The 101,050-nt window shown below is 44.3% G+C and overlaps 1 long non-coding RNA gene across 1 annotated transcript; it reads right to left on the minus strand.

The window, feature by feature from the left end:
- Window positions 1-586: 586 nt before the first annotated feature.
- Window positions 587-96,626, minus strand: LOC147823577 (uncharacterized). The gene is made up of 3 exons (XR_015443538.1): window positions 96,245-96,626; window positions 94,227-94,398; window positions 587-2,370 (listed from the first exon to the last, which is right to left on the minus strand). It is a non-coding gene; the product is annotated as an uncharacterized LOC147823577 (long non-coding RNA).
- Window positions 96,627-101,050: the final 4,424 nt, after the last annotated feature.

Here is a 101,050-nt window from a genome sequence, read left to right on the forward strand (position 1 = left end):
TGCCCACAGCAGAGCTCACGCCACTGTCAAGACCTTGAAGCTCAAGAACTATGGGCTGAATAAATTTATTTTCTTAATAAAGTCCTCAGCCTCAGGGTAACCCACGACAGTGATGGAAACTGACAAATACACCAAGATTCCCAAGCTGCAGTGCTCAGCCTCCAGGGGTCTGTGGAGTTCTTGCTGGGCTTCTCCACATCCTCTCTGACATTCTCTGGGACCCAGTGAGAGTCTGCCCAGTGAGGACTCTGTTCCCACCATGTGTATATGCAATTATCTTTAAAATATAGGTAGATTGGCTGTGGTTAATAAAATAAAATTCATGAATTGCAGGCTATTTGTATCTGTATTAATAACATGCAAACTTGTTTAAAAATATTACCAAAATTAAGTCAATTGTTAACATGTAATTCTTAATCAACCAATTCTAAACTTACTATTTTTTTTAGCTAGGATCTCTGGCTTTTAATATACAACTATTTGCCATCAACTGATCTCTGCTCCATTAGTTCATTCTACAAAGTGATGATAAAAACATTGAAACATGTCAGCAATTCGAAGTGTTCCACTAAAACAAAGCCAGGACTCAACTCTTAGATCAAAACTTTTGAGTTTATTGGTTTCATCTTGGGAAAGACCAAGGATGGCTGGCATAGATGCATACAGTTCAACAAGGGGCAGTCAGTTAAACATAAGCCAGGGGAGAAAAAGACAAAGAAAATAAGATAGACTAGAATAGCACCGTGGGTAAGCTAGAACATAAAAGGCATTCCTGTGAAATCCCTCGTGCTTCCAGAGCTGGGCAGACAGAGAGGTTCTGCCTTCTGTAAACAGCCAGAGGGAAGAGGGCACCATTACCAGGTACATAATTCATACTATCTGTGAGGTAAGGACGCATCAGCCTCCTACAAGATGCCCAACTTTTTCTGCTGGCAAGATGAGAAAAATCTCAAGAAAGAACAATACCCCTAGCCTCACACTTGTTGCAACAGATCAAAAAATTAATCTTATCCAATGTCTTCATGTCAAAAGGCCATTCTGCAAATAATTGACTACACCCCTTCCCTAGTGACTGTACCCTCCCCACAGTTGGTGAAAATGGTCTCTGCCCTCTTCTTTATGAAACAGAGGCAAAGAAGGCGACTGACTTGCACTGCACAAAGTCAAGTACTCAGATACCGAAGAACCAATTTGCTCAAACAAGATGTACAGCAATGCTCCGTCTCAGCTCAGCTCCATTGGTGCTTTTTTTGAATTATGTTCATAATTCTTTTGAATAACGAAATCCCCCAAGACCTCTTCATGGCGATCTTTCATCTCATTTCATTTTTGTCAGGAGCAATGCTACATAATTTTAGGGAAAAATTCTACTTCTCCTGCCTACAGGCCAGCTATGGCATTTTGAGACATAATTCTATTTTGGCCCGCAGGTCACAACTGAGACCTCAACGATCCGGTGATACTGTGATTCTCCAGGACAAGATTACACGAGCTGAAGACATCCTGGGAGGAACCAAATCTTCATCTTCTCAGTTCCTCATTGTTCTTGGATTGTTACACCTTGTTTATCCCCATGCACTGAACTCTCTGTCCTGAGTCATTTGTTACATCTATTTCTCCTGACCTACTGAATAAAAGGTGCAGGAAGCTGGGGGCTTTCCTCTTTGCCGCCCAGAGCAGCACTGATCAGGCCCAAAGCTCAGCTTCTTCTCAAAGTCTCATTTTTCTACCTTTCCTGTATAATAAGTTAATTCGTCTTGTGCTGCCATGGCTCGCAGGACACTAGGACCCACTGCAGAGGTTCTAGTAATGTCCCCTTTCCTTATTCCCTACACATTTTCTCTTGCACATTTCTGCTGCAGTGTGCCCCTCTAACTCTTAGCCTTGCCTTGGAGCTCTCAGGGGAGTAGAAAATAGATGACCTCTGGGAGGAGGAGAACAAGAGGAAGACACTGCAGAGGTGAATGAAATGACAAAGCCTGGCACTGCCCTGTGGAGAAGAGCTGTAACCCATTCCTGGAGATAGGTAGGCTTCGGGCTCGCAGCTCAGCACCTTGCTGCTAATTGGAAAACTAGAATTACCCTGTGCACCATGCATTCTCCAGGGCCATCTGCATATGGCCTGCAATGGCCACCAGGCCATTGAATAATTCATGGAGCAAATAGTGCCAGAGAGCTGAAGGCAAGAATGTGCAAAGCATGTCCCCACTGATACTGCAGTGTAGCTGGGAGGAGTCCTGCAATGCAGACCCCATAGGAATTTCAATATGGCCGTGAACATGAGAACTCTGAAGTCCAATTCTTGAGTCCTCCTCTCATTTCTGCTGTCACCATGAGCAAGTCAGGCTCTTGAGGCTTCAGTTTTGTCATCTGTAAAACAGACAGCAATGACTCGTAGAGAAAGAGCTTTGAACAATGCTGGGGCTGACTCTAGTAAGACTGTTATCTCTTTAATAGTGACCCTGATTTACCGAGCTTATGACATTCCAGATACTATTTGGGATAGTTGATGTATTCAATGCGTTTTAACTCATTTAACTGTTTAATGTTCCTGTTCAGAAGGTACAACTGTTTTTTAATTAGTACATGTTTGTGGTACATAATGTTTACATCCCGTGTGTGGAGTTGGTACATGTGCACAGCACATCTTAATTCATTTTTTCATCTCTTTTCCCTTCCTTCCCATCCCTTTCCTTGCATCTCTCGATCCCTTTCCCATTTGAGAAAGATCTATCTCCCTACTTCCTATTATCTAGCTTTTATTTTGCTCTTTATTTATAGTCTGTTTGTCGTATAAAAGAAACCATGCAATATTTGAGATTGTGAGTCTGATGTATCTCACTTAACTTTGCAGTCTCAAGGTGCATCCATTCCCTACAAATGCCTCAAGTTTATCCTCTTTATGGCAGAGCAGTACTCCATCATGTATAAATACCATATTATCTTAGTATACATTTTATACTTTCTTCTTCTGGTACCAGGAATTGAACTCAGGCCCTTTCACTTGCCAGGCAGGTGCAACGCCACTGCTGAGCTACATTCCCGGCCCACACCACATTTTCTTTATCTGTTCTTCTGTTGATGGACATATAAGCTGCTTCCAAGACTTAGCTATTATGAATTATGCTACTATAAACATAAGTATGCATGTATCCATAATATGATGGCTTTAATTCTTTGGGGATGATACCTCGAAGGGGAATAGCTGGACCAAATGGAATGTCTAGTTTTAGTTTGGAAGACTCTCCATACTGATCTCCACAGTAGTTGCACGAGTTGACATTCTGACCAGCCATGTAGGAGGGTTCCTCCCCCGACCCAAAGCCTCACCAGCTTTTGGTATTTGATTTCCTGATGATGGCCATCCTTTCCAGGGGTACAATAGAATCACACATCACGGGTACGGCGATTTGGTGCCCTCTCCGAGATTCCCAGGGTACACACTCTGGGCCCAAATGACCTGGGCCCAGCCGTTCAGAAGTTGTGCAACTTGTGCAAATCAGTTACCATCTCTCCGGGTCTGCCTTCAGCCTGCCTGTTCCCAGTCTGCTCCCCTCTTTCCCATGACCCCAGCGTACCACGTTCCCAGGCCCCCTGCCAACTCAAGAATTGGCTCCTTGCCCCAAGTGTCTGGTGAGCTGGGCCATCAGGAAGCAGTGGTGATCTTGATGGGTAGGAGCAGGGAATGTCCGGGTGCTCACCCACTGGCTGTTTAGATGACTTCAGTGGTGGTGGCCTCATTTCCTCTTGGGTTCCAGTTCTGTGGGGCCACCCACAAGACATCACCTCTTCTGTCTCTCCCACCTGCAGAAGCAGCTTCGGGCTGTTGCTGATCTCCAGATCACTCCCATCCACAATTTGCCTTTTCTGCTCTAGGCAATACCAGGGTAGCCAGAGCCCTGAATCAGATTTCCTCTGGTGACAGACAACTAGGGCGGCAACTGTGACATATGCAGTGCTGCATCTGCTAAATGGAATACTAATTGTGCTTTAAATGACTGTTGCAAAATGAAGTGAGTTAATATATTTAAAGAGCTTGGAGCAGAGCCCAGTGCAGAGGAAACGCAGCTATGCTAGAACACACAACCAAACACCATAGTCTGTTGTGGAATCACAAATGGAGATGGCTGGAGCTAAAGGAAGGCTGGGAGGAAACCAGACAATAAGAAGGGGAAGGGTGTTCCAGGCACAGGGAGCAGACTGCTCAGGGCCTGAGGTGAGGGGGAGCAGGGGCCATGCCAGGAGCCAGGGGAGGGAAGAGTTCAGAAAGAGTGGGCATTGGAACCATGCAAGGGGAGGGGTGGCATTGGGGACCAGCATGGGCTGGAAGGGAAAGGCCCAAGGCATGGTTTTTAAAGTGCATTAAAGAGCTCAGAGTGCCCTGAGGACAGTGGAAACCGTTGCAGTGTTTTAGTTAGTGGCGTGACAATCAGATTTCTGTCTTAGAGAAGGAGGTTTTCTTTTGGCTGTAATATGGGAAATATATGGAGTGGAAAGGAGAAAAGAAAGACAATGGAGGAGCCGTTGGGAAGCCATCGTGCATGTCCGGGCAAAAGGGAATGGCTTGGATCAGCACAGTGAGTATGAAGGCAGAGAAAAATAGAAAGGCTCAAGTTATCCTGGAGGTGAAAGTGACCGAGTTGACATTGGATTGGACATGGGAGGCAGAGGAGAAGGAGCATCTGCTCAACAGCAAACACACAGCAGGGTGGTTACAAGTGGGAGCTGCAGCATAGACAGCCAGCCTCCAAACCCCAGCTCTATGCAGGACTAGTTGCCAAGCCTGGAGCAAGGCACCGACTCACTTGGGGCCTCAGATGTATGAAATGAGGATACTAATTGTAACTTCCTTGTTGGGCTCTGGAAAAGGTTAGATGAGGTAAGCATGGCAAATGCTTGGAACAGAGCCTGGAATATCAGAAGCACAACAATCTTGGCCACTGTTAGGAGATGAAGACGATGGGAGGAGGCACAGCCTCAAGGGTGGGAGCACCATGGTTGGGTCTGAGCTGTCCGTGGACCCAAAGACCAAGTTCTGGAATAGAGATGTCAACTTTGTCTTAGAATCATCTCTGAATCCCTGGAACAGATGCAGCTGTCCAGGTAAAGTGCAAATACTTTAGTACCACAGGTCACAACCTAGGGGAATGTCAACAGTTAAGTGACAAGTTTAAGAGGGCAGGGAGGTAACCAGAGAGAAACAGTGAGAAAAGTAGGAAGGGGGCCAGCAGTAGCCACAGACCAGCTGGGAGTAGAAAGACAAGAGGCAGAACAACACCAGGATGGGGACTGAGAGTTACCGGTATCACCTGGTCCTCCTTCCTGTGCTCTCCAGCCAAGGATCATGTGACACAGGAGCAAAAAGCCTGACCCGGTCAATGTATAAAAGAGCAAACATGAGGCACCCATGTCTGACCTTTTGTGCTGATCCAAAAACACATGACAACCCACCTCAGTGACTGGAAACAAGACAATGCAGTGTTTCCAGCCACTGTATGGAAGCCTTGATCATGTCCTGCTTATGACAGACTACTCAGCAAGGATTCCTACTGGGTCCAAATACCTGCTCTGCGGGGGGAACAAGCATGAATGTAGTATGCTTTGTTTATTAGAACTGCAAGATCCAGCCCAAGATTCACCCCTGGATTCTGACAGCAGTTGCAGCACACTGCAGGCTGGAGAGGTCCCTTCGCCTGGTGCCAGGATGATCAGAAATGGGAAGCTGCTTTATCCTCTGTGCTCAAGCAAATGGGAGTTGTAATTTTTATAATCATCCTAAAAGCTTTCTATGATGTAGTTTTGAGAAGTGTTGACAACAAAACCGAGTACTTTCTCTTGAACCTACTACCCCAAACATTAACACTTAATTTTCTTAGAAAAGCTCAGCAACAGACTCTGCAACCCTTTGGCACAGGAGAAGCTGCGCCTTGGAATGAGAGTAATTTTCTACTCTAAGGGAAAAATTTACCCTAGTAAAATTAACCTTTTAGCATAAGATGAACCTGCTCCATTTCTCACTCCCCCATTCGAAAGGTTAGCTGGGTTGCTGAACTTCCACGAACTCAAAAGAAAGTACTGTAGGGTGTGGTAGTGGACAATGTAATCCCAGAACACTGAAGGCTGGGGCAGGAGGATCACAATTTGGAGCCAAGCAACGTGTCAACTTAGCAAAATAAAAATAAAAACGGTTGGGCTGTACCTCAGTGCAGAGGCCCTGGGATCTATCCTCTGTATTGAACAAGGAAGGAAGGAAAGAAGGCAGGCAGGCAAGGAGGGAGGGGGGGAAGATAGGGGAGGGGAGAAAGGGAAGGGGAAGGGAAAGAGAAAGGGAAGAGGAAAGGGAAGGGAAAAGGAGAGAGGAAGAAAGGAAAGGAAGGAGGTATTAAATGGAGCCCAAACCAGCCTGGAAGGGGCACCAAGAAAAGCCAGAACCAAGACTAGCCAGTCTGAAAGCTGGTAACTGTTATCAAGTTAACAGCCCTCATTGATCAATATGTGACCAATAGAAAGGAAGTATGAAGGATGTTTTTTAATCTCCATGAAAAATAAGATATCCAGAAACTATATGAATGGCAATTTACTCTTGTAGCATATCGGTCTTGAAGTTAGGAGCTGGTAGCACATTCAAGCACAAATGCTAATGGACACCCTAAATATAGATTATATTCCATCTGGGTGCCAAGGGCCTGTCTCAGCACCTTAACCAGAGAACCAAACCAGAGGAGGAAAGCAGCTTTTAAAAAAGCAAAAAAGGAAAGAGATTCACTTATAATTTTATCTGCTATAACAACATCTAGTCATAGGACTAGGAGTCATCTGTTTCGTGGGTTATTTGTGACTCAGATGTTAATCCTGCTGCTGTCCTTAAATACATGGAGAGAAAAGAGATTTTTCTCTCTTTAAACTCCAAAGAGTTTTGCTGAAGCAGGTAGCTCATAGTAGGTGGCAGTGAGTTGTTTAAAATAATTTTTACGATTTGTCTTTGACATTCACTGCATTTGCACAATGAGCAGAGCTGCTGTTTCTCTTCTTCCAAGACCATTTAAACTCTAGCACCACTGGGACCTAGTCCCTTCAGCATTTTGCAAGAGTAGTGCTTTGCACTAACTCAGCAGCTCACCTGTGTTTACAAAACAAAATTCATTTTTTCCAGGTTTGGCTTTGCTTGTTAACAAAGTGAGTAGATACTTCTCAAGCCAAAATCTCTCCTCTGTTTATGGTTGGAGATTTTGACCCAGATGAAAAAACAAAATCCCCTGATGAGCACAGAAAATCACTAACAGGCCAGGGATTTAGCTCAGTGGTGCCAGCACCTGCCTCGAAAGGGCAAGGTCCTGAGTTCAATCCACGATACTGACGGAAAAAAAAAAAAAAAAAGAAGTAAAAAAATCACTAGCATCCAGAAGACTCTCTGTACAATAATCCCGTAATACACGGATCCATTGTGAGAACCAGTGGGCTGCTCAAAAGTCAACAGTGGCTATTTGTGCTTGGCCCATTCCCCCCACTTAGAAGATTTTTGTGGGATAAATAGCCAGAGGTTGACAAGACGTGTGTTTAGGGTTGAACTTTACATTTTTCAGAATTTGTTTGGAGCAGTAAGGTGTACTATTCTGGATGTGTTGGTTTCTTTTTGTGCAAATTCTGCTAAAAGCCAAGTACAATCAGCAGGATGAAAAAAGTTAAATCCAGACCCTGCAATGAGAGAGAAAGCTACTTCTGGGCTCAGGGTCATGGCTGTCCCAGCCCTCTTCACTGGAATCTGCAGGGAAACGCTGGCTCTCACCTACTAATCAGATCTGTAGACTCCCACTTAAAACCTTCTGGTGGCTCTTAATTACTCTTAAATTAAATTCCCTACTCTAACCAGCAACATCCTACACAATCACACCCAGCTGTATTATAGGCTGCATTGTGTGCCCTAAAATTCACATGTTGAAGTCCTAACCCCTAGTGCCTCAGCATGTGATGATATTTGGAGACGGAGTCTTTTAAGAGGTACTTAGGGTACACTGAGGTCATGGGAGCAGGTCCAAATCCAGTAAGATTGTTGTCCATAGGAAAAGAGATTCGGGCACCATCCCCACTGGAGGAAAGACAGCCTCTTTTAAAAATGGTGTTGGAAAAAGTGGACTTCAACCTGCCAAAGATTAAAACTAGACCCATACCTATCACCGTGCACTAAACTAAGATCGAAGTGGATTAAAGATCTAAATATTAAAACAGAAACACTAAACTTGCTGGAAGACAAGTCAGGTAGAACTCTTGAAGACATTGGCATAGGAAAAGACTTTATGAACAAATCCTCAGTAGCACGGGAACTAGCAGAAAGAATCAACATCTGGGATCTCATCTTATTAAAAAGCTTCTGCACTGCAAGAGAAACCACCAACAGAGCTAAGAGATAACTTACAAGGTGGGAAAAAAATTTTACCACCTATGCCTCAGACAAAAGTCTACTATCTAGAATATATAAAGTGGGCCAGGGATTTAGCTCAGTGGTTTCGCCACCTACTGCGCAAGCGCAAGGACCCGAGTTCGATCCCCGGTGCCAAAAAAAGAAAAGACTATATAAAGAACTTTAAAAAATCAGACCCAATTCAAAAATGGGCATCTGAAATGAGCAGACATTTCTCAGACAAAGAAGTAAAAGCAGCAAATAAATATGAAAAAATGTCCAACACCGCTGGTCACTCGAGAGATGCAGATGAAAACAATGCTGAGATTCCACCTCACCCCAGAGAGAATGGCTGCTATCAAGAAATCAACCAACAACAAATGCTGGTGGGGCTGTGGGGAGAAAGGAACCTTTCTCCATTGTTGGTGGGAGTGCAGACTGGTGCAACCACTGTCGAAGTCAGTATGGAGATTCCTCAAATAACTAGGATTAGAGGTCCCATTTGACCCAGCTATTCCCCTGCTGGGTATCTTCCCAAAAGAATTAAAAGAATCATACCACAGCGATATATGCACACCCATGTTTATAGCAGCACAGTTTGTAATAGCTAAAGCTTGGAAACAGCCCAAGTGCCCATCACTGGAAACTGGATAAAGAAGATGCGTTTGGTTTTTTTATAAAATGGAGTACTACTCAGCCATAAAGAACGAGAAACTAGAGACATTTATAGCTAAGTGGATGCACATTGAGGCCATACTCTTAAGTGAAATAAATAGGACACACATGTGTAAATACCGAATAGTTTCTCTGGTATGAAAAACTAAAAATGTAAATAAGGATCAAAATGTATAATTACATTGTGTAATAGGAAGAAAAGGTCTAAAAGAGTAGGGGAAGTGGGAGGGGTAGGGGAAAGGAAAGAAGGGAATAGAAAAAATATGAGAAAAGGAAAAACATGGAAACAAAGTCTTTGTAGATAGGGAAGGGGGAGTGAAGGGAGGGCAGGGGAATGGGGAAAAAATAAGAACCAAAATACATCATGTAAAAGTACAAGATCCCAATGATGAATGTAACTGTATCGTACACCCAATATGTACCCATAAACTCAATGGAAACAAACAGGAGAGATTGGGGTATGGTCATGCATAGAAGAAAGACCACGGGAAGACAGAGGAAGAAGAAAGCCTCTGCTCATCAAGGGGACAGGCTTCAGAAGAAATGATCTCCCCTCCACCTTCATCTCAGACTTCTGATCTCAAGATCTGTGATAAAATATATTTCTGCTGTTTAAGCCACTCGGCCTGTGGAGCTTTGTTATGGCAGTGCGAGCTAATGAGTATAAGCCTGCTCACTCTGAGCTCCACCTGTCCTTGCCTTCTTGCAGTATGTCTGAACATGCCTAAGTGGTTTCCCCTGTAGGTCACTACCTGCTTCTCTTGGTACTTTATGTCCTTTCTTATCCTCTGTATCCTTTTTGGATTCTTCCACCCCTGATTCTACAGGCAGCCATTGTAAGTCTACCTGTAAATCCTTTGTATAGCATATGTATATATATTATATCTCAGCTGTTTCTCTAGTGAACCCTAACTGATACAAAAACCGGAGACATAATTTTTAAATTATGAGATGTAATTCACATACCACAAAACTCACCATTTTAAAGTGTACACATCCAACAGCCAAGGTTGTAAAATACTCCACTATTCTGTAATTCCAGAACAGTTTAATCACCCCCAAAAGAAACTCCATACTAAGTAGCAGTCATTCACCATTTTCCCTAACCCTTAAGTCCCCAGCAACCACTAATCTACTTTCTGTATCCATGATTTACTTGTTCTACACATTTCACAAAAATGCAACTGTGAAAAATGCAGCCTTTGGCTTCTTTCACTTATCACGATGTTTTCAAGCTTCATTTATCAAGCATTTATTAACACCACATTCTGTTTACCCCTTCCTCGGCGGATGGGCATTTGAGTCATTTGTACTTTCTGTCTCTTGTGAATAATGTTGCTATAAACACACATGTGCAAGTTTCTGTATGAACATGTTTTCTATTTTCTTTAATACATACTTACATGTGGAACATTCTGGGTCATAAACACACATAACTTTGTGCTTACTTTTTGAGGATCTGCCAAACTGATCTCAATACCAGGTGCCCCATTGTATACTCTCATCAGCAATATATGAGGGCAAGGCATGTTTTTAGAGACTAGATAATTATGAATGAAGAACACTGACCTTTATAGACTGCCCAAGGTTAAAAGAGAGAGGGAAAAAATATTTTATTAGAGAGGAGATGTTTTATTATGGGACTAAATGGCTCACAAAGTCATGCTGCCTCATTTTTAGCCAACTTTATCGGAGCTAAATTCACATTTTAGCCACATATTTGGTCTTAACGTGAGCAGCCTGGGTCTCTATGGCATCTTTTTCTCAAACAGTATAAGTAGCTTCAAGATATCATTTAATGCATGTAATGTGATTTCCTATTCAGTAGGGAGGGATAAGCTTGACATTGCCCACTTAGCTTTATTTCTGAAAATTAACTTTTGCAAAGATAGAAAGACCAGTCTTGTTTTAAATCACTAAACTGCAGAATGGATTTCATCCATTATATCAGTCTTTATTCTAATATTTTAAATAAGGTAAATTCTACATGTCCAGAAGATTCTTGGAGGTTAAGAAGGCATAAGAGGAACACTGTGTGTGTGTGCACATATGTGTGTGTGTGTGTGTGTTCCACAGAATGAGAGAAACACACTCACAATCAGTAACTACCAACTGCTACCTTGTTTATGTAGCTGGAACCTACCACCACACCGGCTGCTACCAAACTGTATACAGTACCTCCTTGAGAGAGAGCAACCTAAAAGGTAAAGAACTCTGATTCTGAATTTATATGCATTATTCTGCACGGAGCAACAAATATAGAAGAAATGTATTTACAAAAATAGTGAACCTACTCTACTGTGGATCAGGTAAGTGTCCATGTATTAAAGACTGGTTCCCAGGGGGACACTACTGGGAGCTTGGTGGACTCATAGGAGATGGGGCTTAGTAAGAGGTCCTCAGTGATTAGGAGCTTCCCATGAGGGGAAATGTCAGGCCTCAGCTCCTTCCTCTTCCTCTTTAGCTTCCTGGCCTTGAGAGGAGCAGTTTGCTCAACTGCACACTCCCAGACATCACCATCCAGCACACTTACCAGAGCCCCCAAAACAATGCAGATATGTGATCTTGGACTAGACCCTCCACAACTGTGAGCTAAAATAAACCTTTCTTCTCTATAAGTTATCTCAGGAATTTTGTTACAGTTGTACTGCTAATATATACATTTATGTCACTAACACTGATTTTTTTTTTCCTCCCATCAAAGATTTATCTCAACCCCCTCCCAAAAAAGATTACTAAAGGCTACAAACTCAACACAATTTCCTCTCCTGTTCATGAAATTCTTGTCCATCCTCTAATTACACACGCAAGACTGTACCTTACCCTACAGGGCAATCTATTGAGTTTGTTCCCCACAAGACCCCATTTCCGAGGAAAAGCCCTTTCATACGCAATTTTCTCAAACTGTAAAATTCCTCTCCAGAGACAGCCATACCCAGTGGCTCAGCTGATCTCGATACCCGGCATTGTGCAGAAGGTGGGGGTGGGGTAGAAAGCTCCCAGCAGCCAGGAGCCCGGGAGCAGGGGAGGCAGCTGTTTCGCAGCCCTCACTGCGCAGCAGAACCAGGGATGGTGCCTTTCCCGAGGTCACGGGGTGTACTCGGGGTGAGCCAGCAGACCGCCAAGATGGGGCGGGGAGCATCCTATGGCCAGCTCCGAAACACAGAAGGAAACGAATGACCACAAGGGCCCTGAGAGGACCCCGGCTCCCAACACTTCCCAGTGCATCTCAAAGCCTCTGTTTCTCCAGCTCTAAAGTAGAGGCGGGCTATTGTGCCATCTCTTTGGGAGAATGCATGGGAGAATGATGCTATCAAATTAATGAGAAACTATAAATTCAAAGGTACTGGTTCTTCAAGCTGAGTGTGTATCTTTTTACTGGGGGAGGCAGTTAAAACAAATTAGTTGTTCTCATTTCAGAGGTTCAGCGTATTAGGTCTGGAGTGGGGCCCCCAGAAGTGCAGTTCTACTAACTTCTTAGGGGGCCACTAGTAGTGTCAATCTGGACCCACACTCAGAACCACTTGCTGAAGCACAGAATAAATGTCCGCTGTACTATAATGGCAATCATGAGGCATGTCCAGACTGAACAGTAAGAAACAATTTTACTTCCAGAATAAGCAAGAAGATGTATATATATACAGCTAAGTGTTATATGGCTACATGTTGTGATTAGGTTCTTAAAGTCAGAATGAGCTGGCATTTTCAACCGAGCCTTGTGTTCTAACTCAACACAAAGGAAGAGACCAAGTCTACCACTCCCTGGTGGGCTCTGAGCCTGTAGCTTTGGCTTCCTCTGCACAGGTGAAGAATCTCAGCCCCTGATTCCCACCGCAGGGAGAGGATCAGAGCTAAGGAAGATGCTTGTCATACCTGTGAATTCTGTGCAGAGTTAAGAATTAATGAGCTACTAATAGTGTTTCCTGTGGGAATATAGCTTTACAGCTTTCAAACGCTTCCCAGTGATCAAGACAGTCAAGTTTTGGGAAGGAATAGACAAATTGATAAGTGGAACAGAATAGAGAGCCCAGAAATTGACCCACACAAACATTAATATCCAACCGATTTTTCTTTGACAAAGGAGGAAAGGCTATTCAGTGGAGAAAAGCTGGTCTTTTTAATGGTGTTGGAGCAACTGGGTATTCATATACAAAAGAAAAAAAGGAAGAAAGGAAGGAGGGAAAGAAGGAAGGCAGGCAGGAAGGAAGGAAAATAAAGACCCTACGCCTTTTAGAAAATTCACTCAAAATGGACAAGAGACCTAAGTATAAACTGCAAAACCATGGTGAGAGCCAGAAAAAAATGAACAATAACTGGAAGACTCCTAGGCACCAGTTTACTTCTAGGTACTTTTCATAGCTTTTTGTACTAATTTTGCACTTCATCCAAAAGGTTTTACCCCTCCCGATTTACAGAATTTTTTTTCCAGTGAAGAATAATTTTTTTGTGCTGCCCCTGTATACATCTGGGGCTGGAACATCACTCGCCTATCAAAAGGGGAGGACCGTGTGGAAAAGCTCTTCTCCCCCTACTCTCTAGCTGGGGACAATGACCTTCAACTCCCCATCCTCACCCCGTGGAGGCACCAGGGACAAAGCCTCCCAGGGCAGAGGGTGACTGCGTGGCCCATTCTCTTCTCTGCTCTTCACCTCCTCAGTGGGCTTCAAGGAAGGTGAAACTCACTCTGAAGTTTACACCGATTCTGCTGACCAGGCACAGAAACATGCTCGGACGGGGTAACGACTGCAGCAAGTATTGCTCAGTGTGCGACACACTCTGAATCAGGAGCGACGATTTTCCTTTAGTGTCAGCCCCTCTTTTGACCTAGGCGTTCACAACTCAAATCAGGTGATATTTTTATGTGAAATGTGTCACATAGTATGCATGCCCTTTTGCTCAGTGACATGCATAAGAACCATGGTACCCAGATGTGTTTCTAGCTTCCTGTTCTTTTGTCCCCCAATTCCCTCTCAAACCTCTCTCTCTCTTTCTCTATCTTCCCCCTTTCCTCTCTCTCTCCCTCTCTCTCTCCCTCTCCCCCCCCCTTTCTTGTCTTTGTTTAGGCTGGCTTTGAACTCACTATGTCCTCCAGGCTAGCCTCAGATTCCTGGGGATTCTCCTGCCTCGGCCTCCTGAGTGCTGGGATTACAGGCATGTACCACCATGCCCAGCTTCTTGTTCTTATTTAATAAAACTGTTTGCAAGGAAGGAAAGAATGTTAGGCTAGTCATTGGCACTTTCATGTGAATTAAAGCCAATATGTCAGCTCTCACAGGAATGAGCATTGCAAGCCATGCCTCTAATTGTGGAATGACTGTCTTTGAGCCTTTTAAGGATATTTCATGGCACAGCTAAATACAAGGGAGAGACGCTGGCCGGGTCCATCTAAGTCCAAGTCTTGACATATGAGAGCCTTCTGTAGCTGCTCCTAATTGAAAGGAACTCAGATTAATTCTCGAACATTCAATGAGAGCTGTAATTTATCCTTTCAAAGACTCGCTGGTTTTAAGAGTTCCCCTTCTCCTCCAGGCTCAGGAAACAGACTGTGAGCCTGGGAGGATCCACTCCCCCTGGACACTTGCCCTCCCCGCTCCATGCCTTTGCTGGCTTCAGCCAGCTCTTACTTGAAAAGGCATGGCATAAGCTTTGAGGGCCAAATGTGCTGTGAGTCCTTCAACAAATGTTCAGCGAGCTCGACCCTCGGAGCAGAAAGCTGATAGCGCCTGACACATGGCTGGTGCCTCCTAGCCTGTCACTCTCGGCCGGAAGAACATCAACACCCTGAGCCAGTGGAAAATTCGGTGCGTTCCAAACAAGAGACACAAGTGTGCTCCCAAAATGAAATGCTGGCATTTGGCAATGCGCCAGGGCATCAGAAATATAATCTTTCTGAGGCGAGAGTGTGTGTCAGGGAGAGAGACGGAGAGAGCGTGTGTGCATTTGTGTGGTGACAGATCAGGGAGCCAGGCTGGGCCCAGAGCCAGCCAGTGTCAGTGTCCAGAACAGGAGGCCAGGCCTAGGGAACGACGTTGACAAGGAGCCCAAGGGCTGAACTCAGAATTGTCTGCTGCTTTTTCCCAGGAGAAATGGGGGAAAGGGGAAATGAGAGCAATGAATGGGAAGAGGACAGGAAGTAGGGAGACCTACTGGATATAAAGGACCCTACAAAGGGGTCTTCAACCAATATGGCCCCAGGGCAATGACTCTTAACATTTTATGTGCCAAGACCTCTCAGTTGGCTGTAAATCCTAGAGAGTCCTTCCCAGAATGATGCTTTTAAAGCATAAAATAAAATATATAAAACTTCCAAGAAAATCAATATATTGTTGTAGCACCAAATAGTTTAATAACGTGATATTTGTGTTCCTTTATCAGTGTTTTCAATACGACCTTGTGAAGGGGCAAACAGAGACCATCATTTCAGAGATCAATGGGAGAAAAATTGTTTCCAAGTGGATGCAGCAATTATCAGGTGTTATGAAAAGATCTCTGGTTTCCACGGTGACAAAGTCACAGGTGCTCCAAATAAAACTGAGGCGTGTTGCCTACATTCTTAATAGAAGCAAATGCTTATTTCAGAAAGGATAGATTGAATAAAGTCGCACTTTCTTTTCCTCATTCAAATTCATGAACCAGAGCAATGATTTATTAAGGGAAGGGGGCCATTGGCAATTATAACAACAGTAATAAAAGGAGTAACAATAGCACAGCCATATCTGCTCCAGGAATGACAGCAACAATGGGGGCCGCCTCCTTTCTGGACTCTGCCCTGGGCCAAGGGCTTCATGCATCACTCTGAGGAAGGTGTCATTTTGTCCACTTCACAGATGAGGAAACTGAGGCTCGGGGATGTCACGGACCTGTCTGGGAGCACAGTGGATAACCAAGTGTCCACTGCTAAGAATGGACATCCACGCCGTGCAGCAGCAGAGCCACATTCACTGTGTCTCGCTGAGAGCGGTGTGTGTGTGGCTGTGTGTGGCGGGGAGAGAGGGAGAGAAGAGAGGAATGCTCAAAATACTCTTTCCCTTTTTCTCATCTTGCCCTGGATTTGTTTAAACAGCCTTCACTCATCTTGAATATCCAGTTGCCTGTTACCAGAGTTTGCTCGGTCCTTTTCAGTTCAAGGCTCAGTCTGCTTCATTTATTCAGCCTATGTTGGGCACTCTGTGTTCTGACACTGAAAATCATTCTAAGGTAAATATGTAACCTGATATCTCAGAAGCATATTGTTTATCAGAGAAAACAGATATATGAACAAGTAAATTATAGCCTGCTGCAATTGGAAGCCAAAATATTTCGTGCAAGAAGGAGAACCCACTGATATATGTAACTGGAAAGTGCAGTGGTGGGACAGGCTCCAGGAACGGTCTGATTAGGCTTCCCAGAGTGGTAGGCCAGGAAGTGTGAGACAACTGACTCTCGAGAAAGAAAGCCTTGATTTGTAATGTTTGCCAATTTCCCCGGTATAAATTTTCCCATTGTGATGTTTCAAGCTACCAACAAAGAGTCATCAAAGACTCTAAATGGTGCAATTATCAGTAAGACAAGAAAGTAGCTCGTTCAATTTGCCTATTCTTGTACCTGTGTCAACCAGATCTTCCCTTCAGACCCGATGCCACGGGCTGAGACTGAAGATGCTCCTTCGCCTCCTCCCTCCTCCCTTTCTCCTCCATAGATTAGAGATTGACTGATACTGTAGACCCTGGATAGCACAGCCCCAGGAGACAGCCACCTTGTGTAGCCTTCCCTGTTCCCTTCCTGCGCATGCCCGGATCACGAAACAGTCACGCTACATTCGGCCTAGGCCACTTAGGCCACGTAGCACTATTCGCCCCGCCTTCTCTTCCTGTTTGCCATCTACTATAAATAAAGAGCGCATGGTGTTCCAAGCGGCCCTTAGCTCCCAACAAGCTATGGTTCCACCTCGTCCCAAATTTCAAGAATAGTCGTGGTTTCTTCGTTTCTTCTTCATCTCCCACCACTTTCCCCGGCTTTGGACCCTACACTGTGTGGGTCACAGCAACCTGAGATCCTTTCCCAAGCTCTGGGAGTGGTAGTTGCTGATAGCTCACAGCTAACATCTCCCCAGGCATTGACTTGGCTGAAGGAGCAGCCAGACCCATAGATGTGGCCCCCGTTGAGAGGAAACTGCCTCTCATGGCTGGGCAGTGGGTGAGTATAAGAGCCTAGCCCTACTTGGAGGGATCAGGTGAGGGCTTTTTTCCAAGCATAATGTAGGTCAATTTTGCCCTCCCACCAGGCTTCTTTCTCCCTTCCAGTCAATGAGCCCTCATTATAAGGGCACTGCAGATGAATCTCAGTGTCTGTTTGCATATAATCAAATCTGCAGCACCCATCCCTGACCAAGTCACTGGTTGCTGTACACAAACTGGGGTCCACCGCAGAGATGGAATGAGTCAGTCCCACCACATCCTGTGGCTGCTCTGCAGTGAGAGAAGCTTTCACTTGGAATGGATCTTGAGACAGAACTGCACTATCTTTTAAATAATGCAATGTGCTGAGTGATGTAAAAGACATATGAGCCTATGTCCCATTGTTCATATGAACAATATTGAAGTCCAACGACTGCTGCACTATAGGTGCAGAGAAAGAATAAAGCAACCCTTGACATCTGGAAAGAATCACAGCTAGACCTTCATGTTATTCCAAGCTGAATTGACACTCACAGCCAGGCCACTTTGCTCCTCTGTTGGACATGAACAGTCTCACAGAATCCAACCTCAGGCGTGCTTACTCTCAGCCACAATGAAACGGAACATAACAAGGATACTGCATAATTTATAACTATGTCTATGTACAGAAAAAAAATTAGGTGCTATGCCACTCAAAATCCTCAAACAGAAACCTGGCTTTCAGATGGTGTCCATGCTACAACAAATCTTAGATCCTCCCCAAATCACCCCACCAAAATCCATTCTTATATCAGCTTCTTCTGAACACTGTTTCTGAGACAGGCGCCCATTGTGTATGTTCTTCCTTGATCGACAAGGAATCACCCCAAATTGATTATTGGTGTGTCCCCAGTGGCCTTTGGCTGAAAAGCACTGAATACTCAGAGAGTAATTGTGAGGAAAGTAATGGTGTATAAACGCCTCTGCTGCTGCTCTTCCAGGGGACTCTGCTGAAGGGCGACCAGGCTTTTCCAGGAAAAAGCAGAGTCAGAGAGAAGTCATTCTAGGCACAGGAAGCAGCCTGTGCACCACAAACAGGAAAGATGAGGAGTCAGGGGGAGTGCAGGTGGGGACCCGAGAACAAACACGGAGATTCCTATAGTTCTCAATCCTATAGGCACAGAGCAGCCAAGTAAGAGCTCTAAATTTGAGAACTGCAAGGAGAATTCCTGGAGTAGCCATAAATATTTTTATTCCCAATCGCATTCTTTTGTTGGAAGGAGAGGAAACAGGAGAGAAAGCAGGCCGAAGAGTTAAGTGAGGAGAGTTAAATGAAAATGCATTATTTGAGTTTTCTATTTAAGGTGCCTGCTGGACAACACTGAATCCTTTCTCCCCGGATGCCATGAATTCTGAGATGACATCATGGTCTTCTCCCCCAAATTTAATAACTAGCACTTAGCTTCAGAACTCTTCTTTGCTTGTCAGAATTAAGAGCAGCTGAGTTAGTCACTTCCTCTGTAATTTACAACTAAAGAGCTTGGCATATTTTTCTCTAACCAAATGAGACTTCCAGATATCCTGCTGCTAGGGAAGGCCAGAGTTTTCTTAGTTGCTCTTCAGAAGGATTTGCTGAAATCTTGCAGTCACGGGAGGTTTGCCACAGTCTCTCTTCGGGACCGTGGCCTGTACCTGTGTGTGTGCAAGACATCTTGACTCTCCATGTGGCCCCCAAGCAAGCATTCTTCCTCGGAGAGTCTCATCTCTAGGAGCTCTCAGGCAGGAGGGCTCTGAGACCCCTCTGTGGGTCTCTGTCCTGCTTGAACCATACAGATTTTTCCCCTTGAGGGAAAAGTCTTCTGTCTGTTCGCCTCCCCATCATGGGCACTCTCCCCTTGCCAATTGGTCTGGGGAGCATTCTGTAAGCATTTGTTAATTATGGGTCTTTTACAAATAGCATATATCTGATAAAGCCGAGGTAGACTAGATGTTCCCACACTTACAAATCCTTCCTTAATGCCACCCTAGAGAATTTTGTGAATACTCGTGAAATCTATGTTTTGGATTTTACCACATATAAGTATCAATGAATCATATAAGTATTATCTTGTGATTTAAACATATGCAGTATCATACTGAATCATTTTTATGAGCTTTTTTCACTCCATATCATCTTCTGAAATCCAGCTTTATTGTTTTTGGGGGTTTTTTTGGTACCAGGGATCAAACTCGGGACCTTGCACTTGCGAGGCAGGTGCCAGAACCACTGAGCTAAATCCCCGGCCCACTTTATTCTTAATATATGCAAAGACAGGGAGATAAATCTTTTGTAAACGAGAAGAGGACCAAGAGATGGGGGGGGTGGGGAGAAGAAGGGAAGAAATAAAAAGAATGAAGATGTGCTATGTCCATGTACCAACTCCCCATGATGAATGTAATCATTGTGCACTAATAAAATATTTAAAAGAAAACCTATAGCTGCACTCTGCTTACATTTGTCTCCCCCAAAAGAAAACAGCCCTTAAAATAGTGCCAACTAAATACTGTCTAAGCGCAAGCAATTATTATTTGGATAATCATTAATATATGGACGTAAATCATTTCTTGTAATTTATTCTATAGCATTCTATCATTGATGCCACTGCATTTTGTTTAACCTCCTATTGGTAGCTATTTAGATCGTTTCCAATTTTTTTCCAACTGTAAATATTACCCCCAAAATATCCTTAAACATGTCACGTTTATATGTTTAAGAGCTGGTCTTTACTTAAAAGTGGATTTCCCAGGTTGTAAAGAAAATGTATTCCAAGTTTTGCTAGGTGCTGTCAGTGTCTGTGCAAACAGCAGTGTATAAGAATTTCTATTTTTCTGTATCTTTGCCAACCACCGTTGATCTTTCAAAAACGTATAAATGCAAAGTGATAATCTTGGTCTAACTTGCGTTTTTCTTTTTTCTTTTCTTTTTTTTGGTTTTGTTTTTCAGGTATTAGAAATCGAACTCGGGACCTTGCGCTTGAGAGCCAGGCACAGCACCACTGTGCTAAATCCCCAGCCCCAACTTGTGCATTTCTAATTACTTGTAAGACTGGACTTTTATTCTACATTGATTTGCCATTGTTTGGGTCTTTATCTTTCCTGGACTCACAGATCCTTCGAGGATCTCCCCTACAAAAGCACATGTGTGCAACCTCACACTTTATGTACACATGAGGGGGACTCAAAGAGCCCTGGGGATCTCCCAAGGATGCCTCAGACCATAGCCCTCCTGCTTTAGCAGCTGAAACAACCTCCTGGGCAGTTGTTAAAATGCAGATTCTCAAGATCCATCTCCAGGGACCCTGACTCAGGAAGTCATGGGTAGGAACTGGGGGTGGTCCAGGTGATAATCCTAAAACAGCCCCAGGGACTACTGATTCCCAGTAATAACGCCTATTTCTGGTTTCCAAAACTGCCTCTTCTTCTATAGCTTTGAAACAAAGAATAAAATCACCAGGTTTGATGTCCAAAAGCTATACCTTGCCTTCCTATTGAGGCTGCAGCTACTTTTAAAACCAAGGTCCCTACTGCAGGTACACCGTGTGGCTCTCACCCCCTTAGCTGCTTAGCTGGGAGACAGATGAAGAGAGCAGCATGTGATGCAAAGAAAAACACAAGGAAAAAAATGAGGAAATTCTAAGTTATGCAGAAAATGCTACATAAAAAGCACCATCTTACTAGATGTGAACAGCTTGTGTTTGGAATGGCTTGTGTTTCTAATTTTATTACGTGACAGAGCTCTTTTTTTTCCCCCTCAGCTAGACACTTTGAAGATTCTTTTGTGAAGAGAAGGAAATAAACTTAATTTCCTTTCAGATACAAATTCACAAGAAATGACTCTTTTATTAGATGAAGAAAGTTGATTGGCTCACTTGCAAATAAGATATTTTGCTTTATTTCAAAGCCTAGTACTGGGGAAGGCATGAACCCGAGAATTTACAGGATATTTTGAGAGAAGTTAGGAATCCTGGCATGATGGTGACAGTGATGTTACACATAAATGTTTTCTCCCATCTTTTTCAGGCCTGCAGGTGTCCAGAGAGTTAAGCCTTGTTTTTGATTCAGTCACGTGCAAATGTGCCCTGCTCCTAGCCCTTTGGAGCCAGCTTCCTCTGTGAGCCTTTGAAGGAATTCAGCTCCGTGAATGTCTCTAGCAACAAGAACTAGGATCCGATTCTAGGACTTCAAAATGACTCACTGGGTGACTTTAGTCCAGTAACAATAGGAAAATGACTCAGTTGCTCTGTTTGTAAAACTAGGGCAGTGATGCTGGCTGCCAGCCTCACCCAAGGGAGGAGGGAGGGTGAGATTTGGGAACTGACAGAAGCCTCCTCTGAGCATGGTGGCTCCTTGGGGAGCGGAGTTGGCAGGGAGGTGGCAACACAGCTGAAGGCAGTGGAGGGCAACCTGATACTGAACTGAGGGAGGGCCCTGAGCCCCGACCTCCCACCCCAGACAGCCTGGGTGTAGCTGCTCTGTCGACAGCACAGAAACCCTAAGGAAGTCAGTTCCCATCCCTTGTCTCTCTGGAGACCCTACACTCATGGGTTATTCCTGGATCCAGACTACAAATAGAGGCCAGTAGGCTTTGGAAAACTTTCTCTTGCTTATGTCATGTTCATTTGGCCATAGAGGGCTCTAGAGTTTCAGATTTTAGACTCTACAAGGGGTGATCAAAAAGGAAAGAATGATTAAATTTTTTAAATTAACTAAAGTAAGGCACATTGTCATGAATCCTCAAAATACTTCATCTTGCTTCAAACACACTTCATTCACTTTCTGAAGCAATTCTGGAAGTCCTCTTTTGTGAGTGTCTTTACAAAGTGTATTTTTTAAAATACAGTAAATCCTGCTCTCAAGTGCTATCCAATGGAAAGGCAGGCTCATATAAACATTACAGTGTGTCCTTATCTACATTATTTACCAGGAATAGCACCAAACTTCTGGATCCTCTTCAAAGTCAAAATGACCATGAAAGGTCAACATTTTGAATTGATTTGGGACATCAAGGCAGCCACCATAGCATAACTGAAGACATTTATAAATGTGTTCATTAAAGGCAAGAATTATGACTGATATATACAAATATTGTATGTATTGAATGAATGAATACTTACATAGGGAGAAAAACCACACACACACACACACACACACACACACACACACATCAGCATTTTTCTAGGATGGAAGACTAAAGATGTAGGTGGAGGAGCTACTTCTTTTGACACCATCATCCTTGCCTGTGTCTATTTAGGTTATGGATACAATTGCAATGACGGAAAGCAAATAAAATAGAAGTTTATTTCTCACTCATATAATTGGATTGTTTCATAATGTCACAAACCCATATTCCTTCTACCTTTCTTAGAGTGTCACCCGTATCTACATGATCCTTGTGGCTCACCATAACATCCACATCCAGCTGATGAAATGAGGAACAGAAGAAAAACACATCTTGCTTTCAAGCCCATAGCTCTGGCCAGAACTTAGTCACATGACTATTTCTAGCTGCAAAGGAGCCTGGGATATTGTAGTTTTTACTCTGAGCAGCACGAGTCCAAATGAAAATCAGGATTCTCTAACAAAAAAAGAAGGGAGAGATAAATATTGTGACAACTACCTATATCTGCCACACTGCCCACCATAAATAAATAAAAAAATTAAAGCACAGAGGTGTAAATTTTCCAGAATCACTAAGAAAAATCTCAGTGGACTTGAAGTTAACACTCAATTGGCCTCAAAAGCATAGCAATCTACTATGTAGGTGTTAATTCAGGAAAATGACAGTTCTTAAATTCATGTTTGCCTTTTAAATAACTCATACTTCCATATATTAATCTCTAAACATCTTTTTTTTTTTTTGGTACCAGGGATCGAACTTGGAACCTTGCACTTGTGAGGCAGGCAGTAGAACCACTGAGCTAAATCCCCAGGCCTTAAGCATCTTTTCTGATACCAAATTTGAGTTTTCATACTGCAGGTAGAGTTTCATATTTTTTACTTTCATGATATTGTCACTTTAATTACCATATATCTCCGGCTAAAAGATGAATGCCTTAGGTTCTAATTCAAATATATGTCTGCATTCCACTTAGGAAATACTAAAAAGCCAATAAGCCTGTGCAGAATAGGACAGGTTATGAATGATCAGATAGTACAATGGTAATCATTACGGTTAAAATCTAGGGAGAACTTATTGTGCACTGAGTGCTTTCACCTGAATCATTTTATTTAGTACATCAGAAAAATGGAGAAAGGGTATGGGCTTAGGCAGAAGTTAAGCAGCTTCCCTTATTTAACCACCCAGCTACCGAGTGGCGGAGCATGGACTCTAAGTCCAGAATCTGACACTCGTGTTGGGACCTGAAACCACTGACCTATACAGCCATACTGTTGGGGTTGTGCACATTGTTGGTTCATCCTTCCCAACCACCACACGCATGCACACATACTCACACACACACACACATGCACACACACACATGCACATATCTCAATCCTGCTGTTCACCCTGTCTGGAATGGAGGTGGAGGCCCTAAGCCAGAGTATAAAAATACCAATTATCAAAAAAACAAAAAAACCCTCGACACCCTACTGTCACAAATAGATAGATCAACTAGACAAAAAATAAGTAATGAAATACTAGAACTCAATCGAACTCTTGAACAAATGAACTTAACAGATGTTTACAGAGTCTTCCAACCCACAAAATCAGAATACACATTCTTCTCAGCTGCACATGGGTCATTCTCCAAAATAGACCATATACTCACACATAGAACATGTTTAAGTAAGTGCAAAGGAATTGAAGCTATCGCCTGTATATTATCAGACCATAATGCGATGAAATTGGAGATCCATAGCAAAAGAAACTCAAAAAATTTCATAAACACATGGAAATTGAACAACACACTTCTGAATAACCAATGGGTCACAGAGGAAATTAAAGAAGAAATCAGACAGTTCCTTCAATTAAATGACAATGACAATACAACATATTGGAATCTATGGGACACAATGAAAGCAGTCTTATGAGGGAAATTCATAGCAGTGAATACCCATATTGGGAAAACAGAACGAGCCCGATTAAACAACCTGATGCTGAACCTCAAGCTTCTAGAAAAAGAAGAGCAGGACAACCCCAAAGCTCATACAAGGGAAGAAATTATAAAGATCAGAGGAGAAATCAATGCAATGGAGACTAAGAGAATGATACAAAAAATCAATGAAGCCAAGAGTTGGTTCTTTGAAAGAATCAACAAAATTGATAAACCTTTAGTCAACCTTGTCAGAAAAAGGAAAGAAAAGGCTCAAATCCATGCAATTAGGAATGAAAAGGGTGAAACTACAACAGACCCAGCAGAAATCCAGATGATCATCAATACCTACTTCCAGAACCTATATGCCAATAAGATGGACAACACAAAAGAAATGGACAGATTCCTAGATACATAGGAATTACCAAAGTTGAATGAAGAAGACCTAAAATTTCTGAACAACTCAATATCAACCAATGAAATTGAAAATGTAATTAAAAACTTATCACCTAAGAAAAGCCCGGGCCCTGATGGCTTCACTGCTGAATTCTACAAGACATTTAGAGAGGAACTGCTGCCACTACTGTTTAAACTCTTCAGTGAAATTGAAAGGGAAGCAATACTCCCAAATTCATTCCTGGAAGCAACCATCACCTTGATCCCCAAAGCAGAGAAAGACCCAACCGAAAAGGAGAACTATAGGCCAATCTCACTAATGAACATAGATGCAAAAATCCTTAATAAGATAATGGCAAACAGAATGCAGAAGATCATCAAGAAGATCATACACCCTGATCAAGTGGGATCCATCCCAGGGATGCAGGGATGGTTCAATATACACAAATCAATCAATGTAATACACTATATCAATAGAGCCAAGGACAAAAACCATATGATTATCTCCATAGATGCAGAAAAAGCATTTGACAAAATCCAACATGCATTTATGATAAAAACCCTACAAAAAATTGGAATAGATGGTCTCTACCTCAAACTGATAGAAGCCATCTATGAAAAACCAACAGCCAATAGCATACTAAATGGTCAAAAACTGAAATCCTTCACACTAAAATCAGGAACAAGACAAGGATGTCCACTAGCACCACTCTTGTTCAATATAGTTCTGGAAACATTAGCCACGGCAATTAGACAAGAGAAAGAAATAAAAGGAATAAAGACAGGTAAGGAAGAAGTCAAATTGTCATTATTTGCAGATGACATGATACTCTATATAGAAGACCCCAAGAACTCCACCAAAAGTCTTCTAGACTTAATAACCAAATTCAGTCAAGTAGCTGGTTACAAGGTCAACACACAAAAATCAATAGCTTTCCTCTACACGAATGACAGACTCACTGAGAGAGAAATAGGGCAAATAATTCCTTTCACAATAGCATCCAAAAAACTGAAATACCTAGGAATCATCCTAAGGAAAGAAATCAAAGATCTCTTCTCTGAAAACTATGGCACTCTGAAAAGAGAGATTGAAGATGATAGCAGAAAATGGACAGACATCCCCTGCTCCTGGGTAGGAAGGATTAATATAGTGAAAATGGCCATACTTCCAAAACTGCTATATAGATTTAATGCAATTCCAATTGAGATCCCAGCAGCATACTTCATAGACTTCGAGAAAAAAAATCCAAAAATTCATTTGGAGCAAGAAGAGACCCAGAATAGCAAAAGCAATTCTAGGTAACAGAGACATGGCAGGGGGTATCACAATCCCCAACCTGCAACTCTACTACAAAGCTACTGTGATAAAAACAGCACGGTACTGACAAAGAAACAGGCTTGAGGACCAGTGGAACAGATTAGAAGATGCAGAAACAATGCCAGACACACTCAGCCATCTCATCTTCGACAAAGGAGCCAAACACCCTCACTGGAGGAAAGATAGCCTCTTTAATAAATGGTGCTGGAAAAACTGGGCTTCAACTTGCCAAAGATTAAAACTAGACCTGTATCTCTCACCATGCACTAAACTAAAATCCAAATGGATTAAAGATCTAAATATTAAAATAGAAACTCTGAACCAGTTGGAACAGAGGTTAGGTAGAGCCCTTGAAGACATCGGTATAGGAAAACATTTTATGAACAAAACCTCAGTTGCCCGTGAACTAGCACAAACAATCAACAAATGGGATCTCTTCTTATTAAAAAGCTTCTGCACAGCAAGAGAAACCACCAGCAGTGTGAAGAGGCAATCTATAATGTGGGAAAAAATCTTCACCTGCTCTTCCTCAGACAAAGATCTACTATCTTGAATCTATAAAGAATTTAAAAAGATCAGACCTCCCAAATTGAAAGACCCAATCCAAAAATGGGCATCTGAAATGAACAGACATTTCTCACACAAAGAAGTAGAAATAGCAAATAAATACATGAAAAAATGTTCAACGTCACTGGTCATTCGAGAGATGCAAATGAAAACAATGCTGAGATTCCACTTCACTCCAGAAAGAATGACTGCTATCATGAAATCAACCAATAACAAATGCTGGCGAGGCTGTGGGGAAAGAGGAACCCTGCTCCACTGCTGGTGGGAATGTAGACTGGTGCAACCACTGTGGAAATCAGTATGGAGATACCTCAAAGAACTAGGACTGGAAATCCCATTTGACCCCACTATTCCACTGCTGGGGATCTTCCCCAAAGAATTAAAAGAATCATACCACAGTGATATATGTGCACCCATGTTCATAGCAGCGCAGTTTGTAATAGCTAAAACTTGGAAACAGCTCAAATGCCCATCAACTGGAGACTGGATAAAGAAAATGTGGGTTTTTTATAAAATGGAGTACTACTCAGCCATAAAAAATGAGAAATGAGAGACATTTATAGCTAAGTGGATGCACATAGAGGCAATACTCTTAAGTGAAATAAATAGGACACAGATGTGTAAATACCGAATAGTTTCTCTGGTGTGAGAAACTGAAAGTGTAAATAAGGACTAAATGTATAATAGGTCATGTGAAATAGGAAGAAAAGGGGCAAAGGGGAAGGAAGTGGGAGGGCTAAGGGAAAGGATAGAAGGGAATGGGATTAATATGAGAAAATGGAAAAATAGGAACAAAATTTTTGTAAATAGGGAAGGCTGGAGGGGTTGAAGGGAGGGCTGGGCAAGGGTGAAAAACAAGAACCAAGGGAGACTATGTAAAGGTGCAAATTTCCAATGATGAATGTCATTATATTGTATACCTAAAATGTACCAATTATTAGAATGAATAATCGATAATGTAAAATAGGAATAAAAGGTCCAAAGGGGTAGGGGTAGTGGGAGGCACAGGGGAAAGGAAAGAAGGGAAAGGAAAAAATGATGAGAAATGGAAAAAATGGAAATAAAGTCTTTGTAAATAGGGAAGGGTGGAGGGCGTGAAGGGAGGACTAGGAATAGGGAAAAAATAAGAACCAAGATGCATTATATAAAGGTACAATTCCCAATGAGAAATGTAATTGTGTTGTATACCTACAATGTACCAATAAAAGAATTTAATACAAAAAAAAACCAAATAAACAAACAAAAAATACCAATCATCAGTATGTTAAGAAGTGATCTAAAAAGTTTTATTTAAAGCTTCCACATAGCCTTTGTACAATGAAGAAATGTAGAAAAGCTATAAATTTATTTGAAACTAGTTTTAAATCTGGTAATTTTCTGTGATTACTGATAGTCACAAAATCTAAGCAACTCCAGATGACAGACCTATCGGCTGTTCTCAGGTAGCAATAACTGCTCTTGTGATTCATCACAACATGATTCAAGTCTACCTCGACAGGAGCGAGGACACCAGACCCGCACGTGTGGCTTTATCCCCAAATTAGGAACAGAAGAGGCATCCAACAATTATACATGGAGTGAATTGAGAATCGATGTTTCCCTTTAACATACTCCATTAGAAATATTTGCAACCTATTGAAAATGGTTAATATAAATAATTATAGTATTAGATGTTGCTGCACTTCAAAATTTGATACTAAGAACTTAGACTATAAAAAGTTTTGCTTAATCCATGTTAACTTCTCACAGGAATTTAATGTCCCCTCTGACTTGTACATGTGTCTGTGTTCCCTGTGAGATTTCATTTCTATTAATAAGTTTGTTTACTGGACTACTTTTTGCCCCCAACACTTTGTGTGGTCGGTTTTAAATTTGACACCGTTGAATATGAAGAAATCAAGTCATTAAGATCTCAAAGTGCTCCAGAATGTGATAAAGAAGCTCCAAATAGAATGACCCCAGGCCCCATCTGTCCTCAACAAAACCATTCTTAAAAAGAAATAAATACCTTCCTCCTGAGACACATAATTAATATAACATAGAATACAAAAATAAGTGGCATGTTCTCCCCAGAAACTCCGAATGAAAATTTCAGAAGCCTTTTACCCTAGACTTCTGATCTTCATTACATAGGCAGGTGAGATTCCTACTAAGTTTGCACCGAAGTCGTTTTTGAGCAGGGCTCTCTCTCTCCTCCCCCCCCCCCCCCCCGCCTCCTTTCAGCCACAGGACTGTAAAGAAGGGAGCATTTCCCAAAGTGAGAACTGGCCAAGAGCTCACATTCCCCAGTACCTCCTCTGCCTGGGGGAGCCAGGATGGCAGCACCACTGTCTTCGCAAGGTTGCTTCAAGGGCTTTGCACCAAGCAGAATGTTTGCGAGAGGAGGACCTGCAGGTCAGCTACCTGTTTTCCTCCCTTGATATTTTCTCCCGGGCTTTTTATTTTGAAATGTTTCAGACCCACAGAAAAGTTGAAAAAACAGTTTGATGAACACACATAAACTTTTCATATGGATTAACCAATAGTTAACACTGTCATTTTTCATATTCCAAAGAAGATTTGCTGTTTCCTTCCATATTTATATCTGTATACTTGTCAATATAGATATGCACATTTATATTTTTATCAATCTTTATGGAAGTTACAGAAATCATGATATTGCAATCTGAAAAATTTACACTTGTATCTCCTAAAAAAAAAATAAAGAATATTTTCCTATATAGCCACAATAGCATTGCCATACCCAAGGAATTTACTGCTGGTTCAATAATATTATCTAATATACAGTTCATAATCAAATTTCCCCAGTTGTCTAGTCATGTACTAAATAGATGGATTTTTCCCTTGGGAGCAGCTATCCATATTCATTCACAGTTAATGCATTGAATTTAGCTATCATGTACATTTATTCTCTTTTACCTGGGCCTACCTACCTCCAACCTTGTCGTTTTTGTTTTATTTTGTTTTTCAAGTTTTTGAAGAATCTGGGGCAACTGTCTTATAGAACGCACCATAGTCTTGATGTATCTGATTATTTCCTTGTGACTCAATTCCACTTAAGCAATTTTAAGCAATTTTCGCAAAAATGATACATTGCAGTGCTGTTCCCATGAACTTGGAACAAACTCGAGAATGAGCATTTTACCAAGCCTGAGTGATCAGACTCAAAAGAGAAAAAAAGAAAGAAAAAGAAAAAAGTCTTTTTGTTTGGGGAATTTAGTATATATTACTTTTAACAAAAGGGTGGGATGTCCAAGGCAAAATGAAAAAAAAAGGACACTAATCTACTGTCCAAGATTATTAATAATTTGTGCATATCTGAAAGGGGGCCTTGTTAGGTCAGCTCTAATTTCCTTTGTTGAATCATCAGAACTCAGATTCGGGCAGGGCTGGCCTCTGCCCTTGCAAAGTGGGTAATTACTAAGCTGGTGCGATGTCAGGAATGCAGGAAATCACCCTTTCCAGATCAGTTTCTGAGCCTCTATTCTGTGAGCAATGAATTTCCACTACTGAGCTCCATCGTCAGAGCCATCGGCTCATGAAGATCTGCTACATGTCGGGCCAGCTGCTTAGCGTTTTAGAGATCTGTTTCTTACAACAACGTCATGAAGCAATCATCATTATGCCCCCTTTTAAAGGCAGGAAACTGAGGTTTAGCAATGTACCTTCCCCCAAGGACCCAAGAAGTTAATTCAGGACTTGAACCAAACTCGGCCTGGGTAACTAAAGATCCCAAATTCCATGCTCCCTTCCCTAATGTCCCTCACACCCTGGATGGCTTTCTTTTCCCTTGCGCTGCAGATGGAGAGCTGCACTCTACGCCAATAGGTCCTTCCAAACATTGTAACCATTATTACTCCTGCCAGGTCCGCTCGGTGCCAGGCTCCTTGTTGAAGGCTCTGCACCTTGGCTTGCAAAGTCTCGCTGACTCTTCACAACACCCACGTAAGCAGGATGAGCACTAAAAACGTCCTGTGGTCACTCGGTTAGGAGGTGGCAGGTGGAGATCTGACTTCAACCCTACGCTCCTAACAAAATATTTTTCAGCCTGGCTGTGGCCCGGATTCTTGTTCGCAGTCATAAAGGCCAAGACTGACTCATGAAGCTCTGTGCTCCTTTGCCCTCACACTGCCAGGAGCACAAGCCCAAGGGAGATGCCCAAAACAGCCCCCGGTGGACTGCTGTGAGTACAACCTGAGAAAGTCCTCCTTCACACATGGCTGTCACTTTCTGTTTGAAGATTCCTGATTGACGAGAGAGATCTGTTCAGTGCCATGTAAAACACACTGGGGTATGAGGAGAAATTAGCAAGCCACGGCGTGAACCTCTGACCAATCCGATGGGGGCCAGCGGACTCATTGTCCCCTCTTCTCCTGAGATGCAGTCATCCGTGTGACTCTCGAGGAAGGTCCTGGGAGGTGGAGCAGCCTGTCATGCCTGCGCCCAAGAGGAAGCCACTCTGGTAACCCAGCACTGCATGTGCTGTCCCTCCTTTCCTGTCTCACTCTCTGCAGTAGTCCATTCTGTGGTGCTGTAACAAATCACCTCAAGCTGGGTAGTTTATAAAGATAAGTTGCTAACTCAGCTCACAGTTCTGGAGGTTCAAGAGCACAGCATCAGTGCCATGGTGGGGGCCCTGGCTACATCACAAAATGGTGGTGAAATGGAAAAGGAGCCGGCAGTATGCAGGAAGGACCACAGTGGGGTGACCTGTTCTCTTGGGAGCTAATAGACTTTGCAAGACTGGCACCAGTCCCTCTGAAGGGTGGTGACCCTAGAACCGGACAATCTTGCCCTAAGCCCCACCTCTTCAAATACCTCTCACCAAGCTTCCAACACATGAACCTTTGAGGGAGAAACCACTGTCCACCTATAGCAGTCTCCTTTCCCTCGTCTTTGGAGAACAAGATACGACAAAAGTACATTAAAGGAGATGGAAAAGGAGGCTGAAGAACAGAAGGAAGTCCAGGGGACAGAACTGTCATGGAAAGCCTGGGAAGGAGGTACTGGATATCTCTGAGGAGTGCTGCGAGGGAGCACATAGAAATGGGAGGATTTTTATTTTCTAAAGATGGGAATATTACTGCATCTTCGTGGGAATGATCCAAGAGTAAAGTCAATGAGAAGCTCATTGCGAACAGAACTCAAGACTCAAATGAAAGATGGAGCGGGCATGGGGAGCCGGGCTTCGAAGAGAGAATGTACAACTCCGCAACAGGGAGGCTAAAATGCCAGGAAAGTGCCAGGGGTGTCTCGCAGGAATGTGGCAGTGTTGAGATGCGTGGTGCCCCGAGTCTCCCTCCTCCTCTCACTGAGACGGCTTTGTTCTGCTCCCCACTTCGCCTCCCCAAGACTGACTTTCTGTAGGATTTTCCTTTCTTAGGCATTCAAGAACCTTAAGACAAGGAGCAGGACTTTCCTAATGCCAACCTTTGGGAGAGAGGCGAGGACAGGCTGGAGAACAAGCATGTACTCCTGGTCCCATGAGCTTCGGCAGGGAGGCGAGGGCATGGGTGAGCCCAGGCTGAAAGAGCACAGGACGTGGGGGAGGCAGTTACCGCCCGGGTGTTTACTGCCGCTTCCCCGACCTTCCTCAGCTTCTGGACTCTGCTCTTCAGATGAGCCAGGAGGATGGCTGAACGCACCTGGGTATTTGGTTTCTTGAGGACTGTAGGCATAGGGATCATAGTCTATGCTCTGATTTGTAGTTGGGAACATTTCCCCCCGGCTGCAGGGAAGAAATATCTTCTCTTATTGAACTCAGCCACTCTGAGGACTGTGTGTAGGAGGAAGAGCCAATGGGGACGGTGTCCTTCCTCCTCTGGATGGTATCGTGGCTCGTGGAGGACCAGCACTTAGCTGTGCAGGAGGAGTTTTGTGCAGTGACTTGCTCCCAGGAGTCAATGAGGCCGAGAGAGGGTATTTCTTCCCAAATGCCTCCCTCCCCATTCCTGTCTTCTCTGTCGTGGTCAGTAGCATTTTAACCCAAGCAGTTGCTAGGCTAAAAGTTGAAGTCACCACTGGTTCCCCTTATTTCCGCACACACCACGCCCCTCCAATCTATCAGTGTGCCCTGCTGTCTCCAGCTACAAAATGTGTACCAAATCCATCCTCTTCTCTCCGTCTACACCACACAACCTAACACCTCCATAGCACAAGGCAGGTGGACACAGCCTGCTCGGGCCCCTGCTCTTTACCCTCCACATGGTAATCTCCACATAGCTGCAGCCAGAGTGAGCCTTTTTAATTTATCTTGTTTGGGGGTTTTTTTACATTTTTATTACTTAAAAATTTCAAACATACACAAAAGTAGAAAGAATAGTAAATCAAACCCTCTTTCAGCCACCATTCATAAACATCCAGTTATGGTCAATCCTGTTTCATCTCTAGCTCTAACTTTGAGGTACATCTCAGACATGCCCTTTGGTCTATAAATGACTTGATGTTTGCATAAGTTTTCATCTCTTAAAGATAGGAACTTTAAAAAATATTTACAGCAAAAGAAAGATCAATAAAAATCTCCCAACTTTTTTTTAACCCTAAGCACATCACATTGCAGTCCGGTCTTTTTCTTTAAAAAAAGTAAGCAAGAGGAGGGTGAGAGAGAAGGCCACATTCCAGGCTGAGACTCTGAAAATAACCCATTCCTGCCTCTGTTGCTAGCCTTGCACTGTGCAGTGGAGAATTTTCAGTCGTGATTTTTCAAAATCTGGGTCTGGATTCTTGGAGCAGCTGAATTGCTATGGCTCAGCACTCTATTTTCCAGCACTGGAGATTGGAAGGCTTCTGATCCTCAACAAGTTCTTGCTGTCCTCATGGCTTCCAGTCAAAGGAGTCAATCCTGTGAAGGTTCAAGCTCCTCACAGGACGCACGCTTCTCTCACATCCTGCAAAATGGCTCCTAAATGCCAAGTTATGTAAGCTGGTGCCTCTTCTGCCCAACAAGTATCAAAAGAAGGAGCAGGTCACCATGAACGAAATGCTGCATGTTCTGCCCCATGATTACCTTAACAACTTCCCTCTGAACTTTTGGGAACTCTGTGAGTCCATGTATCTGGGCTTTGGCATTAAAGTCAGGAAAGTGAATCACTCTGGAAATACATATGAGCTAGTCCTCATTTTGGGTCTTACGTACAGTGGGATACTAGATGGCGATGATGAAAGAATCATTCTCAAAATCGACATCATTATATTCGTCCTGTCTCTAATCTTCATAGAGGGCAACCATATCAGTGAGGAGGACCTAACCCAAAAAGTGAAAAGATGGGACGTGTTAGTTCAGTCTGAGCGTATTCATTTTGAGGAAGCCTGGAAATTCGTCACTGAGGATTTAGTACAGGAAGAGTACCTGCTGTACCAGCAGATTCCTAACAGTGATCCTGCTCGCTGTGAGTTCCTGTGGGGTCCAAGGGCCTGCGCTGAAACCAGCAAGATGAAACTCCTAGTTCCTATGGCCCATCTTAATGGGACAGAACCCAAGTCTTACCCAGAACTATATGAAGAGGCTGTGGAAGCAGAACTAGGTACACAGCCAGGCTTCCTGAGAAACAGGAGATGTTGCCCAAAGGTGTCAGTGAATTTGTTCTCCTCCGAGAAGAAATGAGGCCCATTTTCAGTCTCTGTGGAGAGCAGGCAGTTTTCTAAGTAGTGAGGGCCAGGGGAGGGGTAAAGTAGCACGCATAGTATCTTGCTGTCTCCTCTACTTGGGTCACTTGGAAATGGACAGGGGTTTTCTTTATGGTTTTTTGAAGTATTGGTCCTTTTGGGGGGAGACTGAAGTAGCTTGTATATTTATTAAATGGTACTGATCTCCTGTCTATTTTTAGTTTTGTGATGTTGATGTTTGTGTTTTCTGATGGGAATGTGATTTTGTGTGACATTGATCCAAATGGAGTCCCTTTCCCATTGAAATGTAACAGTCTTTCCTGTTTTATCATACAAACAGAAAAACTATTCAATGTATTTATGATAAAATTGGAGTGGAATAGGAATTTCCTTGAAAATGGTAAGTTTACATCAAGTTAGAGGGACCCTAGAAAAAGTGATAAGGATGCAAATCAAATATTGGCTGCTGCTCAGTTCTTTTGCCTGTTGATCTACACTGCTAAACTTATATTTATTGCGTACCTGAAAAAAAAAAAAGTAAGCAAGAGGGGCCAGGGTTTTAGCTCAGTGGTTCCGCCAGCTCCCTTGCAAGTGCAAGGTCCTGAGTTCGATCCCTGGTACCAAAAAAAAAAAGTAAGCGAGAGTTGAGGGTTGTGGCACACACCTGTAATCCCAGCTATTCAGGAGGCAAGAGGGCCACAAGTTCAAGACCAGCATGAGCAATTTAGCAAGACCACGCTTCAAGAAAGACGAAAAGGAGCAGGTGGGAGGTGTCCCTGGCGGTGCAGTGTCTGGTAGAGCATCCCTGGGTGGAATCTCTCTATCTTTCCCCAAAGCCTCAAGCCACTTCTTTGCCGAACACCTTCGGAGAGCTTCCAGTGGTGCTCTGCATAAAGCCACCCTCACTCAGACCCGCTCTCACAAGGCCCCTGCCTGGTCTTCAGTCTGCTTCTCAGGCGGGTCTCACTGTCCCCTGCCATTGGCTCTCATTCTGTCCCTCATTCTCCCACTCCTTTGTCCCAGAAGCCCTCTCTCCAGTCACTGGCACTGTCATCTTCCTGTGCTTGGCTCCTTCTTGTCATTCAGGTCTCGGCTTACATGAAGACACCTCTCCCACCAGCATCAAACAGCCACCAGGTCCTTGCTGCTGTAGTCTAATTCTCAATCCTGTGCCTGAACAGTTCTACATCTCCTGTCAAGCATGACTATTAACAGCATCTCATTCATTCTCAGGGGCTTAGTGGTAGAACCTTTGCCTCAAACGCACAAGCTCTGGGGTTGAATGGTACAAAAGAAAGAAAAGAACAAAGAAAAAAGGGGAAGAGCAACAAATTTTATGATCACTCTACTAACAAGAACGCAACTTTTGTTTGTTTGACTTGGACTTGCTTACTGTTTGTCTCCTTATATAAGAATGCAAGCTGTTTGACAAGAGGGCTCTTACCTGCTAGTTCTCCACTGTCTCCACGGGGCCCTATCTTAGGAGGAGCTTAAATCATATCGCTGGGAGGGAGGAAGAGAGGAAAGGAAGGACCGGAAGGAGGAAAGGAGGGAGGGAGGGTGGCTCAGGTCCTGATTTTCCAGTTCCTAGTTTCAGTCATCTTTCATCCTCTCTGCACTTGGCTTCCATATCTTCCGTGAAACTTCCTGTTTTGCTTAACATAAATGGAATGGTTTTATATAACTTAGAACCAAGCAATTCTTGACAGCTGCTGCTTTCTTTTAAGAATTTGTTCAACTTACCCATTACATTATGTTTTACTTACAATGAATTGCTTTCTTTAATAATATTAAAAACTACTGTCAAAGACACTCAGATAGATTGTCAAAATGGCAATAAAGTCCTGAAATAGGACTCAGATTTTTTTCCACTCAAACATGTACAACAGCCAGGTGTGGTGGTGCATGCCTGTAGTCCTAGAACTCAGGAGGCTGAGGCAGGAGGATCACCATGAGTTTGAGGCCAGCCTGGGCTATACAGTGAGTTCAAGGCCAGCCTGAAGTACACAGTGAGACCCTGTCCCAAAACAAAACAAACAACAAAAAAGTACACTTGTGTGTTGCCAAGTTCTCTGGTCGTTTCATTTCAGGGAATACTCTAGAGGCTGAGGCAGGAGGGTCACAAGTTTAAGTCTAGGCTCAGAAACTTAGTGAGATCCTGTCTCAGAATAAAATAAGAATAGTAATAGTATAATATTGGAAGGGCTGGGAGTATAGCTCAGTGCTACAGCACCCCTGAGTTTGATCCTGAGTACTGAAACAGTAAAAAGTCAGTGAAATTTATGTCAGTTGGACTAATCAAAACAGACTTGAGTCTTTCAGTTATTCAGCAATTATTTCTGCTATTTCTCAGCACCACTCACATTGGAGCCATCTTGGAGGTTTTAAAAACACCAGAAGCTGAACCCCAGTCCAAGTCTGAGAAGCAAGCATTCATATGTCTTAAAATCTAGGCAATTCAACAGTGCCCAAGTTGAGAATCACCACCGTACCCCTTTCTGAGCTGACTCCTGTCCTATTCCGTAGCTACTGTTCAAACTTCTTCCAAGCTTCCTGAGCCCCACAGACTTAGCAGGTACCCATTCTCCATCTTCTCTCACCTTTCTTCCCCCTGGTCCTGGGGATTGAACCAGAGCCTTCTCTTTGAGCTACATCCCCAGCCATTTTTATGTTTTATTTCAAAACAATGTTTCACTACATTGCTAAATTGCCCAGCTGGGCTCAAACTTCCCATCCTCCTGCCTCAGACTCCCAGCGTGCTGAGATTGCAGTCCGGCTCCTCCACACCCAGCATTCTCTCACCTTCAGCTCTTCTCTTTCTTGCTCTTTCTATTTCAAGAGTACACAGCACCTTCAGACTCACTCCTAGTCCATCCGAACGGCAACGCCTCATTTCCATCCAACTACACTTTGCTGTCAAGTCAATGGAGATAAGGTGGGCGCTGCTTGAAGGTCATCAAAAGGAGAGGCAGGACCTTCACTGGACCTTCAAGGGCCAGTCAGAATCAAGACAGCAAAGAGGGTGTTGTATAACATGCATAGAAACTGAGCAGTATGCCATGGACCTCGCCTCAGCAGTGTTTGCCTGCCCCTGGACTTGCTAGAGATGGATGCTCACAACTTCACTGACCTATCGGCGTTGCTACTACTTCACACTCAAGTTCTCGGGGTTGCACACCCAGTATGGCTTTCCAAAGTGTTCTGTCAATTACCAAACTTAACCTAAATGAAAGAATGCTGCTGAAAGGAAAAGGGTACCCAAAAGGGGGACGGACCCACAGAAACATCATTATATTTTCAACAAGGAGATAGAAGTGCAACTTCCTTGGTAATTCATTGTCTCTCTTGTTCCTCAGTGTCTCTGTGAATAAAATGGGGACAATGGCCATATGTGGGTACACCCCTATGATTCCAGCACTTGGGAGGCTGAGGCAAGAGGATTGCTGAAAGTTCGAGGCCAACCTGGGCTACATAGTGAGTTCAAGATCAGCCTGAGCTACATATGGAGATCTTGCTAAAAAAAAAAAAAAAAGAAAAAGAAAAAAAAAACAGAGATAATAATAATGCCTCCCTCATAGGATTTTTGTAATGATTTTTTTTTTTCAGTTCTGGGGATTGAATATAGGGTCTTTCCACTAAGCTACCTCCCTAGCCCTTTTGTATTTTTTATTTTAAGACATGGTCTCACTAAGTCACTAAAACTTGCAATCCTCCTGCCTCGCCTCCTACAGCACTGGGGTTACACGCATGCACCACCACCTCCAGGCAAGACTTTTGTAATGATGAAAAGGGTTAATAAATATGAAGGAGTTCAAGCAGTGTCTGGCATATAGTAGCACTAAGCATAGTTTTAAATACAATTATCTTCAAATTGTTAATGCTTTCAGCCCTCAATCGGGAAAAACTAAAAAGGACAATGAGTTGGGAAGAGAAGCAGATGGAAGCATACTAGATGGCGGGCATTTTTCCTCAGCTGTCTGACTTGAACCTTCCTACAAAACTAAGCAGGTAACACTGTGCCCATTTCAGAGAGGAGTACATAGACTTCAAACCACATGGCTGTGAAGTACACTGCACATGCTTTTCCTTCTGAAGAGACCTCTTGGTTTCCCCAAACTATCAGTTCCATGGACCCCATCCCATTAGAATGTGCTCAAGGTCATTAAGGTATCCACTCGTGCAAAATGACACCAAAACTTGGGAGATTTAACTCAGTGGTTCCACTGCCTGCCTCGCAAGTGGAAAGTCCCGAGTTCAATCCCCAGTACCTCCCCCCAAAAAATGACACCAAAATCAAACTGTCAAGGCCGCTTGCCACATTGCCCCTCTGTCTCCTTGTTGCCAGGAAACCAATGGCAAGTCTCAACCCCTCCCCCATGAAATCCGCCCCTCTCCCAGGGGCCCAGGCAAGGCTGCCGGGCCAGCATCCCACGTGCTCCACCTGCTCTCCCTGGTCAGTTTGGCAACCCTGGTGAGCATCTCCCTGGAGTTGTCTCATTTTGTTAGTTTTCTCAAAGAAGCAAATGGCCACTATTGATAACTTTTCTGTTTACTATTTTATTGATGCTCATTTCTTTTTTAAAAAACATTGAGATGATTTACATGCTGTTTAGTGTACAGTTCTAGGATTTTTGACCAGTGCGCACAGTTATGCAGCCAGCACCATGGAGACACAGAGCCTGTCCGGTACCCCTCAGTTTCCTGTGGCCTCCATCATCAGCTCCTTGCCTGTCTCCAGTCCTTGGGAGCCACCACATGTTCCTCGTCTCCCCGGTTTCGCCTTTCCCAGAGTGTCATATAAATGGGTTCAGGCACTGTGTAGCTTCTTGAGCATGGGTCTGGGTCCTTTGCGTAGCATAATGCATGCCTTCGTCACCCACAGCCCAACATGCACAACTTAAAGGAGGAGAGGGGTATTGGGCTCATGTTTTTAGTCCATAGTTGGCTGGCTCCAAGGTAGGAAGGCCTGATGGAAGGGGCTGGGCTGAGGAGCTGCTCTCCTCACGACAACCAGGAAGCGGACGGCCAAGGCGGGCGCCTAGAGGGACACACACCTGCTAGGCCACGCCCCACGCTGGCCACGCCCCCAGGGCCACTTCTTCAACTAGGCCCCTGGGAACCTCACATCGACCTACGGAGCCGCCAGGATGTAATCACCTTTCAAAATAGCTGCCTGTGAGTACATGAGGCTTTGGGAGGACATCTAGATATAAATCGTAACAATGCGTTTGTGATTCATCCACATTGTTAACATGTGTTAGACGTTAGTTCCTTTTTATTACTCAGTAGCATTTCATTGCCTGGATGGACTACAGTTTCTTTAGTCATTCACCACTGTAGGACATTTGGATCGCTTCCAATTTTTAGTGTTTATGAGCAAAACTGCTTTAAACATTTGCATATAGGTTTTTGTGTGAACGTAAGTTTTCAGTCCACTCGGGTAAACACCGAAAAGTTCTACTGCTGGGTCTTATGCTGAGGACATGTCACCTTCAGAAGAAGCGGGCGAGCTAGTGTCTAAAATGGCTCTACCGTTCCGTGTTCCCACCGAAATGATGAGTTGCAGTCACCCCGCATCTTTACCAGCACCTGCTACTGGCAGTTTGGGCTTATTTTTTAATTTTGAGCCACTTAATTATGTGTGGAGGAGCAACTCATTGTGGCTTTGATTTTCATTTCCGTAATGATGTTAAACATCTTTTCATGAGTTTACTGAGCGTTTCTATGTTTTAAGTGTCTTTTCTTTTAGTTATGAGTATAGGTCTGCAATACATGATGATTACACTCATCTTAGTAGTTTCAAGTTGCCTGCCTATTTTTAATTGGGTTGCGGTTTTACTTTTGTTTTTACTTTTGAGCTTTGAGAGTTCTTTATATATTCTGAATACAAGTACTAAGTCACATATTAATTTCCTGTTTCTTTTTGTCCTCCCAGGGGCTACCTCTGACACTTCTGAGGTGGGACTAGAGATGGTCGGCAGGAGTACCAGTCACAAAGAGCCTGGGGCCAGACACCTACAGGAGAGGACAGGACAGCCTCGACCACATAGGAACTCAAGATTTTCAGCAGCGTGGGGGGGTTCATGTCCTATGGTGAGAGAAGAAACAAAATAACACAAATCTTGGGCCGGGGATTTAGCTCAGTGGTTTCACCACCTGCTGTGCAAGCACAAGGACCCGAGTTCGATCCCTGATACCAAAAAAAAAAAAGTTTAAATGCAAAATAACACAAATCTTCTAGGAGTGGGTCAAACTAGGAAGGTGAGAGTCTGGCTGTGGCTTCCCTCTGAGGCAGGACCAGGAGGTGTCACTTCCTCCCTACCCCCCTCTGCCATCCTATCCTAAGAGTAAGGGCTCCAGGACTTCCCTGCCTCCAGCTACCCGAGGACAGATCTGACTGTCTGGCCACTGGAGCTAAAGAAGAGGGGAAGGAGAAAGAGGTGGGGTCCTGAGAAGAGGGCATCTGGGGGAAGGAGAGGGTAACACTCAGGGGCCCTTCTGAGGGACTAAGCAATGTACTAAGTACTAATGTACTAAGCAGTGTACTAAGTAAGTACAAAGCAGTGGCCTCTTGTGTTGCAGGGACATCTGGACTTCTTGCGTACATCTGATGGATGAAGATTTTTAATGGTGGAAAAGATAGAGGTAGTGATCCATTGAGGAGGCCAAAGAGCATTGGGAGGGGCAGGGAGAGAGTTCACAAATCTCTTGGCAAATATCCATCCTCCTTATCAAAGAGGGGGCATGAGTGAAGCTTTACACTAATGAGCTGTACCATCTGCCTTCCAACCATGAAGAGCAAAACTGGAAAGATGATTGGCCTGGCTTGGTGGTGCATGCCTATAATCCCAGCACTCGGGAGGTTAAGGCAGGAGGGTCACCATGAGTTTAAGACCAGCCTGAGCTAGATAGCAAGACCCTGTCTCAAAAAACAAACAAACAAAAAAACCAAGAATCTCAAAAATGAAAAAAGATAACTGTAATTTGCCCAGGCCATCTATGAAGATCACATTAGTCAGTTTTCATTTTCTTTCTCTCACGTTAAAATAGACAGTGGAAACTGCAATACAGAAGTACAAATTGCAGTTGGCTCAGTGATGCCCAGTGACTTGTGCCCTGTACGCCCCTGAAGGACTTGGCCTCTATAGTTTGCTTGCTGACCCCCATACTTCCGGTTATTTCCCTAGTGACCAGTGTTTCACCCGGCAGCTCCACATCGCTGGTCTCCATCGGAGACCAGTGTTTCAGGAAGCACTCAGCCTGGGTCTCTGGTTATGGCAGGGAGAGGACTGACCCGGGGCCTGCCTTCCAGCCACCTGCCAGAGGTACAGTGACAGTCTTCACCCGTCAGTTCCGATATAAATACTGTCCTCCTCAGAGTCATCTGCAATGCCTCTCTCAGAGCTAAATCAGGACCCGAATTGCAACATCAGTTATGGGCCCTGCTCAGTGATGAGAGGAGCGAAGATATGAGGATGTTCTCAGGCGAGGCTATTTATACCGGCCACGTAGTCCCTGATCAGCTGTAGGGAAAGCATGCGAAGAGGTAAAAAGTTGATGTGACTGAAAATTGAGTCCATGCACTGTCTTCTGTACCATTAGGGCAAGAGAGGTTCTAGATGCTTCCTTTCTTTCTAAGAGAGAAAGGTAAAACCCTCCCATCCTGTGAGAATACCCAGGCGCCAATTTATATTTTACTGTTAATGCTCCTTTTTATTGTGTGGTTCTTATAACCATTCAGACTGTAGGAGACAAAGGAAAAGAAAATTCAGTTTATAAGCTGGAAATTATGCTTAAAGGTAGGAGAAAGTCATAGATTAAAAAATTGATTCAGTTACTTCAGAAATTTGGTCAATAAAAAATCCAAACCCACGAAAGCCTTCCAAAATACAACATACATGTTCATAAATTGATAAACTATATGCCAGGAGATTCAAAATATAATACAGCATAAGGTATGTTGGAGGAAAACAGCAATAATAAAAACCACATTTATTTAGTGCTTCTAAATGCCAAGGTCTATTCTAAGAACTTTGTGTTATCTCAATACATTTTTCCAACAACTCAATAACAGATGTGTTATTATTCATATGTTGTTGAGAAAGAAATTAAGGCTCTGATTAATCAATCCAAGTCATATAATGTTTAAGTAACAATTTTCAAATGCTCATCTAACTTCAAAGCCTTTACCTGAAAACACTATTCTACATATTTGCATCAACCACACAGCTTATCTTACTCATGCTTCCAGCCACCCCACATCAATGGATCCATTTATGACCTTTCAAAGTACCTACCCTTTTAGCTTTTCTCTACCTCTCTTCAGCTGTGACCCACAGTGAACTCTGACTTCCTGCTCATGCTGTGCTCAGAAATGACCATTAGGTCATTGTTGGTCCAGCGCTGTCCATCTGAGCAGAGACTTTTTTGGTCCTCGGCCCCTGCAGCCCTATCAGTGCCCATGTGACAGATGCCTCCTCTTGCTCCAATCAGCAAGGAGAGCAGGAGAGGACATAGCCCACCTTTAGCAGGGACAGTAGGTGGATCAATTTCCTTGGCAGGGGCTCAGAAACTGGGATTAATTTGGGTCATATGAATTTGAAACAGAAACCATCAAAATTTTGACTTTTTTTGGTACTGGGGATCAAACTTGGAACCTTGCACTTTTGAGGCAGGCGCCAGAACCATTGAGCTAAATCCCCGGCCCAGAAACCATCAAAATTGATACTCTAAAAGGATATTTAATGACATGAAAAAGTTGACTGCATCTTAAGTTAAAAATATTGTTGCAGGGCCGGAGATGTAGATCAGTGGTGCCGTGCCTGCCTGCAAGCACAAGGCCCTGGGTTCGATTCCCAATACCAAAAAAAAAAATACTGTTTGAAAACTCCAGTGTAGTCAAGTGTGGTGTCACACATCTGTGATCCCAGCACTCAGGAGGCTGAGGCAGGGGGATTGCTTTGAGTTCAAGACCAGCATGAGCTACATAATAAGGTCAAGGCCAGGCTGAGATACGTAATGAGACCTTGTCTCAAAAACAACAATAAAAATTGGTGGAAAAGTTACAAAACAATAAATAATAGTATGGTTCTATTTTATGGTGAAAATGGCATTAACTACATTTATCTTTAGAAGATAATCTGGATGGATTTAACAAAAAGTGGGTAGTATTACATGGCTTTACAAAGGCTTTTAATTTTCTTATTTGTATGCATCTATAATTTTCACTATCCTATAGTGAACCTTAATTACATGTAACTTTTAGAAATGCAAGTCTGGGTTTTCGTTTTAGGGAGGACTCTATTTTATTTAGAGTACGTATTGATGGCTATGGTTGGGATTTAGGCCTCTGTTCTTTGCTGTCCGGCTTCACACTGCTAGTGTACGTGGAGAAGAGCTCAGCCTCACAGTTTGCAGAGCTGTAAGACAAGTAGGCTGCTAAGCAGGCACTAACATGGGAGGAAGAGGCTGTTTCTCAATCGTCCAATCAGGGTTTCCTAACATGTGTTGGTTCTGGAGGGCAAGTCGTCCCCAGAGGCTGGTTGTGCTCTAACAATGTCTCTGAAGAGCCAGTGCTCTCATATCCATGGTAACAAAATTTCTGGGAAGATTCTTATTTCCAAACTCGGCAGGGTGCTCAAGAGTCCCAGGGAGGGACTCAGGTGACATTCTAATGCAGCACATTATTTTTGTTTGTTTGTTTGTTGCTTTGGGGTTTTGAGGGGGGTTGTTTTATTTTTTGGTATTGGGGATCGAACTCAGGACCTTGTGCTTGTGAAGCAGGCAGAGGAACCACTGAGCTAAATCCCCAGCCTAATACAGCACATTATTCCACCAGAATCGGATCTTCACAAAAATCATTGTTTTCCTTAAAAAATTACAACATGGGACTACCACAAAATCTAGCAAATCCACTCCTGGGTAGAGATCCAAAATGATTGCAAGCAGAGCCAGGCACATATATGTAATGTATGTATGTAGCACACTTATGTACTTCCAGCACTTGGGAGGCTCAGGCAGGAGGACTGCCACAAGTTCAAGGCCAGCCCGAACTATATAGACTGTGACTTAAAAAATAAAAAAGAGGGCTGGGGATTTAGCTCAGTGGTTTCGCTGCCTGCTGTGCAAGTGCAAGGACCCAAGTTCGATCCCCTGTACCAAAAATAAAAAACAAAAACAAAAAATAAAAAAGAACTGCAAGAGGGTCTTACACACATGTTTATCACATTTATAGCAGCATTATTCACAATAGCCAAAAAATGAAAGCAGCCCAAGTGTCCATCAGTGAATGGTGAATAAACAAAATATCCATTCTTACAATAGCCAGTCTTAAAAGAGAAGGAAAGTCTAACACATGCCCCAACATGACTGAATCTTGAGGACATTATCCTAAGTGAACTAAGTCAGCCACAGAAGAACAATACTTTGATTCCACTCAGACAAGGTACCTGAGACAGACAAATTCATAGAGACAGAAAGTACAGCAGCGGTTGCCAGAGGCTAGGGGGAGGAGGAATGGAGGTTTAGGGTTCATTGAGTACAAGTTCTTAGTTTTGCAAGATGAGAGAGTTCTGAAGATAGATAGTTCAAAAGTATTTAAAATAAAGCTGGGAGTGGTGGCACAGGCCTCTAATCCCAGCACTGTCAGGCTGCAGGAGGATCTCCGTGAGCTGGAGGCCAACCTGGGCTACCTAGTGAGTTCAAGGCCAGCCTGAACTGCATAGTGAAACTCTGTCTCAAAACAAACAACCAAAAAAGTAGTGAATGAAGAATTTTTTAAAATTTAAATCATTTAAAAATATGTCCTGTATCTTTTCTAATTTTTTAAAACCTGCATAAATTAAAAATCATGATCACATATGCAAATTCTTATGTCACTTGCGTATCTCTAAAATATGTCAGAATGATCTGCTTTCCATGTCTGTGGTCCCTGGCCTAATTCAGGCCTTCCTTGTTGATGAACTGAATTATTATAAATAAAAGTATGATTTGAATTTTAAAATTTTTTAGTTACATGTATGCACATGTGTGTGTGTGTGATGAAAAATTTTATACTGCAGGTCAGGGTCAAAATTGTTGGAAAGCCTCTGCATTAGATCACAGGTCAGGTTATGGGAATTAGAAAGTGAAATACATGACAAGTTAATTAATTTTGTCAGTGTACATCTACCAGTAATCAGCAAAACAGGAAAATACAAGTCCTTAGAGTTCCCACTTGGTTACTCTGTTTTCAGAAAAGTAGTTCTTTCTGAATTCACGCCAACGCTATACATGAAATCTAAGTAGTAAAGGACAGAAACAAATAGCATTTTCTTTCATTTTTAACTTACTTTTCTACACCCCTTTACCTCTTTAAATGTATTTGCTGACACACTGCTATGCCTATGGAAATTCTGTCTTCTGAACTCCTTGGGTCCACAACAGACCCAGCATGGACAGTGTTGGAGGTCAGCCAGCCCAGGCTGCAGGGGCAGCTGATTGACACCATAGGAAACCATGAATCCCATGTTAACAGATCTTCTGATGTTCAAAGAGAAATCAAAACTTTTGATGCTTATGTGAAATTTGTTTCTCCCCCCCCCCCCCCCCGAGACAGGGTCTCACTGTGTACTTCAGGCTGGCCTTGAACTCACTATGTAGCCCAGGCTGGCTTCAAATTCATGGCGATCTTCCTACTTCAGTCTCCCAAGTGCTGGAATTACAGGCAGCCATTACCATACCCGACTATGTGAGATCTATTATTCTTAAATGTTGGAACTTACATGTTTGGATCTAAAATGTTCCCCTAAAAAATGGAAACAAAGTCTCTGTAAATAGGGAAGGGTCAGGGGGGTAAAGGGAAGGCAGAGGAATGGGGAAAAAATAACCAAGATACATCATGTACAGGTACATGATGATGAATGTAACTGTATTATATACCTAAAATGTACCCATAAACTTAATGGGGAAAAAAATGTCCCCCAAAAGTCTCATGTGCACTGAAGTAAAATTTGGTAAGAAAAGGTAAGTCACTGCATGTATGACCTGGAAAAGTATAATCTTTTTTTTTTTCTTGCTAAGACAGAGTCTTGTTAGGCCACTAAGTTACCCAGGCTGGGTTAGAACTTGCAGTCTTCCTGCGTCAGCCTGCCAGTGTGCTAGGATTACAGGAATACACCACCAGGCCTGGCTTGGAAGGCTGTATTCTTATAGCCAACTCTTCCCCTCTCTCTGTGCACTCCCTGGTCTCCTCGTCAGGAGCACCTTTCCTCCACCATGTCTATCTGCTATACCACTTCTGCCTTGGAGTCAATCAACCGTGAACTGAATCCCCTGGAAACCGTAAGCCAAAGTAAACTTCTCCTTCATATTGCCAATGTCAGGTATTTTGTGCCAGCACCAGGAAAGCAAATACAGCAGCTAATTCAAAGTAATTTTAAACACCATGAAGGACAGATTCAAGGTGTCTTCAGGCAGCCCAGTTTGTGGCCTTTTCTTTCAGTGCACTTAAATAAGATTAGCAATAATCACCCTTCCGACCTCTCTCCATCCCATTCTTACCTCTAGACCTCATTCAGCATCCTGTCAACCCCGAGTTACTCACACTATTTATGGGCATCTCTGTCGTAGTGCTCATTACACCCATGGTATGTTTTGTTGTTTATTGTCTTGTTTGTTTGCTTATATACCCGTCTTCTGTGCTAAAAATAAATAACAATTTAACATTGAAGTCTGAGCTTAGAGCTCAGCTGGAGTTGGAGGAAGTCAGATTGAGTCCCAGTTTTGACACAAGACAATTTGGGGTAAGTGTTCACAACTAAAATGTAAGTGAACAGGTAGGGATGATAATGGATACAACACTGGCTACACTGTCAGCCCTGTAGGACAATCTGTCACTTAATATTAACACATCCAGAGCCACCACACAGAATTTTCTGTACCTTGATGTAACTGAGATGCATTGCATTTCACTGGCATGTCTTGGATATTGTCTATTCTCTCTCTCTTTCTCTCTCTCTCTCTCTCTCTCTCTCTCTCTCTCTCTCGATTAAACCCAGGGCCTTTCATACTAAGTGACATCACCAGTCTCTTTAATTTTTATTTAGAGACAGGGTCTTACTAAGTTGCCCAGGTGGGATTCGAACTTTCAAACCTCCTGCCTCAACCTCCCTGTGCCACTGCACCCAACTAAGCAGCAGCCTCTCAATAACCCTCACAAAGTGCTCTCACTGGGCATGATCCGGAAGCTGCAGGAAGGTTATGTCCTAACAGTCACCTTCTGGGGCCTCTGATAGCACAGCTTGGTGATCACCATGGAGACGTGACGTTGGGCGATGAGCCACCCCACTCCCGCGTGCACATGGCAGCCAGGTCACTGCCTTTCTGGTGCCATCTTCAAATCAACTTTTGCTCGTCATTCCCCAAAGAGGAAAATATAAAAATGTTTTCCTTCTTACAAGTTTATGTTCCCTCAGTTTTACTTCTTCAACTTTATTAATTTATTTCGGGGTTTTTCAGACAGAGTCTCACTGTGAGACAGGAGAGGAGGGGCGGTTCTCCCCAGGACTTCTGGGTGTCCTGCAGCCTCTCTGGGTGACTCTGCCCCCTGAAAGTGCTTCAGACATCCAGGCTGCCGCCGCACCCATGGCTGCCAGGGAAGGCAGGCCCTGTACACCTGTGCGGGCTGGGATGATAGCACAATATCTGCAGGTGACCGGCAGGCACCTGGCATGTGAGTCCGCCCTTTTTGCACTCTTAAGACCAGGTTGTGTACTGCTTGACCTTACACTGCAGCATAAGTCCTCATAAAGCCTTTTCCAGGAGGTTTATTTTGCCTGTCCATGATTTCTATCTTGAGCATAGCAGGCTGAGCACCCAGCAGCTGAAGCTGTTAGCACCGAGGGCAGCTAGAAGCCCGAGAGCAAGAACAGCTGTGATGCTGCCGCTCGGGCTGGCAGGACTGCAGTGAGGAGAGCTGCTAACTCTGGGAACTAAGGGCCACTGCCATTCCAGGCTCAGGGAGGCTGATGTTCAGAGCGGAAAGCTGCAGGAATTCAAAGCTCAGATTTGCTAATGCTGAGGGAGCTGCAATTTACCTATTCATGATTTCTATCTGAACCGAGCAAAAGAACCTCAGCAGATTGGTAACACTGTCTGCACATTAGGCAAAAAGAGGATGCTGACTTCCAAGATTTCTGACCATCAGATACTGTATAATTCCTGTCTGCAGAATGCTTGAGAAGCCATGCTTTCTTTACCAAAAATTAAAATCTGACTGGTGTTTACATTCTTCTCAGATGCCACCTAAAAAGAGTCAGAAGGGAAAGAGCTGAGGATGTAGCTCAGTGGTAAAGCACTTGCCTCATGTGCACAAGTACCTGGGTTCAATGCCCAGCACCTCTGCAAATAAATAAATAATAAGCAAATAGTCAAATCCAAGTGGCACACCAAACAAGTACTTCTCAGCCTCGGCCTTTGAAATTATTCTGACCATTGTTTAGTGGTGTTCTTTCAATGGCAAATTTAATAAATGTAATTTTCCTTAGACAGAGGGAAGGTGGATGTGCCGTTCCTGGTTTTAAGCAGGTTTCTCTAAGGAGACGAGGTCTGCAGCGAAGTGTCCGTGAAGGAAGCGGGGACTGGAAGATGTGAAGCAGGGCTCCTCTTCCCCACCCCGGCCCCAGCCCCATGGCTGGCATGGACAACAGGAGCCTACGCAAACTTTGAGAATGTTCTTTATCTTGGTGATGGAAAGGCTCGCAATCTCTTGGAAAGGTAAACACAGGCAATTAATTGTGCAACAACCAAGAAGCCCTCCACGATTGTTGTTTTGGAGGTGTACGGTATCACTACAAAGGGCTGGTGAAATCACTGGTGACTGGTGATCAGTTCAACCTTCCACCCCATCCCTTCCTAGGGGTCAGAAGTGGGGTGGAACTAGCCCCGTCCCAGGGGTATCCATGCCATTGGTCATCTATCTCATCAGTCTCCAAAAACACTCATCCCTTCCATGCTTCTCAGAGTCTCAGGGAGCACATGCCAGAAGGGGGACCAAACAGAAAAGCACGCATTCCTACTATGTCAAGCCTGCTTTTATTTACAAGGCCCGAACAGTGCCATTTCCAAAGGGGAAGAGAGGGCAGGAGGGGAAGCACCAATATAAACACACATCTTTTCCTGGTATCCCAAGTCCTTACTATTTATTTGCCAAAACTTTGTGCAAGAAAAGGAGATACACTATCTCACTTCACAAATTCGGCTAAACCACTCTAAAGCTTTCGTTGTTTAGTCGTGAAGAATCTATTCTCACAATGCAAATCAGCCATTCATGAGCACTGTGGCACAGGCCCACGGTAACCCGGGAAGGCCTGGGCAGATGACCTGGATGAGAATCTTCCAGCACTGGCATCCAAGACCTCCCTTCTCTAAAGATAGAGAGAGCTGGGGGCAGGGTTGTGAGGACATTTTGACCAATGCTAAAGAAGTCAAGAGGACGGGAGCTCCCGCCACAAGCTCAGCCAGATTAAACCAAATAGAAGAACAGGTGGGACTCAGGGAGTGCCGGGGCCACAAGGGAATGTCCTCAGAGGTTATGGCATGGGGTCAGAGGGATACCCAGGGGTGGCCTGCCAGTCGGCCTTCGTGTCCCTCGGACAAAGTGTGCACTGCTCCAAGCCACTCAGCACATGCAGCCCAGCCAGGGAGCAACCACATGCATTGACCCCCACTCCCACCCACAGTTTTACTCTCTGTAGTTTCAGTTACTCACAGCCAACCAAAAATATTGTACAGAAAATTCCTGAAATAAATAGTGCATAAGTTTTAAATAATTTTTATTGTGATATATATACATATATGTTGTTGTTGTTGTTGTTGTTGTTGGGAGATGTACCAGGGATCGAACTCAGGACCTTGTGCTTGCAAGGCAGGCAGTGGAACCACTGAGCTAAATCCCCAGCTATTGTGATATATTGATATCATTGTTCTATTTTATTATTTGTTAGCACTGCTAATCTCTTACTATGCCTAATTAATAAATTGAACTCTATTATAGGTGTGCCTTTTTAGGGGAAAAAACTAAAGGATATGTAGTGTTCAGAACCATATTTGGTTGGGGGGAGGTCCCCTGGGGGTCTTAAAATGTATCCTCTGTGGTAAGGGGGGATCACTGTATTTGTCTAATAGTCCACAAGTCCAAAAAATACAAACTACAACTCACTTCTTTTTTTTTCCCCAGTGCAGGGGACTGAACACAAGTCCTTGTGCATGCTAGGCAAGCACACTACCTATAAGCCACACTCCCCAGCCCCAAATGAGTTTTATTTTCCCAGAAGAAATGACCATAGCAGTGTCCTGACGACTTGACACTCATCCTATCCTAGCTGACTGGTGGCTTGGGAGTGCACCCACTTGTTTCTGTTTGGGTTTTCCGTGGGACTCAGGATCCATCCCACCACCAGCCCGAGGACCCACTCGGAGGGAGGACGTTCAATTTATCCGCTCTTAATCCCCAAGGTGGACCATCACACCATGAATCAATCCCAGCATCACATCCTTAATCCCAGCATCACACACTCTAGATACACAACCTCCAAAATGCTCTACCCGTGATCACATGAGGCTTTGGGGGGACATCTAGATACAAGCCATAACACTCTCAGAGCAATGAACTGAGGTCTCCTGCCAACAGCCACACAAAAGGGCTACCTTGAAGATGGATCCTTCACTAGTCAAAGCTTCAGTGATGGCGGCCAAGACCAACATCATGACAGCATCCTCAGGAGAGTCCCTGAACCAGAGATACCCAGCTAAGCCACACCAGGCTTCCTGGTCCTTAAAAACTATGGTAGATGTTGAATGTTTATGTTTAGGGTCGCTGTCGAGAAGCAATACATAACAAATGCATCTTCTCTTCTACAGTCCTTCTACTAACAGTGGCATTTGCACCCCCTGGATCATAGCACCCACTACCTTCGGACTCATGTGCTCTCGTCTTGATCTCCCCTTCTGGGTGGTGACCTCAAGGACAAGGACCAGTTCATACTGATTTTTAGATTCCCAATCTGTTAACAGACACAATGACAAAAGCTAAATTTAAAGATCTTAATTGGCTTTATTTATTATGCTAAAGCTGAGTGACTCTTCATCCCACAAAGCGGTGTTAGAATGAGCTAATAGAGGAGGTTGGCTGCAAGACAAAGCAGAAGCAAGAAACACACAGTAGACTGGTCATCCTAAAGTGACTTTGCCTACAGCCAGGCAAGACGGCATGTGCCTGTCACCCCAGAACTCAGGAGGCAGAAATGGGGGAATTATGAGTTCAAGGCCACCCTGGGCAACATAGCAAGACCCCCATCCCAAAGTCAAAAAACAAACTCCACAATTACTTTCCCTGTATGGGGAGAAGAGAAAAAACAATAGGAAAAAATAAGTGATTAGGCTGGGGATTTAGCTCAGTGGTTCCGCCACCTGCCTCACAAGCGGAAGGTCCCAAGTTCGATCCCTAGTACCAACAACAACAAAAAAACTGATTCATTAACATCATGTTGCTTTAGACTACCTTTTTTTGTGAGAAGACTGAGCCAGGTCAATGGATGAGCCGGGGATTTAGCTCAGTGATTCTGCCACCTGCCTCGCAAGTGGAAGGTCCAGAGTTTGATCCTCGGTACCAAAAAAAAAAAAAAAGAATGAAGGCAATGGAAACTGACCACTCTGGAAAATCTGGCTCTATCACTCTACTCCTGGTTTCTGAGGAGGTCAGATAAACAATTAAATTGAACTCTGGTGAACTCCAAAGCATGAGTCCACTTTAGTTCTTAGCCTGTTCTGGTGGGCCTAAGAGTTCAATCCAAAACAATGGACTTTTATTTAACACCAGGATCTAGTATCACACTGCAACTGATAGTTTTTGTTTTTATTTGTTTTGAAACAGGGTCTCCCTCTGTAGCCTAAGCTGGCCTTGAACTCGCTGCAATCCTCGTGTCTCAGCCTCCTAAGGTCTGTGGTTAGAGGAGTACGCCACCACGCCTGGCTTATAGTGCAGTTGGTATAGACTTCAGCAACTGTATGTTATTGAACTATTTTCATTTGCAATATGTCGGTTTTTTCCTTAAAATACAGTCTATATTTCAGTTTTTATGAATGCAGGTATTTCTTGCCATCTAAACAGTTAAGCCAGGCTGGGCACGGTGGCACATACCTGTAGTACCGGCACTAGGGAAGCTGAGGCAGGAGAATCGCTGGGCATTCACTACTTCTAGGAAACACTTCTAACCTCAGGAAACAAAACACCCTACGTCACTAAGACAGGGAAGCAGGAGTGACCTGTTAATTACAGGATTCCAGAAGGCATGCTCAGAACAGTCTCCAAAGCCCTGCAGGTGGACTTCTCGCGAGAACTCAAGCAGCTTTTCATTAGGATGCCTAGACCTGACATCAGCCTGAGGATAGGATCCCAGCACCGCCTCACAGGAGTTCTGGCGGGTTTGCTCTAGATTTGGATGGCATTAAAGACGCAGATGCGAAGAACTTGCAATCGTGTCTTTCTTCATGGTAGCCTGCCCTGCTTTCTCCAGGGAGGCCTCCTCTTGCTTTTACTCCTTTTGCTAGGCCCTAGATCGCTCTGCTGAGCCACTTTCTCCCTCACTCTTCATTTACCAACCTTGCTTTGTCCGGGTGTGTAGATGGAGACTTCCCTTCCCACAATAAACCACAGGCACAGCTTGCACTGGTGATACCCAGAGAGCCAGCATATGACAAATGCTTAGAGTGGGCTTGGCAGTAAACCAAAATACTTGGAGACTAATACATGGCCTTTAACCTATTTCTCCCTTCGTGATCAGAGGCCACTGATGTCTAAATAATTCTATATCAGGATATTTAATATTTTAATATCTACCAGGCCTATGACTTTCCACCATGTTTTTTCAGATGTGAAGAGGTGATACTTGTGCTAGAGCTCAGAAGAGGATACACCAAGCTATGGCTTTTGCATGCTGAAAAAGTGAAAAGACATTGAAGAAGCTCAGAACCAAGTTCTCTCTGATCTTTGCCTTCCTGACTCTTGCCTCCCATTTTCCAAAGACAGACTCACAGAAACCACAATTCCTCTACCCCAAGGTGGATTACGAAAACCAGAGCCCCCTTCCTCCAAATCAAGCTGTGAAAGCTACAAATATTACTCCACCATTCCCTGCCCTTTTGGTCTTGGAGCAGATGGTAAAGGAATTCTCAAGGTAGCTTGTTTGATAACAAGCTCCTCATTCCAGAGGAGCCCTGCCCCATACCCAAGAGAAAAGAGTGCCACACAAGGGGGTACAGAAGAATCAGAGGAGATGGGCCCTGATGGAATTCCACCTTGGTCTGTTCCCTTTACCTCGTACCCTTTCATCCAATCGCAGCTCTACTGAACCTAAGCATAAAGTCGAGTTTTCTACGATTCTTTGGGTCTTCATTCTGAAGTCTCCCATGTCGTTCAAACCATGGTTAAACAAACTTGTGATGCTTTTCTCTTATTAGCCTGTCTTCTGTTATAGAGGTGTCAGACATGACCTTCATGGTGAGGAACGAAGGATAACCCCATTTCTGCCCCTATACTTGGTTGAAAGAAAATGTTTCCCAGGTCAAACAGTTTGTGAACTGCTGAGTTAAAGATAAGATCCAGGATTTCTTCACTGCAGGCCTTCTTGGGGCCTTTATCGTATACTACAGGGTATCAAAGTGCTCCCCAGAAGAAGTTACTAATTACAGCCTTTGCAAAATGCATATGAATGCCTTGTCCTAAAGCAGCTCACTAGATTGTCACTGTTTACAGCAAGTGTTATGGACAGTTTAATTTAACCTTGTACCCTGCCCTTTATTCACAGGCTGCAATGGGAGAACATGGCTAGAAAGGAAGATGAACAGCTCCAGCTGTCCTAGCCTTTAGGTGATGAGCTCTGTGTGCCCTGAGCTATGGTTAGGGAGTTTCAGCCCTTCTCCCAAAACGTCATGCTAGCCTGTCAACATCCTGAAGTCTTTCCTACACCTACGAGCTCTAGGCATAAATTGGCTAAATATCCCAACTTGCTGATCTTTGCTCTGTGGACACAGAAAAGATATGATGCCTTTCCTTGCCCACCGTAATGGTCACAGCCAACATCGTAGAGCAGAAGATAGGTTAGTAAGAGAAAAGCATGACTTTAGGGAAGATCCAGATGTCACCTGGTGCCAGATCTGGTGAAAAGGTGAATGAGGACTCACTGCAATGTTTTCAGAAGCCTGCTTTTCCGTTGGATGGCACTCAGCAGCAGCAGTCACTGTGCTTTTGATCACATGCCTCATAAAGACACTCATGAAAGAGCACTTCCTGAACTGCTTCAGAAAGTGGCAAGAAAAATGGGATAAGTGTGTTTGAAGTGAGGGGGAGTGTTTTGAAAGGAATTAATGGCAATGTGACTTTTACTGTAATAAAGTTTTAAATTTAAATATATTTCTGTCACCCTCCGTATAGTACCACAAACCATCCTTACAACTCTACAAAGCAAACTTACCCTTCCCATTTGCATATAGGCTCAGACAGACAATTTTTTAAAGTCATAGCTCATCACATGCAGCTTTGGACCAGGAGCTGAGCCCACATATTTAATCTCTGTTGTTATCACTCTCTTTTGTTCTGTGTCCCCCTCTGAAGAGAAATGGGGTCTATTTGGGTTGATGATTCTGAATCCTGGCCATTAAACCTTCCTATTAAGCCTCATGGAAAATGTCCAGCAGGCTATTTAAATTAAGATGTTTTCCTACCCTCACTCCTCCAAAATAGTTGTGGTTATAAAACACTTGATGTTAATTTAATCTCTCTTCTTCAACCTTAAGTTATAAAAAGTCTCAATTACAAATGACATGCCTTTTCTAGAATGAAATCTATCTTGGTTGGCTCTTAGAGTTTAAAGGTTTGATATAAAATATGTCCCATATACACACAGTCTTTAAACTATGCCCCTCCACACTACCCCAAAAAAAGCAGCAGAGAAAAATTTTCCCAGGATGTGAGCTCAAGACGTTCCTGATGCCAGACATCTCCAAAGCAGGGCCGCTGTCAGAGGAACTGAGCAGTTGCCAAGAAGCCAGGCCATTTCCACCCACATCTGGTCTGAGGCCAAGTACTATCTGTCGGCTTTTAGAAAAGAATGTGCGGGGGGAGGTAGACCCTCCAGGGCCACAACGTGGCCATCATGCCTGCCGGGAAGAGCAGAAAGGTAAAGAAAGGGCTTTGTGCATGGCCAAGATCTTAGTCGCGAAAGGTGGACAACTCTTTTCCCAATACAGAAGCTGAAACAATCTAGAGGAAACTTTGCTCGGAGAGGTAGGGAGTCCTAGTTCAGTGGTCCAAAGCATGCTCATCAAATCTGAGTACAACACCGTCCTGCAGCTGTGGCTCTTGGCCACCAAGCTCAGTGCCACAGGTCTGACCACAATGTAATTATGTTTACCTTATCCAAGGTGAGTCCCAGGAATTTTTATGACAAGCTTGGGAGGGCTTCTTGCCAGGGAGGCACACAGTGTGACAGAACACTGAAAGGGGAATTGATGGAAGGAATAGGAGAAGCAAGACTTTGGAACATCGTTTGCATTGCTCGGCTGGATTTCACACTTACAGGCTTCCATAGAAGGCTGAGCATGCATGTCCTGGGCCCCCAGAAGCAGTGGGGTGGAGGAAGCAGAAAGGAAGAGACTGAAAGTCACTGAAGGCTCTGTGCTGTTTGGTCAGGAACTGTTTCCTGGGAGCCAACCTGACCCAAGTAAGGTGTCACGTGCTGACCAAGCATTGGCAGCACCGCTACACTCTTAGGTCTTAATCTCTACACTGGGGTCAGTCCATAATCAAATAACTATACGGATGTATAAAAATGAAGGCTATGGCAACTATTCAGGAGCAGTCACGGGGCCTTGGGAGCCTATGTCAGGGGAGTCTGACCGAGCCAGAGGGCTCAGCAGGGCTTCCCTGAGAAACGATGCTTCCACTGAGAACTCAAGGGTGAGTAGCCAGCAGCTAAGCCATGGAAAGTCCTGGCCAAGGGAACATCAGCTGCAAACTCCCTGTGTTTGGAGAAAGCCAGATGGGTAGAAAACTAGATCTGACCTGAGTCACCAGGAAGGCGCACCAACCCCTAAACACTCTGGCCCCCGATGCCTAAAATCCCACCTCTATAGTGAATGCTTTGGGGTTAATAGTGTTTTTCCCTCTGAAATAGTCTTTTGTGCTCTGAAGAGTAACCTGTTAAAGTCACTGAATGATTTTATTAGACTGATTTTTGCCCTAATAGCAGAGATCACAGTCACACAACCTTGAGATTAGTGCAGGGATTTGGGTAAGTATATAGGTTGGTTTTATTTCATTTCATTTTTGTTTATTTTCACTTATTTATTTTTTTTGCTGGAGATTAAACCCAGGCCCTTGCATATGCTAGACAGATGCTCTCCCCCTGAACTTTAATTTAAAAAGCAACTTTAATTTAAAAAGAGTAACCAAAATGGCAGACAGGGGACCTCAAAGATCAAATGTCATCTTTTTCTATATTGAACCCAAGACTAGCCTGATAGAGTTTTGGTTTCTTATTTTTTTCTTTTTTTGTACCTGAGATCAAACTCAGGACCTTGCACTTGCCAGGCAGGTGGGGTGCCACTGAGCTACATCCCCGGCCCTTGACACAGTTCTTTGAAAGGATGATTCCCAAAAGAGCATGCAACTTCTTGCTTTTAGAGAGACCAGTAGGCCCTGGGACAGCCTCTGCCTTGGGAGAAGTTATTGAAATTTAAAAAAAAGCAATCAAATAAAAAAGAGAAATAGTAAATTATGGGAATGTCCCTAACTCACCATGGTTAGACTCATCTGAGTCCCCAGCCATTAATCATGCCCGCCAGTTCAGGTGTCCTTAAGAGTTTCACACCTGGGCCGGGGATTTAGCTCAGTGGCACCATGCCTGCCTTGCAAGAATACGGTCCTGAGTCTGATCCCCAGTACCACAAAAGAGTTTCACACCTGACAAAATATGTTCATTTCACTATTTTTCTCCTAGAAACTCACAGCAGATCTTTCTCCTTTGTGCCACAGAAGCAAATAGTAAACTAGGTGAGCTTTGCAGCCAGTTAGGCCTGGGTCCAAATCTTGACACTTGGGCTTAGCTGTGTGACCATGGGCAGATCTCAGAACCATCCTAGACCTTGCTTTCTCAACTCTAAACTGGGAACCATTGTTGTTCCTATCCCAGAGTTGCTCTGGAGATAAGACAATGCACATTAGCAAAGGCAGGTCATACCATCTGCATTTTACAATGGTAGAAATGTATGAAGAAGGAATAGATGAAATTGGCGGACTTAGAAATGGTGCATAGTTCCTCAGAAATAGAAGTGTCATGGACTCCCAAGTGATGATACTTGGATGAAACTGCATACACCCAATGTCTCAAAAGAAATTAAAATCATGGGAGAAAGAAACCTGGGATTTATAGACTCCTAGAGTTTGGATAGCAAATGTCCCCCTAGAGGTCTATATATTAAAAGCCTGGTCCTCAGCCCATGGCACTATTAGGAAGTGGCAGAACTTTTTTTTTAATGGCGCCAAAAGTTTCTTTGAAAAGTAAGGGGTGAATGGGAGAAACTACCTCTCCAGAGCAAACTTGGGCGGAAAAAAAGGTGAAAGCAGAAGTAAGAAACACAGTGTGGGCCACGTGGGAAGTCACTAGAGCGAGCTTCCCACGGTGTCCAGTCTTTTATGCTATCCACATCTAGTGGGATCTCGAGAGACGTTCTATGTAGGGCTCCTACATTGCCCTGGAATCTTGTAATTGACAGGTCCTGCTCATTTTCCCAGCCAGCTTTGCCACACCCTGTCTCTTACATCACTTCCCCCTGAGAGACATAAGTCCCATAAATCTTTATGGGGTGTTGAAGGAGTGGAGATCTCTGTCTTCTACAGCTCCTACAAGCTGGAAGGGGCTGTAGACCCTATTAGGGATTCTGCACTCTCCAACTACCTTGAGGTGTGGTGGCTTGTGGCTGGGTTGAGGGAAGAAAATAATGTCAGATCTGTCAGAAAATAGTAAGAAAAGAGTTAGTGGCCCTTGAGCTGCCTGCTTTACAAGATAAAGAAACTTTATTATTAGCCCAGATGTGAGGAGCAGGTCAGGCTTCCATGCTTCTTGTAGAGAAGAATGTATGTTAGAGAAGTATGTTAGATAAATTATTGAGAATCTGAGTGCCACGACCTAAGCAAGATCTTGTTTACTCATCTGTAGCAGCACTGGAGCCTTGTTTTTGGAGGAGAAATCTAAAGTCTTCCAGAGGTGCACAGGAGCAGCTTTTTTTTTGGTGGGGGCGAGTCTTGTTCTTTAGACAGTTCAGGTGGGACTAGCTTTAGTCTAGAAAGATGAATCTAATTATCTATCTCAGATGCTGGCAGAATTTGTAAGAGGCAAAACCTGGTGGGAAGTTTTGGGTCACTGGATGTGTCCCTGTGAAGGGGATTATGGGACATTGTTCTATTCCTCTTCCTGCTTCCTGGCCGCCATGAGGTAAGCAGTTTGCCCTACTACAGGCACCCATGATGATGTGCTCCCTCACCACAGGCCCAAAGCAACAGGGCCAATTTGTTGAGAGCCATTCTATATAATTTTGGGGGAAAAATCATTTCATAGCTGGCCCTGGGCCAGCTATGGTATGCAGAAACATAACTGTGTGCCTTGGGTCACAATTGAGACCTCAATGGTGCTGTGATGCTGTGACCACTCCAAGGCAAGATTACATCAGCTTAGGGCTGGGGATTTAGCTCAGTGGTTTTGCCACCTGCTGCACAAGCACAAGGAGCCAAGTTCGATCCCCAGTACCAAAAAATAAAAAAAGAGAGAGAGAGCTTTAGAATGTTAAGATTACATCAGCTGAAGACATCCTAGTTCCTTGAGAACTGAGTAGTAATAAAAAAGAGTTTTCCCCTGGGGGAAAGGACAAATTTCTTATTGCCCTCCTGTTTCATCCCACCTACTATTGTAAGAATGGTTTGCCCATCTCACCATCCCCATCAACAGAAGCCCCTCATCAGCATAAGATCACCGTTGCCCTCTAGGTCACCTGATACTCCCTCCAATTACTGTGTGCACCCAATAAATAGTGGCTAGCTCAGAGTGTCTTTGTCTTTGCCCACTCTGAGCCACTGACCTCCGCCCCCCACCCCATGTACTTTGAAAGTGAGTCTCTTTGTCTTTCTTTCTTTACCGCTTGGAGCACTCCTCTCTAGGCAGATGGGAGGGCTGATCAGCCCCCAATACCAACTGATCATGAACTAATATTTTGTGAGCCAAAATAAACTATTTCTCTTTAGACGTTATCTCAGGTATCTCAGGTATTTGTCATAGTAATGGGAAGCTCACTAACACCGGGGTAAAAATGGAAAGAGCCCCATGCTCTATTTCTCTTACGTATTTCAGACATGTGAGAAGAGCCCACCCACAGATGGAGACGAAAAATGGCAAGAATCACCCAGGTGGTACAGTATGGGCTGTACCTAAAGAGGCCTATGATGTTGAAATAGAATTTAAGATTGAGGAGAACTTTCGGGCAGATGCGTGGGAAACTGGAAGCAGCTTAAATAATTGGGAGTAAATTAAAGAGCTAGACAAGAGACCTAAAAAGGACTCTTGCTGCCTCTTTGTAAGATTGAGCTACAGCCCATGGCACTGGCCTCTCTCCTTACAGGAGGAGTCATTTCCTGCTGGAAAGCTCTTTGGCTTTGTTGAGACAGGCCTGCAAGTCAGCATGTATTTCTCTAGGAATATTTTCTCTTTTTGGAAAAAATTAAAAAGTGGTACAGTAAAAAAGAGGGTAACTATACAGTAAAAATGCCAAAGAATGTCAGCAATATGAATTATAGGAAAGAAAATTCCCAAATTTACTTCCCGATGTGTTTTTTTTTCAAGGAGTAGAGTTTCTGATTGAGCACCTGTGTCCGCAATTTCTTACAGCATTTTCTTTTGAAGTTGGCAGTGTGTGTTTCACTCTTTAACATGGAGACACTTAGAATGCTTGATGCTGTCTCTGTCAGCACTTTTCTCTCAGGCCCATAGAGCTGTGAGAATTTCAACAGGCCCAGAACACAAAGCTGATAGCACCAGCCAAGCATGCTGGTGCATGCCTGTAATCCGAGCTCATGGGAGGCTGAGGCAGGAGGATTGCCATGAGTTCCAAGCCACCATGAACTACACAGTGAGTTCATGGCCAGCCTGAACTACATAGTGAGTCCCTGTCTTTCTGTCTTTAAAAAAAGAAAGCTGAGAGCACCAGCAAGTGAATATTGGAGGCTGAAGCATGAAGACTGGAGATTGTGACCAGAGGACAGCTGATCCCTTTTTTTTTTTTTTTTGGTACTGGGGATCGAACTCGGGTCCTTGCGCTTGCGCAGCAGGCGGTGAAACCACTGAGCTAAATCCCTGGCCCTGAGGACAGCTGATCTCCGTGCAAGAGGCTCACTTAGTATGCACAGGGCCCTGTGTTCCATCCCCAGCTCTGCAAATTATCAAAATAAACATAAAAAAATAGAGGGTGGGGCCGGAGATTTAGCTCAGTGGTTTCACCGCCTGCTGCGCCAAGCGCAGGGACCCGAGTTCGATCCCCGGTACCAAAAAATAGAGGGTGGAAAATGGCTCATGTTAATCTGGATGTCACAGCCCCTGTGGTTGTAGTAGTGCATCGCAAGGCGCTGAGTGACTCCTGTATTTCTCTGAGTCTGTTTTCCACCCTCCTGAGGAGACCAAGCAGGGAATCAAAAGAGGGCATTAGCTCCAGTCTCCACTGAGGGTGCTGCTGCCCTCAAGCATCCGATAAACCCATGAGGAAAACCTGGCTATATTTCCTACCCAAGACTGTAGGAAGCAGCCCTGGAAAAAAGAGGTGGATCTGTTTGCCAAGAAAATGAACCATGGATTCCACACTCCTAGGATGGAGAAGGTGAGCCAGTCCTAGCACCCAGAAGGAGGCTCCCCTGCCACCATTCCACACTCCTAGGTCAGAGAAGGTGAGCTGCGTGGGCACCAGAAGCACCCCCCCCCCGCCCCTGTGGAAATGAGAAGACATGTAAACAAGCCTCAAAAACAGACTTCCAGATCACCTACAGCAACCCCAAAGGGAAACAAGATGGAACAATCTGATACTCAACCACCTGGACTCTCTGAACTGGCAACAAAAGAGGATCTGGGAAAAAGGAAATCAGAAATAATTACTCAGATAACTGCAAAGATTGTGCTCATAATGCAAGACATGATTAACAAATCTAGAGAGGACACAGATAAAAAAAAATAGAGGACCTGAGGAACATGATGGAATCTCAACATAGGAAACAAATGGAATCCATAAAACAGATGCAAACAGATTTCAAGGAGATTAAAAACTCCATTGAAAGTCTGCGCAGCAGAATGAACCAATGTGAGGATAGAATTTCAGATATAGAAGATAAGATTGCAATTAGTGACCAGGAAAAGAAAAATTGCTTTAAAATTGTAAGGGAACATGAGAAATCAATCCAGCAGCTGCTAGACAATGCAAAGAAGAGTAACATAAGACTGATTGGAGTCAATGAAGAAAGAGGAGAGAGTGCAGATGACATAAAAAAACTGTTCACAGAAGTGACGGTAGAAAACTTCCCAAGCAGGGGAAAAGAACTTGACATACAGATAAGTGAGGCATATAGGACTCCAGCTAGCCTTGATCAAAAAAATCTACACATAGTCATATAATAGTTAGGATTCCAGAAACCCAACAGAAGAACAAATTTCTACAAGCAGTGAGAGAAAAGAAACAAATCACATACAAAGGAAAGCCCATCAGAATCACAGCAGACTTCTCAGTGCAAACTCTCAAAGCAAGAAGATCTTGGAGTGATGTATTTCAAGCCCTAAAGGAAAATAGCCTCCAACCCAGATTGATGTACCCTGCAAAACTATCTTTCAAAATTCATGGAGAAAGAAGATATTTTCATGATAAAGAACACCTCAGGAACTTCATGAATACCAAACCAGCACTCCAAAGCATTTTAGACAATACCCTAGGAATAGACAATGAGGATCACAACCCCAGGAAGCCCAGCAGAATGAATCCACTGGATGTGACAAATTAAACGCAAAGGGGCAGAATCCAACAAAAAGAAAAAGTCATGACAAGGCTTTTAAAACTTTTAACTTCATCTCCCTAATGAGTGTAGAATTCAATCTTGTTATTGTACTGATTTGTATTTGTCTGATTCTAGGGCTGCACACCTTTCCTTGTGCTGTACTGGCTATTTATTATCTTCTTATGTCTACTTTTTAATTGGGTTGTCTATTAATGAGCTGTAAGAGTTCTTTATATATTCTGGTCATAGGTTATATGCATTGTAAATATGGTCTGTTCAAGGACTATTTTTCATTTTAATGATGTCATTTAAAGTTCTAAATTTTGATGGAATCTCATTTATCAATTTTTTTCTTTTATACATCATGTTTTTTGTATCGTAGGTAGTTCTTGCCTACCCTAAATTCATAAACATTTTCCCTTATAATTTCTTCTTAAAGTTTTATACTTTTAGTCTTTCATATTTAGGTTCATAGATCCCTTCAAGTTATTTTTACGTATGGAAATAAAGGGTTAAGGTTAATTTTTCATATACGGATACCAGGTATTCTAGTGCCATTTGCCGAAAACACTATCTCTTCCTCGGCTCTTGAGTTTATGTTCTATAAAATGTTAATGTCAAATAATCTTTCAAAACTCAGTGGACCATATATGTGTGGTTCTATTTCTAGATTCTCTGTTTTATTCCAATGATCTATATGTCTTTCCTTACACCAACACTGCCTTGATTACTTTAGCTTTAGAAGAAGTCTTAAAATTAGGTACTAAACATCCTCCAATCCTTTTTTTTTAACTTTTGTAGGTCCTTTGTACTCCTACATAACTTTTAAATTTCAATATCCAATTCTTCATTTATAGCAAGTATACACAGTCCTGAATTTTTATATATACCTTATGTTTTCTAATCCTGCTAAATTCAAATACAACTTCTAGGGGCTCCTAGAGATTTCTTAGTATTTTCTCTGTAGATGATCATTTCATCTACATATAAAGATTTTGCTTCTACCTTGCCAATCCTATCCTAATTGTGTCATTTTATTGCCAGACTATTTTGGTTTGGGCCTAGGTTTCAAAGTTTAATGGACAGATGAAGAGTAAGCATATCTGCCCTTGTTCCCCACCCTACGGAGAAAGCATTGTATCTTCTCCATTCATATAAGGCGTTCTCGCTGGAAGTATGGAGTACATGTCTTTAATCTGTTGAGAAGGTTCTGTTCTACTTCTAGTCTCCTGATAGCTTTTACCATGAACAGCTGTGGAATTTAGTCCAATACTTTTTCTCCAACTAGTGACAGGATCATATGGCTTTGTCCTTTCCTCTGTTAAAATGACGACTTTTGGGGGTGGATCTTCCAATGCTGAACCAACACTGCCATCCCTATAACAAAACCACTTTCTACATCCTGCCAGATCTGACTTCCAATAGTTTTGTTAAACAAATTTCTATCTATTTCATACTTTTTTCTTCTATTATCTTTATCCAGTTTTAGGATTAGCACAATGTTGATTTCCTAAAATGAGGGAAGAAGTGTTCCTTTTTTTTTTCTGCTTTAAATGGTTGATATAATTCATCAGTTAAAATGTATATGAGCCTGTTGTTGTCACATAGGGAGGTTTTCAAGCTAGGAATATACTTTCTTTAATAGGTGCTATTCAAATTTTATATTTCCTCCAGAGTTAGTTTCATTAATTTGTCTTCCAAGGTACTTCTTAGAAGTTGTCAAATTTATTTCAAAACAGATTTTTGAAATATGCTTTCTATATCCTTTTAAATTCTGTAAAATCTATGATAATGTCTCCTAGGTCTTGATATTTTAATTTTAAAAATGTATAATTGATATTGTGTAATAGGAAGTAAAGGTCTAAAGGAGCAGGGGAAGCGGGAGGGGTAGGGGAAAGGAAAAAAGGGAAAAGAAAAAATATGAGAAAAGGAAAAAAATGGAAACAAAATGTTTGCAAATAGGGAAGGGTGGAGGGGGTGAAGGGAGGGCAGGGGAAGGGGAAAAGAAAATAAGAGCCAAGATACTCATGTAATGGTACAAGATCCCAATGATGTATGTAAATGTATTTTATACCTAAAATATACCAATAAACTTAATGGGAAAATAAAAGAAAGAAAATGAACCATGCACCTGAGATTTTAGGACCACTGAATTCTCAGCATATTGTAAGGTCATTTCATCTGTGGGATAAAGTAAGCAAATTAATATAGTATAGATAGGAAAAAATTTGATTTTAATGGAAGAGTACTTAGCATGCCATCTTTTGGGTTATAAGATTCTAGCCCTGTTGATTGCTTTTTAGCTATTTTGTAAAACTTTATTAAGTTGTAAGTAATTGCTAGATATGTAAATTCTGTCTTATCTGGAATTTATTTAAGTGGCTCCCTTTCACTCCCATCCTTCATCCTATGGAGGGAAAAACAGTTTTGTCTCCATTTGCAAATGATATTAGTACCTCTTTACTTGTATAAATTGTACTGCTTTAATTTTTTCTTTTTACCTAGTTTTATTGGTTGAATGGTGCCTCCAAAACAAAAAAAGATACACTGAAGATATATCCCAACCCTAGTACCTGGGAATGGGTCTTATTTAGAAAATTGTCTTTGCAAATTATCAAGTTGCATCATTCAGGTGGGCCTTGATTCAAGTGACCACGTCCTTACAGAAAGGGGAAGTTTGGACACAGAGATAAACATGCACACAAAAAGAACGCCATGTGAAGAGGAGCCAGGTCACTGGGGGCAAGCCCTCAGAGGGTATATTGGGACCCTGCACCCTCTGCTCTCTTTTACTTCCTAGCCATGAGCAGCTTCTCCACTATGAGCTCCCACCATGATGTCCTCATTATAGGCCAAAAAGCAATAGTCCAATCAATCATAGACTAAACCCTCTGAAACCATGTGCCAAAATTAACTTTTTCTTCTGTGTGTGTGTGTGTGTGTGTGTGTGTGTGTGTGTGTACCAGGGATCAAACTCAGGACCTTGTGCTTGTGAGGCAGGTGTCAGCACCACTGAGGTGAATCCTCAGCCCTAAACTTTTTCTTCTTATAAATTCAATCGCAAGTATTTTGTGACAGTGACAGTAAGTTGACTAACATGAAATTGAAGGAAAAAATAGTTCTACAATAATAGTAGACTTAAATACCTCACTCTCATTAATAGCTAGAACAGCCACACAGAAAATAAGTAAGGAAACAGAATTTTTTTTTTTGAGACAGGGTCTTGGTATACAGCTCAGGCTGGGCTCATACTTGCAATCCTCCTGCTTCAGCCTCCCCAGTGCAAGGATTGCAGGCATGAATCAGCACACTTACCGGCTGGGAAATAGAATTCTTTTTTGGTAGGTTGGCTGGTTGGCTGGTTTGTGAGAGTCTCACTATGTGGTTCAGGCTGGCTTTGAACTCACTATGTAGTCTAGGCTGGCCTTGAACTCTCAACAATCCTCCTGCCTCAGCCTCCCAAGTGCTGGGATTACAGGCATGCATCACCACACCTAGTGGAAATAGAATTCTTAACACAATAAACCAACTAGATCTAACAGACATATGCATAACTCTTGTCTCAAAAGCATGAGATGTTTTCTGGGCACACCATATGTTAGTCCACAAATTAAGTCTCAACAGATTTTAAAAGAGATATCATATAAAGTTCCCATCGACAAATGAACAGACCAACAAAGTATGGTATAGCTATAAAGTGGAATATTATTTAGCCTTAAAAGGGAAGAAAATTCTGACATATGACAGCATACAGATGAACCTTGAAGATACTGGGCTAAGTGAAATAAACCAGTCACAAACAAATACCATAAGATTCCATTTACATGAGATACTTAGAATAGTCAAAACCACAGAGACAGAAGGCAGAATGGTGGTTTCCTGGGCTGGAGAGAGAAGAAAGGGGAAGCTATTATTTAATGAATATAAAGCTTCAATTTACAAAAGGAAAACTTACGGAAATGAGTGCTGGTGATGGATGTACAAAATAAATGTATTTAATGCCATTCAACAATATATTTTTAAATGGTTAAGATGTTTTGGGTATTTCAATTAAAACTAAAAAATCAAATATCTTAGGAGACCATAAGCTAGTAGTTAAAAGAAAATTTTGGTGTCAGACAGATCTCTGTTTAAATCCTGCTTCAGTATAACCTCAAGCAAGTCAGTTAGCTGCTATTTCTTTTTTAGATCAATTCTTTCATCGGATATATTATAAGTACTTAACAATTTCCAAATTTCCAATTTGTATTTTTATTATTATTTTAATTGTAAAAATATAGATAGTACACTGTGACAATTCAACACAGGTATACAGCAAGCAGTGAACCAACTGGGGAAAGTCAGGATGCAATGACGACTAAGGAAAGTTACACAGGTACCGGGTGGGTCACCGTTCCTGCCACCTAATCCACATGGGGACAAGATGTCGGCCATTATGATGGCAGTCCTGTTGAGCCATGCATTGTTACCCTGCCTCTCCCATAGGCAGCTGCCATTTTGAATGGAAGACAGCAGCTTGTCCCCCTTCCAGAGTGGTGGCCTCAGTTTGACTCCAGGCTCCTTAAAGCCTTCCCTGGACTAAAACTTCCCAGTCCTCCCCTTCTTCCCCGGCCAAGGTCAAAAGCAGCCAGCTCCCTGGGAGCACCACCCCGATCCCCAGCCCAGGGCTCTGAGTGCTTTGATGTCACACGCTGCCCAGCAAGAGCAGGAGATAAAACCCCACTTGTTCCCTCTCTCCACACTGAGAGCTCTGGCAACTCAGAGGAACACAGAGATAAAAGACTGGAGTGGGGTTTTTTTTCTTTCTTTCTTTTCATTTTTTTTTCCAACAACAAATGGTGGTTTGTGCTCAGTAGCAGCTACTTCAGAGCCAGCTCAAAGAGCATGGAATCGCATCTCTCAAGGAGGGAGTCCCAGGCCACCCTGTGGGGGACGGGGAGGGGGGCGGGAGCCATGTGCAAAAAGTGTCCCATGGGGACAATCCATACACACACACACACACACACACACACACACTCATTCCCAAAAGCTTGTTTTCTTAGCATTTCCTCTTTAAGGAAATTCGACACTAAGCTTGGCAAACACACAAGACAGGGACAAGGAGGGACACCAGGAAAGGAAATTTCCACTTGTCTCTTGGTTAAATCTACAGCTGACTTGCCATCTTGTGCTCCAGAGGTCTACGGTGCTCAACCATGGGGGCCTCTATGTCTGTCGAGTATGTGGTAGGAATTCTCAAGTTCAACATCAGCCTCTGCTCTGAGTCCCTGTGACTGCATGCAAGGGAGCATGTATTAGTCAATTTCTTGTCACTAAGACACAGTACCTGACACCAGCAAGTTAAAGGAGAAGAGGTCTATTTGGTTCACAGTTTGTAGAGGTTTCCAACCATAATTGGCTGGTTCCCAGGCAGGGCAGCACAACAGAGAGGATTGGCAGAGGAGAAATAGTCCATGACATGGCAGGCACGAAGCAGAGAGAGGAAGAGATAGACCAGACCATGCCCCCAGTGACCTACCTCCTCCAACCAGGCTTTACCTCCCAACATCACACACAGCTATAAATGCATCAGTGGACTAATCCATTCCTAAGTATCAACCATCATGATCCAATCACCTCCCAGAAGCCCCACCTATGAGCCTGTGAGGCTTTGGGGAAGACAAAGCAGATACAAGAGAGGAGGAGAGACTATCTACTTGCATAACAGTGAAGCCTATCTTTCGTCCTACAACCCAGGTTTTGTGTTAAGTGCCTAACCTAATGTGTAGCAACCATGGGGTAGGTAGGAGCAGGCAGTACATTTTAGAGATGAGTCAGTTGTCCAAAGTCACATCCTATGGGCAAAGGAAAGACTTCAACTCAGATCTGCAGCGACATGTGTGTTCTTCACCAGGTGTTCTAAAGCTGCACTCCACAGGGATTGTAAGTGTAGCTTTGAAAAATGCCAAGCAAGACAGAATTTTAGGGCATCTTCTACTCCTTGGATTGTGCCACCAAAAAAGAGACTTTAAAGTCCTAACCTCTAGTGCCTGTGAATGTGACCTTCTATGGAAATAAGATCTTTACAGATATAATCAAGTTCATTGTTGTTGATGTTTGTTTTGTTTTGTTGCAGCTTTGGGGACTGAACATAGGATCTGCCCGTGAGCTATATACCCAGCCCTTTTTTTAATGTTTTAGGTTGAGACAGGGTCTGACTAAGTCACTAATTTGCCCAGGCTGGGCTCCAATTTGTGATCTTCCTGCCTCAGCCTGTCAGAGTACTGAGTTTACACGTGTGTGCCACCGTACCTTACATAATCTAATTTAAATGATGATTTATTAGGTTATGATGAGGCCTAATCTGGTGACTGGTGTCTTTATAAGGAGAGGCAAATTTGGGTACAGACCTGCCTCAAGGGAAGGGAGCCGTGTGAAAATAGAGGAGGAAACTGGAGTTGTGCTGTTGTAAACCAAAGAACACTGAAGACTGTCAGCAACCGCCAGGAAGTGACAGGAAGGAGCTTGCAGGGCCTTCAAGACAACAGGGCCCTGTCCTGCACACTTCTAGCCTCCAGCCATTAAGTATGGTATTTTCTTCCAGCAGCACTAGAAAACCGATACAGCATCCATCTTTCTGAGTTTGGACGGAGGGAGGGAGAGAGAGACAGAGACAGAGAGAGACAGACAGACAGAGGCAGAGAAAGAGAGAAACAACTTTAAGACAAGTGATTTAAAGATTATGTCTAGCATGCTGACCCAGGGTCGGAAGCCAAACTTCTTCCAGGAAAGAGAGAGAGAGGCTGGGTACGGAAGGCAGTGACATGAGGGGCTTCCCTGAGGCCAGGCATAGAAAAGAGAAAGCTGCAACCAGGTCTGATGGCTCAGCTCCTTGGAAGTGAGGAGCCCCAAAGATGCTTCCAGCTTTCCCTGCCAGCGAGAGAAGGGGCCAGAAAAGCTCCGCTGCTCCCCCGGTCCACCCAAGGTGACTGGTGACCTGGCCCCACCGGGCGCAGCCCTCCTGGCTCAGCAGGGCCCGCTCCCCGCCTCGGTCTTCACACTCAGGGCCAGGTGGGAAAGCGTAGGCACTCAGGCAGGGCCTGGCACTGCCGGGGGCGAGGCCAGGGCAGCCGAGAGGAAGGAGGCAGGCAAGGCCCCTTCTTGGGCCTGGAGCCCCCTGCTCACCTCAGGCTTCAGGGCACGTCCTGGCCTCAGCGCTTGGCTTTTTGTATCGTTTTCTTCAGATCAGTAAATAGTTGATAAGTGAACCTTCTAAGGATTCTAGAACTCAACAAAAAATTTAAAATGGAAACAGAAGAATAGGATATAAATGCACAATTCATAAAACAAAAGGAATGTAAATGGCGCTTAATCACACAGACTTAATCACATCAACACCATCACAAAAGAGGAAGCCATGTTCCAGCCATGCTGAGTGAACACAGATGGGACTGCATATTGTGTGGGAAGGCTGTGGGGACTCCTACCTGTTCACATGGGTGAAAAACGACATAACCCTAAGGAGGTGAGTGGACAACGTCAGAATTACCAGCATATTCTCCCTTGGTCCAGCCACCCCACTTCTGGGGTCATCTGTAGGCCGTCGTGGGTCTCCTGCAAACATAACCCTGGAGTAGGTGGAGAACTTTGCTGCATGCCATGTGCAGTAGCAGCAAATCTGCAGTAGCTCCTGGGCCCCCCCACAGAGGGCAGGGAGGCGTAGAGCCCAGGACAGACAGCAGGGGAGAAAGCCAAATGTCTCTCTCCTTTGGATCATGATGATTCTTTTATTCTCCTTTTCAATTTTTTAAATTTATTTTTGGGGGACACCACATGATTTTCAATACACATATATATTATATAATGTTTAAGTCAGGTAATCATTTTTATCTCCTCAAACATTTATTATTTTCTCTATGGTGAAAGCATTCAAAATTCTTTTTCTAGCTTTTTGAAATACAGGGCATATTACCATTACCTATAGTAAGAGCACACCAAGACTTCCTACTGTTATCTAATTGTAACTTAGTACTCACTGATTAACCTCTCCCCAGGCCTCCCTTCCTCCGCCTCCCCAGTCTCTGGCAAACACCATTCCATCCCCAACTTCTACCATGCTGGTTACGTGAAGGGATCATAGTCACAAACATAACAAATACATTCAAAATGTAAAACATGGATAAGCCGGGAGTGGCACACCTGTGATCCCAGCACTTAGGGGGGCTGAGGAAGGAGGACTGCAAATTTGAGCCCAGCCTGGTCAACTTACTGACTTAGTGAGATCCTGTCTCACAATAAAAAATAAAATGAGCTGGGGATACAGGGGGTATAGCTCAGTGACAAGGCCCTGAGTTTGATGCCCAGTGCTACCAAAGAAAATTTTTAACCTATTAATCAATTTCCTGGAAGACTGGAGATGAGCTCTGTTTTCCTTAAGAACAAAAACCTGGTTAGAATAAACCTCACACCAGTCAGAGCCAACAAGCCAGGGAACATCCCACTGCACAGACACAGTCTACCCAACTACTCAGCTCCCATCCCCCACCGCAAATCCCACTGGAATTCCATTTATTTCCTACTTTTGGCCTTTTCCAACCACTTTCAACTCTTCCCTAAAGCTCATATCCTCACATACCTTGGGCTTTACCAGACCCCATCTCACCCACCAAAGCTTCATACAATCTTCACATCTGTACTTAAAAACTCAGATTGCCCAACCGAGGACACAATACTTCGTATAACTTCTTAACAAACCTGTAAGATAAACATCATCATAAAGCCATTTTATTTTAAGGAACCTAGAGAGGCTGAACACGTTGTCCAAAGTTACAAAGCGAGGGGAGATGGGGCCAGTCGGGAATCCCAAGCAGTCTGGCTGCAGAGCCCACGTTCCACTGCTGCTGCTCCAAGATGGCCCCCAGCGTGCTTTCAGGTCCATGGACCTTTTCCTCTTGTCCATATCCATCCATTCTCATCCCTTCATTCATGCATTCATCTGTCCATGCTAGGTGAAGGGGATGCAGAGATCAAAGGGACAGCAGTCTCTGACTTGAAGAAGCACACAGTCCAGGGAGAATACACACAGGTAAACACACACTGCTATGCATAAACCACCATACACTGTTCCCTGGAAAGGCCTCCCAACACACTTGGACAGCTCTTTTGTTTTCCTCCTCATTCAGGAAGTCTTCGACTGCGGTTCCCTATCCATCACAATGGAAAAACCGCTCTAGAAAACTCCATGAGGATTCTTGTAGGAAAAGCAAGCTACCTAAATAGATTGCCTGCTCATGACTATTGGGTTCAGTCTTGGTGTCAGCTTCTCTGTAGCCTAGTTTTATGAATGTCATTCCTCGTTGAATCAAGACAAGAGTACTGTGTATTTTTGTTTCCTCCACAAGAATCTAGGTTGAAAGCAAAATGGAAAGGAAATCTAATCTGTTGATATTTCTCTGAGGACAGAGCAGTAAAAAGGTACTCAGACATCTTACCTGCTGGCCTTAAATGTCCTCTTCCTTATCACAGCCCGAAGGACTCATGTTCCTAACAGCATTGTTCTGACTAAGCTGGAGAGGACAGTCTCCGGATTCCAGACAGTCTCCCCTGTGATCCACTCTGTCTCAGCAGAGTAAGAGTGGATGCCTGTGTTCCCTCTCAAAATTCAATCAACTGAGTGGCCTATAAACAACATAAATTTGTTTCTCACAGTTCAGGAGGACAGGAAGTTCACTGTCGGGTGAAGCCCAGTGTCTGCTGAGGTCTGCTTCCTGGTTCACAGACAGCCACATTTTTGCTCTAACTTCACATGGTAGAAGACGTGAGGGAGGTCTCTGGTGCCTCTTTTATAAAGGTACTAATTATAGAGGGCGAGCAATGCTTCACCTGCCTAGAAAGAGGAACTGCGAGGAATAAAGAAAACAGAGACTTGCACAATTTCAAAGTATATGGAGGGCAGGTCGGTGCCTCAGTGTGGGCAAAAACAAAGACTTTTGGAGCTTGCCACTATTTACTGGGTACACACAATAACTGGAGGGAGTATCAGCTGACTTAGGGGGCAGAGGTAATCCTATGTTGATACAGATCTTATGCTGATGAAGATCTTAGGTCACTGGGTTCCGATGTTGATGAGGGCTGTAAGGAGAGAATTCTACAATAGCAGGTGGGAGGACTTAAGTTAATAAGGAATTTGTCCCTCCCCAGGTGAAACCTTTCTCTTACTACTCCGTTCTCCAGGAACCAGGATGTCTTTAGCTGATGTAATCTTGCCTTTGAGTATCACTGCATCATGGGACCATTGAGGCCTCAGCTGTGACCAAAGGCAATAATGGAGTTACGTTTTGGTATGTCATAGCTGGCCTACAGGCAAGAAGACTAGGCCTAATCATAATTTAATTATGAAATTATTTTTCCAAAAATTATGTAGAATGGCTCCCAATAACTAATCCCATGTACAGACTTTTACAGATACAAAAGCCGAAACCCTCAGCAGAACACGCTGCCCCTCCAAGTGGCTGAAAAGATACAAGATGCAAGCTGTGCTGTCTCCAGGTGGAGAGAACACAGAGCAGGGTGTGACAGGAAGAGATAAGACCCCAAAGTGCAGCCCAGCGCAGCACCTCCATTTTGCCAGGTTACTGATAATATCCTTGCATCTGCCTCAGCTGCTGTGTGAACTCTGACCACGAGTATTTGCTCTGACCCCTGCACTTGACAGACCCCTTCCCAATCCCCTTAAAGCCCCCGGCCTTTTTCTTACTTGGGACTGATGCCTTCGTCGCCCTCAGTCAGCCTGCACCCAGGTGAACAAAGTCTGTGCTTTGTGGCCTTCCACTACCCTGCTTGGGTGCTCTCATTCCTCCACCATGTGTCGCACAGGTATTGGTTGAAAAGGGACCCAAAGAAACTTTTCAGGGTGAGAAGTTTTTTTCTTTTGGTCCCTTTTCAACATAGAGATAGACTCAGTGGTTCCTCCTCCTGCCTCGCAAGCACAAGGTCCCGAGTTCAATCCCTGGTACCAAAAGACAAAAAAAAAAAAACATAGAGATAGATAGATAGATAGATAGATAGATACATAGATAGATAGATACATAGATACATAGATAGATACACAGATACATATGATAGAGACAGAGATATAATCTTACTTGGGGTGACGGTTACATGAGTGTAACCATCTGTTCAAACTTACTGAATCATTTACCTAGGATCTGTGTATTTCCCTGTATGTGAAATATATCTCATTTTTAAAAATTATGCTTCTACATTGACCAAAATTTCAAAGCATGATCTGTTACTCAATGTGCTTTCATTTTTAGGGCCATTTAGCAGAGATGTCAGGCTTTGTTTTTGTTTTTTGTCTTTGTTTTTGTTTTTTGGTACCTCAGGACCTCGCACTTGCCAGCCAGGTGCTGTGCCACTGAGCTACATCCCGGCCCTCAGAGATGTCAGGTTTTAAGTAGTCTGTCTATGATTTCAGTCACAGTGCCACCCACGTGTCAACACAAGACCTCCCTCCTGCAGTTATTCTAAGAGATTACACAACAAACACTGTTCGATGCACCGTTTATACAAAAGTACCTGGTACCATCTGGCTTTTTACATTTCTTAGTTAATGTAAATCTGGCTTTAAAAAAAAAAAAAAGTAAGAATATTTAACACATGCGAAACAAGGTTCAGATAGGCCAAGTGACTTGCCGAGGTCTCACAGCTAAGGTAATATCAGCAGAACTCAAACCCAGTTCCCAAGCTCTTTCCCAATATATACACATGGACTCACGTGTTTGTGCCTATGCATAAAACATCCAATCACATTCCGTAGTCTCCCATTCTTTCATCATGAATTTGTGATAACAGTCGAAAATAAAGCCTTTACAAAGGGCTCAAGAGCCCATGGAAAGTTTTAAACCATCACATGATTTACCAGCCCTGGCTCTTGCTCTCAAATCCCTGTTTGCTTTGGAATCTAGGAACTGGAATAATCTATGAAACGCAGACTAAAGAAGCACAGAGCGTTTGTTCAGCTCACCAGAGGCAAAGAGGTGGCTCCTTATGCTTTGCTGAGGCGATAAATTCTAATTCCCCATGCAAGCAACTTTAGTAGGGATGCACACACACTGATTGCATTTCTAAACTTAAGAACGGAAAATAATTAGGATAAGGAAGAGAGAAATGAGCATTATCAGCTATAACCATTGGCTGCTATTTCAAGCCATTGTTCTTGAGATAAGGTTTCTTATTGAATTTTTCTCTCTCATTAGTGGTTTTTAACAGTGCATTTCTAAATACCCAAATCTGTATCAAAGCCAAGACTGATCTGTTAGAATTAAACCCACCCAAAAATGCTAGAAAAATTCAAGTGATTCTCATGCATATAAGATGAATATTCCACAGAAATGCCTCATTAATGTCCAAATAATTCATCCAAACTTTTTTCTGGCAAAGCATAAAATATATTATACAGGAAAGGAATGATATTATTTGGGTACCAAGACAGAAACCAAATAGCTAATGTTTTTAGATGAGCAACTGATTAGCTGACAAAAAAAAATCATTATTGAAAGAGCAGATTTCTGGCATCCACAGAAAGCCTTCCACATCCTGTCAACAAAACAGGAAGTTAGTTTCCAATCTGTTTTCAAGCCCTAAGCCTATATTCCCTGAAAAACAGATAGCACTTTGAAGAGCTCAGGACCATAGTCCTTGGAGAAATTTTACTTCTGGGGCTGGCTTGTTATTAGAGATACGAACCATCTTAGGCATCAGCTATAAGCAGAGGAATCATATTCCTCTCCATGGCTATAGAGCAAGGAAAAAATCAAAGTGTCTCCCCACGTCTTCCAGCCTTCTGCATCTAACTAGCATGGAGTATACCTCCCAAGAAAAATTGGTCTTACAAATCTTGTCTTCCTTCACAGATTTAACTCGTCAGTCTTCTTAGAAACTAGCAATACAAGCTCCATGTGTAAGTGTTTTTAAGATTTAGGCAAAGATGTTATAGGATTCACAAATCCAGTTTCTATGGACAGATGGGTCTTCATATGGTTAAAAGTGGACAAGAAATTCAGGCATGTGACGGGAATAAAGAGGAATGGCTCAGAACAGGAGAGGTAAGGTAGAATCATCAAGCCAAAATGCTAAGTAATAGAACACATGATTTTTGCAGGCAGTTTTAAATTGAGTCATTCAAGTCAAGGCATTTTTTGACTTTGGTTCTCCCTCAGGAAATATGTAGAGCAGCAAAGGATAAAGGAAAGGGCCAAGAGGATACAGAAACCCTGGGCTCTCAAACCTAGTTCCCTCCTCCTAACCAAGAAACATGCAGTCGAAACAAACTGATCATAGTAACAGCCAGCATTCATTGAAGCTTAAGTGTCGCAGCCTGTCCTGGGTTACATGTGTGAACTCATTTAATTCTATGAGGTAGGGAAGTGTTTAGAAGGATGGTTCTGGAACCCTAAGCCCCTTAAAAGTCCCTGGTCAAAGAGCCATCTTGAGTATCCTGCTCAAGACCCCCTCTTGGCTAGTAGAAGGGCTCCTTCTCTGCCTTTATAGCTTTTAAATAAATTTGTTTACACCTTGCCTCTTCTATCCACAGTTTCATGCTTCATCACTGTAGGAGAGGACCCCATACTCCGGTCTCAGTATCCATCTCCTAAATTGTTTATGAGAATTAATGAGCCAACCTGGGTGTGGTGGTGCATACCTGTAATCCCAGCATTTGGGAGGCTGGGGCAGGAGGATCACTGAGAGTTGGAGGCTGCCCTGGGCTACACAGTGAGTTCAAGACCAGCCTGAACTACATACTAGTGGGGCCCTGTCTCAAAAAAATTAATTAGCGAATACTAATGGTAAACGCTTAAAACAGTGTTTGGCACAAAATAGATGCTCAATTAATTGTGTGTCATTCTTATTCCCAACTTAAAGTTAGGAAACTGAGGCACAGAAAGCCCATTTGCTTAGGATCTAGTAACTAATATCTAACTAACAAATCTATAATATTTAGCACTTTGTAAATATTTCATGCATTAGAGTAATTTTTTATTTTATGATGAAGACATCACTATGAAAACAACTCTCCTGCCAGGCGTGGTGGCGCAGGCCTGTTATCCCAGTTCTGGGAGGCTGAGGCAGGAGGATCACCATGAGTTCGAGGCCAGCCTGAACTACATAGCAAGACCTTGTCTCAAAAAAAAAAACAAAAAGAAAAAGAAGGAGAAGGAGAAGAAGGAGAAGGAGAGGAGGAGGCGGAGGAAGAAAACAACTCTCTCTTTGTAATTTAAAATTTTGCTGAAACTGATCATGAACCATAGCAAAGGTAGATTTGTAATGTAAAGCATTTAAATATTTGCTAATTATTACCTTTCCCTTTTCCTGCATTCCTGGTTATAAATGCAGAACACATGAATAAATTCGAGAGATTAAATGGAGAGGTACACTCTGCAACAACTATTCTACTAAAGCATCTTTCTAATAATCACTGTGAAGTGGGAAACCCAAACATCCCCCCACGCAGGGCACTTTGGGGCGAATTCACTGTCTGGGTTCTGGCTTCCTGACTTTGGAAATTTGCCACTGAGCTGAAAAACAGACTCCCTTTCCCCCACCTCATCATCAAGACACATGCAAGAAACCAGAATGCCAGGTGATTCACGTGGAAGGAAATGCAGCACACTGCTGGGCGTGGAAAACCACTCACCAGATTACAAACCTCACGGCAAACCCTCCCGCCTCCGGCCCCTCATCTTCCTCCAAGGCCAGACACGGGAATTACAACCACCTTGCCCCAGAGCCAGCCCTAAGACTTAACAATGCCACTCTAAGCTTCCCCTGCCCACAGTGAAGACGAAAATCTGTGGCAGTCAGGGCTCAAGAAGGCTCAGAACAGATCGGCCTTCCTGGGCTTCCACTCAGTCCACTTCCGTGAGCCCCTTTTTATCCCATCCACTGCATCACTGAATCTAAGCAGACAGTCAGATCAACTGCCTGGGCCTTTGGGTCTTTCACCTGAAGTCTCCTGTGTCACATAACTTTGATTAAATACTGTGGACCCTTGATTTACGAACTCAGTTCAATCTCGAGGGCTGACTGTAATTCAAGTTGGTCAACTGAAGGCTCACTTTCCTCTATACAGCCTTCAAAGTCTCTCTCCTGTATACAGGCAGATCTCAGTGCCCTTAGAGAGACACTGGCCCAGGATTCCTCAGTTAACCCCACACAGGAAAGGATATTGTAATGTTCTTTCCAGAACTCTTTAAGGGTTAAATCTGTATCTGAGACCATCTGGAAGCACAAGCAGCTAGCGCTTAGGTTGTAACTCAAGACTTTGGTTGTAAGTTAAAACTAAAATTCTGGTAATGACCCAGGTTGTTTGTATGTCAGGCCAGTTGTATCTCGAGGGTCCACTGTACATGGCTTGGGCTTCTCCCGTTAACCTGTTACAGAGTGTCTGCCCTGAGCCTCATGGTGGGAGAGGGACAGCATTGCCCCTGTCCACCCTTATGGTACCAAGCAGGGTACCCAGTGTGGACAGCTGCGTCCACTCCCTTCAGGCCAATCTGCACGGTGAGTAGAAGGTTACATGGTGAATGTAGGACCAGAACGAAGGCAGATTTGGATGTCTCTAGAGTAAAGCAGAATTGAACAGTTTGGATGGCGTCCGGTGGGGCAGGTGTCTGCTCAGCGACATAGGGGAGCTCGCCCTTCCACCAGATCTAATTAACCTTCTTTCTGAAGGACACTTTGATCTTTGTCTCTACGAGTAACTGCAAGTTAGTATGTGGGCTCTAGAAGTCATCCCACCCCATAGCTTATTCATCTATATAATGTGATTTCTCTTATGTTTGCTTCACAATTCAGCTCTCTGACAGGTAAACTCCTTCCCAAGCCTCGAGGCTCACAGCCAGACACATCCCTACTTCTCCCAAATGCCAACAGTAAGATAACCATATAGACTAGCACAAAACAAGTCCTCCAAACCATGCCCCTTTCTCCAGAAGCCCGCAACAGTTTTACCTACTGTACCTGTATCTCAAAATCTTTGTGGGAGACACTGACAGCTCCATGGGGGAGTTCATTCACCACCTCACTTAACTTTTACTCACTGTCTGTCTACTATGTGCCAAGTGCTGAACACTGTGAGTGAATGGGATGTGAAGTGACCTGTGTCTCTGAGATCCATGAGATGGAGACCTACACAGTCAAAAAGGTAACAGGAGCTGGGGCCTGCAGGGTCCTGTAGCCAAAATCCCAGCTTTGGTCTTTATTCCAGCATGCAGAGTTTTAGGAAGATTGGTCATTTTCCCTCATGTTTGTGCCTTGAAAGATGACTCTGCCTCCACAGTGCAGACTAAGACTGAGTGGGCGACAGAGCAAGCTCGGAGACCAACTGCCCAGTGGACTCACACCCATCCAGGGGTCAGACTATGGTTCCCAGGGCAGGGTAACCTCGGTAAAGATGAAGCAAGCCAAAGCATGGTGAGACACTGTGCCAGTAATTGTCCATTAATAGGCAAAGGCCAAGCAAACAGCTGTACACACAGTGGCATGCCACTCGGCAGTGAAGGATAGGCCACAGTAACAAGACAGAAACCTGGAGTTTAAAACCAAGGGCACTGACCGGGAAGGGGCACAGGGGATCTTCCAGAGCTGAGATCTAATTCCTGTTGGTGCTCACATGGAAATATAAATTTGTCAGAATTCGCCAAAATATATGTTTGAAGATTAAATTTTATTGTATTGTCTTAGTCGCTTTCCCAGGGCTGGGACAGAACAACCAACTCCTGCAACTTAAAGGAGGAAAAGTTGATTTGGGCTCACGGTTTTCAGAGAATTTAGTCCGTGGTTGGCTGGCTCCATGGCAGAAACATCATGGCAGAAATGTAAGGTGAAGGAGAGCTGCTGAACCCATGGCAGCCAGGAGGTAGAGAGCGGGAAGAGCCAAGGACAAGAATCCACCCTTCCCGGTCACCCCCACCCAGTGACACCTCCAACCAGGCCCCACTTCTAACAGCACATTCAGCCAGCACATGAACATGAATCCAGCAGCACATGAACCTGGCAATGGATGAATCAGTAGGTGCATACAGCACCCCATGATCTCACCTTCCACACACATAAGACTTTTGGGGGACATTTTAAATCTAAACCTTATTACTATACATACAGATAAACTATAAGTACAGAATATCTGAAGTCGATATGCTTAAAAATCAGTGTAGCTTATGAAATAAATTAGCATATATATTAAAATATATTTGAAACAACAGAATAGGTAAGTTGGCTATTTGTTTCTTCTTTGTAAGAGAATCTTTTTTATCTATGTCTTGTACTCTGAGTAACTATGTAATTTGAAGATAATGAATGATTATCTTCAAGCTATTGTTATTCTCTTATTTTGCTATGAAATTTTGTTTTTATAATAAAATAAAAAACAAAAAAGTCCTGAAAAAAATCAGTGTAGCTTAATAATTAAACACATGAATCTTGGCACCTTACAGACATGGATTTGAATCTTGGCTCCACCATGATTGTGAAGTTTAAGTGTCTCAGTCAGATGATGGACGCTTACATCATCTCACTGGTGAAATGGACAGGGAGAAAGCTATTTTGACAATCAAGTTGATCTGACCTACAAGCTGCCAAATGCAGAGGCGAGAGGGGCTGTCATTCGAATTTCATTCCTTGCTGCAGTGGGAAAACCACGTGAAGAGTGAACATTTCTTCCGTGCTTCTTACTTTTAGGCACGTGCTAAGCCCTTTGCAGACATCTCATTTGATCCTAAGGAAAATGTCCTAATTACTCTTCTCATAGCTGACACAGAATACTGAACACCCAAAGCTAAAGGAGGAAAGATTTATTTTGGCTCACAGTTTGTAGAGGTTTCAGTCCAGAGTCAGCTGGCTCCAAGGCAGGGTGGCACAGCAGAGGGGCAGAGGGGCATCGCAGAGGAGAAAGAGTTCATGGTGGGCAGAAGGCAACAAAGCAACAAAGTAGCAATGAAGCAAGTCCAAGCGACCTCAGCAGCTTCTTACTGCTCCTTTTATAGTCTATCTAGGATATGGGGCTTAAGGCAACCAACCCAATCAGTGGACTGATTTAGTAATCACATACCTTTAATCCCAGCATCACACACTCTAGATCCAGCTACCTCTGAAAAAGCCCCACCTATCCCCTCATGAAGCTTTGAGCGGGATGTCTAGATTCAGCCATAACAGAAAACTTCTGAGATCATCTGTTCTTAGAGTTTAGAAACAGAATTCTCCCAGGAAGTGGTTCACAAAGTGAGCAAAGGTGGTTCACAAAGTGAACATGGAGCTCCAAGTCCTTAGGGCAGTGAGGGAACACTGCCAACAGCCTGGAAGGAAACCTGAGCATCTCCACGGGGATTTTTCTAAAGCCAGTTTTTAACCCAGGAGGTTGGTGAGATGATACTAAAAGTCACTCAAATGAGCATCAGGCATTTATTTCGCTTTTTTTTGAAGCTGGATTGATCCCAGGCCTAAGCACACACTCTACCACTGAGCTACACCCCCAGTCCTGTTATTTAGTTTGTGTTCTGTTCCATTCAACTAAATCTGGCCTGAGGATCCTCCATACTTGAGTCCTTAGGTAAGGATCTTCGATGTAAATCAGTATGCAAACTCACTGAAAGCTGACTTAGGAACATACTTTTGTAACAGATAGCTGAGTCTTGGCCAATCCTGGCAGATGAGCTTCTGTCCATTCCAAGTGGTCTATCAGGCTACATTCTGTGCAAATAAAAGGAGATCTGTGATTGGAAGAGCTTCATGAACCTGAGTGGAGAAGCCACGAAGGAGACAGAACTAATCCAGAATTCAAGCTGCTACCCAGAAATGTGAATCTTGGCCCCCTCTGTCTTTGACCACAACCATCTGGAACAACCAGACAATCACTTTGGGCCCACGGCCTCAAGATGCATGTCAAAATGTTACCAGACTCATGTTTTATGAGCATTTCCATTCTGTTTATCTAGAAGCTCCTACTTTTCCTACTTTCCTCATACACTGATTCAGAGCTACCCAAACCTGTGTCACCTGAATTGCAATTCCTTTTTTGATGTTGTTGTTGGTACCCGGATGGAACTCGGGACCTTGCGCTTGTGAGGCCGGTGCCGGAACCACTGAGCCAAATCCCCAGCCCCTGAATTGCAATTCCTAAGACCTCACACAAAGTTCCTTTTACCTTTGCAATCTCTGAGTGGGGATTGGTCAGCCATGCAGCAGAGGTAATGCCAAGCCAGAGCCAGTCAAGCCGTTTCTGCCCTCTCTCCCTCTCTCTGTCCACAGATGCCCCTGACCATATCACGGGCTGGGTCTCTGAACCTCTTCCAGTTCTTCCAGCTGTCCGACTCCAGTATCATTTGTTGCTCAATAGCTCTGCTAAATTTCATTTGCCTAAAGCTTTTATTTTAAGTTGTATCCACTGTTAAGGTTAAGAGAGTGGTTTGCCATGCATGGTGATTAAATTTCCTTTTTAAATAAATGCAAGCATTTTTTTAGGTGCATCAAATTAAATAATGAAGGAATTGGTAGTACAGGTACTAAGTGGATATTTCAAACTTCAGAAGAGGATTTTGAAATGGCTAAAGCTTCAGAAAGGCTGGCCCAGCTCAAGGGGAGAAGTACTAAGGCCCCTAAGGTGTCAGGAAGGTGGTCCGGGAGGCAGCAAGGATTCAGGCTGGGGTTTGGTGACCTCGGTGGAGAAGAGGCTTTGGGCTCATGTCACTGTTACTTCCTAGGGGAGTGGCTTCAAAACAGCGAAGAACAAAGCCTGAGCCCTAGAGGAAGAGTACAGTGAGGAAGGGCCAGGCATAATGGTGCACATCTGTAATTCCAGCACTCAGGAGGCTGAGGCAAGAGGATCCCGAGAGTTCAAGGCCACCCTGAACTGCACAGGGAGATCCTGTCTCAATCAATCACTGAAGTGGAGGACATAGGAGGAGGAGTGGGAAGCGACAGGTAAGAAGTTGGGGCAGGTGACACAGACAGAGCAGTCTTCAATCCCAGGCTGGCACATGTGCTGCCATCTGCCCACCCCTACCAGGACAGCATTCTGGGGAAAGGCTACACAGTTCAAAGCTTTCTATGGGGTCCCATTTTGCTCCATGAACCAGGGAGACTGTTTCCAGAAACAAAAGACCAACAATAATGAATCTTCTGTGCTTTCAACTTCCGGCAGTCACTGTCGCAGATGGCTTTGGAACTGAGGCAAGCAACAATCGAGTAATTGTTCCTCGAACACGACAGTGATGTTCTTCAGAGCTAAATCCACCACCCCTATACCTGGCGCTGTGTGTCCTGAGCAGAATCCTGGTGACTAGGCTGACGGTACACTCTTTATACAAACCACAGCTAGTAGGGCTTTCTTCTCATCTCATATTCAAACCAATCTTTTGGGGATTTCAAAAATGCTATGGGCTTTGTTCTATGCTGTGTTTCCTTTCCTATTTGTCTCAGCAATGCCAGCCGATTCCAGCTTAGGATGTGGCCAAATTAGCTTCTGAATAAAACTTCTAATTTTTTTTTCCAGTACTAGGGATTTAACCCAGAGCCTTTGCACTGAGCTACATCCTCAGTTTTTTGTTTATTGTTTATTTTTAGTGTTTTGCTTTTTAGACAGGATCTAACTAAATAGCTCAATTGCCCAGGCTAGGCTCAAACTTGCTATCCTCCTGCCTCAGCCTTCCAGAGCGGTGGGATTGCAGGTGTGTGCCACCACACTTCCCAAAAATTTACCATTTAAACCTTTTCTATACTGGGTTCCTTGCACACGCTAAGCAAGTGGTCTACCACTGAACTACATCCCAGCCCCTTAACTATTTTTCAATGTGAATTCAGCTCTATTAAGTACATTCCCATTTTGCAACTAATTTCTAGAACTCTTCATCTTTCCGAACCAGAACTCTATACTCATTAAAGTTCCCATTCCCTTCTCCTTCTACCCTGGGTCCTCTCCAGCTTGGCAGTCACTGCATTATGGTCTCCAACGGGAAGGGAAGAGATGGGAGATGTACAGGAAATCAACTTCCTATTGAATAATTCTTTCGGTGGTACTGGGGATTGAACCCAGGACCTTCACACTGGGCTATGTCCCCAGATCTCTTTCATTTTTCATTTTGAGACAGGGTCTCAAAAAGTCACTAAGTTACCCAGGCTGAGCTCAAACACTCAGTCCTCCTGCCTCAGTCTCCTACAGTGCTGAGATTACACCCACACATGGCCAAGCCCAGGCTCTAGTCTCCTTTCGATCCCTCACCCCCTCACCCTCAGACACATCCGCCATTTCTGCCCACGCTCTCAAGACGTTACAAAAAGCCCCTGTGTTCCCCCAGTGAGGGAGCAGGAGCAAGAGCATCGAAGCCCCTTCCGGCCTGCACACCAGTCTGCCAAAGGGAAGGACTGGAGAGGGATTAAGACACCAAGAAGAAAAAAAAAATTAAATTAAATTAAAAATTTTTTAAAAAGACAGCAAGAAGAGGCCAGCCTTCAGCATTAGACAAGCTCTGGGACCCCAGGAAAAGAACATCAAACTCGCTGGGTGTGGTGACACACAGGAGGCTGAGGAAGGAGGATCACTGTGAGTTCAAAGCCCTGAAGTACGTGAGGAGAACTGCAGGGGTTGAAGGAAAGGATCACAAACCAGGGGCTTGGAACTGGGATTTAGCTCAGTGGCACCGCTGCCTCCCTCGCAAGTGCAAGGTCCTGAGTTCGATCCCTGGCACCAAAAAAATAAAATAAAATAAACCAGGGGCTTACAGGGTCACAGGAGTTAGTCCTGGAGTAGGCCTGGTTCAAAACAGAGAATGAAAATTGGTAGATTGTATTAATAAGCACACAAGCCACTGTCAGAGGTAGTGGGGCCATAGCAGGCCCCAGAAAAAGAAGCCAGAAGCTGACCATCAGCTGATTCCTTCTTTTTCGATGCTAGGAATAAAACCTAGGGCCTCGAGCATGCTAGGGAAGTGTTTTACCACTGAACTACAGCCACAGCCCTTTTTATTTATTTTTTATTTTGAGACATGGTCTCAGTAAAGTGCCCTGGCTGGCCTCAAATTTTTGATCCTCCTGCTTCAGCCTCCCGAGTGGCTGGCATTACAGACATGCACTCCCAATCCTAGCCAGAACCTTTTCTCAGGCTTTCCCAGCCTCAGCTGAAGACCAAGGGAGGACACATCCCCTCTGACAAGATCTGTGGATGGATTAGACCACGATGAGACACAGCACTACTCCTACCATGAAAATCACGAAAGCTCCAGGCCTTGCTAGGGTTCCTGAAACTTGCTAACAGGAAGAGAGGTCGGAATGTGATACATAACTTCCATAAGAACTAGTAAAAAAAAAAAAAAAACCGTACAAGTCGCTTTGTTTGTTGTCATAAATAGCACCGACGTTCCGGGACCACTGACTGAGAAACTAGTGCACACCTCCTGGTTGAAACAGGGCAGGTGCTCCGTCCTGGGTTCTAATTCTGAGTCCTGATTGAGACACTATGCCACTCCGGGCCCAGCGGTGAGAGCAAACCGCAGCCCTGCTCCGGGTGAGCCCGCCACACGCGGAAGCCAGCTCAATCCCCAGGACAGAATTAAGCAAGCAGGTTCGGCTGTGAATATCACTTTTCGGGCAAGTTAAGCACGGTCCAGAGCGGAGCTTCCCAGCTTCGCGCAGCTTGAGCGGCCGCGGCAGATTCAAAGCCGGATAGCCTGACTGACTCAAAACCGAATCCTCTTCGGGTTACTCAGAGCACCTGAGTATCAGTTTACCGTCTAGGGCGAGCCCGGAGCCCTCACACTGTCTCTTCTCAGCAAAACAAAACACACAAAATAATCGAATTAAAGTGATGATTTCATTTTTATCGCACACAAAATGCGAGGATTCCTACCATGAGCTCTCCAGTGCCGTGACACAGTTAAATCTCGGCCCACACTTTAATACACACCTGGTGTCCAAAGCAAAGGAAATATGTCGTTTTTATATTCATTTCTCAGCCCTTGCTTTTTTCTGTAATTTATTCACAGCAAATCGAATCACATTATGTCATTTGTTAAGTAGGGAAAAGTTAACGTTCGTCTTCATAGGCGTCATAAATATTATCACAAAACATATCAAAATATGTTTCAATATAACATGAGTAATATCCTTCTCTTACGTTAATTCCTTAAGCCTAAATTCACCCCTTTACTCCCTAATTACTTGCAAACATAACAAAAACTGAATTTTTTCCAGCTCCCAAGAGGGTTCAAAGAATTGCTCCTGCTATGAAATGGACTTGGGGTTACATATTTCTGCCACCTCAGGACAGGGGCCATGGCCTGGGGACCCCACGAACAACTGCCACGAGAGTCACCCTGAGATCTGTTTTATTCCAAGCTTGGCAGTGTGGAGTTGGGCTCTGCCTCAGCCCCTTCCTGTGTGACAGACTGGTGGGGACAGAGCTCATGACCTCATGGACAAGCTCAGCGGAGCCCGAGGCTGTTTTGAGGGGATTCTTTTGGGGAGGTTTTTTGTTTTTGTTTTTCTGGTACTGGGAAACGAACTCAGGGCCTCGAGCTCGCCAGGCAGGTGCAGCACCACTGAGCTATATCCCCGGCCACGATGCAGTTTTCTTTTGGCTGTCTCCTGAATAGCTCAAGACCTTGTCCTTTTGGGAAGCCAGGTTTCCTCATCTACACGGGTGGCCCCTTCTCTGAAAACCAGAAAACGCATGGCGCGTCCTTCCCTGTACCCAGGACCTAGAACTTACTGTAACCTTAACACAACCACAACCGAGGAAGGTCTTTTCCCTGAACCCCTGGCTGAGCCTTCTTTCAATTCCATGAATTTACTCGTCTCTGTGCCTGGGGCAGAAGTTTTGTTCCCCACAGAGTCAGCCCTCAACAGAAAGCTGAATTCAGGCAGAAAAACAGAATGTTCCAAGAAGCTCATTCATGACTAATGAGCACGCGGAATACAGCTACGGTGACTGAGAAAGGCCATTTTTAATTGTGTGCTATTTTATTTAAAATTCATTTGAGACAGGCATGGTAGTGCATGTCTGTGATCCCAGCACTCAGGAGGCTGAGGCAGAAGGATCACTGTGAGTTCAAGGCCAGCCTGGGCTATGTAGCAAGGCCCTGTTTCAAAAAAATCAAAACAAACAAATTTTATTTAGTTTATATTTAGTTAATAGATCATTTCTGAATATGTTTAGAATGACGTGACGATGTGTGGTGACTTTTTCAACTGTGAATTTTATGAAATCTGTATAGATCAAGTATTTTTAATAAAAATTTAGTCTCCAAACTGAGATGCACTATGTCATATACAGACTAGGTTTTAAACACTTGGTACAGAAAAAATAAAAAACAAAAAAGGCTCAGTACAGGAAAAAAAAAAGTCTCAATAATTTTTATGAGCCAGGTGTGGTGTTGCACACCTGTAATCTCAGCGCTTGTGAGGCTGAGGCAGGAGGATTGCCATGAGTTCAAGCTCAGCCTGGGCTACTCAGTGGGTTCAAGACCAGACTGAAATACATAGCAAGACTCTGTCTCTAGAGAGAGAGAGAGAAAGGGAGAGAGAGAGAGAGAGAGAGAGAGAGAGAGAGAGAGAGAGAGAGAGGGAGACTGAGACTCAGTTCTCCCTATTAGGTAGTTGCATAACTTTAAGAAATTTACTTAACTTCTTTAAAACTTGATTAACTCATTTGTAAACTGAAGAAAAGTATTATATTCTGAATAGGCCTACAATGCATACTGCATGAGTCAGTGGGGGAAAAAAACCTTGTCCCAGCACCTGGCTCATGGCAAAATCTGTAAATATTCATTTTTATTATTGTTGTCATTATTCTCTGATAATCATCCAGATGTTTAGCAAATGAATGTGTCAAAATTAATGTCAGTCACCTACGGGTTCACTCTGGTATTTCATTACCGCATAAGTAAACTCATCTTCCAAAATGAAAAAAGGGGATTTTCACCAGGTTTCTAATAGATTTTTCTCATATTTGTGAATTTACACACATTTTTAAAATCACATTTCTGTAGTTAATGAAATACTCATACTGCAAACAATGAAAAGGGCTGGGAATGTTGCTCAGTGGTACAGTGTCTGCCTGGCAAGTGCACGTCCCTGAGTTTGATTCCCAGCACCAAAAAGAAAACAATGAAATAAGCTGGGCGTGGTGATGCACCCCTGTAATCCCAGTGCTTGGGAGGCTGAGTCGGGAGGATCTCTGTGAGTTTGAGGCCAGCCTGGGCTACACAGCAAGACTTTTTTCTCAAAAAATAGTTTATTAGCTTAATTTGTCCTTTTTGCTCTACCATAGCTGTCTCCTTTCAGTTCTACAGCATCAAGGCCCTTTCCCCACTCGGGGGGCGGGGGGGGGGCGCTGAATGCCCACTGCTGCCTTCGCCCAGGATGCTGTTTTCGGGGCCTCAGCTTACACAGTTCTTCTCTTCCTCACTGAAGCCCCAGACAGGGAGGGGCCTCCATCTTGGGTGCTTATCGCTCTTCGTTGCCTGTCAGTGTTCTTGTTTGTTGTCTTTTTTGAAACAAGAGCTCCCCATGTTGCCCAGGATGGCCTTGAACTCCTGCGCTCAAGTGATCCTCCTGCCTCAGCCTCCCAAGAAACTGGGACGACAGGCAGGTGCTGCAGCACCTGGGTTCCTTCTGCATTCTTGCTGTGGCACTTTGAGTTAATGATTTGCCAGGCTTTATCTGAGCGGTGCCTCTCCCTCTGATCTCAGCCGTAAACTGCAACCTCTATCAGGACAGGAACCTGGGCTGGCTTCTCCCCGCTCCATTTCTGCCTGGGAGCTCAGGGCCTGGAACTAGACATCAGGAAATCAGGTTTTATTGGGCATATTAGTCAGGGTTGTCCAGAGAGGCAAATATGGGGTGTGTGTGTGTTTTTGTGTAAACAAAGACGGATTATATGGAGCATGTCTGATTGTATCCCAAGCCCGGCAGGAGGATCACCATGAGCTCTGCTGTCTCGTGTCAGAAGCAAACTAGAGCGAACCTCATGCCACTTGCCCTCTCCTCTCTCCATCTGCCCACTACAGACAATGTCGTCCCAAACACCAGCAATCACAAAGCCAAAGCGAGTGCACTTCCTCCTGCTGGGTCCACTCCACACGACACCTGTCGTCAGCGAGCAGCCTGGACAGAGGCGGCACAGTGGACGCAGGGCCGTGTCTGTCCCTGGCCCTCCATTCTGCAGAGCTCAGGGATGGACCAGGGTCTGACTGTGCCATCTTCACACCTCCCGCGTGCTGGAGACCCCAGGAGGCCTTTCCAACAGAAGAACAAAAACAAGTCACTGAGACCTGAAAGCATGTCTGCCCTCCCTGCTTTAAAAGCTGTGTGACTCTTCACTCAGATCAAGGCAGCCATCCTCTGCCCACTCATGGCCTAACTGTTTCACTGAACGGTCTCCAGCACTGCACCCTGTGAGCTGGGGAGAAGAGCGAGGCTGCTCCTCCTCAGATAAGCCTGGCAGACAGATAAAACAGTGACTGTCACAGGATAGCCATAGTCTGACACCGCCAGTCCACTGGCCTGGAACTGGATGGAGGCAATCCTCCTGCCTCTGCCTCCCAAGAGGAATTTTTTTTTTAATGATTTAAATGAAGTCAGTGAAATCCAGTTAGGAGGAACAAACCCACTTAGATCAAAGTCCTGAATCTCTTGTTCCCTTAGACATGAGTGTGATGCTCTTGTCCCTGGTCTGGTCCACAGGCTCTGCCTGGTCTCCCCATCAACTTCCAGACGCCCCTCAGCCCCTTGTGCTCAGCCCCAGTGATCCGCGCTCCTGTGGTCAGCACTTCCTGATTCTGGAGCGCTCTGTCCTCTCCAGTCTCTCCCGGCAGTGGGTAAGGCACTGGGAGGTGAAGTGAAGCCCTCTTGGCAGTGAGCGGCCACACTACCCTTCCTCTCTTTTTCTGCCTGCCGAGAGGCTGCCCTGGGCAGATGCTCTGTCCTGGAGCAGCGGTCCAGCTCTGGCTCCGCCTGGCACTCCCTGCCTCGCTCTGGCCGGGCCAGTGGGCTGTGGCTGCTGTGACAGAACATGCCAGGCTGTGCTCTGCCCTGGAGAGATGGCCTTCTCCCTGTGTCTCCCCAAGCTCTTTCCTCAGGACCCATCTGTATCCAAATTTCTTATAAAGTCTGCCGGATCAGGGCCACCCAGTGTTTCCTCACAGGCCTGTCCAAGCTCCTCAGCTCTGAGTCTGCTCATGTTCTGAGCTTCTGAGGCTTAGCGCTCCAACATACAAATTCTTAGGGGAGGTCAAAATTCAGCCCATAACACTGGCCACGTGTAAAAGCATCTCTGAAAGCCAAGCATGGTGGCACATGCCTATAATCCCAGCTACTCAGGAAGTGGAGGCATAGGATTGCAAATTTGAGACCAGACTAGGCAGCTTCATGAGACCCTGCCTCAAAATAAAATTTAAAGGCTGGGGATTTAGCTCAGTGGTGTCACTGCCTGCCTCAAAAGCACAAGGTCCTGAGTTCGATCCCTGGTACAAAAAAAAAATTTTAAAAGAGCCGAGATGAACATATTACCATGACACATGCATACTCATGTTTATAGTAGGACAGTTCAGAATAGCTAAATCTTGAGAGTGGCCTATATGTCCATCAACAGATGAATGGATAGAGAAAATGTGGTATTAACACACAGTGGAGTACTACTCTGCCATAAGGAAGGAAAAGCTTGAGGCATTTGTAAGAAAATGGAAGCACCTTGAAACCATAATGTTAAGTGAAACAAATCAGACATACAAGCTTAAATATCACATGGTTTCTTTTATATAAAAACCCAAAGTATAAATAAAAGATAAATAATAGGAAGCAGAGGTGGCCGGGGATTTAGCTCAGTGGTGCCGCCGCCTGCCTCATAAGCACAAGGTCCCGAGTTCTGTCCCTGGTACCAAAAATAATAATAATAATAATAGGAAGCAGAAAGATAGGGTTTTTTTCATATGGAAGAGGATCAAGGGATGGTGGGATGAAAGAGAGAATGAGAAAAAGGAATGAGATGAGTTATATACATGTGCCAACTCCACACAAGGAAAGGGAACACTGTGTACTGCAAACATGTGCTAATAAAAACAAGAGCTATGTGGAAAGGGGCTAGAGCGTAGCTCAGTGGCAGAGCACTGGGTAACCTGTGGGGGATCGGGGACCAGAGGTGACTGAAGATCTTTCTGCACAAGAAGGAAGAGGAGGAGCAGGAACACTTTTCCCAACTGTAACTATCTTCCAGCGTTCAAATGACTCAATGTGTATATCAATTAATAGTGAAAGAATTAAAGGAGAGCAGACAGGAAGCCAGCGGCAGGGAAGGGCACAGCCGGAAGGGGAGGACAGGAAGAGAGAAGCGGGATTGAGACTGACTGAGATATCGACTCGCCAGCGCCCACTTTCAGAATAACCCTCCTCGCGTCACACTGACATGCACTAACCACACACAATTTTTTTATCCCTTTCCCCTCCTCAAGCCCTCTCCCCTCCTTAAGTACAAAACACATGCGATTTTTTTAGAAAGAATGATTTAACAGGAAGTTCGGTTTTTTCAGATATCTCATCTCTGCCTTCACTGGAGAGCAGAACACAGTGATTCCCAAGCAGGAGGTGGCAGCTGAACCCCTTGGCCATGCTGTGCATGCAGAGGGTCAGCCCCGCCGGGGAGCTTCTGACCCGCAGGCCCAGGACAACACACAAGGATTTGCATTTGTTGTTGTTGTTTTGAGATGGGGGGGCGGGTCTCACAGTATCCTCACTGTATAGTTCAGCTTGGCCTCCAACTTTCCGGGATCTTCTTGCCTTAGCCTCCTGAGGGCTGTGATCACAAGCGTGCGCCACTAGGCCCAGCAATTTGCAATTCTAACAGGGGGCCCGTGAACCCTGGGGGAAACACCCTGAAGGCCTTGTCCCTCCTGAGCCCAAGAGATTGGGGAGGGAGGGCACAGTCCTCATCCTCAGGAAGCCAGGTGGGTTCTGAGCACTAGAGACCTGCTTGAGGTTGTGCAGTCAGCTCATTGGTGCAGAGCGGGGACAGAAACCCCCACCTGAAGGCCTTGCTCCTCCAACCCACAGCCATCGGCATCAGGGAAACAGCAAAGGAGGTGGGTTCCTCTGGTCTATAGAAGTGGCCCAGCTCAGAGCTTTATCTCCTGGCTGGCTTCCCTCCTCTCTCCTAGACCCTGGAGCCTTCTGGTCAGGGAAACATGGGTTGAGCTGAGCGATGAGAGCCTGCCCACACCTCCCCTTCAGCACTGCTGGTCCCACAGCTGTCTGGGAAGACGGCAGCTGGGCCTCCCAGATAAGTGACAGATGCTGGGCACCAGCCAGGGCAGCAGGGAGGCTGGAGGCTCATGGGTGGTGCCCAGAGCTGAGTGGGCAGGAGTTCTCACTGCCGTTGTAATGAATTCGATTCTCCTTCCTTCCATGTCTTTTGTGGTGTAGGCCCCTCTTCCTGGCATTAGGTGTCTGGTTGCCTTTTCTATGCCATTTTCCTTAAACTACTTCTCCCAGGCCCTTCAGAGTTTCTGAAATAAGTGTGTGGTGGTACATGCCCATAATCCCAGCACTTGGGAGGCTGAGGCAGGAGGATCACCCAGGTCAGAATGGACTACACAGTGAGTTCAAGGCCAGCCTGAACTGTATAGTGAGACAGTGTCTCAGAAATTTAAAAAACAAAAACAAAGCAAAGTTTCTGAATAGAGGCTTTGAGGGCTGCAGGTGAATCTCACCTGTAAAGTCTTCTTTCATGTTCCCTTCCTGTCCCGCAAGACACAAGACGCACTCAACAATAGCTGGCCTAGGACCACAGGTAACCTCAGGCTTTGTGGGTAGCCTCCCAGGTAAATATTTCCCTTGGTTCCCATGACATTGCCCTGTTAGGTCATCCACCAGCTTTAGAGTCCCAGTGCCTGTGACTCATGTGCACATAGCATTCCCTTCTCTGCCCCTCGGTGGCCTCATCCCAGGAAACCTTGGCTTGACACAGAGAGGGGCACAGGGGCATGGCACCAGAAGGTGCTCGAGACTGGTGTGCGCTGTGGGCTGCCTGCCCTGGGATCCCGGAGAGGAGAGGTGTCCGCCAGCACGGAAGGGAGACAGGTGCAGCTCCAGGTGGCGCTGGAGGTGACGCCCCCTCTCTTCCGTCTACTCCTGCACCATGGCACTGCCTAGGGTTGTCTATTTTCCAGCCCCTTTGCCGAGCAGAAAGGAAAGCCCGTGCCCCCACAGACTGCAGCACTAGGGGCTGGGTCACCGCCCTCAGGTCCCGGCGCTACTGTGTCTTGCTCGGCCTGGAGTGAGCAGTGCTGGGCCTGCACTCTGCAAGGAAGAGGAAGAGAGCACAGCGAGCATTCAGGGGGTCTCCAGGGGTGCAGGGCACTCTCTGAGGCCCTGCTGCAGGGTTTTTATAGCCCCTTTGGGCACCTCTGCATGTTTATGCAGCATGACTGACAAGTGCATTATATGTTAACTATATTCTGGAGCCCTGTGTGGTAGTACCACACTCAGAGGCTGAGGCAGGAGGATCACCATGAGTTCGAGGTGAGCCTGGGCTACATAGTTATCTGGAGACCAGACTTGACTACATAGTGAGACCCTGTCTCAAAAAAAAATTATATCCTGGAAATTGATCAAAATAAGGAATCTGCCAGGTGTTGTGGTGCACACCTGTAATCCCAGCACTTGAGAGGCTGAGGCAGGGGGATTGCCACAAGTTCAAGGCCACCCTGGGCTACATAGTGAGTTCAAGGCTACCCTGAATTACATAGTGAGACCTTGCCTCAAAAAAAAAATAAAATAAAATAAAATAATATAATATAATGTATAAGTCACCAAAACCAGATTCCTGGCTTTAAATCTCATGTTAGGCACTGTCTTGTGTTGCTGAGACAAATTATCCTGCACCCACAAGGTAAAGGAAGAGAGGTCTATTTTGGCTCACAGTTTGTAGAGGTTTCAATCCACAGTCTGCTGGCTCCAAGGCAGGCAGCATGGTAGAGGGGCATCACAGAGGAGGAACAGTCCATGGCATTGTAGACAGGAAGCAGAGAGGGATCAAGGGAGGAGGAGGGAGAGAGATAGACCCTGCAAGGCCATGCCCCCAGTGGCCTGCCTCCTACAAACAGCATTCACCTCTCAACATCACAGTTAGCTACAAACTCATCAGCAGGCTGATCCACTGATGAGTATCACACCTATGATCCAATCACCTCCTAAAAACCTCACCTATGAGTACATGAGGTTTTGGGAGGACATCCAGATATCAACCATAACAGGCACTTAGCAGTTGTGTGTCCTTGAACAACCGTACCTCTCTGTGCTGTGATGCCTTTACAATGAGGATCTTATGAATGGATAAAGATGTGGTTTTTTTACACAATGGAATACTACTCTGACATAAAGAAGGATGAGCATAAAACATTTATAGCTAAATGGATGCACTTTGAGTCCATACTCTTAAGTGAAATAACTCAGACACATATGTCTAAATACCACATTGTTTCTCTGGTATAAGAAGCCAAAAATGGAAATAAGGACTAAAATGTATAAGAGATATTGGGAAATGGGAAGAAAATGTTCAAAGGGAAGGGGAACAAAGGAAGAGGAAGGGAGAAAGGAAGGAAGGAACAAGAAAAAAAAGTGAAAATAGAAGGAAAAAGTGAAAACAAAGCTTTTGTACATAGGGAGAGGAGAGGGCTTGAGGAGGTGGGGAATGGGAAAAAAGAGAGGAGAGGTATCATGTACAGGCGCAAATTCCCTATGATAAGGGTTATCATTATGTATGTCTAAAATGTACCAATAAATGTTTCGCCACAAAAAAATGGGGATCATAAAAGTATCTACCTGTGGCACTACCAAGATTTTGTTCTGCACATAACATGTTTAGAACAGGGCCCAGCACTCTGTAAGGTCTCGATGAATGTGTAAATATATGGATGTTCCTTACCTTACAGCAGGGTTACCTCCTGAGAAACCCACTGGAAGCTGAAAATCTTCAGTCGAAAACTCATTCGGTGCCCTCACCTGGGCAACGTTGTAGCCTAGCCCACGGAACACGGCAGAGTCAGCTGTTGTCCTTGTGGTCACGTGCAGCTGGCATCCCAGGGGACATCACAAGCCTGGGGAATGGTGCAAATTCAGAATTTAAAGTACGGTTTCTACTGAATGCTATCCCTTTCTTGCCATCATAAAATCAAGAAATCATTAAGGCGAACCATCCTAAGTATAACTATATATGCATTCAAAGAACATTTGCATAGAGAATCCTCATAGTTACAGAAACAATATAGGACAAATAACCAGGCATGGTGGCAGAGGTCATGATCCCAGCCCTCAAGAGGCCAAGGCAGGAGGATCCCCATGAGTTCAAGGCCAGTCTTGACTATATAGCAAGACCCTGTCTCCAAAAACCAACCAAAAAAAATTATCCTTATAGCTTCAGGACCCTTTATCAACCTCCCCTCATACTACATGCTCACTCCCCAGCAGTTGCTTAAGTACTTCTGCACACAGGAATGCAGCCTGTAAGAAGTCCCTGAAAAGATGCTAATGCTCATCATTAAGCATAATGCAAAATACAAACTATAAAATGCAGTGCAAATACTAAGGCTTCATATGTTAGTGTTAAAAATCGAAAGAGCTGGGAGTGGTGGCACATGCCTGTTATCCCTGCGGTCTGGAGGCTGAGGCAGGAGGATCACCATAAGTTCAAGGCCTACCAGTGCTACATAATGAGTTGAAGGCCAGCTTGAGCTACATAGCGAGGCCCTGTCTCCACCCCCCGCCCCCCAAAAAAAACAAAGGCACTGAATTCACATGGTCCTCACTGAAGCTCAAAAATATGAAAAAAAAAAAAGTCATACTCTCACAAAAATGCTTCATCTCTACCAAGGCATGGTGGCACCTACCTGTAATCCCAGCTACTCTGCAGGCTGAGGCAGGAGGATTCAAATTTGAGCCCAGCTTGGGCGATTTTGTTTCAAACTTTTGAAAAATGGGCTGGGGATGTAACTCAGTGTGAAGATCCTGGGTTCAACTCCCAGTACTGAAAAGAAAATGAAGGAAAAGAGGAGGAAGAAGAAGGGAAGAGGACAGAAAAGAAAAGGAAACAAAAAGGAGGTGAGGAAGAGAGGGGAGGGAAGGAGAAACAAGATAAGGCTGGGCTGGACGTGTAGATCAGTGGTAGAGAGCCACTGGGTTCAATCCCCAGTATTGCAAAAAAGAAAAAATAAAGTTTCATCTCATTCTCCTTCTTTTTGGTTGTTGTTGACATTACATTTATATAAATTACATGTGTTGTCATAATATATATACATGTATGGTGGTTTTCGAGACAAGGTCTATGTAGCCCAGGCTGGCCTCGAAATCACAGCAACCCTCCTGCCTCAGCTTCTCGAGTGCTGGGATCACAGGTATGTGCCCCCATGCCCAGCTGCTTTAATTTTTAATCAGCACATATGAATTGCATATGTTTGTGAAATACAGTGTGATATATCAAGATATGTCTACAATGTGTAGCAATGAGATGGGAAAATTGGTAATATCCATCCCCTCCAACAATTACCATTTCTTTATGCCAGGAACAATCAAAATCCTCCCTGCTAGCCATTTGGAAATAAACAATTAACTGTCGCCAACAAGTCTCTCTACTGTGTGACAGAGCGTTAGAAGTTACTCTCTTATCCGGCTGCGCTGGGGACCAACTCCCATGCTCTCCCACCTGTCTCTGTCACGCCAGCATCTCATGGAAGCCCCGGGATCATCAAAAGAATAAAAACTGTTGGGTGTGGTGGTGCACACCTGTGATCCCAGCACTCAGGAGACTAAGGCAGGAGGATCGCCACGAGTTCGAGGTCAGCCTAGGCTACTACATAGAGACCCTGTCTCAACCCCCGCCCCCAAAAAGAATAAAAATGGAATTAACAATAGAATTTATTAAAATCCAATACGTTTACTGCTACTCGCCTCGAATGTAAGAACAGGTGTCAGCCTCACACGGTTTTGCCAGATCACGTTGCATTTACTATCACATGCTAGGAAAGGGTCCTCAGCATCCCGTACCTTGGTTTCCTCATCTGTAAAATGGGGGTGGCAAAGGTCCGCACCTCCTGGGGCTGTGGTCAGGATTAATATTCCAAGAAAATACCTAGCATTGAATAAGCGCAATGGAAATGTTTGCTATTGTCATTTAAATTTCTCAAGGCCCACCCAGTAACACAGGCTGAACCATAAACTGATCTCCAGCGACCCACCCAGAGCCCGGCTGGGGCTAAGGGGCCAGACTCAGGCCGGCGGCGCTGCTCCCTGGGAAAAGCGCCGGGTGACCTTCACCCCGACTGGCAGCAGGGAAAACAAACCCGCCGCCCGGACGCCTCCTCCCGGGCCTTGGCCCACCTGAACAGCCAATCCCAAGGCCGCCTGGGGAGGGGGGCGGGCCTTTGGGTTGGCATAGCAACGGAAATAGGTCAAGCAAACGCACCTGGGCTTGGGGCGGGGTTGCTTATTACTAAGGAATCGACGCTAAACGGTAGTGCGGAGGAGAACTGAGGCTCCCGAGTTTCTAAGCAAAACAGTCCTGGATTCAAAGTGCGCTGGGGCCCGAGGCTGAGAATAAACTCACCACCCAGAAACTTCGGTCCACAGTCCCTGTGGGAGGACCGCGAGCCTGGCCACGCCTTTCCTGGAAAAGGCTCTTTGAGGGACGGTAGGCCCCGGAAGGTGGATCTAACCCCTGGCATTTTTTATTCCTCTTCGGCACTGTGTGGGAAAATTAGCCGTGTTCTGATCTCCGAGCGTCATCTTGGAAACACCTGGAAGCCAGGCCAGGTGGCCCAGGCCTGTGATGCCATTGCTTGGGAAGGCTGAGGCAGGAGGAATCGAAAGCTGGAGCCGAACCTGGGCAATTTAGCAAGACCGAGTCTCAAAAAATAAAAATTTTTAAAAAGAACTGGGATGTAGCTCAATGCGAAGGCCTGGGGTTCAATCCCCTCAGTACCACAAAACAGCAAACAAAGAAACCACTCTTGGAGTCCAGTCAGCCATCAGAATGGAAGAAGCACCCACCAGAGACCACCTGGCTGTACAACCGCAGCTTCTGTTGATGCTGGGATGCACTGTTCAATGAGGCAGCTTTAAACCCCAAGAAAAGGAGGCACATCTATTTTACCTGGCCATTGAATACGGTACCTGGTCTCTTTCTTTAAAAAAAGCATCTGTTATTTTTTTTTATTTTATATGCAGTTGATAAAAACTTTATTTTAATAATGAACTTGGGGTTAAAAAAGACAAAAGAGGCTTGGAGTGGTGGTGCATGCCTGTGATCCCAGCACTCGGGAGGCTGAGGCAGAAAGATCACCAAGAGTTCAAGGCCAGCCTGGGCTCCACAGTGAGTTTGTCCAGCCCGAACTACATAGCAAGACTCTGTCTCAAAAAAACAAAACAAAAGGTTAATCCTGAGCCCAGCATGGTGTATACATAGATCTAGGAAGCTGTTTGAGCACTTGAGCCCAAGGTAGGGGACCAGCCTGGATGATACAGCCACGACCCATTTCTGAAAAAATAGCAAGGCTACTCCTGTGTCAGGTCACACTGCAGCGACCCCATGGGTCCCATCCACCCAGGGCATTGAGACTGGTGTCCCTGGCAACGCGCTTTCTGTGCACTATGGGAACGGGTTTTGAGCCAAGCTCTTATGGCAGGAACAGAACAAAGCCAGCCATGGCGGTGTCTGTACTCCAGGCAGGCAGGAGGCTGAGGCAGGAGGATCATCATGCATTCAAGGTGAGCCTGGGCTCCATAGTGAGTTCAAGTCCAGCCTGAACTACAAAGCACAATCCTGTCTCCCCAAAGAGAGAGGTGTAGGGTGGTTCAGTGAGAAAGAACTCCATGCCCCTACAGAATGAGGAAGCTGGCTCTTCCTATCAATGTGAAGAATCTCCAAGAGGAACTTGAGTCTATTGAGAGAGCAAGAAAAACAAGACAGAATCTTAGCAACTGGACTAAACAGGCATCCGACTTCAGTAGGCCCAAGAGTAAAATGTGAGCTACTTGAACAACCATAAATCTCCCAAGTAGTCATAGTCAAAAAGTAAGAAGAAGCAGGAGAAATTAATTTGAATAATATTTTATTTAATCTAATGCAAGATTTTTTTAACATGTAATTAATTTCTTAAATATGCTAATGAGGCCCAGCGTGGTGGTGCACACCTGTAATCCCAACACTCTGGGAGGCTGAGGCAGGAGAATTGCAAGTTCAAGCCCAGCCTGGGCAATTTAGTGATTTGGCAAGAACCTGTCTTAAAATTTTAAAAGGCTTGGGATGTAGCTCTGTGTGAAGGGCCTGGGTTCAATCCTCCATGCTGCAAAAAGTAAAAAGTAAATAAAATTTAAATATATATATTTGTTATTTTACATTTTTTCCATGCAAAGTCTGAAATCTAGTGTGCATTTTATACTTAAACAGCTCGACTCAGTTACACTAGCCACATTTCAAGTGCTCCAAAGCCACATGTGGCCAGGCATGGTGGCTCCTACCTGTAATCCCAGTATTCAGGAGGCTGAGGCAGGAGGGCTCCATGAGTTCAAGGCCAGCCTGAACCACATAGCAAGACCTTGTCTCTAAAAGAAACTCAAAAGCCATGTGTGGCTGTGTGTAGAAACGAGAATCACTACATTTGCGTGATTCAGAATGGAGATTCTTCTCTCCACTGTATGGCGATGAAGTCGAACTGGACAGCTTTGGTGACTATTTACACCGGAAGCACAGTGTTTCTATTCTGTCTCTTTCTCTCTTCCCAAGTTTCCAAGACACCAAAAGCTTTTGCATCAAGCCCCCTCAAAATCCTCCCCGGTAGTTTTCCATGGCAAGAGATTTCCATAACCATCCATTTTCCAGCTGCTTCCAGAGGGAGCGAACAAGAGAACCCAACCTGCTGACCCACAGGGAAGAACAGGTGAGATTCGCCTAGGGGCACACAGATGAGAGAGGCCTGGAAAAGGCCCTGACAGGCCCTCTTCTCCCCGCTTCAAATCCTCTCAGGCGCCCGTGGGACTTGGGAATAATGATGGCCCATCTTTCAGACAGTGCAGGCGGGCCTTCCACTAGGGCACCTGAATTTCTGCTAAGGGGTGGAAGTTATAATCTGATTCCCCAAACACAAGGACCTTTTCATTTGACTGTAGAATGACCCTCACTAGACACTGATTCAACAAACATCAATTCTTGCAGCAATGAAACAAATGTATAGAGAGACAGCTACAGTGGCCGTGAGTTAGAAACAGGAAGCAGGAAAGCTGATATCCAAGGCTCCCAGCAATGAAACATTTATCCATTAGCCCTGTGGCAGTGACAGTTTTGAGTTCAAGGGCAAGAACAAGATAAAGTGATATCCCAAGGGATGTTTTTTTAGACATTGGGACAGTCTTGCTCTGGAGTCCAAGCTGGCCTTGAACTCACTGTGGAGCCCAGGTTAGCTTTCAGTTGGAGATCCTCCTGCCTCAGCCTCCCAAATCCTGACAGTATAGGCGTGCACCGCACCTGGCCCCAAAATACCCTTTTAAAAAAATAGATCAGGGCTGGCCAGGGATTTGGCTCAGTGGTTCCATCACCTGCCTCGAAAGTGCAAGGTCCCAAGTTCAATCCCCGGTACCACAAAAAAAATAAAATAAATTAAAAAATAAAAAATAATAATAATAATAAAAAAAAAAGATCAGGGCTGATCTATTAGGGCTAAATAGATTTAGCTCAGTGGTTCCGCTGCCTGCCTTGCAACTGCTGGGTCCCGAGTTCGATCCCTGGTACCCCCCCCCCCAAAAAAAATCACCAGTGTACCACCCAAGATTGAGGCCAAGGATTGCTTCCTAGCAATATTGTAGTATCTAGGGAGAAAAAGTCTCCTTGATTACATTTTAACACATCAGTGGTGAAATAAACAACCACAGGGCCGGGGGTTTGGCTCAGTGGTTCTGCCGTCTGCCTTGAAAGCACAGGGTCCTGAGTTCAATCCCCGGTACCAAAAAAAAAAAAAAACAACTACAGCACCACGCAGTTTAGCTGGCACTGCACAAAACGAACATGGAGACCCAGCCAGGGAATTTGTCAACTATATGGTGGTGTCGGTGCAGCATCTGTGGGAGTTAAATGCACACATAAACAGCTGTCTGTCATGGTGACTTCCATTAGAAAGTGATGGGGAAACGGCCCGGAGTGGAGTGCTGTCATTTACTGTGGACTGAAAGGGGCTGTTCACTTGTGAGATATCTTAAATTACTAAGTGCCTTCGAACAGCTAGCACGGCCTCACACACCCCCCCCCCCCCCGCCCCGAGCAGCAGTCCCAGCTCTGGTCTCCCGGGCAGCCTCTGGAGTGTCTGTCAAGCACCAGCCCCAGAAGCTGGGGCTATTGGGCAGTGGGTGAGGGGCTGTGGAGTCATCAGGCCCCCACTTAACCTTCAGATCTTTGCTGCAGTAACTCTCGCTGAGTGTGGTGGCCCATGCCTGTAGTCCCAGAACTCGTGAGGCTGAGGCAGGAGGATTGCCAGGAGTTCGATGACAGCCTGAACTACATAGTGAGATCCTGTCTCAAAAAAACAAACACAGAGAAGCTGAATCAACTCTCCTTGGTATCAGTCCCCACACTTTTACCTGCACTGTTTCATGTGTGCTGTGTTTATTACAGGTAAGCACTTAGTATCTGTCTTCTCCATGCAGATGGGAAGCCCTAGCTAGGAAGGTGCTCAGCAGCCTAACACAGTCCAGCCCTGTTTATTTATT

This window comes from Heterocephalus glaber, unplaced genomic scaffold (assembly GCF_053883595.1).
Source record: "Heterocephalus glaber isolate CG9 unplaced genomic scaffold, H.glaber_assembly_v1.0 deba00001572, whole genome shotgun sequence".
NCBI classification, from domain to species: domain Eukaryota; kingdom Metazoa; phylum Chordata; class Mammalia; order Rodentia; family Bathyergidae; genus Heterocephalus; species Heterocephalus glaber.